Source organism: Pelodiscus sinensis, chromosome 5 (assembly GCF_049634645.1).
Source record: "Pelodiscus sinensis isolate JC-2024 chromosome 5, ASM4963464v1, whole genome shotgun sequence".
In the NCBI taxonomy this organism is placed as follows: Eukaryota; Metazoa; Chordata; order Testudines; family Trionychidae; genus Pelodiscus; species Pelodiscus sinensis.
In genome coordinates, this window is record NC_134715.1 from 129,012,975 (window position 1) to 129,157,153 (window position 144,179).

The 144,179-nt window shown below is 47.3% G+C and overlaps 2 protein-coding genes across 2 annotated transcripts; both read right to left on the bottom strand.

Moving 5' to 3' along the window:
- Window positions 1–3,356: 3,356 nt before the first annotated feature.
- LOC112544060 (transmembrane protein 127-like) lies at window positions 3,357–14,826 on the bottom strand. Its single transcript, XM_025179545.2, has 3 exons — window positions 9,607–14,826; window positions 5,207–5,374; window positions 3,357–3,646 (listed from the first exon to the last, which is right to left on the bottom strand). Exons 1-3 carry the CDS (start codon window positions 10,025–10,027, stop codon window positions 3,357–3,359), a joined length of 879 nt encoding a protein of 292 aa, XP_025035330.1. The 5' UTR covers window positions 10,028–14,826.
- A 142-nt stretch (window positions 14,827–14,968) lies between these two features.
- DDRGK1 (DDRGK domain containing 1) lies at window positions 14,969–69,950 on the bottom strand. Its single transcript, XM_075931006.1, has 9 exons — window positions 69,789–69,950; window positions 55,897–56,052; window positions 44,244–44,350; window positions 41,612–41,713; window positions 29,445–29,567; window positions 26,938–26,976; window positions 21,217–21,273; window positions 20,218–20,266; window positions 14,969–17,172 (listed from the first exon to the last, which is right to left on the bottom strand). Exons 1-9 carry the CDS (start codon window positions 69,874–69,876, stop codon window positions 17,000–17,002), a joined length of 894 nt encoding a protein of 297 aa, XP_075787121.1. The 5' UTR covers window positions 69,877–69,950; the 3' UTR covers window positions 14,969–16,999.
- Between the last annotated feature and the right edge of the window lie 74,229 nt (window positions 69,951–144,179).

Consider the following 144,179-nt stretch of genomic DNA (forward strand, 5'->3'; position numbering starts at 1 on the left):
ATCACAAAGGAGAACATGCAATCTAGTGATTAGTGAACAGACTAGGGCAGTGGTCCCTGCCCTGGCGCCCGCCGAGCCATTTCTGTGCATCCGTCGAGTGAACAAGGCCAGCCCCGCCCCCAGGTTCACGGTGCATGGGTGGTGCCGGCCACCTGGGCGCACGGCATATGGGCAGCATCGGCCCCGGGCGTGCAGCACATGGGCGGCCCTGCCCTTAGGTGCGCAGCATGTGGGTGGCCCTGCCCCCGGGTGCGCAGTGCAAGGTCTGGGCCAGCCCTGGGCATGTGGCACATGGGCGGTGCTGGCCCCGGGCACGCGGCCCAGGGGTGGCCCAGGCTGTGGGCGTGCAGCACAGGAGAAGCACCGGCCCTGGGCGCTCAGCACATGAGCAGTGCTGGCTCCGGGTGCACGGTGCAAGGGCTGTGCTGGCCCCAGTTGCGTGGCATATGGGCGCGCCAGCCCCTGGGTGCGCGGCACAGAGGTGGCACCGGCCCTGGGCACGCAGCACAGGAGTGGCGCCAGACCCCGGGTATGCAGCACACGGGCAGTGGCGGCTCTGCCCACGGGCGTGCGGCGCATGGGCTGTTCCGGCCCCGGCGCACGGCATGTGGGCAGCCCCACCCCATGGCATGCAGCACAGGAGCGGCACTAGTGCTGGCCCCGGGAGTGCAGCTCATGGGTGGCGCCAGCACCAGGTGCGTGCCGTATGGGTGGCCCCGCCCCCAGGCATGTGCATGGCCCCGCCCCTGGGTGCCCGGCGCGTGAGTAGCCCCGCCCCCAACAGCCCCAAAAGGTTGGGGACTACTGGGTGAGGGAGTCACAATGGCAGGATTTAATTTCCATTTCACTCTTTTAGGGAAAGTCACTTTTTAACGGGTATCTGGGTCAGCTTTTGCACCTGTTAATAAATAACAATCATTTTACACCTGAGGTTGATACTGCTTGCTTCCCTCACCAGCCTGCTGGGAGGAACTGAGACTTGTCAAGTGCTGCAAGAACTTCAGGTGAAAGATGCTAAGTGTCAAACGTGACTATAGCCTTGGGATTGCAAAACAATAATACTAAAAATCAATTAGTAAATATTACGACTACTCTTGTTGGACAATGGTTTGAGCTGTGCTCTCGCTGACAGTCGGAAACAGGGGTATGTTCACGTCAGGCAAACTTTAACTGGAACGTGGTTCCACAAGGGTTCTGAGCACATGTGTGCGTTAAGTCCCCCTTACTGCTAAGAGTTTTGATGAATGTGTATCAGGGGACAAGACCCCCAAAACAACACAGTGTTACCTTGGCCTCCCGTTGCAAACATTGTGCATGCAAATCTATGGAAACAGCTGTCCTGATCTTTCACACAGAGACTAGCTTTTGCATGCTATTTAGCTCCCTCTACTGCTCCCTCCAGAAGCTTGCGGGAGGATTAAGCAACACGTATTAGGCAGCATATTTGGGGTTGTAGCATGCTGGAAAGCAGAAACAAAAAAGGCGAGCTCATATATGAAGGGCCTAAGTGAATGATCTAGACCAGTGGTTTTCCAACTACAGGTTGCGACCTAGGACGGGCAGGCGCGGAATGTCAGGCGCTGGGTCTCATTGATACAGGCGGACCAGGTGAGCAGTGGGGGTGCTAAGCAGCCAGCAACAGGCCTGGCTCCTAAATGGGGGAGAAGAGAGCACAGGGCTGCACGCACTGGCTCCGCACTGCCATTGGCTGGGAACCTGCTGCCGGCTGCGTCGGGGCCAGGAGAGGCAGGAAGCTGCCTGAACTCCCGCTGTGCCGCTGACCGGGAGCCACTCAAGGTGAGCCCCTTTTGCCACAGTCTTGACCCATTTCCCCAAGCTGGAGCCTCAGCCCCACCCCGGAGCCCACACACAAGTCAAGATATGTAGGGTCGTGGCATCAACAATTTTCTTCAACTGGGTCCCGAGGGGGAAAAAAAAAAGGGTGAAAACCGCCGGCCTAGAGAACTGCCCGTCGATGGTTATTAACTCTGTGCACTCCCATTTTCATTGCTTCGCCCACCTCAGAGAGCGTATTGGCGTCACTGGCGCTGTCGTCAGGGGAATCCTTTCCTCAACCTGCTCCCACCCTCACCCCCAGATGGCGAAGCAGCAACCTCGGACGATTAACGAGTCATCAGAAGACCCACAGGCGTGTCCACTGCCTGGGATTTTTTTAAGCTAAAAAGTGAAGTTTGTGTGACCCTCCGCAAGAGCATGTTGTGAAATCAGCAGCCTTCTGGGAAGCAGAGGATCTTCCTGTAACCTTGCACTTGCCCTCTAGATTTCTCCCCTGTGCTTGTCGCCGGTTGCCATAGAGATGTGAGGCAAGAATAGGAGATATGTCGCTGCCATCTTCTGGGCAAGCAGCGGATTGCATGGGACTTCGGAAAAGGGCACGTTTCTGCCACCTGCAGCTGGTTAATACATACATCACGGGCCCTTTCGGTATGCCAGGAAGGACCGTTAAATTATCATGCTTTGACCTCCTGAATGACACGGGCGATAGAATTGTTTGTACCCACTGGATCGATCCACATCCCCGTTTGCAAACTGAACCAACTGTACTCTCGAATATTAATTCCAACGGTCATCATCCCACAAGCACCCTTAAAAACTCCCTTCAATAATCAAGTGCCTCCCCACGCACAGAATCCTAGGGCTGGAAGAGACCTCAGGAGGTCAGAGTCCAGCCCCCTGCCCAGAGCAGGATCAAACCCAACTCAATCATCCCAGCCAGGACTTTATCAAGCCGGGTCTTTAAAACCTCTAGGATGGATATTCCACCCCCTCCCTAGGGAACCCATCCCAGTGCTTCCCCAACCTCACAGGAAAATAGTTTTTCCTAATATCCAACCTAGACCTCCCCCACTGCAGCTTGGACCATTGCTCCTCATTCGGTCATCTGTCAGCAATGGGAACAGCCTCTCTCCATCCTATTTGGAACCCCCCTTCAGGTAGTTGAAGGCTGCTCTCAAATCCCCCCTCACTCTTCTCTTCTGCAGACCAAATAGACCCCAATCTCTCAGCCTCCGTAATAAATAAATATAATGGACGACAGATTAATCATTATTAAAAAATGGCACTGCAGAGGGTGCATCTATGGAATTTTTTTCAATGACTATTCAAAGGTACAAAAGGTCCAAGGTGTTTCTGAGCAGTAACATATAGAAAACTTTAGCTATATGGCTTACTGGCTTCTATTTCTCTGCTCTACAGTTTGAAAACAGCCTATGGAAATGACCATATGCATCTCATAGGATGATAAAGTTACATCTGGCACCCACTGCCTTGCAACAGACTTCTAGAAATACAGGTCAAACTCTCCAGCGGCTCTAAATTGGTGTTGCTCATGGACTTCAAGAGAACACCACGGTATGTCGAGAACTTGTACGAAATTGGTGGCTTGATTTGATTGTGCTCTCCTCCACGTCCTCAACCGGAGGGGAGTCTTTTTCATAGAGCTTCAGTGACCAGATGCTAAAGATGGATGCGAGGCTTGCTAAAATAAACCCGCCGATGGTTAAGTAGAAACTTTCTCCCAGGGACGATGCATAATGGTATACCTTTAACAGTTCCTTGGTTTTCGATGTTTGGATTATCGTTAAGAGCCAAGTACAAAACACCAGCACTAACGCACAAAGAACAGCTGTGAAAAGAGAGTGAAGAACAGAAAGGCAGTGACTTTACGGCAAGTCAGTCTGTATCCACAAAAACAATGAGAAGTTTGCAGATTTATTTGGGCATAAGCTTCCGTAGACAAAACCCAACTTCATCAGATGCGTGGAGTGGAAATTTCCACACCCTCAGGCTTTGCTTTGGGCCCGGGCGATGAGCCACAGTGAGAGAACCACTGGGATAAGATCACGCTGAGCCTTCCCATGAGGGCAACTTGTCACTTTGCCAGCACCTTTTGTAATGCCTGGCAGGGTTTTCACTCTGAACCCATTAGGCACAACAGGTTAGGGGACACAATGAACCAGCTCCCGGATCACATGATAGAGCTATAGTGTAAAGACAGCAGTACCAGCACAGCAAGATCTAGTCTCTGAGACTTGCATGCATCGGCAAGTTGTGGTAACACCTGGGAGGTGCACTGCCCCTTTTGCCCCTTGCTAAATGGGGTTCCCTCTCATGCCCCCTCCCTGTTCCTGTGAGTGACCTTCCCTGGATTACTCCCCCGCCCTGGCACCAGTCACCTATGCCTGTGTGCACAGTTTGGGGGGATTTTCAAAGGTATTTATGACCCTAAAACTGCATACAGCACTTTGATTAGTTGGGCACATACCCCCTTTTCAGAAAAAAGATGTTCTGCTCCCCCAGGAGACAGGTGTAAGAGACAGTACAAGAGAACAAGCTCTGTCTCTCACTCTCCTAGCTATTAACCACCCCCTGCATCCCATGGAAAAGAGAAGAATCCAAAGGAACGGACTGAACTAAGATCCTCTGGGTTATGCTGGAGGAGACTACAGCTCTTGGTTACGGGGTCCTTTTAGTGAGTCACTGACCAGAGTGAGGGGGAAATCAGCCCATCTGACTTCCCCTGCCTAGTAGCTGTCCTATGAAAAGACTATCTGCTCCATCACTGAGAGTGTGATTCAACAATGTGGCTTGTGGGTGGGTGGCGGGGTGGGGGAGTCTATTAAAGCTAAAATTGTACAATGGCTGATTTATAGGTGCATAGATTTTAAGGGCCTCAGGGATCACTGTGATCAGCTAGTTGCTTTTCACCCTTCATGCTGGCTGCTGACTTCTTGCCTTTGATTCCCCTGGGACTTTTTAATATGAATGTTTCATAGAAATCCATTAGAAGCAGCATTTCAAAAGGCAGTCGCAGAACCATCACAACTCAGCTGGCCCAGGAGTGAGCCTCTTAAGTGGATAGGACTGACGAGGCTTTGCACAGTGAAATCAGGTTGGTATATTTCACTTTTGAATCTAGTTGCAGTCACCTTCTGGTTCTTCTGCACTAGCCCAATGCTGCTGCTATTGGGGGTTTCAACCCTTCCGAGGAAAAGTTAAATGTAATTGAAACAAAAGGAATTTTTCTTAAAACAAACAAACAAACAAAACACAACAGGAAAATTCTTCTGTTCATATTAAGATTATGCTAACCTCAACACACACACACACACACACACACACACACACACACACACACACACACACACACACACACACACCCATTTGTTCAACAAACAAAAGTTACCTGACAATATGTGTAGGAAACTTGAAATGATTAAACGCGCCACTCCTAGCTTCTTTATCTCTATGAAGTCAAGGAGGAAAGCCACGAAGCCAGTCAACACACCCAGGAAACACATTCCCAGCATCAGATGTATGAAGACCCATTGATTCGGCCTCAGGAGAATAATGTCTTTTATCAAAACAAAACAGCAGAATAAATACAGGACAACAGGAAATGAAATAGAATGAACAAGTCCAAAGCTACAGCAGCTGACGGGCTCTTAATTCTTTTCCTGTGTCCTGGTGACCCTTCCACAAGCTGCGCTGCCATTGGTAGTCCATCAATTTGTTAAAACTAATGGACTTCTATATCTAGTAGATTCAGGCTGATGGCACCATCCAATTAGCATGTTGGTTTTCAGCAAGATGCACCCAGAATATTCAGTGGAGAACTCATTATATCTCTTTACGAGTTACCCTTTGCTTGTCTCTTGCCTTGTTTTTTAGATTGTAATCTCTTCAGGACAGGGACCATCTGTTTGGACGGATCTATGCCACGCAGCAATGTCAACCTGATTGTACCCAATTTCAGCTGCATAAATAGGTTGAGGTGCTGCATGGTCTCCACGGGGAAAAGCTCTCCTGTCGACTATGTTTCTCATTCTGGTGGAGTACTGAGTCGACAAGAGAACTATTGGTGGTTGATTTAGCAGGTCTTTACTAGACCCATTAAATCAAACCCTGGGGGATCAATTACCGCGGCACCAATCTCCCAGTAAGTGTAGACCTGCCCTTTGCTAGATGTAGAGTACAATGAGGTTCTGGCCTTTACATTATCATGATACAAAAATATGTATGAGACAGAGTTGAGTCACAACAACTTCTAGCTTCAGAATCCTTCAAGACTCAAGATTATCCTTCCCATTTAGCCTTGACTCTAGAGAAGGAAGGAAGCCCTTTCATTACATCCCCTCTATCACCATGGCTAAGCAGATGCCATAAGCGTAGACAACTGTTCAGCCTGGTGAGCGGGGGTGAATAAGAAAGCCAGAATGCAAAGCCTGAATAACTTGGGTTACCAAACTGGCCCTGGCATTTTAAACTCTCTAGCTCACCAGAGCTGGGCAATTACAGAGAACTTGTCAAGGCCATTTTTCAGCAAAGAATTTAAAGCAAAACACTTAAGTACATGCTCCAGTCCCACTGAATAATAATGAATAATGTCTAATTCTTTGATAGTGTTTTACAAAGTACTTTTAACTATCATTTCATTTTACAGATGGGGAAACTGAGGCAGGGAGCAGTGATCTTAAGCCCCAAGTTCCTCCAGATGGTCAATGGCAGCAGAAGAAATCAATGGTAACTCAGATTCGTGCTGGCGAGGGGAACCCAGTGCTCAGTGAGTAGTCCAGTTGTATTTGTGTTTGCTCCTGATTTCCGCTGATCTAAAGCCAGCGGAAAGAATTGAAAGGGGGCTTCGCAGACCTTCAGAAAAACGGACAGAAATATAAAGTTACAGAACCCTGGACCCTCTGGGGAGAATGGGAGATGATCCATTGCGACATGTATCAGCAGAGGCCAACAAAAAGGCTGCCAAGACTTTGTAAATTGGAGAGCAGCACTTGGAGTGAGTCACTATGGATGCTAGAAAAGATATAACAAGTTATGGGCGAGTAGCATACCATGTACTGGTTTGCTAGTACATTTCGAACAACTGACTCTAGCTTTCCTTTGCCACACAACTCGCTAGAGATCACCATGAGCTTGGGCTGTGTTCCACACAGAGCCACTGCTCCAAGATGTGTGCTCAGATCCTGCTTTATGAAGACACAAGGGAAAAGGCACTTGGTAGTTTGTGTGCAACACTCATTTGCACGTCACCCACCACCACCATCACCGCCCAATGTGATCAGCGGTCTGTCTGCATCAGAAAGGCCTTCCATTGGAGCAGCCCGGGTTCTCACCGATTTCAGTTGACACTGTAAAAACGAGTAGTCTCATGGCACCTTAGAAACTAACAAAAATATATAGAATCAGCCAGTTCTGCAGTCTCTCTCTAATTGAAAAGCTTCAGGGGGCAGCCAAGTTGGTCTTTAAAGTGCTACCAGACCATTTGTTGTTTTTTAAGTTTCTCTCTAAGGCTGTGTCTAGACTACATGCCTCTGTCATCAGAGGCATGTAGATTAGACACATAGGCAAAGGCAAATGAAGCCGCGATTTAAATGATTGCGACTTCATTTACATTTACATGGCTGCCGCGCTGAGCCGACAAACAGCTGATCAGCTGTTTGTCCGCTCAGCGCGCTAGTCTGGACGCTCCCCTGCCGACATCAAAGCCCTTTGTCGGCAGCCCCGGTAAACCTCATCCCACGAGGAATAACAGGGCTGCCGACAAAGGGCTTTGATGTTGGCAGCGGAGCGTTCAGACTAGCGCGCTGAGCGGACAAACAGCTGATCAGCTGTTTGTCAGCTCAGCGCGGCAGCCATGTAAATGTAAATGAAGCCGCGATCATTTAAATCGCGGCTTCATTTGCCTTTGCCAAAACAACAAATCTACATGGCTCCGTCAACGGAGCCATGTAGTTTAGACGTACCCTAATTGGTTAGTGAAATTCAATCTTTCCTCATAGGTCTGTTTTTTCCAGACTTATCTTCTAAAGACTTTCTCAGCTTGTCCACATCTTTCCTGAAGTGTGGCACCCAGAACTGGACACCGTACTCTACGTGAGGCCTTACCAGTGAGGCGTAGAATGTTTAAGTATATTTAATTTTGCCTTGGTATGATTAAATATACTCAGACCATCCACAAGCTCCAATGACAAGGATTTCAACACTCCTGTTCCAGTGCTTACTGATTCTAATTGAAAGTTTTCCCTAATATGTAATCTAAATATCCCTTTTGGCAAACTTAAGTGGATTGTTTATTGTTCTACCTCAGTGGACATGGAGAATAGTTGATCACTGTCCATTCACTTATTTGATGACTGTTTTAATCTCACCTGACACCTTTTCTTCTCCACACTAAACTAAATATGCCCCATTCTTTCACATTTTCCTCACAGATTACTAAATCTCTTAGTTTTGTTTCTCTCCTCTGAACGCTCTCCAGTTTATTTACAATCCTCCACTTGAGGCCTTACCGGTGCATGAAAAGGCAGAAAAATTATAGTGTTTTACATGCACACGCCTGTTAAAATGCCCCAGAATGACACTAGCCGCCTTCACATCAGCACCACACTGTTGGTTCATATCAATTTGTGAGCCACTAGAACCACCCAAATACTTTTCTGCAATACTGCTGCCAAACCAGTTAGTCCCCTTTTTGTATTTGTGCATTTGCCTTTTCTTTCCTACATGTAGTATTTTGCACTCAAATTTACAGGTGTCCCTGCTATAAGTCGCCCTGGCATACATCCATTCTACACTAATGTCATTGACACTTGTAGGGACTGATGCGTTTTAAGTCCTCCCATTCCTGCTCTTAAGTCGTGTGCGCGCAAAAAAAATAAAAATAAAAAATTGGGAAGTCAGCCACAGGGAAAAAAATCCCCGCTTTAAGTTGTGTTGATATAAGTCCACGTTTTTCAGAACGTATCTTGGACTTACAGCAAAGACGGCCTGTATTGAACTCCAGACCAATTATCCAATTTATCAAGATCATTCTGAATTCTACTCCTATCCTCCAAACTGCTTGCCAGTGCGGTGCCATCTGAAGACTGTAGAAGCATATTCCCCACTCCATCATCCGTAGTGTGTGTGAAAATACTGACACGTACTGGATCGTGGATATACCCCGCTAGGGCTCCTAGTGCTCCCAATTTATGGTAATTTCATCTATACCATATTCTCCTAGTTTGCTTATGAAAATGTTGGGCTGTATCAAAAGACTTATTACAGTCCAGATGTATCACCTCTACTGCTTTCCCTCTATCCTGTGGTGCCCTGGCAAAGAAGAAAATGAGATTGGTTTGGCACGATTTGTTCCTGGCAAAACAATATTGGTGGTTTCTTCTTCTTCTGGTGCATCAGGTACCTCGTGAGATGGATCCAGTCTGCCAAATACTATACTCCTGCAACAATGCTCCCTCTAGTCTTTTCCATCCACTGCATTCCATGGAGTTTTTCCATCCACATGCGGAATACATTTTAATGTACACCAAGACACACACAAATGTGCACCACCAAAAACCTAGCTGGGGGCGCTCTCAAATGCCACCAGGCTCCCTACAGCCCCTCCTCTAGCCTACTTCTGGGATCACCCAAGAGGGAGCCTTTCCACCTGCATATGATCCTCTGTGATAGACCACCCCAGATCTCTGCCACTGGGTCACCAGGCCTCTCTTTTTTCCTTCTCCCCAGGGCGGCTTAGTTCTTACCCTTTAAAACGCCATCCCTTATCCCATCTGCCTTGAGCAGTCTCACCTGAGTAGCTCGTTTGGTTCAACCACTGCTGGGACTTCAGACGGATGGGCACCCCGAAGATGTAAATGGCGACCCAGAACTCCGACCTCTTCTGCAGAGGTTCGTGATCGGTGGTTTCCAGCATGATCCAGCCGAGGTTGGAGACGGCAATGCACAGGGCTGCCACGGCAAGGCACTGGCATGTGGCTGCAGCCAGGCTGTACTGGGTGGCCATCGACAGCTCCCACAGCTGCTCGTGGTCGGAGCGCACGGGCAGGTTGCCCGCGGCAACCATGGCTAACAGCCCTGAGTACTCGCTGCCGGACGACGTTCGCCTCTCCATCGTCACCTGCTGCCGGGGAGCCGGTCCCAGGGCCTGGCTGGTTTCCAAAGCGAGGCTGGCTACATTCTTCTCCCAACCGCCCGGGTCATTCCCTTCCATGGCAGGCTCCGCCCCCTCACACCCACCAATGGTAGAGGCTGCTGTGGCATCAGCCCCGCCCCCTCACAGCTACCGGCCCGATCGGAAGCCCTGGGCCAGCCTCAGGCGCACCCTCTAGGCCTGCTAACACCTATCAGACTGCCCCCTGCCCCAGTCCTTACAGCAACCATTACCAGCCAGTCCCGCTCAGGGTATTTATTAATTATCCAACAGCAGTGTCCCAGCCGGGCAGGAGAACTGTGCGCTAGGTGCTGTACGACATGGCAAAAGGCAGTCCCTGGTCTAAGAGCTTACGGTCTTAGTTGAGATGAGATGCCGCAGGTGAGTGTCACAAACCAAGAGGGCAGATGAAAGTAACAGGGATAGGAGCCATGGATAGCTCCACACACAGCCAGACCTCCCAGAGTACATCTACACTGCACACAATACCACCCTGGCAGTCGTCTCAGAGCCTGGGTCAGCTGCTCATTGCAGATAGAGTTACCACCTTTGAAATACCCAAACCCAGCACACACACACACCCCTCCCATCCCCCGCAGGGCAAGCCCACTGCATCCCCAAACCTAAGGCAACTGCACACACCTGCCCGCTGCTTCCACAGCTACTTATAGCGATCCAAACTCCCCCTCTTGTGCACGTGGTGCGCTTTGCGTGTCGGTGGGCAGGCAGCCGCTGTGTTGTCAAGTTTTGATCGGTTATTGCTTGCACTAGGGAACACGGCAGCTTCCTTAGCTGGACGCTGAAACCTTTAACATTAGCCAGGCCAGCGTATTGCAATAATAGAGCAAATGTCAAGATCCATGTAAAAGACAAAACTACCAACCAACAACCCTGAGAATAAATTGTTTTTTCTGGCAATTGGCAAGTCCATAAAGAAAAAAAAATCCAGCCACCTTGGTCAGGTGCAAACCCTAGCTATGGGGCCAACAATTTGTGCAGTGCCAGGAATGAGTTGGGCCAGAGAACTGCCGGGCAGGCAGGATGAGAGGACAGGGATCCTATCTGTAACCGACTTGCTCTGATCGACCGTTGTGTCTCGGATTCTCCGCCTGCAAAACAGGGATGATGACACTGCCCCCTAGTCAACAGCCTCTGGCCCAAGATTTGGTATCTCTGCACACAATGGAGAGAAGGCAGCTGTTTGTTGATGGCGCCAGGGCTCTGCCTAGTGGAGAGGAACTGCCCTAGACCCCACATACCAGTGGGATCCGCACCCACAGCATCACCTTGTATTCTAATTCATGCAAATATAGTGGAGAGATGCTCTTTCCCACCGCCTCTTTAAACCCTCTGCCCCCTGTGTATTACAGAGTGAAGAAAAAGGAAGGAAAACAGCCCAGGTGGAAAAAACCAGGAAGAGCCTAGAGCAGGAGGAAACGAACGATGTGGGAGAAGTGGAGTGGATTTCATAGGAGAATGAGAAGGGGGTGGGGGCTGAGTCCCTCCCACTCCATTCCCCCATCCTGCCCACCAAAACAAATCAATCTTGCCAGCCTTACCCTAGCCAGACCTCCTGCACCTCACAGCAGGCTGGCATCACACGCAGCCCATCACCAGCCAGCCCTGCATCATTCATTGGCCAATGCCTGTCTAGCTTTGTGGCAGGTGCCAGGACAGGAGCTCCTCTAGGACCTCATTAGTTGTGTAGTCCACTGTTCCAGGCACTGCCCAAACCCAGAGAGATGAGGCACTGCTGCTAAGAGCTGTATTTATCACACACACACCCACCCACCTACCTCTGGGAATGTGGCACACGCTGAGCGACAAGCTCCTCCCTGAAGGGGAAAATTGAATCCTCAAAACTCAAATGTCGCACTTGTCATAGAACACAACCATGTCCCCTTAACTCTGCCCCTTTTGATCCATTCCTTCAGGCATCCCTCAGAGACACTGCAGCTCCCTATACTCTTAAACATGTGTGTCCAGGGAGATCCCTTATTCCTCAAAGTACCAGCAGTGCACGGTGCATCCGCTGGAATACAGAGCCGGAATCTTGGCCTACAATTGCCATAGAAACTGAAAAAAATGGCAGTTTTTATTAGCGGGGAGTGAGCTACTGGGTTGTTCTCAGTTCCTTAGGGTGTTGCAGCAGGAGGAGAGAGAGCCACAGGCAGGCTGGTGTGAGAAGTGTTGCCTTGACTCTAGATTTCCAGGTTTGCTAATTTACTGGGTGGGGGGGCGAGTGTGTTAAAGGGCACAAGGCATGCAGACCACCAACGGGAGCCCTCAGCCTTCACGCCATGGTAACAAAATCCTACCTGTGAATTTCCATCAGGGTTTTATTTAAGAGGGGGTAATGGGAGTGCAGCGGTAGGAAGGGGCAGTAGGAAGTGCCCAGGAACCTCAGCTACCCCAAGCTTGCTGCATTCCCAGACACCCCTGTGTCTCCTCCGGATGCAGCTATCAGAATCCCCAATGGGGGCCTCCCCCTCTCCCTGGCAAGCGGACATCAGGAACGAGATTCCTCTAGAGCTTCAGGCAGCTCCTTCGTACCAAGCCTGCCAGGGGTTCCTCGCCAAAAACAGAGAAAGAGCCAAACCAGACTGCTGACGGGGCACTGAGGCACACAGACTAAAGAGGCACTCCTGTAGTCTGGGAGCTAGGAATTGAACCCACCCTCCCTGAATTAACCCCCAAACTCCTCCTAGGTCTTTCTAGCAAGTTCTGGGCCCCTTTCTGAATTCTGTGCTCATCTCTAGGGGTTTTTTTTTTTTTTTTTGCTCTTATTCTGTATGTAACATGGCCCCACACACTGCCTCAGCTAGGAGACTGCAGATGCCCCCTGAGATCTTGGCTAAGGTTGGCAGCCCTGGAAATTAGGTCAGTAGGTCACTGACACCTCTTTCAGCGGACAAGCCAAATTTAAACGGATATGTAAAGAGTAGAGAGCAAGTCACAGCCTTGCTCAGACCGGGAGATGATGGGCTGATGTTAGACCAAATATTAGGGCTGCCGATTAATCATAGTTAACGTATGTGATTAACTCAATTAATTGTGATTATTCAGTTTTAGTCACTATGTTAAACATTAGAATACAAAGTGAAATTTATTATATATCTTTGGATTTTTTTCTACATTTTCATTTCAATTACAACACCACATGCAAAGCATAGTTCTCCCTTTTTATTATTACAAATATTTGTACTGTAAAGGATAGCAGTTTTCAATTCACTTCACACAAGTACTGTAGTGAAATCATGAAAATGCAACTTACAAATGTAGATTTTTTTTGTTACATAACTGTACTCAAAACAAAATAGAGTCTACAAGTCCACTCAGTCCTACTACTTGTTCAACCCATTGCTCAGACAAACAAGTTTAACATTTATGGGACATAATGCTGCCTACTTATTTACAATGTCACTTGAAAGCGAGAACAGGCATCTGTATGGCGCTTGTAGCCAGCATTGCAAGGTATTTACGTGCTAGATATGTTAAACATTTGCATACCCCTTCATGCTTCAGCCACCACTCCAGAGAACATGACTCCACACTGTTAAAGAAATATTCCTGTTAAAGAAATAACTAATTAAATTTGACCTCGTTGAGGGAGACCTGTTTGTCTCCTGCTCTGTTTTACCTATATTCTGCCATGTATTTCACTTTATAACAGTCTTGAATAACACAAGCACGTGTTTAAGAACACTACAGCAAACGACTAAAAGTTTAAGACTCTAAAGTGCCTTCCAAAACCTGAGGGGGACAAAGTATGGAGCCTGCTTTCAGAAATCTTAAAAATGCAACATTGTAAATAAGTGGGCAGCGTTATCTCCTGCAAATATAAACAAACTTGTTTGTTCAAGCAATGGGCTGAACAAGAAGTAGGACTGAGTGAACTTGTAGGTTCTACAGTTTGATTGTTTTGTTTCTAAATGTAAGTGTTTTAAACACAACTCTGCATTTGTATATTCAACTCTCATGATACAGATATTACCCTTCAGTACTTGTAAGGGAGGAACTGGGAATACACTCTCTCGCTTTTCACAGTGCAAATGTCTGTAATAAAAAAATAAACTTAGCCATTTATACTTTGTATTCTGTGCTGTAATTGAAGTCAATAAATTTGAAAGTGTAGAAAACATCTAAAAATATTTAAATAAATGACAATATTGTTGAACAGCGTGAATAACCACCATTTTGGAAATCGCTTGACAGCCCTATCAAGGATGTATAAGTTTGTAACAGGCTTTTAAAAACTCCTTCATTACTCTAGAGCTAAATTTGTTTCTGCTCTGCGCTATCGAATGCAGACAAGGAAACACATGGATTCCCACTCGTAGACCAAGTGCCATAAGACTGCCTGGGAAGTAGTGAGAACTTTACTCGTGGAATAGTCACAGCAGTGAATTTTGTGGTTCTGAAACACTGGCTCCACTGGTGTTTGAAGCACCTGGCACTGTGGCACACACTACACAAATACAACTCTTGGCTCTTAGATATTCTCAGGAAATAACATTTGAGTAAACATCACCTTAGAAATTTGTGCCTGCTGAGCGTGGCATGCGAGAACTGCTCCGCTGACATGGCATTCCGAACCACGCACACACACGCTCCATCAGATATTCTCTCTAGACAAACATATGCAAGGAAACTACCATGCCGGCCCAATGAGCGATGTGATGACGTAATGTTTGTGAAAGGCTCTGAAGATGGTGAAACCACAAAACCCTCCATAGTTGAGCAGACGCTGCACCAAAGACCCTCAGTGCACAAAAAAACAGGCCTCTTTCCATTCGACAAGTTACGCAAGTGGAGCTGCAGAAGGAAGCTCGCACTGACCAACGGCCCGATTTTGACCAGTTACATCCTCAACAACTGCAGTTCAATTTCAAATAACTGTTGAGATCAATGATGTTACTTTGCTGAATTCAGTTACTTGCTCGGCTGTAGAAATCAATGCACAAGTCGGTTTTAAAAAAAAACCGTGTCACACTCAAAAAGTCTGCAATTCTTGCCGCTGTATTTATTTTACTAGGAAAACTGTCCATATCATGACAGGGCAAAACAAAACAAAGATACACTACCAGCATACACCCCCAAACCAAATGAATAATTCAGACACTTTGAAAAGCCTTACATCAACCCATCTGTCTGCTGGTGGCTGACTGCCTCTTGCGGGGCGGTGAAACGCACCAGTATTTGCATCAGGTACACGAGGCAGCATTACAGCTAAATGTTGCCTCCCAGAGCTGGTAGATTCTGCAGGAATGGTGTTAGCAGACACATTTCATTTGCATGTTGTGATGTTGCAGTGAGAACATTTACAGCTAATCAGACCAACAAGATTTCCATTCAATTCCGTTCTACTTTGACTTTTCATGTACTGAGAAGTGTTGTTACTGTATGCCAGATGAACAAGTACAATGTGTTTAAAAGAGAAGATTAGCGGAAAAGCATCCATCTGACTATACATCTTAAATTAGTCGCATAAAGGCGATAACACCTCCCTACTCCCTATTAAAACTGTGAGGCAAGAAAAGCCATGAAGCAACAGTTCCTTAGAAATATTCTCTTGGTTGCAGCAACAGCACTGTGAAGCCTGGGAAGTCAGTCTCCCCTTTGTGTAGAATAGTAATAGAAATGTAGCCGTGTTAGTCTGGTGTAGCTGAAGCAAAATGCAGGAGTATGTAGCACTTTAAAGACTAACAAGATGGTTTATTAGTAATAAACCCTAATAAACCATCTTGTTAGTTTTTAAAGTGCTACATACTCCTGCATTTTGCTTCCCCTTTGTGTGTGTGTTTTTTTTAAAAACAATCAAGAACACTCACTCCTTTTAGTAGCTACCTATGTGAAACCAGCAGTCTCACTGACTTGATGCATGCATTTGTGTTGCAGGACATTACAGGACACGCCCTGTTTACCATAATTAGGATGGATCTGTACAGCAAGCCAGGGATATTCACCTTGCTCGGCGTGTTTGTGTCTTTCTGGCTGCAGACACAGGAAGAGTGTGTTTTGGCCGCCTGCCACGCTTTTGACATGACCTAAGCAAGAAAACTGAGGTATCCGAATGGCAAAGGCTTTTTACAGCAAGAAGCGGTTTGACATTCTTTGAGCTTGGGAAGCGCTATTTAGAGAGTTATTAGAACCAGAAACTTCTAAGAGTTTTCTTTTTTATCTTCTACATCAATTCTAGACAATACAGTAAAATCTGCAAATGCCATCTGCATAGATGTATTATTTCAGCACCCCCCACAGGCAGTTGACCTTAAAACTAAGCCTCTCTCTGCACTACTGCAGAAAGTCGACCTAAGGCACTCAAATCCAGCTATGTGAATAACAAAGCTGGAGTTGACCTACCTTAAGGCGAGTTACTGTGTGTCTCTACACCCTCTCTCTCCTGTCGACTTACTCTTCTCATCAGGGGGCAGGGGTCAACTGCAAAACGATCAGTGGTTCATGTGAGGGTCTCCACTAGACTTGCTAAATCAATCTCAGAGTGATACACACTGTAGTGTAGAGGTTGTCTAAGCACATAACACACTACCAGCTGCAAAGCCAGCCTGGGTAATGCCAGCTGCAGTTTCAAATGCAACTGTACAGGACACAGACGTGAGATCTGGAAGCAAAATGGGATGATTGGTAGGGTGCACAAATTTACCCAGCATGCCTTTCCAGCTCACACCAACACAAGGTTCTGAGCGTTGAATAAACTGAAAAGTGTGGTAGAGCTTTTATGGGCACTTGGGGCTAAATTCCACCTTCTATTGCATCCACATAGTCACTGAAATCACAGTCACAGATGCACCGGAGAACATATAAGAGGGGGTGGAGGGAAAAATGTGGCTCCATTTTATTCTCATTAGCCACTCTAATCAACTGAGAAGCAAAACACTGGCTAACACCCTGCAGTTCATGTTAAAGGTAATCACCACATCTCTTTCATGGTTATGGACACGGAGGTTTTGTTGTAACAACGCGTGTGTTATTTATTTACTGCAGCATCGGTCCGCACCGTGAAATGCATTATCACGCCACACTCTGACTGACAGCTCTGCTTTCCGGCTGGAGGTTGATGAGGGAATTGCTTGCTTGGGCCAAATCTGCAATGGAGACTCGTCCTCGCTGTTTGATAAACTGAGCCACAGCAGCCATCTCCTCTGGAGTGATATAGATGAACTTTCCTCGGTCATCGATCACGCCTAGAAGACAAACACGACCTGGGGTGAGTACTTCCAAGCTAGCTACATTTCCCAACGGCATTAACGACCCCGCAACTTTAGTCAATTCAGACGACCACATTTACAGTGCACAGACAGTTCCAGAGTTAGGAAGGCAGGGTGGCCCAGCAGAAAGGGGCGCTGGCCTAGGAACAAAACTTGGATTTTATTCCAAACTATCCCACAGTCACGCAGCAGGCCCATGGCAAACACACTTCTGGGCCTCCCTCTGTCTTGTCCCAGGCTATCCCTATGCTTATGCAGCTGCATAGGGCACCTGAAAATTTGAGGCACAACTGGGAGCAGACCTGCTCTTCCCTACGGAACCCCATGATATGTGCCCTGCCCTTCCTAAAACTCTTGCAGGAGAGAGAGAGAGAGAGAGAGAGAGAGAGAGAGAGAGAGAGAGAGACAGTGTCTGTGTGATCAGCTGTGAGCTGAGTGGGAGCCTTTGCAGCAGCCAGGCACTTAACTCCCTCCCTGCCGGACTCTCCCAGGCAGCTGGTGTGCCGCACTGGCACCAGTTAACGTGCCATGGGGAGGGGATGGGGAGAACCAGGAACACATCACATGGGAGTCACGATGGAAGGGGGTGGCCAGGACCCCATCAATCCTAAGGATGGCCCTGGTCTTGTTTATTTAGATGTCCGGAGTGGATCAGTAGCTTTCATTTCTGCCTCACACCCGTTCCCCACCTGCCTGCTCCCGTTTTATACCGTGCTTGTGAATGCTTCGTTACTGTGTACATGCAGCACCTAGTACAAGGGGGTTGTGGCCCACACCCAGGGCTCGGCAAATACAAATCATGGCCTCTGTTGGACTGCAAGGCAATAGAACACCACGTATCAATAAAATCAAAGTGGCACACTGCTAGTATCCATGTGTTACTATCATATTACAATATACAACTGCAGCCCAGGTTGCCAACACTGCAAGGAAGTGCAATAGCCACTAGGTTATCTAGCCCCCTGTAGCAAACCCTCTTCAGAGAACCTAGCTCGAACCTTTTCCCTTGAATGCAGGCAATACCTTCCTCCTCTTGCCAAATGAGGGCAGGAAAGACCACCACCTGTAGGTACCAAACTTGCATCTATTCAGGGGACAGCAACGAAAAAAAATAGGGATAGGAGGACAAACGGGAGCTGAAGTCCTAATGGGCCCTTGTAGAACTACAAACTATTTTAATTTCATTTTGACAAACGGATGAGTTTTCAGACTGGCAGCGTCCCAGCAGAGTTTGTAGGCTACTCTAGTCATCTGAGGAAGGGGAAATCCTAATCTAAACAGCTGTATGATTAAATGGTTTTATTTTGCTTAGGGCTTTTCTTTATTAACATGTGGAAAAAAAAAGTGTCAAAGCAGCCGTCGCAGTCTTGTCTAGCGCTCGTCTCCAGGGCTTCCCGGGCCCCATGCAGAGGCTCTCTTTACATCAGCTCCTGCTCTCTGCTGCTGTTTCCCTCTTAGCCTCCTACTGACAGGTGTGGAGAGTCCCCACCCACGACCTTTCCTGACCAACCTCGCTCCTATCTGCTTCCCCTGCCTTAGCAGCAGAAAGCCATACATGCAATTTCCTGTCGGGCACATGACTAAGAGCAGGCATAAGATCCACAACTACCACTTCCAGTTCTCAAGGTCACTACAGCTGCAACAAGTGCACTGAGGACAGCTCGTACACAGTCCTCCAGGTCTACTGTCTTGTGATGGTCCCTTTTCTAGGATCCAGGTTATCATATGAGGAGAGGGTTAGAAAGACTGGGACTTTTCAGCATGGAAGAGATGACCAAGGGGATATGATAGACATGCATCAAAACATGACTGGTGTGGAGAAAGTAAATAAAATTATTTACTCCTTCCTATAACACAAGAACTAGGAGGCACCAAACAAAATGAATAGGCAGCCGGTTTAAAACAAATAAAAGGATGTACAGTGAAACCTTTGTTATCCGGCACTCTGTTAACCAGAAAACGTTGTTAACCGGCATTGCCCCCAGCCACAATACTGTCACATCTTCAGGCACACAAGCCTGGCTTGGTTTACCATGATTGGCTTAACAGTTTTTTATTTAAGAAGTACTAATCTTCTTTAACTCAAAATAGTGCTTCACACTACAAAACTACCAATATTAAGAACATGAGTTTTACTATTATTGGTTTCTCCTAGGTTGACAGGACCCTCAGATAGCCGGAATTTTTAGATAACCGGAACGCCCTAATCCCCGAGTGTGCCTGATAACAGGTTTTACTGTATCTCTTCATGCAACACAGAGTTAACCTGTGGAACTCCTTGCCAGAAGATATTGTGAAGTCTGAGACTATAGCAGGGTTCAAAAAAAGAACTAGATAAATTCATAGAGGATAGGTCCATCAATGGCTATGAGCCAGAATGGGTAGGAATGTTGTCCCTAGTCTGTCAGAAGCTCGGAATGGCAATAGGGGATGGATCACTTGATCCTCTGTTCCGTTCCCTCTCGGGCACCTGGCATTGACCACTGTAGCAAGAGAGGATACTGGACTAGATGGACCTTTGGTCTGGCCCAACGTGGCCGTTCTTATGCTCAAGTGTTCTGCTTTTTACAAACGTGTTTGCAAACTGCCTGAAAACCCACCCATGGTTCAGCTCAGACTGGCAAAGATAATTTAGCGCTCAGAGTGAGCGTCAGAGCTGCACAGCCCAGCAATGGGCTCAACTGATTCAGCAGGACTCAAGTGACACACAGACCTAGACACAGACTCTCTGCCTAGGGGGGTGAATTTCGTCCCGCGTGCACTTGGTTATGGCTGTGCCTCCACCCACGGCCAGGTACAAACATGCTACAACACCGCTCCAGGGTGGCAGCCCCCTTTACATGACCAAGTTTCAAAGCCGGCATTGGGGTCATGAGCAGGTCTACTGATCACGTCGAGGAGGCGTCCTCTGGGATTACGGTACAAACGAAACAGAAAGCGTGTGCTAACTAACTGGCTGAGGGGTCCTGCGTACTTCTGCAGCATCTCTTAATACCCTAAAAACGCGCCAAACCCAGTCACCTGTTAGAGTGCCGTCCGCCATCAGGTCTTGTACCCTATTAATGGCATCCTGTTGGGGAGGATGGGAAAAAGAAGTGGTTAAAAGGAGAGAGGCTTGGAAACAGAGAGATTGGGCTTCACATCTTATTCTCAAATGCAGAATTTGGGTGGAACATACGCACCAGCATTTCTCTATAGAGGCAAGTGATAAGCCTGTCATCGGGATAAGGTTTTGTCTTGGCCAGGATGCGGTCAGACTCTGCAACCCAGTGTGTGCAAATAGCTCCCTCCCCACAGCTTTTGCAAGAAAAACCTCCTATCTATGCAGACCATGCAACTCTGCCATTTTACACCAGCAAGGATCTGGCCCAAATACATGAATGAAAATCGATTTGTTCTGTGTAAAAGCTGGTGTGTTCTCCACTGGCCCAAAAAGTAACATACGCCCTCGAGGTAATACCACGGTGACACCTCTTCTGCCTTACACAGAAGTAAGGCAGAAGAGGAAGACACATGAATGTAGAACAGAGGCCAGTAAGTACAAATGTAAGGACATGATTTCCCTTGGAAGATTCGATCGTTTTTGCAGGGGTGAGGTTGCTTGTTTTTAATAAACAGTGCTGGCAAGGAATGACTCTAGGGACAAACAAATTAACATATTTTACTGCAGATGAGAACAGCATGGCCAATGTTGTAATTTCCCTACTCATTGGAGCAGCTTCCACTCTATCCCACAACGACCATGCTCTTCCATTCCCAGACTGGTGAATCTGGACACAAAGAAAGGCTTGGATTACAGTGTTAGCAGCTAGCCAGAGGTAGACATTCTGGGCACATTCCTTCATGGCCAGGACTCATTGGCTGGATGGCTCTTCCAATTAATTCCTCTTCTTCTGAACTTCAGTCAAAACTCAAGTATTTGCACCAAGGCACTCATGGAAATATCCAGTTTGCCCACCCTCCCAGCGTCCTGCCACAAACATGCCGCGTTGGCTCTTAGTTCTGGCTCCTAACGCTTACCTGGGTTCTTAGTCCCAAATGGGAAGCCAGGTCTTCCAGCAGAACCACCTTTGTGTTCTATGGAAACAAACCACAGTTATAAGCTGCTGATGGAGAACTGGGACCAGCTTTTTATCTGTTTGGTCACAGAAATGCACAGAAGGTGTCTATTGGGAGAGGCACTAGAATGCAAGTTCACAATTCCTAGCTAACCCCCCGGCTTGGGAAATACCGGAGTGGAAGGATTTATTTAAATCAGTTTCAGAGGGGTAGCCGCATTAGTCTGTAACAGGAAAAACTTAAACAACAAATAATCTGGTAGCACTTTAAAGACTAACAAAACATGTAGCTGGTATCATGAGCTTTCCTGGGCACAGCCCACTTCTTCAGATGACTGGAGTGCTGGAAAGACATTTAAATCACAGTTTGACTTTTGGAGAAATCAGAGGTTCTTGTCCGCCTGCAGATGAAGCTCTGAATAGGTCTCTAGGGATCTGTTATAACCAATCTCTAAAATAAGAGGCAAGATAAGCAGAAACATTTTGAACTATTGATGAGCAGCTATTCATAAAAAGCCTCTGACTGTCCTTGTAACCTGTATCCCTCTGCCAGTGTGAGGATAAGCTTCCAGTTTGTACAATGCTATTTCTTTTCACTTCCATTTGGGATGCTGCAAATGAGGGGTTTTTTTGTTGTTTTTTAAAGGCGAAGTGGCTCAGCTCTCCAGATGGATTTATGTTCTTCAGTGGTTTGTCTGCTTTTTACTAACACTAGCACTGTCGCCTTTACGACCTTCTTTCGCAAGTTAACCCCTAATCTAGCTTCTCTAGGAATGAGAAACATTCCTTGTGCTCTGTCAGGAACGCTTGAATCTTATCTGGCTTCGGTACTGACTCTGTGCATGTCTTTAGCCAAGTCATTCAGTATCGGATTTCCCACTGCTTCATTCTAGCTCTACAATGGTGTAATCCTAGGGAGATACCCAGCAGATTCAAGTCACACAATGCACTGGTGAAATGGGAACTCAACCACGCCATTACTCAGTTTCCACATCAGTAAAATGGGTTTTACTTTCATTCATGCAATGGTTCTGCGAAGGTGCGTTAATGTGTGTAAGGAAGTTGAAATATGAAGGAATACATAGGTGCTAAGTATTAGTCTCTAAGTTCCAGGAGATTCTTCCTTGCAGTCCCCTGGGTAGGCAGTATAGGGCAGAGTTCTACAATTTCAGATGCAAGTATGACATTTGAATGGGACACAACGCTTCCAGAATGAGGTTTACATTTTGACTTATTTATGGTCACAGCAACTCTAACCTGTATAGACATCTGAGAAATAAAAAAGGTTGTGCGTAGGTCATGCTCCCTATCGTGGGGGAGGGGGAACCCACGGACTTACTAGTTGTGAAGTTAGATACAGCCAAGCTAGAGAACTGACTACCATGAACTGAAGATACAGCACTGAAACCAGTCCATGGAATTCAGTTCTCAGAGCTGGGAACTGCGACGGATCATCACATCTTCATTTTAAACGACAGGGGAGAGGCGGGGGGTGGGGGGGGGGGCAAAAGAAAAAACAACCCCTCCCCCCCAAGCCAAACAATGCACCCACTCACCCCTTTACTAAATGAGAAAAGAGGATTTCAATCTTCCCTTAAGAACAGCCATGCCCTAACTACTGAATGAGTTTACTGTAAGCTTTCCAGGTTAATTGCGTGTCCTGGCTAGGATTCCAGGAAATCAACGCTCTTTGGCAGAAATACAATCATCAAAGCTTGAAGCCTGATTCATGGCACAGCATTTAAGCACGTGCTTAACTTCCTGAAGCTCCATTAATGTCAATAGACCAGCAGTTACTTATGTACTTTGCTGAACGGGGGCCAGAAACGGTTAGTTAGGGCCAAGTCCTGCTCCGGTTACTTAAGCAACGAATCCCACCGGAACCACGAATCCCACCGGAACCACGAGAGGGTTTGCGTGACTCCGGGAGCAGGCTCTGGACCTTACTTCCCAGAGCAAGGGAGTGCGCAGCCGTGTATTCAGGGTTTATCCACCAAACCTCCTTTGGCAGTTTTGTAACGGGCCCCTTTCAAAAACAAAATTGGTTGCTCTCCGGAGCTGCTCAGGGCTTTGGAAACAGCGAGTCCAACTGAAAATGGTTTCAATGTGCCAAGGCACAGCCCAAGGTTGAAATACTAGGGACTGAAAAACAGCGTGCTAGGCAGAGGCTGGCGGTTACATGGTTTCCCGCACTGTGGGCTCTGCAGTAGGGATGTAAGCGACTAGTCGACTATCTGCTAAGCAAAAGCTTATCGGACAGTCAATTAGTGACTTGACTTGTCACTCTCCCCCCTTCCGCCCCACTGCCTCTATCAGAGAGAGGCAGCAAGGGCGGAGAGGAGCAGGATCCGGTGCTGGGGGGAGCCCAGCACCGTCTCCTGGGGAGAAGGGGCAGGAGCATAGTGGGGAACGGGCGGCGCTTCCACTTTTGAAACGTAGCAAGAGCAGGGCCTCTTGTACATTTCAAAAGCAAAGCGCTGCCAGGACAGTGTGGCCAGCGGGGGACTCGAGGAGCACCCCGATGGCCCAGAGCTCCCTGCTTCTGAAATGTACAAGAGCCCCAGCGGGACTCAACCAGTCTGGATCGCTCCCGGGGCTCTCGTACATTTCAAAAGCGGGGAGCACTGGGCCAGTGGGGGGCTGCTCGCGTCCCCCACCTGCTGTGCTCCCGCCTTTCAAACGCAGCAAGAGCTGGCAGGGCTCTTGCTATATTTCAAAGGTGGAGGCCGCCTTTATCAACGAATCGAATAGCCGATGCAAATTACATCTACTATTCAATTAGCTGATTCATCTAAATTTAACATCCTTACTCTGCCGTGCAAGCTTGATAATGCAGAGCCTGCAGAGAAGCCTGCCCGGGAGCAGGGCCACCAGCCCCTTGCCGCCCAGCTCCCGGGGAGGAGGCTTAATGGTTAGTCGTTTACACTCAAACATCTCCAGCAAATGTGTTTCACTTTGCCTTTTGGGCCAGCGACCGGCACTCTACGGTGAGGCTACCTCCCTGGGTCCACGCCTTCTGGCAGCTTTTGAACAAATTGACTGGTAGTTGTTTAAACTACTGACTGAGCCCACAGAGTCCTTCTTGAGAAGTGCCCTGCCGGGGCCATGTCGAAACCAAGCAGCTTTTCTATGGCTTCTCTTTCACAAGCCAGATCCCCCGGTTTGTCACCTTACAATCAGCTGCCGGGAATGGAAACACCTTTGGTACTGATTTCACACAGGCACGCAAGATCAGAAAGGCCTGAGACTAGAGGAGCAGCCAATGAACTTAATAACCAAAGGCGCTTGGAGGGAACTTGACGTTCAATCTCCATTTCATTTCAATGGGATCTGGGTGCCTTGCCCTCTTGTCCTTTGTAGAAATCCCAGCACCAACCCATCTCCCTCCCCCCCCAAAAGAAAAACCAAGGAGTCTATATTTCTTGTAAAATGTCCCTAAGAATAAAATATGAAGCAAGCTGCCTCCACTCAGAAACTGACAAGAGGCAAAACAGCTTCCCCAACAGAAAGGTTAAGTTACATTTTTTTTTGAGGCATCAGCTGATCTTTAAGACGGTTTCAGACTGACACTGACAGATTAACACCGTTTCAGCAGAGAAGTCATGCCTTCTAAAAAAGCAACGACATAGTCAGCTAGGATGGATTGCATGCTGCCTTTGTCTTCTCTAAACCAAGGCTATTTTCAAGCTACAGAGAAAGTTAAATATTGTAAGAAAACAAGGAGCTGGATTTTGTTGTCCATCCCAATTCAGCAATGCATGCACTTAAGTGCCTTCCTGAATGCGGATAGTTACCCGAAATAGGGCCTTTAGCACATGCTTAAGTCCTACTTAGTGCCACCTGAGCCAAGCTGTCTTAGCTTCCAGGTCTCTGAGTCGCACTGATTGTCTATCTGAAATTGGACACACAATGTGTATTGCAGTCAAAATGTAACAGTAGAGGTTTCTATTTTAATTGGAAAGTGCAAGGCATCACACATACCCCAATGCTTATTAAAAGCCCAAAGACACCCTAATGAGTGACCTTTTCTACAACACCCTTCTAAAGGTTAAGACGTTGCCACGCATCTCAAGGGTAGAGGAGTTAGAGAGGAAATAAAGTTAGAGGTTTGTGTGACCTTTACTGTGCTTGTGTTTCAAGAGGATCAAAAATGATGCACGTGGTACAACAGATACCACACAATTTCAGCAATCCTCACTCTCACTCACTGGGCGGTGGGGGGCGGGAGAAACTAAATTAAACGGCAACGGAGCCAGTGAATTTATTTTTAAAATAAAACATTCAGGGCTGAACCTTGTATGGTACGGAGAGTTCTCACCTACCATTGGCAACGTTCTACCTCATTGGATTGGACACCAAAAAACCTGTAGGTACAGGTTGAACCTCTGTGGTCTGGGACTTTCTGGTCTAGCAACATCCATGGTGCGGAAGGACCACAGAAGTTGCTGGACTAAAAAGCCCTAACCACAGAGGTTGCCAGCGTCTTGGCCTTCAGCGGAAGGGGCATGAGGGCAGGGAGCCAGCCAGGAGGGGAGCCCCACAGGTCCTGAAGCTGCTGCTGGCCGGGAAACAGAGAGCAGGGAGCCCCCACGTTCGGGGGTGCAGAGCTGCTGCTGGCTAGGAGCAGGGAGCCCCGGCAGTCTGAGCAGGGCTGCAGCTGTGAGTGCAACTCTGCCAGCAGACCAGGGGCAGGGCACTGGCCAGGCCAGCGGCCTGAAGGGGAGCCCCAGAACAGCCTGAGCTCCCCTGCTTCAGCAAACTCTCTCCTTTGAGACTGTAGGAATTTAACTACAAGGACTAGGAGTATTGGCTACAATGCCAAGCCAAAGGTGCAATTCAGGACCCTTGGCAGACGATGGTACAACAAGCCGTCAAGCCGCAGCAGCAAGGGCTGTCCAGGCCTGCACTAGGCACTCAGCAGCTAACCCCTGCTGCCATGGCTTCACAGCTACTGGTACCTGAGCTAACTAAATCAAGCTACTGTGGTGCGTATGTGTGTGCTCCAATTACACCTTCAACTGCCAAGCAGACATACCCCAAACAGACCTACGTGCTGACAAGTCTACCATACTTTTACAAAGGCCTTTCAAAGGCGAAATAAAATATTTAGTTATTGATAACGTCTAACAGGAAGTGACATGCTCCCAAAGCGCAATGCTTAAACTGGAATATCTAGTACATGATCCCAAAGCAAACAGGAAAGGAAAAATTCTGTGTAAACCTTTCCAGAGTTTGACCTGAAATATCCACGAGCCAATCAACTAATCACTCATTTATGAGTTGCTAGAGCAAAACAGACACTTTAGTTCTATGTCACAGAGGGGCAGTCGTGTTAGTCTGTATCTGCAAAAAACAACAAGGAGTCCTGTGGCACCCTAAAAACGAACAGATTTATTTGGGCATAAACTTTCGTGGGTAAAAGCCACTGCCTCTGACAAAGTGGTGTTGGTTACCCACAAAAACTTATGCCCACATAGGTCTGTTAGTCTTTAAGGTGACACGAAATGCCTCTCGTTTTTACTGCAATTCTACTTCATAGATCTCCTGCATATCTGTTTTATTAACAATCCACCTAGATATTTTCCTCCTTTACACAGCTCTCTATCAATAAATATTTTTATAATAAATAAAATACATAAAAGGAACACACACTGAATATAAAGAAAGAGGAATGGTAGCTTACCTTAATGTAGCTGAGAAATTCCGTTAGAAAGCTATGGGACTGGATATAGCAAGGAAAACAATTATTAATTCAAATGAACAGACATCAAATCAAATGCATCTACACATTGATGGGAAAACAAGGATTTTCAGACTTAAATCATAAAAGGCACAACACGCAGACCGAGAAGGACCGATTCTCATTTGTTGCACTAGTGTAAATCTGGAGTTAATATCATCTACAGATTTATACAGATGAATCAGAAATCAGAGTAAGGCTCAAGATGTTTGTAATTAAATATATATATTTTTAAGCCTATCCAACTAGTGGAAATAACCAGTTTCTATTTTCTTTAGCTCTACGTCATAGACAGTGTGCCACGTACACAGCTGGACCAAGTTACTTTCAGCATCTTCCCAGTAAGTTAGAGTCTTTGAGGACGAAATCTTGCTCTCTGGATGTGTAAAGAGCAGGGTGCGGAATGATATCAACGGAAGACCACTCTCATGCATTCAAGGGGAGAGTTTAGCCTACACAGAGAAACCGAAGCCAATTTTTTAAAAAAATTGGATGCCTAATTGTAAGCATCCAAATAAAAGCTGCTTGATCAAAGGCGCTGCATGCCCAAAATTTGCATTTAAGTCAATGGAAGATGCTGGCGCTCGGATCCTCTGGAAATTATTTATTTATTTACAATATTTTTACCCCATGTCTCTATTTAAAATATTCGAGGCAGATTACAACATATTTTAAAGACACAATATAAATATCTATAAAAAAATTAAAATTATGTCATTTATAAAAAAAATATGTCATTTATATGATTAGTTACTTAACTACAGATTTAAGTGCTTGGCTCCAGATAGTCCTGCTTGAGGATATTATTACTAATCAATAACAGAGCATGTGACTAGAGGATACTGGATGCCTTGTAAAGCACAAGGCAGAAAGCCTACAGCCTTCTAGCCATGCAAGCAGTGACAGAAGCCCTGTATATGAGTGTGTCTTGGAATGTTTTTGTTTAATAAGCATTTGTAATATATACTTTATAAAAAAGCATTTGAAGTAGAGAACAAGGTTCCAACCTCTGTCTTAAGCAAGTCAAGCCCCCTTCTACCACCATTTACATACAGTAACCATTCCGGTCTGGGATCTTGTACACAAAATTCCTCCCCTCCACCCCACTCCAAGCAAACCAATGCAACCAAGTTACATACACCTTTTGAAAGGGAGCCGATAGTGGGATTGTTTTGTTTTTTGCTGTAATTGATCTCCCAAGAGCATCTGTGGTGTAGTGGACACAGCTGCTAAACACTTCATGTAACTTACAAACAGATGGGAAAAACCTGCTGAAAACACTTTTAGTAGTAAGACACTACTACTCATAATTTCAGAAATGCCAATGGCAAAGTAAAAAGATTTTCAAAGGAACTGACAGGAGTTAGGATTACTCTAGTGGTCAAACTAGCTTTGTACCACTGAGAATCTACCTGCCCAATCACTAACTCGGCATGACTTAAGTCGGCCTTAGTTTAGAGCCACGATGAAGAATGCTTCTGGTGTCTACAGTGGGTGGCTAGACAGAGGGAGAGAGAGAAATAAAAAAAGACCAATACTACTCTGATTTACACCAATGTCACCTCACTGTCCTCAGCATAAGAATTTCGGACACTTAAAGTTATGCTAAAATCCAGTGCATTCAGCTGTAAACCTCTGGAGAGCAAGATCTCCATTTCCATGAAATGGAATTAAAAGGTAACAATTTTATAACAATTAAAATGTAAACCTATCAAAATAATTAGGCTCTACGGGTTATCAATGAGAATCTGGTCTTTCAGATTCCAGCATTAAAAAAAAAAGTACTGTACACCATGATGTGAAATGCCACCCTTGCAGGTAGCCATAACAGATTACAGTCCCACGCAGAGTGTAAGAAATTAGCAAGTCAGTTCCATCGCAAAGTGTACAGTTCCAAAACATCCAGAGACATAGGCATTTTAATGCTCCATTTAATAAAATACTTTAAAAATCAGCTTTGGTTCGGTTTTATCCCCTTAATTCAGAGATAATTAAACCCCTTAAATATTGAAGTTCAATTTAAAAACCAGATGTTGCAGCTGATTTGGAATCACTCCACCTTTGGAATTGCTCTCTTCCACTGTTATTTGCCCTTCTAGCAGCACTTTCTGTAATTGTATTGCAAGGCTTCAAGCCTTCGGAAGACATTTGGATTACAGAACTCCAAGCTATGCTGCAAGCTCGTATTTGCTATATGCACAACACCTGCCATTTAAAGATTAAAAAAAATCCTTATGTACACTCAGCCCATGCCAGCTAAGTGCCATTTTCAGAAGCAACTGACCCCGGACTCAATTCAGAATGGTTTGGAGGCATTTTTTCCGTTTGGATTTTTAAAACAATGGCGGGATAAGAGGCTATCAGAAAGGTTTAAATAGGTGAATCTAATCAGACTCAGACAGCTGGGCGGGAAGCTGGGAATCATAGCCTGCAGGGACAGCACAACCTACCTCTTCCTCAGTCATTGCTTCTTCAACACCCTCCTCTTCAACTACAAAACTCTCCTTCAGCTTCAGGTATTCTTCGTGCTCCCTCTGCTCCTTTTCTTCTTTTGCTTTCTTTTCTTCCTCTTCCTGCACAAAAATGAAGGGGTCAGTTCATTCCTCCCCAAACCAGGTTTAGTTTAATGGAGACCCTGCTTACTTTTATCATCCAGGTGCCAACCGGATTTGGCAGGACAGACCAGGAACAGAAGGAGTTTCTGAAAAGGGAAGCTTTAAACTCTCCCTTGATCGCATCATTAATTTCACAAGCTGCTCTGCCTCTGCCATTCTTTTAATACAGTAATTGTCTAGTGCACATGGTCTTAGACAGCCTAGATGCTCCTGGCCTGGCTCAGAAAAGATCTGATGAAGGGGAGAAAGACACTTTTATATAGCAAACTGCTTCCTCAATTTGCATGAACACATTTTTTTCTGCAGTGCAAGCTACAGGAAGTCCCTGCCCCCAAACCATAGGTTGATGCAACTTACAGGCCCTGATTCTACTCTCTTACACCAGTGTAAAAACAGGAGCAGCTACTGAAGTCAGAGGAGTTACACTAGTGTCAAAAAAGTGAGAGAAGAGTCAGGCCTATTATGTGGTTTAAAAGGTGTTTTTTTTTAAATGGTAGACCACTCAGCTGGTTATATATAAAAGATACAAGGGGAGCTGTATTAACTACCTGTTTTACAAACCCAACACAAGAGGTAGCCGTGTGTAGAGAAAAATTAAATTCTTTTGTGAGTAGTTGTCTTTAGTTAGCTAACAGCTATGAATTTTGTTGCAGTTCAATCAGTTACAGTCACTAATCCACTATATAGTCCAGAGTTTCTCTATTCAATCAATCAAGAACTCTTCCTAAATGGTCAGAGCTAGGACCACCAAATTTGGCATGCAGCTTCATCTTCTTATGCCAGGCATGTTAAACTCGAAGCCTACTGAGGGCCACACAAACGAAAACTGATAGTTTTCAGGGCCACCAAAGACATCGGAAAGTCATAATTATTTATTATTATAGATTACGTTTTAGGATTATTTTATAATTTTTCAGGTCTTGTTTTAATATAATACAATAATTTGATGTGTAAAATTGTTATTTGCCCATATCAAATATTTTTTAATTTAAATATACATTTAAGGTACTTTTTGATTTTTTTTATGATACAAAACTTGTTTTGCTGAAAACAAGTATAGACCGTGGTTAATCAAATAGAACAGGCTTCTGTGAAAATTTCAGATACTTTGTAAATTTGAGATTTTGCATAAACATATAATATTCATGCAATTGCAAAAATGTGACATATTTATTGATATAAAATTAATATACATTTTGTGATTTTATTTGGGAAAAAATAAACAAAATGTTAACAAAATATCCTCCACCTCTCCCCCCAAAGCTAGGCACTCCCATACCCCAGTTCTAACCCAATCTCCACCCCTTCCCTCAGAGTCTCCCCCTCCTCTCCTCTAACCCAATGCCTCCTCCCTCCCCCAGAGCCAGGCACTCCCAGCCCCCCTTCCCCCCCCCAACCTAATGCCTGGGTTCCAGAGCAGCTGCCACACATTTCATCTTCAGGTGCTGGGGTGGCATGAGCACAACGGCCAGCTGTGAGTAGGTGTTTGATGCCTGTGCAGAGCAGCTGGCCAGCCATGTGCAGTCACTGCAGTGCCGTGTGCAGAGTGGCCGGTCGGCTGGCTGTAATCTGCCCTTGGCCACATGCTCCAAGCGGCTAGTGGGCCGCACTTTATTCTTTTATAAAAATATAGCGGCAGGCCACATCGGGCTGCATGCAGGCTGCCAGAGGCCCGTTTGACATGCCTGTCTTATACCTTAATGTAAGGGTCTGGTTGCGCCAGGAAAATGGGATGTGCCTGGAATGGGATCGTCTCTCATAAAACCAAACGGAAATGACAGACTCACCAAGACGAGCACAGGCCCCAAAACTGACATAACTGAATGAATGCTGAACGCTTGATGAGCCAAAAAAACCCAGGGTGAACCTGGAATAGGATTGCCTCTCAACAAGCCTTACAGAAAAGAGAGAAGCAGAGAAATTTGGAGCAGTGCTCTGTTTTGGCACAGCTTTAAAAAAAAAAAAAATCAATGCTTAAGGTTTGAAAACTAGAAGAAAACGTTACTGAAAACCAAATTGACTACAGCCCTTTTTTGTTACAACATAGCAAATAAGAGTTGAAAGGGATGAAACACACAAAAAAGACACTTGACGGAATTCTTATTTAAAGCAATTACTAAAAAATTACACATTTTAACAATACTTTAAGACATTGGAAATAAATATTAGCTTCGTAAAAATACTGTATTTTTCAAAAAAATACAATGTAAATGAAGAACGTCCACTTTCCTTTTATTTTACAGCCCCTCCCAACTTTGACTTAAGAACCCAAGCAATGCCAGGTAAATCTGCTAGTAATATTTATAAAGCATTTTAAAGCTGTCTACAGAGAGTCATTAAATCTCCTAAAACCCCAGTGCTGGAGGCATCACACATTTAACAGGACGCACATATATGTTAAGTGACTTGCTCTAGGGTCCCCAGCAAAAATCAGGGGCACACCCAATGTGACATTGCAGGGGTTGTGTGCCCAAAGCTCTGTGTGTGCGCTGCTTTCCATGCGTTTTCCCTTGGGGTTCTCAGACGGAAATAATAATACAATCACATTAAGCTATGGCTATATCTGCACACAACTTCATTTTAGGCCTCAGCATTGCCGGATCAGACACCGAGGCTGACTCACTTGTGGGACTGTGGTCCTAAAGCATAACTGCGATGAAAAAGTGACTGGAAAAATAATAATAATAAAAAAAAGGATCTAGTTTCTTAGCAGACCTGATCCTTTTGTGCATTCAGAGTCAAACGGGAAAGTTCTGGAAGTTTTTTATTCCTGCAGATTTAGTACAGCTTTCGAGAGCGAGCGGGATTCACTTCTGGATCCTGCCTCACCAAAAAGGTTAACTAAGATCTAGTAGCAGAATCTATTATTAGCAACACGAGTCCGAAAGAACACACAGACGGGTTCTCAAGAGTACTTGTAAACTGAGCCAACTTGATTGTGTCTCAGTGATTCTAGAGAAAGTCCTTCTCAACTGTGTGTCTTACTTTGGGCCTTCCAGTAACCCAAATGCTATACAGGATTCTGAAGGAGAAATAACTTGACAACACCTTCAAAGGGAAGTGATAAGAGCTGAAAAATTCTTTCAAAATTTCCATGTTTTTCTGGAAAAAAAATAAAATCAAGACATCTAGCTCATTTACAGCTGTCAGTTATCATTTCCCGGTTTATAAGAGAGACTGACAAGCAGACCCACCAACCCAGTCTCCCACATCTAAAGAGCTGTGCTCTAATATTCAGTATTCAATATTTCCACACCTAGGATATGCGAACACGAGACTGAGAAAGGGCACCAGTCTCGATCCCTAGTCTTTTTCTTTTGGTCACTTGTTACAAGCCGACTTACCCTTACTTCTCAGACCTATGTCTCTCGCACTGTGGGACAGGGGGTCTGAGCAGCGCCTTTGGTAAGCATCCACCAGCTTTAATGCTTCTTGCTAGTTTTAGCCTAGTGCAGGGGACACAGGATTTCTAGCAGCTTTTTTGACCAACAGAACAGAACCACCCCCACCCCACCCCACGCACAGCTGCTTCATGCATTTCTATGGTATAAACTCAACCAGGATCCAACCTGAGGACAGATCCAAACTGCAAAGTGGCCGAGAGATGAGAGGCGTCTGAGGGACAATGCAGCAGAGATGGGTTTTTTTGGGGAAAAAACTAGAGTAAAGCAGTTTTGTCTATTTCATCAGCTCACCTTTATTTTTCTTTCATGTCACTAAGCACGACAGCCACTGTGTGAAAAGCACGGACTCAGGACTAGACAGGGAGATGCCCACAGTGGAATCAACCCGCCTAGAGATGTAGTCCACATTATAGTTCTAAGATCGGTCATTAACTACTTAGTTTAGTGGCTGTTTTTAGCGATGCCTGCCTTGCTCCGAAAGATTTAGGGAACACGAGGGCTAACAGTGAAACTGTTCTGAGGAGTCTGTGGGAGGAAAGTGAAATTAAACTTCTGGAAAAAAAGACACACATACACACAAAATACAGTTATGTTGTTTATTTCAGCCTGATCTCAGATCTATTGCTCTCATGCGAAGGTGCAGGGGAGAGAACAGACGGCTACCTCCCTTCAAGGATGGGTGGGGAGCGTGGGGAAACCCCAGCACTAAGGAAGTTTAGTAACTGTTGCTGCTTGCCCTGGTGGTGGTGGTGTTTTTTCCCCCCCTTCTGAAGCAGATGCATCTTACTTTTCTCCCACCTCAGCATTGCCCAATGTCTGGGCTCTCTAAAAATGTGAAGAATTTTCTCTCAGCCTTTCCCATCCTTCTTATGAAGTATTAAAAAGCCCTTCCACCTCAAAGCAAGTCTCTCAACCCCCAGTATGAACTTACACTCCCTTGACACTCCATCTAAACACTGGGCAAAATCCACCCTTGCTCACGTTGCACCAGTCCCACACGGGGTCTCTTGCTGTGTCTCCGCGAGGACACACTAAACTCTTTGCTAGGCAGGGAGCTAGCGACTTCAGGGAGTTTCCTCCAACAGCTCCAAAGTCTCAGCCTTGTGCAGAACCTTTCTGCTAGGGCTCTGGAGTGTTCTGCAATGGTTTTTCCCCTCAAACACTTACTGTTTTTACCTGGATTTGCTCTGCACAGATGAGGTTTGCCTCTAACAGGCCTGTGAAAGGCTGTGCAGATCTGTTGTGCTATAGAAATCATCCCATGCAGAACATGCCAGGAGAATCATGGCCCCACAAGCATTCTATTGTATAGGATTGATTAGCTTCACGGGAATGGTAACAGAGAAGTAAGGCAGCAAGAGGGATATCTTTCAGTAAAGCAAACAAACCACACCTCTTCCTTTCATCGCTAGGTCCTTATTCAGCAAAGCATTTATACTGAAATGAAGCCACAAGCCAACACGATCAAGTGTTTGAAGCACTGGACTACGATTTGGTAGACCTGGGTTCAATTCCTGCCTCTGATCTGCTAAGAGACATCAAACAAACCATGTCACCCTGCCTCAGTTTCCCCAACTGTAAAACAAGAATATGTTACTGATCTCATTTGTAAAGCACCAAGATCTATGGATGAAAAGAACTAGGTATTACCAATCTTCATCCTGTCTTATCACTCTGATGGTACAGAATTTGCAAGATGGAAGAGAGAAGTTGAAATTTGGGGGAAAGGGAGAGGTTTAGACGCTCAGAGCATTTTTATTTAGATACCAAAATATACTATTAAAAGTAACTTTAGACTTCAATAGGAAGCACTACTTAGGAGTCAGGCAAACCCCACAGAAATATTTTTGAAACCCAAGTAGAGTTCCTCTGTATGTCACATTTTCACGGCTTATGCACAGCACCGATTGTTTTTAAACTCGCTCAACCTCTATAAATGGGAAATGCTCAAAAGGAATTTTGTTCAACTTTTCCAAATAATTTACCTTAGTGCCATCCAAGTCTGGGACATTTTCAGACATTATGAAAACAGCCACAAACTGAAACTGCATTGCAATCTTAGCTAGTGAGCATCCAAGAGAGAGAGAGAGAGTGTGTGTGTGTGTGTGTGTGTGTGTGTGAGTGTGAGTGAGTGAGTGAGTGTGTGTGTCTGACAAAATGAAGCAAAGTTTAAGTGGTTTCCAGATATCACTACACAGGATAAAGATACAGACTAAAACTTTCAAAGGCAGTGCTTAAAAATTAGGTTTTTAAATACCAATTAGGCAAGTAAGTCTAAGTGGCCCGATTTTCAGAAGCACAGAGCAGCCAAAAACTCCAGTGAGTCAGTGGGAACAGCTGCAAATGAGGGTGGTAGTGGAAATCAGGCCATTTTTATTTAGGTGCGGAAATATGACATTAGAAGTCTAACTTTAGGCACCCAGAAATTTTGACTACAGCCTTGTCTGTGCAAGATGGGCATGGTTAATGATTTACAGCTCCAACATTAACGCCCCAATGCTGCAGTGGCACATTTTTAATTACACAATTAAAAGTAGCTCAGTGGAAGAGGGGCAAATATGGGTTCCTTTTTATATTACAGCAAGCCAGGTTTCATGCAACACACATCCTGTCCCAGTAGAATACTTTGTTACAGGACAGGCACGGGGTTACATCAATTACACAGATTGTATGCAATATTTCAAAGTAGATTTGTTGTGCTATAGGGAGCGAAAGATACAAAATCCCTGTGCACAGAAACATAAGCTCTTTGTACTAAAGCTTTGCAGATTGCTCAAAGGGTGCTGTTTTGCAACATCAGAGGAAGTTCGTTCTCATTGATAAGGTGTCGGTTGGTAAACCATTTCACCACCAAAAAACTCCAAGAGTAGAAAGGGAAATCCCCAGGGTAAGGCACCGCTGAAGCCAATACCAATCATAAAGGAGTTTCTCCACATATGCAGCCAATCAGGTCATCAGAACGCTGGAAAGGAAACTTATAAAATTTAAAAATATATTTGCTAGTTTGCAACACTGCAGCCGAGGGACAACCACATTTCATTTTTTTTTATATAAATACATTTAAAATAGCACCAATGATCTCATTTTCTCATAAAGTTTGAGATTTTAGTGCCCATGATTCTTGCAAAAGAGTAGTTTCCATTTACAGCTAAACTTTATGCAATGCTGTGAAGAAGACTGGACAGCATTTATCCACCTGCTTAGAAAAGGAAGCCAGAGCGATTCTAGGATTTCATTGACAATCTTAAGGACAATGTTCATTAAACTGCTGATCATCTCATCTGAAGAAGTGGATTTTGCCCAGGAAAGCTCAATATATATATATAGTATGTTAGTCTCTAAGGTGCCACTGGACTCTGGAGGGAGTTTGCTGGACGTGGGGAAGTCAGGTTTCTGGCTGTCCTAGGGCTCTCCTTCTGGCTGCTGGCCTCTGGTCATAGTAGTGTGTTAACAGATAGGATGAGATTTAAGGAAACACTTGGTTACAGATGCTTTTCAAAGTAAATCCAATTATTGGATGTTTTAAATTGTAACTGGGCATTTTATCTATAGTAACCCAATCAAGAATCACCCTAAACTTTTGACAAATTTTCCATCTGTCTGGATCACTGGAGAGAATCTAGCGGTTTGTTTTGGGTGTAACCAGCTTCTCCAGGCAAACAGAAAAACCCAGCATTCGCTACAGGAAGTAAATGTCAACTCCTGTGGAAAGGAAACCTCTTTTGGCAGCTCTCTACAAGATACACACAAAAAGAAAGACATTCTAATGGTAACTCAGAGTTTTACTGCTCATCTGTAAGATAGCAGTCTTTAAATAACTTCTCTTGCATATATAGATCATGGTGCTCCTATGGCATGGACAGTCTCCATGTGAAAAAATAGTGGCCTTCTCAGAACTTACATTACACAAAACAGTTATTGGGATATTTTGTACATAGTGCTTTTTCACATCCATGACACTGCTATTTCCCTTCATAACTGCTCCAAAACATCTTAGAAATCAGAAAGAAGAGAAACACAAAAACCCTAGGGCTGCGTCTAGACTGGCATGATTTTGCGCAAATACTTTTAACGGAAAAGTTTTTCCCTTAAAAGTATTTGCGCAACAGGGCGTCTATACTGGCATGTGCTTTTGTGCAAAAGCATCCGTGCCAGTGTAGACGCTCTCTTGCACAAGAAAGCTCCGATGGCCATTTTAGCCATCGGGCTTTCTTGCGCAAGAAATTAACATGGCTGTCTACACTGGCCCTCTTGCGCAAGAGGACTTATCCCTGAGTGGGAGTCGGAGTATTTGTGCAAGAACCACTTATTTTGTACATTACAAAGTCAGTGTTCTTGCGCAAATACTCGCAGCCAGTGAAGACAGGCGGTCGCTCTTGCGCAAAATCATGCCAGTCTAGACGCAGCCAAGGAGTAAATGGCTGAGCTACCTTGAAATGCAGGAGTTACTGGATGAATCTGAGACAAGGATCAGAATATTAGAAAGACTCAACACAATCTCTTAGCCAAACTCTTAATACCGAATTCTGAATTCACTATGTTTTGGGGATGATGATTCTGCAACAAAAGCATCGGTATCAAACAAAACCCAGAGCTGGAGATACAAAGCTCTGTAACCGGCTTCCCTCCCATGTTACATTAATCGCTGATCAATCTCTGGTTGCATAAATCTTTCATAAATTTGCCTTTCCATCATCTAATGGAAGCAGGTGGTTAGGAATGGTGCGCATGCCGCCCACAAAATCTGGTTCCAGGCATTATGTTTCTGGAAAGCAATTTAAGGTTTTTTGTCTTTTTCAAATAAAAGGAATGCATGTAAGGCACATTCTAGCGTGGGTGGTCTGCAAACAGCATCGCCTCTCCTGGCCCTTGTGAAAGAAAGGAGTCAGCCAGATTAATACTTGGATATAATAGGCCAAGTCTGTAAGATGACTTGAAAGTGAGAGTGTTGTGCATAGAATGTCTCTTTCTGTTAGCACAACACGTGCACTGGGGTGTACAGATACCCAATTTTTAAACTCCCTTTTATTCTCCCTGTAAAAGGGTAGACCCGTTCCTTTAAGGGCCAGTAGCCTGGCCAATTATCAGACTTAACTGTGAAAGGAGTCGTCAATTACAAAGGCAAGCAATCGGGTACCTTGAGGGAGCACTGTGGGAAGAGACCGTTTCCTGCAGCAATCTCTCGGGGACGTGGGGACCTCAGGCAGTATACCCTAGGCACCACTGCTGGGCAGAAAGACCCATCTGGAAGTTTTGTTTGCCTTGTGAGAGTCCATGGCCATCTGGACAGTAAGTGGAGCTCAGAACCAAGAGCTGAAGACCAACTTGGTGTGAGTGATAAATTCCTCAGGCTGGTGAGGAAGCCAGCAACTTGCAATCGCCTATACTACCAGGTTAAACACCTGTTACTGTGACCCTCCTTGTACATGCTACTCTGTCCCCTAGCTGAATCACGAGCTTTTGATTACAGGTCTAGTCCTCAGGGAAAAAGGGCAGGGCACTAGAATGGTCCCATTTCCTGTTGGAGATTCAAAGAAGAGTTAACAGGAAGAGTAGTGATTATAACAGAAGTCCAGCTCAACTCAAGAACTACATATGGCCAGAGTAGCTGGACTTGTGGATGAGTCTGGAGCATTTGATGCTTACTTGACTACCGTATTCTTGCTCATAAAATGAAATTCATTTGCTTATAAACGGTGGGTGTGTTTTGTAAGACGGTAAGATGCTCTGATACAACAGCCTAGTGGGTAGACCTGTTGTCCCCATTAAAGTTACAAGACTATTGAAGGAACGAAAGGATCTACTAAGATACTGTTGCAAATAATACACATCTAAAACCATAATAGTTAGATTTAGGCTGGGGTTTGCAGGAGCCTGAGTGTCTTTATTCATCTTCCTTTCCCCCAGTCTTGCAAAGCTGTCATAGAAAACACACCAGCCCATGCGCAAACATTTTCTCCCTCCCACTTGACCATGAACAGTGACAATGAAAAAGTAATAACATTTGTGCAAATTCACTTGACCATAATAAAGGTACTCATTTGGGGATAGGGAAGTTAAGTTGCAGATAATCAGCTGATCGACTTGTGGATGGAATTTTCATCGACTACTCCATTAGTCAATTGGGGGGGGGGGGGGCGCACGCGGGGAGGAGAGAGAGAAGAGCGCGTTCGCTATCCCGGCTCCGCCTTTTAAATGTTATAAGAGCTGCGTGGCTCTTACGACACTTAAAAGGCAAAGGTGCGGTGCGGGGTTAAACCTAGACTTATCGGGTGGTCGACTGGTCTTTTACATCCCTAATTTGGGATAGAGTAAATTTTGCAGAGACAGCTTTGATCTTTTCCCTCTAATGCAGCAACATCATGGTGGAAAGTTCTACACATACCTACTACTCAGCACGGGCTGAGTAGACTCTACGCAGCTTTCATGCTGCTTCCAGTTCAAGTCACTGATACTGGGAGTGAAGGAAACCATCACTTTGCAAAATACCCTTTGCCACCCTCTCTGCCCTTCCTGAGGAAGCTTGTGCTCCGGCAGCTTGCACATATTGAGCAAATAGCTTTCCTGGGAAGAAAGCCACTGGCTGTGGTGGTTGTGTTTGATGACCGATTTTGAAATCAGAAGGTTTTGTTTAACACAGGAATTGCCATATTGCATCAGACGAGAGCTCTGTCTAGTCCAGCATCGTGTCTCCATCAGTGACCAGTACCAGCTGCTTCCAAGGAAGGTGCAAGAAACTGCGGAGTGGGGGATTATGGAGCAACTTGCTCACAGGGAATGTTCGTTCCTGAGCCCCATGAGGCAGAGCTGGAACACAAGGTTTTATATCCCCTTCCAAAACACTTTTGTTTTGGCTTTTTTTTTTACAAATCCCTGCTCACCCTTGCTGCTCTGGATAACACTTTCACCATTCATAAAAAACTAACAGCCCAGACGCTTTCCACTGATGTACTAGCTTGTCGGAACAGCTGGGACGTGAGGGAGAAATTTTTCAATGGGTGACCCAGAAACATTTTGTTTCTGCAGAAAAATGAGAGCATGTTAGGCATCTTCTGTTGGTTTCCTTCTGTAAAGTGTGTCTTCTCAAGCATGCTTACAATACTTCCTACGCGCTGTTCTGTGCATTCACCTCCAAATGTGAAAAGGCCACGGGTCTCATCTTTTCGGATATCAGCAGACACAATCCCTATTTGGAATAACTAAAACAAACCCACTTAATGCAAGCAGGCAGACACAAATCAGCATCCTCATTCCCGTATGCCAGGCGATTCACCCAGAGGGTATTCAGGCTTCATTGGTAGGTGTGACTGCAATGAGCATTGCTACATGACGTCTGACAGCGACTCACCCCTGCCTGCATCCCCCAAAGCTTCTGTACAGCTTGCTCATGTGCCCAAGAGAATATGAAGCTGCTTCTTCCCCGCTAGCTGTCTCCAGAGTGGTTCTTGCTGCTCAGAGAAATCTAGGATGAACAGCTTGGCCTTCCAGTCTCCTAGCTGAAGGGACACTTTCCCAGAGGCTCTGAGGTATGCCCAGTACCTGCTTTTCTTAACCTTTCTTGCTACGCACACCAACATTCATTTTTAAAGATTTCCAAAGTAAGTTTTCACATTGCGATGGCCCCAGAAAGCACTACAGCAGCCTAGTACAGTGTTTCTCAATCTTTTTTTTTTATAAAGTACCCCTTTAAAAATATATATATATGTGTGTGTGTGTATGTATGTATGTTCCCCCTTTAAAAAAATTATAAGTACCTTAGTACCTACAGTTTTCAGACACACAAAATGTGTGCGCGCCATTGCAATACATTTGTTTAAACAACTTAATCGTAGCTGGGTAGGCGATGAAATTTTTGGGTGTAAAAAGTACAAAAATAATAAAGCGCTGTAAAACTTAACAAAAAAATTCAGTTTTCTCCAAATTTCAGTTGTGCTGACGTACACCCCACCCCCCCAGACTTCTCTTGGGTACCCCTAAGAAACTCGTACCACTGGTTGAGAAACACTGCTCTAGCACGCCGGCTTTGATGAGTCTTTCACTTTATACATGACTGTTTTAAAGTTACAGTGAAAGCTGGGCTCAGAAGGCTTTTGATAACCAGCCCCCTCCCATAGGAAACCAGTCGGAAATATCTTCCCAAAGCTCCCACTACGATTGGACAGGGCTTCTTAAAGTAACTCTCCTAAAAACCAAGCTGTTTTTGATGGTCCCTTGGGTGACTAAATCAGCATTCATGTCACAGCAAATCAACCAAACAACTCTTCAATGGCAAAGTTCTAACACAAAGGGAGTCAGTGTGGAGTAACAGACAGCCAACTGGACTAGGAGCCAATAGATGAGCATTCTAGCCACTGACCAGCTGTGAGAGTATGGGGTTTAGTCACTTCCCCTTTGCCTTGTCTACATAGACAAACAGGGGCTGTCTCTGTCTGTCAAACTTTTAACACAACAGGATCCTGCTCTTGGTTGGTATCTCTAGGCACTATCATACAAATAATAACGGAACAAAACAAAACAAAAAACCCATCAAAGGCTTGTCTGATAAAGCCGGCAAAATTTCCTTTAAAATTTCCATCTGCAAACACAATCATGTCCCACCTGTCTTTCTTCTTCAAGGCGTATTCTCTCCTCTTCTTTCTGCCTTTCCTCTTCTCTCTTTGACTCGAGTTTTTTCCGTTCCTCACGCTCTGCTTCTTCAGCCTAAAAATAATTTTTAAAAAGCCATAGATTATTCTCTCTCAATCTCTGGTTTCATACTTCACAAAGCATCAGTTCTCTCTTACCAGTTTCCTGGACTCTTGTATCCAGAAATACATAACTGATTTTTTTTTTGAAAGAAGGTCTTCTAGTTTATCATCAGAGTTTTCTGTTTGTTTAGAATTTTAGTATTTCCACTAAGTTTATAAATTATCCTTATGGTGATTTAAAATATCAGTTTCCTTTGTCAAAGTTTTCATCTCCACTGAATGCACATATTAGCTGATTCTTGTAGCTTTGCTACTGTATACTGTGACAACCATTTACTTTTCCCTACACTTTAAATCCAAAAAACCGAAACTTTGCAATCATAAAAACATTAGTTTTAAATCTACCTTGAATTTTGTTCTTATTAATCTGAATGGCATCCTCTAAATTTACAATGAAATCACATTTAAATTATTTTACAGTTCAAATGGATAAATTGCTCTCCTAGATAAAGAATGGAAATCTTATTGTTAAGGAAGACTAAATTTAACTTAAAAATACAAGATGATCCCTCTCCTCCAAAATAACCAACCACTAGAGCCAATACCTCAAATTATTCCAAGGGTGGGGGGAGGGCGGGGGGAAGAGAAATCACAGGGCATCCCTGCTATATGTCCAAGATACGTTCCAAAAAATGTGGCTTTATAGCAAAATGATGTCAAGCGGGGAATATTCTTCCCCCAGTTCACTTTCATGAACTGGTCTTTTTTTTGTGTGCGATGCAAAAGTGGGAATAGGAGGACTTATAACACAACAGTTCCTACAACAATTAATGATGTTCACGAAGAGCCGACACATGCCAGGGCGACGTATAGCGAGGATGTCCTGTAATGGATGATTCAGACTATCATTTTAGAACATCTTGATACTGATTTTTTTTAAAATTATTTCCCTCCTTTCTCCCCACCGAAAAAATAATTAATTAATTTGTTGTTTTTAAAGTCAATAGCCAGGAGATGCATCCTCACTGAGGAAGTGCCACCTGGAATAGTGTCATTTTAACTCAAAACAGCTGACCGGTTATCTGTGTGGAAAAAGAAAATCAGCTTGTTTTCAAATGGACCAAAGGATCTTTCTGCCTCCCTCTGCCACCCTTTATTTAACTCTGATTTTCAACCTTTTCTCATTTTCAGACTGCTAAAAAAATTCAATTGGAGGTGGAAACCACTTTGGAAATCCTAGCAGTCTGAAAATCACTGATCTACTGATCTGATTTTGCTCCAATCCTGCATAAGAAGTCAAGCACAGAAAGTAAACCCCAAAATGATTGTGAGCAAATGAAGGCAGAATCGGAATGGAAGTCTATCCCTAATCATGCAGTGTTTGCTACCATGCATGCTATCTATAGTGCTTATTACCACAGCAAGCCTACGTAAATGTAATCCTTGTAAAATCCAGGCACCACTTTATTTCTTAACACAGGGCTTATGTGGGGCTGTGTGTGGATCCAGTGCAGAGGTCAGTTTCAGCCCAACAGACTTAATTACTACATTCACTCAGGTACTGTGGGGACTTCTCTGTTACACAAAAGTCTGTTGTAGTTACATCAAGCTTTTGCAAACCATGCTCCAGGTTACAGAGACTGCAGGCCAATAAAGTAGAACAGGAAAAAGAAATTAATGTATAAAAACTTGAATCACCCACTAATGTGCTTTAGGAAGATCTGCTGCTGCTGATTAACAGCTGGGAGTCCAGGGGCAACTAAACACGTGCAACTGAAAATGCCAGAGTGGTTAAGCTGGTAATTCAATATGCAGAACTAGAGCTTAGGAAACGGAAGATATTCATAGCACAGGGATGTCTGTTTTCTAGGGTTTTTGCTCTCTGCTGAATTCTGGCCTAGGGACTGAATGCTCAGCTCCCAGAAACGTCAACGGGCTTTGCAAAGAGAGAGCTTGCCTAGGTCACCAAATTCTCATCCACTCCCCCAGGAGTGAACAGAGAAAGTCTGTGCATGGAGAACCAGCACAGCAGGTGGTTAGAGAGGGGACTTCCCCCCTGTAGGTGAACATGGAGCACTGCATAGACATTCCCTCAATCATACTGCAAACTTGAGGTGGCAGCAAGGGCAAGCCCTAAGCTCCTTTTTGGTCGGTTTTGGAAACAGCCCGCTAGCCCTCAAATATCCTTGTGCAGTGCTGCAGGGATAGGCACCACGGTGGGGGTCTGGACACGTCCGTACACTCTGAAGCAGGTCTGGGGGCCGGGATGCTTCTGCACAGCGACATTAATCAAATTTCAGTGGGGGTGTATGTTTAAGGGGCTGTGTGACTCAGGTTGTACAATAAACAATCACAACTATCAGCTGCTCTTCCAGAGGCCCAGACGATTGGATGGGGAGGGTACGCCCCCAAAGCAAAATGTTCCCCACACACACACTTTTGATGACATTCCCAGCTGTTGTGACCAAACTCCTCCTGCCTCCTATAGGTCAGCTATCACCTGCCCTTTGCTTTGTGCTTTAGGTATAGTACCAAACACTCACCTCTCGCTGGGCTTTTCTGGCTTGTTTCTCTTCTAGCTTCCTCTGTTTCTTTGCTCCAATTTTCCCAGACAACTGAAATTCTGCAGCTTCATCTCCATCCTCTTCTTCTGCAACAATGCATTAGAGACAAAGAACATTTAGAGCTCTCACAGCTGGATTCCCTGCTTCTGAAGAGAGATGAGAAGACAGCCAAATGTCTGACAAGATTCAATAAAAAAAAGAAAGAAGGCATTCACAAGGGGCTGCCAAAGCCACAAAACCGATTTTACAAGGCAGGCAAACGTATGGTGAAGTCAGAGGTAAACTATACTGGAGCCTTTGAAGAAAAGCTGTACAGCATCAACATCCTGCTTTCCACAGTGAAATGTAATTTTCATTACATCTCTACAAAGTCATGCGTTATACGCACTTACTTTTACAATTTAACATCCGGCTGTAGGGATTTTGTTATCCTGGTACCTTCAAGCCTATTGCAACATATGATCTCAATATTTTTTTTTTAAAAAAGGGGGCATTTAGAGAAGGTTTAGTAATTTACACTGTGATGCTGCCCACCATTCCCCATGTCTGATGTTTAAAAGAAAACATATAAAACCCTCCAAGGACTATACAATGCATATCATGTGCTTGATCTTTAATAGCCTGCCTGCACAGTGAAGTCACAGCAATTGCACAAACAAAAATGACCTTCTAAAACAAACCTGGCAATTTGCAATTGTTTCTGCACTCGTGGAACATGAGAACAATGTGCAAGTTAGAGATGCAATTGGAGATGCATTTTTACAATACCTAAATATTTGCTGATCAAGTAATCAATGAGCTTCGGTCTTTGCACGAGGCTGCTCTCTCCCCAGAAAATATTCTGTCCCCTCGTTTCTTTGCAGGCCACATGTTTGATCTTATTACTCATTCGCCTGCCTAACCTGGGACCCAATCTTGCAACACAGGAGTAGATTGACCCCGATGTTCAAGGAGAGTTATTGGGATTCTGCATGGCGTAAAGCAGGGGTGGGAAAAAGACCCTCAGTAGGCCGGATCTGGTCCACGAGACAGTTCCAGGTCCCACCCCCGAATGGACATGCCCAACCTGTGGCATGTGCCCCGCGGGGGAAAGGAACTCAGTCCCACCCCTCCTGCCCCCGCGCAGCCACTGGAGAGGAGGCAGCAGTGGGGCTGAGGCTCCTCAGCGGCGCCTCGACCATGGGGTCCTGGGCCAGCCCCGGCGGTGCCGCAGCCATGGCCACGCATCCCCAGGCCGTCCTGGAAGCTGGAGGTGCTGTGGCCCAGGACCGTCCCCGCAGGCACCGCTACCGTGGCCAGGCTGCCCAGGGCCGGCCCTGGAGGTGCCGTTGCTATGTCCAAACAGTCTGGGACCAGCCCCAGACCATGTGGCCACGGTGTCTCCTGCCTCTAGGGCTGGAAGGGGAGAGGGTATATAGAATCTCACAACTTTGAGGACCCAACTCATGATTTTGGAATGCTTGGAATATGCCAGTCACTACAATGAACTGTGATGGGTTTGGTTACGGTGCGTTTTTACGAAAGACCCTTTTGCACGTGGAATTTAAATCGTGGTCTGACAGAGCCCACTTCAGTTGACCTTTAGGGCGTGGGGCAAAGCCCAGATTTACCTCAGGCATTTGCCAGAGGGTGTGATTAGGTGGCTGTGGGATCAGGTACCGTCATTGGTAGGTTTAGGTTTTGAATGCGTAACCCGAGGCCTGTTTGACAAACTGAAACACACACAAATACAGACAGTAGCTGCCTTCCGTACTAGAATTGTTCTCCAACTATTCCACTGCTTACTCACTCTGGAAGGAAATAAACACAAGGTAGACTTCTCAGACCAGTCTTCAGGAGGAGTGAAATCATACTAGTCCAGTGGTCACCAACCAGTAGCTGAGGATCTACTGGTAGATCTTGGAGTCTCTGACAGGTGATCTTAACTGGTTTGGCTGGGAGGCTGTGAAGTGCTGGCACTTCAGCTGCCCCAGCCTGCATTGCACTGCTGCTCCTGCCCAGAGCTGCCCCAGAGAGCCTCTGCTCGTTGTGGGAGACAGAGGCAGGGAGGCACTGACGTCACTCTGTCCCCCTCTTCTATTCCCCATCTTCACAGAGTGAGGATGGCGGGGCCTCGGCGAAGGGGAGGGACGTTGGTGAAGGGGCGTGGCAGAGGTATTTGGGTTTGAGAGAGATCCTGGACTGACTTAAATTCAAAGTGACCTTGTGCTTAAAAAGGTTGGAGACCATTGTCCTAGCCAGAGGTTCAGTAGGGTTTCCCCCCACTGCTTCTCCTATGCAGGCTCAGAAAGCACAAGACTCGCTCACATTTTACATAGCCACAGCTTCTGAAATTTTACTAAGTGAAAATAATTCAACTCTGTGACATGTGGAAATATCAAAGGTAGCAACACATCCCCAGAAATGCTGCATGGAGTTACACCCTTCCCGTTCACAGTTAGAGTCAGCACATATACGACTGGCACTTTCCAGGAGCGAAGAATAAAACAGAACCTGCCCTGTAAAGCTTAGGCTATGCCTACTGGGAAGGACTGGCAACAAGTGCTGTCGACACGCGAAAGTGAAAACTGATCACACCAGTTTTTCTGCCTCCCACTGAGGACATTTCTGGGCCACATGGCTAGCGCCCCTGTTGACAGAACAAAACAGAGTGGGTAGGCAGAACTGATCCCTGCGCTTCTTGGGAATCCCTCCTATCTCTGTGAGTTCTCAGTGCTGAGGAATGTCAGAGCAGCACAACCATATCTCCAGGCCACCCCCGCAGCAGCAGAACAGGAGCATTTACTCTATTGCTTTACTCTGTTCCCCAAAGGTGGCAGCTCACTGAATTGGTTAGATACTTCCTGGAGCTCTGAAAGGAGAAGAGTGCATGCCCGCAGGGCAGCAGAGATCACAAAACACTGAGCAGAGCCATCAGGGTAGGCATTGTGGGATACCGGCAGAAGTCAGTTCTCATGACAAAAACAAACACCACAGTCTACACTGGTTCTGTGTCAACAATAAAGAGAGGGGAAAAGACAGAAGTCTTTTGCAGGGATGAAATTTGTGTCGTCAAAAGTGGGTATTTTTCCCAGACAAAAATGTTGCGTTGTAGTGTAGACTGAGGATGTTAAGGACTAGTCAACTATCCAATAAGCAAATGCTTATCGGATAGTACAGCTGACTGACTGATTTCCCCCCCCCTTGCTGCCTCTCTGATAGAGGCAGCAAAGAGGGGTGGGTAGAGGGGGTACTTCAAACCAGCAGTGCTGCAGGGAGGCCGTAAGGCAGTGCTGCTCAGCTGATCCCGGGATTAGCTGTGTGAAGCTGCCGCTTTCAAACGCCAAGGTGGCATTCAAAGTGGCAACACCGCACAACTAAGTCTGGAATCAGCTGTGCAGTGCTGCCCCTTTGAACAGCAGTGTCACGTGGAGCCCGAGGTAAGCCTGGGACTCCCCAGCTGATCCCGGGTGTCCATGTGGCATTTCCATAGAACCCAGGATCAGCTGGTGAGTCCCCAGCTTACCCTGGGTTCTCGGGAAATGCTGCATAGAACCTCTACTCAGCTGGAGAATCCCCCACTGACCCTGAGGTCCATGAGGGCACCTCCACTGGGGACTCTTGTAGATTTCAAAACTGGCATCTGCGTGCAGCCCAAAGTTAAGCGGGACTTCCTGTTGGTCCCGGGCTGCACGTGGAGTTCCGCATTCCTCCTTTGAAATGTACAAGAGCCTCACGTTTCAAAGGAGGAATGCGGAAGTGCCTATCGACTAGTCGATGGAAATTCCATCGACTACTCAACTATTAAATTAACTGATATTTAACATCCTTAGTGTTAAACCAGCTCTCACTGGTTTGTCGCCAAAAGGTGTTTTTTAGCGACAAAACCTACCAGCGTAGCCAAGGCCTTAGAGTTATCGGAGCAGCATTTCTTATTGATTCCTCGGGGCTTGTCTGCATGTGGGAGATTTGCACCAGTGCTGGCTCTCAGTCTAGCAATGCTCTTTCAACGCTTGTTGGGGACTGACCTCTGACCATTAACATTTTCCTCCCCCTCTCCCCCACCCAGTATGAAGCGTCTGATGGGATCCCACAAGACCCACTTCCTCAAGACATCAGCGCGTTTCCTTGAATGTGCAGTTGCTAGAAATGCACCACATCTCCCTTTAGACTGTGTTCGGCTCATGATTCAGCAAAGCGCTTCAAATTAACAAGATACCCAAGTACATGCTTACCAGGACTTAAGTACACGCAGAAGTGCTTTGCCGAGTTACTGCTTTCATTATTTAAGCTGACGAATAATTAACCCAAATGCAGAACAGACATTAAATGCAGCATGGCATTTGAGCTGTCACGCAGTTATTACCACTGTAGCTTAAACACTCCATGCAGACCTATTCAGCCACGCACAGACAATGAAAGGTGTATGTGTGCCGGGGGACAGAGGTTACTGCTGATGTAGGAGTCATAGTTTTGAGCTTCCCCAGGTGAACATGCAAAACTTTAAGACTGTTTCCTGATTGTTTTTGGCTTGGAGTTGTGTGGGTTTTGTTTTCTTTTTGCATTTAACCTACACCAACTGTAGATAATGCTGCTTCCCTGCCAATAACCTTATCATTATAAAGTCATCAGCATTCAGATGCATTTTTTTGTATTTCTTTTTAGCGATGTAAAATTGTGATTATTGAGCTAATCGAATAATTGGTGCAATTTGTATAGACTATTCGATTAGTCAATAAGGATGTTTCCGCCTCTCCAAGGCTGTTGCTACACTTCAAAGGAGAAAGCACTGCGGGGAGGATGGGATCAGTGGGGGACTCAAGCAGTCCCCCCCGGCCCTGTGTTCCCTGTGGCATTTCAAAGCAGCAGCACCACAGAGCCCAAGGTCTCCACGTGGCACTGCTGCTTTGAAACGCTGCGTGGAGCCCGGGGTCTGGCCCTAGGCTCTATGCAGCACTGCGGCTTTGAAGCACCCCCTAGTCTTCTCCCCCTGCTTTGCCCCCCGCTGTCACTTTCTCATGGGAGGGGGGAGCAACTAGTCATTCACATCCCTATTCTTTTAACAAATTCCTTTTGCTGCTGGGCTCTGGTTCTGTAGATCAGGGATCAAATGCAATTTACACTGGTGAAACAGCAGTAAGTCTGCTGAAGTAAACTGTTTTACACCAGTAAAACCTGAAGCAGAATTCAGCGCCACAGGCTCATTTCTGTCAGCTCTTTGCGCCGTGGTCTTTTTATTATGTATTTGTCTAGTGCCTAGCACAATGGGACCCTGGTCCAGGGCACGGGCTCCCCAAACTACTGCAATATAAAATGATAATGAACCCAAAGCAACTAAGGTAATTGGCTTCTGAAATCCACCCAACCCTGCTTACATCAGAATCTGTTACATGTGGCCACTTATGGGGACAAACCAAGCCACCATATGGAAAGGCGTGGGTAATAAGATGAATAACATTACAGTCATGCAAGCAGCTTCTTTTTGTAAGTGAAAAGATTTATCAGTGATCCATTTTAGGACTCAAACAAGACAGTGGCCTATTAATCTGCAGCCATGAAACCAGCCTACATGCATGACAATCAAGTGCAATACGTAAAGGGCATATACTTCTTAAAGGAGCCATCGAACCACTTGAAATTCCTTTTCTGAATAAGGGCAACTGAGAAACAAGACAAACTAGCTTCCTTCACTCAGGTCTGCGCTGGAAATGTCTCAAGGGCAAAGATGGTCAGTGCTAAACCATACCACGTGGTTTACTGATGTAAAGGAAATCGAGGTTGCTATAAAAATGCGGCAGATATATTGATAACACTAATATCAGCTATGATATCTATTTCAAGAGGATAACAAATCCAGGTCACAACGTATACCATTTACCGGCGGTGTGCTAATGAAGAATTTGGTAGTCATGGAAAGCACAGCACAAAGTTTAACTGTGCATTGAAGAAGTTTTACAGTATTTTATTTCTCTTAACCTAGAAGCATAGGACAAGGGCTACATGCATTAACAGAACTAACAGTACAGACTGAACCTCTCTGGTCCGGAAACATCTGGAGTCCGAAATGATTTTAGTTAGCTGGATGTCCACTTTTCATGGGTGCAGCCATGAAGATCCCATAAAGTTTGTGGACATCAGTCCTGGCTCTCAGCGTTCTGTGCTGTTATTTAGCTCTGATTTACCCCTAAACATCCTCTAACAGCCCTGGAAGCAGTGGAAGTGTTGGTAATTCTGCTAGACAGTATTTACCTCCTGTGGGATGGAAAATTCTCTGGTTCAGAACCAGTCAGGCCCCATGGATGCTGGATTGAAGAGGTTCAACCTGTAACCTATCTCACATGACTTTGTGAAGCATCATTAACGTTTATGGAACAATGTATGTATCCTGGGATGCATGGCACTATTGTGAATAAGCGAGGTGTATTCCTTACTTAGTAGTTAAGGAGACTCAGTAGTGACAGATGGCAGAACAAGGAGCAATGGTCTCAAGTTGCAGTGGGAGAGGTCTGCAATGGATATTAGGAAAAACTATTTCCCGAGGAGGGTGGGGAAGCACTGGGATGAGTTCCCTAGGGAGGTGGTGGAGTCTCCATCCCTAGAGGTTTTTAAGCCCTGGCTGGGATGATTGAATTGGGTTGGTCCTGCTTTAGGCAAGGGGCTGGACTCAATAACTCCTGAGGTCTTTTCCAGCCCTGGGATTCTAGGACTCAGATTCCAAGGCCAGAAAAGACCACTGTGGCCATCTAGCGTGATCTCCTACATTACACAGGCCAGAGACCTACCCCCAAACAATCCTACCACAAATCTTTCAGAAAAACATCCAAAGTTGATTTTAAAATGGTCAGCGAGTCACTACAGGCTGATCTTGCAAGTAAAACAGTACAGAACATCCCAGTTTAATGACAATCAATTCCATCATCCTAGGAAGGTGTAGATAGGATGCTCTATTTAATGAAAAGTATCAAACAATAATGGATTTAAAATAAATGAGGAGCGCGGCATTAGTCAAGGTGAATTTTATGTAGGCACTGTTTCAGATGTCAAAATTACGAACAGATGCAGATTTAAAATGCTACACATATGAGCCTTATGGTCAGCAAATTGATTTAAAAAAACCAACAATCTGTTGTCGTTTCTGTGCTCTTCCTGTAGCAGTTAGCAACTACGCAGCTACACAGTCCAGCAAGCTATAGGTATCTGATGCCTCCTGGGAGAAGCAGACCATTCTGAGTTCCAGGTCTCAGGAGGTAAATAAAAGGAACCACATTTCAACTACGATGTTTTAATCTGCAATGTTTAAATTGGGACAACTATGTCTCTGTATTTTGAAAGCGAGATTGTACGGGGTTCGCTGGGATGCCTGGCTGTGCCAGCACTTCTCTGGGGGCTCTCCTAGTTTTTGCAGGGTTGATTCCAGGTGGGGGGCACAGAGATAAGCCTTCCAGGCAGATCCCAATGCAAACTGAGTTTTGCCTTCCTTAGTCTGCAGACACAGAAACAATAGCACAGAGAGGAGACCTCAGACTTCCCAAAATGCTGATGTGGTTTTCCATGAATGGGGGCTAGGGCACTGGAGTGAGCCATGCTGTGAACCTTGGGAGAGATATTTCACCTCTCTCACCTGTTTCCCCTCTTTAGATTATCATCTTTTTGGGGAACAGAGCTTCTCACTACATGTCTGCACCACATCTAGCACAATAGGGCTCAGCTTTCATTTAAGGTGCCTGTCTCACAATTAAAAGGAAGCAATTACTCTCCAGATGGGCAGAGAGTCTTGTGGCATAGACAAGAATGATCGTCTTAGTGCTGTGATACTCAAAGGGTCCCGCCCCACCGTGCAAGGCGCTGTATGGTTTTAGGTGCATTCGTGGGGGATATGGCTATAGTACTAGGAATCAAGGCCTCCTAAAGGTTGAGTAAACACCTAGGAAGCCTGATATTTTTCTACACTTACCAAAGGAAAATGAAAGTGTCCAGGAGGTTAAATACTTCACTGCTGAGCATTTTAGCAGTGACACCTCACTACTCTGAGTGGCAGCCTGGTCCTTGAAATGGGTCTTCAATCCCAATCTCATGTCTGAAGGAAAGCTTTCAGCAAAGCCATTAAATGCTAAAAACCAGACTCCGCCGGAGCCATCAGCTCCAAGCTCTGGTGACTCCTTTGCTGGCTCAACCTTTCACTGCCACCTCCACCTGAATCAACTGAATAGGCTTAAGAGCTGGTTTCAGTCAAAGCCATTCCTGAGCCATGCACACACACTTTCATGGAAACCCTGAGCCTTGCAAACTCATACACTTACAGGACATCCCTCCCTCACCCTTTCTGAAGCACAGAAAGGCTCAGTGACTGGCCCAACTTTACACAGGAAGTCTATAGCTGAGCATGGAATCAAACTTCGGTCTCCCAAACTCTAGACTAGTGCCTTAGCCATGGGGCCATCCTTCCTTTCTACCCTACTACACCCCAAACTTACTACCGAACATTCAGTATCTGTCTGTAAGTGTATTCATTATCCTCACTGTTGTAATTCTGGCCCAGGAAGGTACCCTGGAGTTGCTCATCTTGTTGTGTTATGCTCAACAGGCTACAAGTACCCCCGAGAGAGCTCTGTCATCTGTTTGTCCTGCGCCACGTGGATCTTGGCAATTAGTATTGTTAGTTGCTGCAGCAGCAGCACCAGTGTGGTGTGAAGGATTGGCAGCTGTTGATCAAAGACTACTTTCTAAGTCAATTGAGCTCAGAGGGTTCACTCATTTTGAGAATCACTCTGTCACAAGTCTGCCCAAACATTTGGACCCGAGCAGGTTATTAATAGACATGGTTACTCTCATAAGAGACGACCTTCTTTGAGTAATCAACTAACCACTGAAAAATTTACTCAGCAGGCAGACGCGGCGTGGGACGCTTGGCTAACAGGCCTGCCGCAGCCCACACGGGACCCTTGAATAAAGAGCCTGCCTACACACCGGGGTCAAGGTTCTGTGGGGAAGCTGTCGGCATTAGACATTTCAAACCTGTTTTCTGGGCCAATCTGCAAGTCCTTCAGATGTCCTGCCCCACCCCAACCGCAGGAAGAAGCTGCCACAAGAAAGATTTCATGTTGATTTAACTCCACTTGCTAAGGGTGAGTATTTTACATCCCCCCCCCAATAATTTCCCATCTTTCTTTCTATTAACTATTCCTCCTCACCCACTCACAATATCTAGAGAACAGTTCCATTAAATAAAATTAAGCCTTTATCTAACTTATTTCAATAGCTACTTATAAGCACCTGCATAGATTAAAATATGAATTCAACAGGCTAGGCACAAGAACCAAGCAACGACAACTAGAAGCCGTCAAAAAGAATCCTCTTTCTAGCACTGTATGGTAAATTGGAGAAGGTTCAGAGACGAACCACAAGAACAATTAAAGGATTAGAAATTGTGCCTTGCAGTAAAATTCCAAGGAGCCCAATCTCCTTTGCTTAGCACAGAGAAGGTTATGGGGTGACTCGATCACAAATCACTATGTACTTACACAGGAAACAGATATTGGCTAATGGGCTCTAGGAGAGAGAGATTATAGCATGATCCAACAGCTGGCAAAGCAGGACAAATTTAGCCTTAACAACAGAGACTGTAATGAATCATTGGAAAAAATCCTGGTGAACTGTCACTGGCAATTTTTAAATCAAGATTATCTTACAAAACAAATTCTTTAGTTCAAACAGGAGTTATTTCAGTGAAGTTCCCTGGGTTATGTTATACAGAAGTCAGACCAGATGATCAAAGATCATTTCCATGTCAATCCTTTCCTTTATTCTACAGTGGAACATTTCACTCTTGAAGTGATAAAGCAACTCAGTAGAGTCACCAAAGTACAGGGTCATTCTTCTTCCCTTGAAAGTGTCTTATTCTAGCAAAGACATTTAATTTTAAAATAAAAAAACTCCACTTTCTTCCCCGCTAATGTGTAAGCAACGATTACACAAGGCCCAAATCTCAGGTGTGCTAGGGTACTTTTTGTACCAGTCTCCTAGGACAAATCAGATACTGTCCTCAGAAGGATCCTCTGATACTTGCAATGACTCCCATGTCAATGCACTCTCAGTTCTCAACATAAGGAAGTACTGGGGGAAAGGGAACTTTGACAGCTGGTGTAGATCAGAGTTAGGTCTGCTTTAATCTGCAACAGGAACCAGGCCCACGTAGAACTAGTCCCAAGACCAGTGGGTCTGTGCATAAAGCTCAGCTCACCCAGATCTGAGCATCTGTTCATAAGTCCAAAACAGAAAACAGACAGATGAGCACACAGCTACTGACGTCTGGAGGCCTGAACAGCCCTGCAACTCATCTAAAGGCAGCTTGCTAAAGAAAGCAGCAAGTCCAGCCACTGTATGATTTTCAATGCCTGTGTTCTCTCCAGGAAGCATTAGCACCATGCGCCAGTGCTCAGATACACACCCACAGCACAAGACAGAGGCGAGAAAAGGGACCACACTGGAAAAAAAGGACTTATCTTAATTTGATACAGACTGTAGAAAGAAGTAATGAGAGAGGCCAATTTAAAGAGGGAACTTCACATTGGGGTGAGCCACAAAAGAGTTTAGAAGGGCTGAGGACATGGCTGCTTCCACTGCTGAAGTGCAAACTAACATAAACAGCTGTGCTTTGAAAGCTTTGCATTGGACTCCTCTGAAGGCGGCCTGAATGGCCCAAGCGTCAGGCATCAAAAGTCTTGTAGATTTCATTGTCTTTCAACTGTGCCAGCACATGAAAAGAAACAGTTCAGACCTTGCCCAACTCCCACATGTGACACAGCTAAATATAATTCAGTCACCCATAGCTGCACTGGCTGCGTAGAGCTAGCTGTGTGTGGGGTAGCAAAAAGGGAATTTGGTTAGAAAAAGCCAGCAATTAGCACGCACAGGCAACAAAAGGTGTTACTTACAGGCATTTTCCTGACCACAGTGAGGTAACAAGGTTATTATCTAAAGATGTAAAACGAAATTATGGGGCCCAGTCCACCCTGACCTACGACTACACCACATGCTCTAGTCCATGGTGGTACAATCTCAAGCGAGGGAGGCTCTGCCCGCATCAGTACTGGAACTGGTGATTTAGTAGGTTGTGTTCTTTCCCCTAAGACAGCATTAACCCCACGCTTTGTCTGCTGGGGCAGCAATCTTCATAACAGCCATAACAGCTAAGGCACCAAATCAGTTTGTATCATAAGATCCCTTGGCACTTTTTAATAGAGCAGAGCTGTCAAGCAGCCACATTTTAACTTGGTTACCTACGTTCTGCCTCTCTCCTAATTTCTCCTTGTTTCCAATTGGGGGTAGGGGGAGGGAAAGAGGGATTTTCATTCTTCTCCTAGAAGCAGTGTGACCTTGCTGGCACAGAACAGTGGCCACAATCCATCACAGAAGCAGCTGCACCTCCATGATGGGCAAATGACCTCTAGTGAGAGGAGATCGAACACACTGGAGGAAGTGCTGTGTAAATGTACTTTCATATCATTAGGACAGCACGGCCGGTCGGGTTCTGCAGTCTCCATTCAGAACAGCTGGCCAGCATATTCTAAGAGGCTTATCGTGTACCTAGGCCAAACCAAGCCCACCTGCTAGCCCAATCTGTTTTTAAAAGTGGAGCTGAATCAGAAGTTACCTTCCATCCCCTCTTCTGCCTGCTGCGCTCTCCTCTGGGCGAGCATCCTGCTGCCCATGTTCCGTCGGCGTCTGGGCATCCCCTCTCCCCGCTCTTCGACGTGAGGCCGAGGCCGCGCCACTGCGGTTGCCACATTTCGCTGGTGCTCCTCGTCGGCTGGAAGGGGGACATTTTAAAGGAGAGGTTTGATATTGAGCTACTGCAGCTATCCCTTTGCAAGGGTGAAAGGAGCGAGCTGACGGGCAATTAGTGATACACGAGTGGTCTGGATGGCTTGCAGCCGTAAGACCGAGTAAAGTCATTTCCTCTCCCCCCCCCCCCCCCCCAGTTATTAAGATGCTGTTTCTCTTCTGCCTCTTGTCCGACATTCAAGAAGGGTGGCCAGAAGGAGCAGCAGAAGTCACCATAAGCAAATTCCACCTCTGGATGTAAAATCCCATTTAATTGGCTCACTGGTTTAAGAGGGTGCATGGGGGTTGCTCCAGCCCAGCTGGAGGCTCTCCCGCCCCTTCCTCCCCCCTCCCCGTTGCTGGCCTGGAAATGCCACCTCCCTCCTGTTGCCACAGGCAGGTGCTGCACTGGCCAGGACGCTGGAGCAGTGTGACTTTCTGTGACTGATCAGGGTGCAGCAAAGGCAGGGGCTGCTCCAGCATCCCAGGCAGAGATGACCTGCCTGTGGGGTGCCCAGGCACTGCAGCAGTCCCTTGCTCGTGGCAGGCAGGGAGCTGCTCCAGCCCCACCAGTTAAACCATTTAAACCTTCACATTCCTAGAATCAACATGATTCAGATATGCAGGAGTCAAGCACACAGTGAGCATTTGGAAAACACCACCCTTAATCTCCCTGGGTTAAAGGCACTTGGGATCCGAGGGGGATTTTCAAAAGCACCTAAGGCATCTAACGCCCATTGATCCCACTCGACATCCTGCACCTTGAGGTACGTAGGTGCCTAGCTTCCACTGAAATTAATTTCAATCAATGGACGAAAGGAGTCTGAATATCTTGGAGTATCTGGACCCTTAAGCACCTTTAAAAACCGGCCTTCTGGTCTCAGTTCTCCACCAGTAAAACAGGGACGAGTCTTATCCATCTTATTTATTTAGAGTCTAGTCTCTTCAAGCAGGGACAGTCTCCTGCGGGGAAGAGGTGGGTGTCTAGCACAATGGCCCTCCAATGCTGATTGTGGTCTCTTGGTACTACTGTTATTAGAGAGGAAGGGGACATAAAAAGTCTATGGACAGGCCCTTGAAATACTGTTATGAACCTGAAATACTGTTATGACCATGTAGGTGAAGAGGCTTTGTCATTTGATTATGGTCCCATGGCTCTTAGAAATGTCCTTAAAAAAGGGGGGGAGGACCGTTTTTGCTGTATTTACTTTTTTCAGTCCAATATGAGATTGATTTTTACACACACACACTCGTCATATGTGGTAAGAAAACTGGTTCCGTCATATCTGAATTAGCAGAACGTGGGACCCAAAAGTGTCTTTCTTCCTTTCGGAGAATTCAGATTTTGGGGGGGTATTTTTGCACTTCAGCTATTCAGACCTGACGTTATCAGGACTGTTGAAACCTGTGACCGTGTGTGTATTTTCCACAGAGTAATGCATGTATTGCTGCTCTTGGAACAAAACTTCATCAACAAGGACGGACGACAGAACACAACTGGTGCATGCCAGAGTGTCTCATTTTCCTATCCTGACTTGAGCATGGTTATCCCCAGCATATAGGACTATGGAAGAGGGAGCTGGTGGATAGGATTGCCAGATACTTTCACAAAAAATTCCGAACATGACAGGGAAAAAAATTAGTTGGGGGGGGGGGGGGGGGGGGGGGCGGGAAGTATTTTACATGTCCAGTATTTTCTGGGTTTTTTTTTTTAAACCAGACAGGGCCCACAATTACCCGTGATCCACCAGTCTTGGTGAAAACTGGACACTTGGCAACCCTACTGGTGGATCACAGTTCACAAGAGACAAGTTACCTAAATCATGTTTCGCACACATGTACGACAATGCTTGAGTCTAGCTACCTACTCAAAGGGTACAAAGCATGGCTGAAGAGTACTAACAGCGTGGGACAGCTTTCTCCAACCCCCCCACAACTTTCCTGTCCTCTGACCCGATTTGCCAAGTATCTACTGCATCAAATTTATACTTTGTCAACAACGTAATTCCACCCCTATCTCCTCATCCAGTCACACATCTCATCCGGTCTCTGCTGCTGCTCCAACCATGCCACTCTCCATGCCTCTATGATCCACCTGTCCCCCAAGCAGGTCCATGACTTTTTACCAGCTGCCACCTATATGAGGTACTCGATCCTGGAACACCTGGAGTGCTTTGGCCCAGCACAACACTTAAGCACATGGTTTGCTCTGGCGCATGGATGGCCTCACCGAAATCTTAACTTTCAACATGCAAGGGGATTGCTCACTTTAAAAAAAGTTAAGCATGTGTGTAAGCGCATCGCTAGTGTGGGGCGCTCGGCTCTACTATGTCAATACCCCTTCTCTGGGATCCTTTCCTGACACTTCTGTTGTGGTATTGACCGTAAGGGAAAACAATGCACGACCACATCCTTGAGGAAGTCACAGCCGTATGCACAAGTGGAAAGCCTCATTCTCCTCACCCAGGTGTGAATAACTTAAATTGCTTTACTGGGACAGTTGTTTGCACTGTCATGCACAGCGCTGAAACTTTCCTCGCTCAGGGGTGTGAAACGCACCCCCCCAAGCAATGCACATTTCAGCGCTGTACCTGGCAGCGTAGACAGCGCTACAGTAAGTGCTAGGAGGTGGCTTATTTATTAGAGCCCTGGCAGAGCTCTCTTTCAGCGCTGGAGCAGGGACTACACAGCCACATTAAAGCACAGCTGCGGCAGCACTTTAACTCTGGCTACATGCACAAAACGCTAGTTCGGCCAATTTCTTAGCAGCAGACAATACCAGCCTGTACCAGTATACTTTCCCCTCCGTCCTCACCCCATCCAGCCCCTTCCGTCTGCCACCCTTACTCACTGTATCAGATCTAAAATGTTCAGAGTAAGTGCTTTAGGGCAGCGCATCTGTCTTATTTGTGAAGCACCTAGCATGAGTCTGAGAGCTATAAAATGATTCAGTGAGCTCCTGTACACTCCTGATATTTATTATGGTGCATTGTAACGATCATTAAAAATTCCAAGATGTGTTTTCGGACACATTATTTACGGAGGCATTAGACTAAACAGACAGTAGTATTTCTTAGGGTACGTCTAGACTACATGCCTCTGTCGCCAGAGGCATGTAGATTAGGCTACCAGACATAGGAAAATGAAGCGGCTGAGCAGCTGTTTGTCGGCTCAGCGCGGCAGCCATGTAAATTTAAATGAAGCGGCGATTAGTTAAATCGCCGCTTCATTTTCCTATGTCTGGTAGCCTAATCTACATGCTTCTGGCGACAGAGGCATGTAGTGTAGATGTACCTTTAGTTTCTTAAAGAAAATATCCTACCATTCAAGGCTTGGTATCCTATAATCTAAAAGGACTCAACACACCTGTGAAATGTTAAAGCCATTCCTGCATAGTGCCTCAGTTGTGACATTCTAGCGCTCATTTATTTTGCGATAAAAAAACAAAAAACCAGAACCCAATTCCTGTGAAGCACAGGCTGTTATGTATTTCATGAGAAATAAATCTATTTATAAAGCGTTTGTTCATTTCAAACCTGGCTCTCAGCTCTCACAAGGACAAAACATGCACACACAGTGACCGCATCACCTTGACTCAAATCGCCCCAGAAGACATGGTTAGTCCCCAAATCTAACAGTGTTAATTCAGCAAAGAAAACAGTATTTACTTTGTTTAAAACTAAAAACCTAATGCATCTTATGGCCCCTGAATGCACAGAGTAACTGACCTGTATCGCTTGCCTATTTAGATTGCCAGACAGGGCCTTATCAAGACCAGCTTTGTACAGAATAAAGCACACTACAGGCAGTCCCCGGGTTACATGGATCCGACTTACATCGGATCCCTACTTAAAAACGGGGTGAGGCAACCCCACACTAGCTGCTTCCCCCCAGCACACCAGGGAGACGCGAAGCTAGCGCCCCCCCCCCCAGCAGACCAGGGAGACGCGGAGCGGCTTTTCTCAGCAGACACCTCAGCTTGAGAATAAAGGACTGAGGGAAGTGAGGTGTGGGAGAATAAAACTGAGCTCTGGAGAAATGTTTGGCTAGAGTTTCCCCTACAATATGTACCAGTTCCGACTTACATACAAATTCAACTTAAGAACGAACCTACAGTCCCTATCTTGTACATAACCCGGGAACTGCCTGTATAAGCCCTGAGCTAAATATAATAAGGCACAGCCAAGCCTCCAACTGAAGGACAACACCAAAACCAAGAAACAAAACAGCAGAACTGGAAAACCGATATACCTTGGAGGTGCATGTTTAATTTGATCAGAGTTTTTCAATAGCTCCAGTTATATGATTTAGCATTTCTACATTTCGCAGACACTTTAGTTCCCCAAGAAGCTGATCCTTTCATGTGTAGGCTGCAAAAGCAGCTACATTTTGGATTTTTGAAACTAACCTAGTGTGGCAAAACAAGAATCCCTAAAAGAGCCTAAAGCAGTTTAAAAACAGAAGTGTTTATATATTAATCAATTCACCTGGCTCTACAGCAAACACCATACAATGCAACACTACATGAAGCTAAAAGATGGACGAAAAATACAAGCCACCCAATGAAAGTGCAAGTAGATTTAGAAAAGTTTTCCAAATGGGAATTTAGCAAAGGCATTAGATTATAACATTATAGAAAATAAAAACAGCCACCGTGGATCAGACCAAAGGTCCATCTAGTCCAGTATCCTGTCTTCTGACATTGGACAATGCTGGTGCTCTAGAGGATATGAACAGAAAATCTATCCCCTTGTGCCCGTTCCCAGAGTACCACAAGTTCTTTCATGCCCCACAATACTTAGAGGCACTTTCTTGTAGATACTTTATTTGACCTGAGAGAGGAGAGTGCTCCTTATACAACTTTACACAGTTTTACTTGTCCACAGCAAAGCAGTTTTTTTTTTAATCAGCATGTAAATACTCTCGCTCCTTGGCTCACATCACCATTTAATAGCATGGTAAGCCCCTATCATGCCTGGTCTGCAGATTTTCATGGCAGCTTTTCAACACTGCCCTAATGGTCACTAGCTTTGTGCTGATTCAGAAGAAACAGCACCACCTACCGCATTTACATTGTGATAAACACTGCTGTAACAACTGCCTCACAAATATATGCTTCAAATAAGCCATCTCCACCCCATTTCCTGCAAGACAATCCCCCGCCCCCATCCAGAAACTAACTCAGCTTGTGACATCCAAGAAAACGGTACTAGAGCTCTGTGTTGGAGTGGAAGGCTAGGAGGGAGTGACCTTTTCAGTCTGCCTGTCGTTTCTTTTGTCGTTTTCATATACGTGCATGTAACGTTTTCCCTTTACGAATAAGGCTGAGACTGTGTGACTTTCCAGGACCCCTGCGACTTCTGCAGCCTGCAGGTGTGACTGACCCTAGTGCCAGATGCACTCGTGACAGTCCTGGACCACCCTCATTAGCAGAGTTAGTGGCAGTTCTGGGCCTCTCCGAATCAGAGCAGCAGCTATGCCTCCAAGCCACCCAGAATACCAAACATTTAGTCAGAGATATACAGTACAAGTCACAGGACCATGAATTTTTGTTTATTGCCCGGGACCTGTCCATGACTCATTAAAAATGCCCAGGACTAAATCTTCACCTTATGAATAAACATGCTTGCTTAGAAAGAACTGTGAGATCTTATGACAGCGGGGGATACTCTACAAGGGCTAGAACCAGTGTACTCACAGAAAAACAGATGGCAAATTAGCTTGTGGGGATAAAGTGTAGGTTAGGGAGTTGTGCAGCCTTAAAATCTATAATCACAAGTGAGAGACAGGTGTCCATCCAAGAGAGGTGATGGCTAGGATTAAAGGCACCCACAGAGTAAGAAATACAAATGCAGTTACCTGAAACTGTGACGCTGAACACTTGTGCTCACTGAACCCTTCTCTAAAACAGCAGTTCTCAACCTTTCCCTGACTGTGACCTCTCATTACATCAGAGAAGTTTTGGGACCTCTATCCAGACATACAGAACTCCCTTTGTGAGGATTATCACAAGCCCTTAAACCAATTTGCAAGCCCTCATGCTGAAGACCTCTGGCCTAAGGCACAATGGGATGTAGAATTACTAGCAGATTTGTAATAGCTGCTGCTTTCTGCCACAGAAGAAAGTGAAGTGAAATAACCCCCGTGGCAGATTTTATCTTACCATTACTACATACATGGGAGTGCCAGGAGATTTGAAAACAATTTTTTGGTGTGCAAGGAGGCCAGGATCAAGCCCAAGACTTGCAATGCTGTCGAGTGCTTTGAGGTTACAGAAATCAATATAAATCATTAATCAATAAAACAGGTCTGTCTGAGGCCAAAGTCAGGTGGTGTCACAAAATGCCATTGGGGAAAAAAGTTTCAACCCAATTAAAACATTCTGAATAGAAACGAATCCAAACCAAACCCCCTTTTAAAGAAAGGTGGTTTGGGATCACAGATCATAAACAAATAGAAGCCTGGGCTTCAACATAAGTTAGGTTTTAGAAGAAAGTTGTTTTCGAGGGTTTTTTAAAACAAGACAAAATACTATTCCTGTTTCGCCCTGGCTTGCAAAAGTCCTGAGTTCAGGAAGTGGTATTTCTAAGAACATAAGAACGACCGTACTGGGTCAGACCAAAGGTCCATCTAGCCCAGTGTCCTGTCTGCCGACAGTGGCCAGAACCAGGTTCCCCAGAGAGGGTGGACCGAAGACAATGATCAAGCGATTTGTCTCCTGCCATCCTTCTCGAGCCTGACAGAGGCCCCTAACAGCCTTTTATAGAACTAACCTCCATGAAATTATCTAGCTTCTCTTTCAACTCTGTTATAGTCCTAGCCCACTCCACACCACTTATGATTTTATAGACCTCTATCATATCCCCCCTCAGTCTCCTCTTTTCTAAACTGAAAAGTACCAGTCGCTTTAACCTCTCCTCATAGGGGACCCGTTCCAAACCCCTAATCATTTTAGTTGCCCTTTTCTGAACCCATTCCAAGGCCAAAATATCTTTTTTGAGGTGAGGAGACCACATCTGTACACAGTATTCAAGATGTGGGCGTACCATAGTTTTATACAGGGGCAGTAAGATATTCTGGGTCTTATTTTCTATCCCTTTCTTAATAATTCCTAGCATCCTATTTGCCTTTTTGACCGTCCCTACACACTGTGTGGAAGTTTTCAGGGAACTACCCACGATAACGCCAAGATCCCTTTCCTGATTTGTCATAGCTAAATTAGCCCCCATCATACTGTACATATAGTTGGGGTTATTTTTCCCGATGTGCATTACTTTACACTTATCCACATTACATTTCATTTGCCATTTTGTTGCCCAGTCACTCAGGTTGGTGAGATCTTTTTGGAGTCCCTCACAGTCTGCTGTTGTCTTGACTATCCTAAACAGTTTGGTATCATCTGCAAACTTTACCACCTCACTGCTTACCCCTTTCTCCAGATCATTTATAAATAAGTTGAACAGGATTTGTCCCAGGACTGACCCGTGGGGGACACCACTAGTTACCCCTCTCCATTCTGAAGATTTACTGTTTATTCCTGCCCTTTGTTTCCTGTCTTTTAGCCAGTTCTCAATTCATGAAAAGACCTTCCCTCTTATCCCATGTCAATGTAATTTACACAAGAGCCTTTGGTGAGGGACCTTATCAAAGGCTTTCTGAAAATCTAAGTATACTATATCTACTGGATCCCCCTTGTCTTCATGTTTGTTAACCCCTTCAAAGAACTCTAATAGTTTAGTGATAGAGATGTAGCCGTGTTAGTCTGGTGTAGTTGAAACAAAATGCAGGACAATGTAGCACTTTAAAGACTAACAAGATGGTTTATTAGATTATGAGCTTTCGTGGGCCAGACCCACTTCCTCAGATCAAATAGTGGAAGAAAATAGTCACAACCATATATACCAAAGGATACAATTTAAAACATATCCTTTGGTATATATGGTTGTGACTATTTTCTTCCATTATTTGATCTGAGGAAGTGGGTCTGGCCCACGAAAGCTCATCATCTAATAAACCATCTTGTTAGTCTTTAAAGTGCTACATAGTCCTGTATTTTGTTTCTAATAGTTTAGTAAGACATGATTTCCCTTTACAGAAACCATGTTGACTGTTGTCCAACAAATTATGTTCTTCTACATGCCTCACAATTTTATTCTTTTCTATTGTTTTGACTAATTTGCCCGGTACTGAAGTTAGACTTACCGGTCTGTAATTGCCAGGATCGTCCCTAGATAAATATTGGTGTCACGTTAGCTACCTTACAGTCATTAGGTACGGAAGCTGATTTAAAGGCTAGGTTACAAACCACAGATAAAAGTTCAGCAGTTTCCCATTTGAGTTCTTTTAGAACCCTTGGATGAATGCCATCCGGTCCCGCAGATTTGTTGACATTAAGTTTTTCTATTTGTTCCAAAAGCTCCTCTGATGACACTTCAATCCGGGACAGTTCTACAGATTCACCCCCCACAAAGGACGGTGCAGATTTGGGAAACTCCCCAACGTCCTCAGCCGTGAAGACTGAAGCAAAGAAATCATTTAGTTTCGCCGCAATGGTTTTATCTTCCTTGATTGCTCCTTTTATATCTTGATTGTCTAGGGGACCCACAGGTTTTTTAGCAGGCTTCCTGCTTCCAATGTACTTAAAAAAACATTTTCTTATTTCTTTTTGAGTTTTTGGCTAGCTTTTCTTATTACAATTTTACACTTGATTTGACAGTGTTTATGTTCCTTTCTATTTATCGCACTAGGATTGGACTTCCACTTCTTAAAATATGCCTTTTTGTCCCTCACTGCTTCTTTTACACGGTGGTTAAGCCACGGTGACTCTTTTAGGTCTCTTACTATGTTTTTTAATTTGTGGTATACATTTAAGTTGGGCCTCTATTATGGTGTCTTTAAAAAGTTTCCATATGGCTTGCAGGGATTTGGCTCTAGTCAGTGTGCCTTTTAATTTCTGTTTAACTAACCTCCTCATTTTTGTGTAATTCCCCTTCTGAAATTAAGTGCCAGAGTTCTGCACTGCTGAGGTGTTCTTCCCACCACAGGAATGTTAAATGTTATTATATTATGGTCACTATTCCCAAGCGGTCCTGTAATGGTTATCTCCTGGACTGGATTCTGCACTCCACTCAGGACTAAATCGAGAATTGCCTCTCCCCAACAAGAGTTTTACCGTCACCTCATTTAAGACAGGGATGATGGAGGCATCTGGCTGCTCTGCCTTACGTAACAGCAAGTTCCTGGGCTATTGTGGAACTAAGGCCATATCTACACTAGAAAAGGTACGGCTGGCTAACACAAACCCTTCTGTGGCAGACACAGTGTGTGTCAACAAAAAAGTGCTTTTGCCAGTACAGCTTATACTAATCTGGCAAGTGACAAAAGGCATACCAACAAAAGCACTTGTATGCTGGTGTTACTGCCTTTTTCAGCGCTTTTGTTGATAGCAAAAGGTCAGTTTCACACGCTAACCAACATTACTATCCCAGCAAAAACATGTCTAATGAAGACCCAAGGGCAGGTCTGCACAGCCAAAAACCCTCTCCTTTGACTTTTAAAATGCACTGGTCTGGAAAGCTTGTGACCACATTTGGGCTGCAAGGAAACTGCAGCAAGTTTTACACCAGTGGTCACCAACCAGTCGATCGGGATCTACTGGTAGATCTTGGAGCCTCTGACAGGTGATCCTGACTGGTTTGGCCAGGAAGCTATCAAGTGCTGGCTCTTCAGTTGCCTCTCCACCCACTGTCATGCTGCTCCTGCCCTCTGCCTTGGAGCTGCCCCCGTGGGAGCCTCCTGCTTGCTGTGCAGGGTGTAGGAGGAAGAAGGGGGGGCTGACGTCAAGGTGTCCCTCCTACCCCCCACTCCTGTACCCTAACTCCACACAGAGACAAGGGGATGGAGGGAGGTTGGCAATGCAAATCTGTCACTTTCACACACTGCATGTGTGTCTGTCATTCTCTTACACACACAGTTCTTCACTCTCATCTCCCAGCCCAACAAATAGTGGGGGGTTGTTACTTCTACTGCTTGCAAAGTGGGTTATTTTCGGTTTTTGACTGGTCTGTGCACTTCATAATTTTCATAAGAACATAAGAACGGCCATACTGGGTCAGACCAAAGGTCCATCTAGCCCAGTATCCTGTCTACCAACAGTAACCAACACCAGGTGCCCCAGAGAGGGTGGACCGAAGACAATGATCAAGCGATTTGTCTCCTGCCATCCCTCTCCAGCTTCTGACAAACAGAGGCCAATGACACCATTTTATCCCCTGGCTAATAGCCTTTTATGGACCTAACCTCCATGAAATTATCTAGCTTCTCTTTAAACTCTATTATAGTCCTAGCCTCCTCTGGCAAGGAGTTCCACAGGTTGACTACACGCTGTGTGAAGAAGAACTTTCTTTTATTAGTTTTAAACCTGCTACCCATTAATTTCATTTGGTGTCCTCTAGTTCTTCTATTTAGGGAACTAATAAATAACTTTTCTTTATCGGCCCTGTCCACACCACTCATGATTTTATAGACCTCTATCATATCCCCTCTCAGTCTCCTCTTTTCTAAACTGAAAAGTCCCAGTCGCTTTAACCTCTCCTCATATGGGACCCGTTCCAAACCCCTAATCATTTTACTTGCCCTTTTCTGAACCCTTTCCAAGGCCAAAATATCTTTTTTGAGGTGAGGAGACCACATCTGTACACAGTATTCAAGATGTGGGTGTACCATAGTTTTATACAGGGGCAGTAAGATATTCTGGGTCTTATTTTCTATCCCTTTCTATGTAGGGATAATATATTAATGTATTGAAAATGATTCCCCCAAATGGAAGTGACTCCCCATAATTTGTTCCCCACAACTTAAAGTGTTTAGATTTATTATTAATTCTTCTTATTATTATTATTATTAGTTAAGATTGTTAAATATTTAGATTTATTATTATTATTGCCCCTTTAGAATACAATGTATTAGGTCATGTAACTTTACTCAGCACTCAGAGAATGTTTTAAGCAATACCACCCAGAAACTTTTGTAACTACAACTTTTATTATTAAACATTAATTAGGGAATGTATGTAAGAGAGAGAGAGTGCTTGGATGATGAATGAATGGTTCTGAGAGGTGCCAGCCTGAGAATACAGCAACAAAGGGCTGAAGAAGGCGTCAGGTGCCAGTGCAACCAAAAGGTGTCAAGTGGAGAGAACCAAGTACTGGAGGTCCACCCGATGAGATCACTGACGAGCACCTGGCAGCCACCCTGGAGACATCAGCATGATGCAGCAATTTCCATAGACTGGCCTAGGAAGAAATTCCTATAAGAACTGGACTAAAAGACTATGGAACCAGAGTCCAAGGTTCTGCTGCCAGCCTACCAGGAGCTTCAGATGCGCATCTGATCAGGACTTCGCTCCCCACTACCATCACTTGTGTACAGAGTACCTGGCCAGTATTCTGTCACAAGCAACTTCCAGGCTGGTAACTATAACAATACACAGAACCTGAATGAATGGATGAATGAATATTTATATGTATAAGGGTTAAGTAGTTAAACAACGTTGTTTGCTTCTATCTTTTCTTTATTTTTTATTATTATCTTTACAATAAATGTGGCTTTTGCCTTATCCCCCTCATAAGATCCTGCTTGCTTTTATTGGTACAACATCTTAATAATTCCTAGCATCCTATTTGCCTTTTTGACTGCCGCTGCACACTGTGTGGAAGTTTTGAGGTGAGGAGACCACATCTGTACACAGATCTGCTAGGAGAGGACTTGGGATAGGAACTGCTTTCTAATACAGTCTGAGGAGTTGCTCTATTCCACGTATAAACAAATCTCACAGACCAGGGCAGTAGTCCCCAACCTTTAGAGGCTCCCGGGCGCCCGGGGGTGGGGCCACTCACGCGCCAGGTGCCCGGGAGGTGGGGCCACTCACACGCCAGGTGCCCGGGAGGTGGGGCCACTTGTCCGGGGGCACGCCAGGGGACGGGAATGCCCTTGCACCTGGCGCCGGCATGTGCCCTAGGGCCGGGGCTGCCCGAGCACCTTGCGCCCGGGGCCGAGGCCGCCCAAGTGCTTTGTGCCGTGCGCCTGGGGCTGGCACCGGCGCCGCTCGAGCGTCTGCATGTGCCCCGGAGCTGGGGCCACCCGAGCGCCGCGCACCTTGCGCCGGTGCGTGTTGCTCGCCTGGGGCCAGCGCCTCCTGTGCACTGCGCGCCAGGGCCGTCCAGGTTGTCGGCGGGTGCACACAAATGCCCCGGCGGGCGCCATGGCGCCCGCGGGCACCGCGTTGGGGACCACTGGACCAGGGCATGAGGAATATCCACAACTCACAGAAAGCATTTCACCACTGGAGCCTAAGTTCTTTACCAGGGAATCAGATTCTGCTTTCTTCAGGATCTGGAGCATCCAGTCTGATCAATATCTGAGGCAGGATATTTGAGGAAACTGACCACTAAGTGGGTCTGACCCAGGAAATGATGTATTCCTATGAAGGGAACAGCAGAAATGCCCTCAAGAGGCAATTTCAATCAGTATATCCAGCCGGATAGCAGGAAACCAGCCAGGATTTTTTTCTTTGCATTTTCCTGCAGGGAACAGTCAGCAGTTACTCTGACTATAACCTTTGGAGACAGGAACTAGCTTCCTTCGGTGCACGCCTACAGCTCCTTGCACAATAGGGCCTGGATTCTCCCAAGCACAGCCAGCTGCTGCTACTGCAATACCACAGCCACCCATAAATGGAGAGTAAGAAAGTGAAGCACGAATACTGTCTCCCCCAAAATGAGTAGAACAGGTCACATTTCACTGATCAGGGCAGATATAAAGCAGGTGCCTGGTAAGGAATCCCCACAGTCAAAAAGGAACAGGCTGTGGAAACACCACATTACAACTTCCTCATGGGGGCAGGCCCCCTACCACCGCCAGGTGCCCCCACCCTCTAGTCCAGTGGTTCTTAACCTTACTGTAGCCTGCACCCCTTTGGTTCTCAAAATATGTTCTTGCACCCCTTATTAAAAATCATTGAAGTCAGTCAGTTCTTTAAACCTAAGATATACCATAATAATCAGGCACGTCTCACACGCCCAGAAAGGGCATCTCACACCCCCCCCCCCGGGGGTGCTTGCACCCCAGGTTAAGAACCCCAGGTGGCCCCCTTAACTCCCTGTGAGGGGTGCCCCCTCTACTCCCCTCAGGAACCCTCCACTCCCCCTGCGCATGGCATGCCCTCTACTCCCCCTAGGAATCCCCCACCCTCTACTCCCCCCTGCACAGGGCCCCCCCCCACCCTCTACTCCCTCCTGCACAGGGCGCCCCCTCTACTCCCCCTAGGAATCCCCCACCCTCTGCTCCCCCCTGCACAGGGCCCCCCCTCTATTCCCCCACCTTCTACTCCCCTCTGCACAGGGCCCCCCTCTACTCACCCACCCCCCACTCCCCCCTCTACTCCCCTATGCACAGGGGCCCCCCTCTACTCCCCTATGCACAGGGGCCCCCCTCTACTCCCCTATGCACAGGGGCCCTCCCAACTCCCCCCCCCCGCTCCCCTCTGCGCAGGAACCCCCCACCCTCTACACCCTGTGCACAGCCCCCCTCCCCCTAGGACCCTCCCACCCTCTACTCCCCCCTGCACAGGGCCCCCCTGCACAGCCCCCCGGAGCTCGGCAGCCCCATGCCCGGGCCGGGCCCTGCGAGGTGCAGGCGGGGGGGGAGGGAGGCTCCGCTTACCCGCCCGCGCCTGGCCCCGGAGCCGGGTGGCGAACACGAGGAGAGCGGCCAGCAGCGCCGCGGCCAGCACGTACAGCACCGGGTCCATCTTCCCACGTGACTGCCCCCCACCCCCCCGCTCCGCGCGCCGCCCTGGCCACGCCCCTCTCCGTCCCCAACCGGCCGGTTCCACAGCACGCAGCTCAGGGGGTGGGCGAGTGAGGCTTGGTACGTTCCGCCTCCGAGCCCGGAAGTGAATGGCGCTGGGGAGGCCCCCATTGAGGGGTGGCCTGTTCGGTGCCTGTTCCAGTGGCTGGCAGGGCAGGGGTGGCTAAGGTGCTGCCTGCAATGGAGACCTCAATGCCAGCAAAGGGAGGGAGGGGTCGGGAACAGCTGTGCAGGGCACAGATGGGCCTAGGCAGCTGCAGGGCCTGGCTGCCCCAGTGGGGGAGGGGGCCCTGGCAGGGGCTGGCCTGGCTCAGCTGCAGTGGGGCTCTGGGTGCCCTCCATGGCTGTGTCTAGACTGGCCAGTTTTTCTGCAAAATCAGCTGCTTTTCCGGAAAAACTTGCCAGCTGTCTACACTGGCCGCTTGAATTTCCGCAAAAGCACTGACGATCTCATGTAAGATTGTCAGTGCTTTTGCGGAAATGCGATGCTGCTCCCGTTCGGGCAAAAGTCTTTTTCCGAAAAACTTTTGCGCAAAAGGGCCAGTGTAGACAGCAGAGATTTGTTTTCCGCAAAAAAGCTCCGATCGCGAAAATGGCCATCGGGACTTTTTTGCGGAAAAGCGAGTCTCGCTTGGCCAGGGATGCTTTTCTGCCAAAAGTGCTTTTGCGGAAAAGCGTCCTGCCAATCTAGACGTGCTTTTCCGAAAATGCTTTTAACGGAAAACTTTTCCGCTAAAAGCATTTCCGGAAAATCATGCCTGTGTAGACATAGCCCATGTGCTTAGCCTAGGCAAGTGCTGGCCACCCTGGTGCCCAAAACTGGCTGCATCAAGTATGAGCTCCGTAGGCACAAAGACACCCTTAGCAGGCAGTCACAGTCCGCAGGGGTCAGCCGGTCTATCTTGATACCCTGGCAACCTTGCCTTTGCGGTGGATGGTCCCTTACACTCAGCATCGCCATAAAGTTCAGATCTCAGAGAGGCAGCTGTGTTTACATCTGCACAAACAACGAGGAATTCTGTGGCACCTTAAAGACAATCAGATTTATTTGGGCATAAGCTTTCCTAGGTAAAAGCCACTTCATCAGGTGCATGGAGTAGACATTTCATGCATCTGACAAAGTGGTTTTTACCCAAGGAAGCTTATGCTCAGATATTCAGGTTGCACTGAACTGGTCCTTGAAGTATGGATCATCAGGGATTGTGAGTAGAGAGAGGAATGTATGTTTAGTCACAATCAGGGTATTTTTCTTTGTTTTGGTTTGGTTAAGCTCCTCTGTGTGAAATCCACATGCTTCCCCCCATTCACTATCTAAGCTGTACCCAGAGATGTTCTCTGTATTTTAATTTGGTTTACGCAGTTGCTCTGTAACATCTAGCAATCAAGTATGCTTTACTAAGTATATATTTTTGTTTTGTTAATAAAATGACCTTTTTAAAGGTGATTATTTGATTTTTGTGTCCTGGAAAGAACCAGGAGGTCTCTCTGTGTGTGTCTGCCTACTGTGAGAGGTCAGCTATCAAAGACTGCAGTTTGTTTTCTCTTTTTTTCCAAGCTCTCATGTGGTAAAAGAGCTTGAGCGCTTCCCCTCTGGAAGGAGTCCAAATGCTTTCTTCTTGGGTTCAAGAAGAAAGGGGTTTATTTTGTTTCACTTGGTGGTGGCAGCTACCTCCCAAAGTCAGTAAATCTGTGGCTCGGGGGAGTTTTTGTAAGCAGAGCCTATAGAGGCAAGGTATTTAAGGTCTCTTGGGGTATCTCAAAACAGCAAAGTTATTTTGGGATACCAAAGGTATCCAGAAATAGCTACCCCGTGTCTTTTGAACAAGTCCGCTATTTCAAAATATAGCGGACGTGCTATTTCGCCATCTCTATAAACCTTATTGTACAAGGAGTAAGAGATGGCTCAAAATAGCGCTGTATTTCGAAATTTGGAGCTGTGTAGATAGCACCAAATGATGAAATAAGCTATTTCGAAATAGACTTGAAACAAGCTATGCAATTTGTGTAATGAAAATTGTGTATCTTATTTCAAGTTGCGGGTGCTGTGTAGACACACCCTCAGAGTGCCAGAGTGGGGAACAGCCCTGACAGCCTCTACATACTTTTTAAAAATTTACCTCCTTATTTTATCAAAGTAAAGATTTTAGTTTGGTAGGAGATTTATAGAATTTTGTATTATTTTTATGACCCCATAGTTGGCTATTAGTTATTTTATTTCCCCCGGGCTATTTAGATTGTACTGTGCAATGAAGACACAGTGCAGCAGCAGACACCACAATCAAACTGAAATTTGATTTTACCATTAGGAGACAGAAGAAATAACCTTGGATAGCCCAGATTCTCAGCCTGGCAGTGCAAGCCAAAGCAACACGAGCAGCATGCATGGACCCAAGCAGTTCCTGGAGCCTTCACTGAAGTTAATAAGATTACTCATGTACACAGAGAGAGACTACTGTGTGTTCATTCCCAAGAATAATAAATAACCTGTCTAGGTTACATACTCATGAACATCTAAAAAAAATTAAAAAATAACAATGGTCCTGTAGCACCTGAGAGACTAACCAAAAATATATAGAGATAGTATCATCAATAAAGATATGAACTGGATGGGCTGTTTTATTCAACACCCAAATGACATAAAAACTAAGTATTGGGCACTTACAGCCCACTCTATTTAGCATGGACACTATAATTGACAGGGGCTTTTTTTTTTTTCTTCCCCTGCTGCCCTCTTTCTCTGCTTTATATTTGAACCTCTGTGCCTATTGCTTCATATTTGTCATCTGTAGAAGTGGGTCGTGCCCACAAAAGCTCATAATACTATCTCTTTATTTTTTAAATAAACTTAAAAAACAACAGTCTGGTAGCACAGTCTCTAAGGGTACACTACAGAGGAAGATTGAAGCTGCCCTTGTCCGTCTTCCAGGGTTCGAATTAGCAGGTCTAGTGAAGACAGCTAGTTCGAACTGAGAGGGGCATTCCAACTGATGCCAGTAGTCCTTCTTCCGTAAGGAGTAAGGGAAGTCAAAGGAAGAGTGTTTTCCCTTCGACTTCCTGCAGTGTGGACAGCGCCAAAAGTCGAGCTATGTTGCTTCGACTTCAGCTACGCAATTAACATAGCTGAAATTGCGTATCTTAATTCAACCTTGTCCCACAGTGAAGACATACCCTAAGGTTCTACAGGACTGTTTTTGTTTTTAAAGTTTTTTTAGTTACAGACTAACACAGCTATCTCTCTGAGACTCATGAATGTCTAGTAATACCACAAGGTGTCACTCTCGTTCCACATTAACAAAACTATAAAGGAGGAAAGTCTCAGAGAGGTAACCCTGTTAGTCTGTAACTTTAAAAACTAAGAGTAGTCCTGTGGCACCTGAGCCCTGGTCTACATTAGAGATTTATTTCAAAATAAACCCCTTTAGGTCGAATTTATAAGCAGAATGTCCACACTTCCCAGCCTGTTATTTCAAACTAACGGGTCACTTATTTAGAAATCTGTGCTTCTGCTTTTCTCATTTTGAAATAGTTATTTTGAAATAGTGTTAGCGTGGATGCTCCAGTGTGGCTATTTCAAAATAACTATTCCCCGGAGTAATTCAAACTGATTACTCCCCAGTGCTTCCTGGGGCTCTAAGTTGAGGAAGCGTGTCCACATTAATGGAGCCTGCCTTGGACTAATTTTGAGGCTTCCCCATAATGGAGACAATTTCAATTTTGTAAAATCAGATGTTAAGTTGAATTTAGTTACAGTAAAACTCCGATGGTCCGGCATCTGACAGTCCGGCACTCCTGATGGTGGGGGATGCGGCCTACCCCCTACAGGCCTGGCTCATGAAGCCCTACATGGGGCACCTCAATCCCTCCCGCCCGGCCTTCAATGCGAGGCTGACCAGGGCCCGCATCATCATTGAGGGTGCCTTCGGGTGACTGAAAGCCCAACTTAGATGCCTCCTCACCCACCTCGACCTCGCAGAGCACAACATCCCTTCCGTGGTGGCAGCATGTTGTTTGCTGCACAATTTGTGCGAGAGGAAGGGGGAGGCTTTCCTGCCAGCTGGATGGCTGAGGCTTACCGCATGGCTGGCCACTACGCTCAGTCCCGCACCGCCGCTGTCCAGGAAGCTCAGCGGGGGACCGTCCAGATCCAGAAAGCCCTGCGGGAGAGCTTCCATGTGGAGAAGGAGGACTGAACTCTCCCTGCATGCCCCACTGGGGCCTTCTTCCACCCTCCCCCCCTTCCCCTTTTCCCTCCCTAACCCTCCTTCCTAATGTCAAATAAAGACACCTGTTTTGGCAAAAAAAATCTCTTTTTATTTTACATAACTGGGGTGGGGGAGGGAGGAGTGATGATGGGAGAGGGGAGGGGGAAACTTGGGAGGAGGGAGCTGGAAGGGGGTGGAAGGGGAGGAAGGGAAGGGAAAGCTCAGGGTTGGGGGTCTGGCTGGCTCTCCCATCTCGCAACACTGCAGGTGTGGGGGCCTCGGGGGGGAATGAGTGTGGAGGGTGGGGCAGGAGGGACGGGTGGTGCGGAGGAAGTGGGAGAGGGAGCAGGGGCAGCAGGGGGAGCAGGGGCAGGGGGAGCAGGGGCAGCAGGGGTGGGAGGAGGAGCCAGAGCTGGGGCAGCCGCAGGAGCTGGAGCAGGAGGCGGCAGGAACCGGTCCACCAGGGTCTGGAGGTGGCCTCTGAGGGCACGGCCCTGCTCCTCCAGCGCCTCCAAACTCCGCTGGCGCAGCCGAAGGTCCTCCTGGACCCAGTGCTCCTGGTTGCAGAGCAGCTGCTCCATGAACCAGAGGTGCCGCCGCTGGTAGTCCTCCTCGTTCCTGGCACGCCTTCTGGCCCGGTCGCGGGTGGCTGTTGCAGGCGGGGTGGTGCGCCCTGCAGTCCCAGGTGCTGCGGCTGTGGTGAAACAAGAGCAGTGGTCAGTTCTCCCTGGGGAAAAGGTGGGTGAAACCCAGCCCCCCTCTGCAAGGCCAAGGCCCCTGCATGACACCCAGCTGCTGCTCCATGGTGGGCAAGGCCCAGGCGCACGGTCCCTGGGCTCCCTCTTCCCTCCACCCCCTCATACACATAAGGGGAGCATGATGGTACTCACATATGGAGCCCTCCCCGGCCTCAGACGACACAAGCGATGTTGTCTGTGGGGTTCCTCGGGGGTCCTGGGTCCTGGGCAGGCTCCCGGCAGGCTCCTGGCTCTTGGCGTCCTCCGGCTCCTCCTCCTTGGTGTCCGGGACGGGTCCCTCTGCCCCGGGGTCGATGACCACCCGGGGGGCATGGACAGCGTGAGCCCCCAGGATGCGGTCCAGGGCCTGAAAGTGGGAGTACACCTCCGGGTCGGCCCCTGGCTGGCAGGCCTGGGAGTAGGACTGCCGCAGGTCCTTGATTTTACAGCGGACCTGCTCCCGGGTCCACTGGTGGCCTCTGGCGGCCAGGCTGTCAGCCATGCGGCCATTCACGGCCGCGTTCCTGTGGCTAGTGCGGAGATTGTGGACATTGAAGGCTTTCCCCCAAACCTCGATGAGGTCCACGATCTCCGCACCTGACCAAGCAGGCGCCCGCCTCTTGTGGCCCCGGGCAGGCTCCTGGGAGCCGCCAGGCTGGTCCCGGGAAGAGGGGGAGGGTTGGGTGGCATCGGGTGGCTGCCTCATGTTGTGCCAGGTGCAGGGTCTGCTGGCTGGGTGCTGGCAGGCTTGCAACTGGCACAAACTGTGTAGCCAGCCTGTGGCCCTTTAAGGGCTTCGGGGCCGGGAGGTGGGCAGACAAGTTTCCCTGGTGTTTGCCAGAGTGGCCACCAGGGCAAGCTGGGAAGGGCTAGCCTCCCACTAGTTCGAATTAAGTGGCTACACAGCCTTTAATTCGAACTAGCTAATTCGAACTAGTCGTTAGTCCTCGTAGAATGAGGTTTACCTAGTTCGAATTAAGCGCTCCGCTAGTTCGAATTAAGTTCGAACTAGCGGAGCGCTAGTGTAGCGCCTATCAAAGTTAATTCGAACTAACGTCTATTAGTTCAAATTAACTTTGTAGTGTAGACATACCCTAAGGATATGTCTAGACTGCAAGCCTCTTTCGAAAGAGGCTTTTTCAAAAGTATCTTTCAAAAAAGCCTCTTTCGAAAAAGAGCGTCTAGACTGCAAGCAGTACTTTCGAAAAAGCAAGCCGCTTTTTCAAAAGAAAGCAGCGAGTGAGTCTGGATGCTTTCTTTCTAAAAAGCCCTGTTGGCATTCAAGAATGCCTTTTTTCGAAAGAGCACTTTCGAAAAAAGGCGTTCTTCCTCGTGAAATGAGGTTTACCGCCGTCAAAAGAAAAGCCTCGTTCTTTCGATTTAATTTCGAAAGAACGTGGCTGCAGTCCAGACGCAGGTGAAGTTTTTTCGAAAAAAGGCTACTTTTTTCGAAAAAAACCCTGAGTCTGGACACAGCCTAAGTGAACTGGATGTATCTCATTCATAGCTTTTGCAAATGCGAAAGGCAGGGGAAATTGGCTTTGTAGTGCATTAACCAGTTAATGTCTTTATTCAGGACCAGGTTGACGTGTCAAATTTGTAAATGAATTCCAGTTCAGCTGTCTCTCTCTGTAATTGAGGTAAATTAAGGAGATACGTAAAGGTGTGTTGGATGCCTCAATTCAGTTTGGCTAGCAAGTCTCCAGATATTTTAAGAGCTGTAGGGATGTATTCTAGTGGTGCTCAACCTCTTTTTGCTTGTTCGGAATAGGAAGCCTAGTCCAAACTACCTAGTCCGTGCCGCGTGTAGCTGCGCGGCACGGAGTCCGCACTAGCAGACATTTAAAAATGGCGGCGCCCGGCAAGATGCAAATGAAGCCCGGGAAATTCAAATCCCGGGCTTCATTTGCAACTCCGGTTGCCTACATTACCATCCTAGTTCGAACTAGGGTGGTAGTGTAGACATACCCTCATAGTGATGGGTGAAGAAGAAATGCCCCAGAAATAAAAATTTGTAAGATGCAGATTCTGGAGCTTTCATTTCCTTTGTTCACACAGATTTTCCCTTCAGTAATGGCTCAGCCACAGAACTCAGTTATCAATGCTTCATGCGACCAGTTTCTGTTCCAGATGCTACCACTAGCCTTGGGCAAATCATTTCATTTCTTTGTGCCTCAATTTTCCCCATCTGTAAAATGGGGGTAATGACACAACCCTCCTGTGAAAAGTGCCCTGGGATCTATGGATGAAAAGCATTTATGTAAGTGCTAGGTATCATGAATAATTATCGCTATCATGCTTTGGTAGCAGAAAGGCCTTACGAGCTGTTTATACAGCACAGTAATGAGCCTCCTTTAGCTTTTCAAATTGTGAATTGTAACCAGTTTAGAAAGCATTAGTCAAGAGCCTTGTCACTTTCAACCCCATTTTCATTTCACCTGCCCACTCACTTGCTTCCATTAAAACCTTTTTCATTAAACGTGTTATCGCGAACTTAGAGCAATCATCTTCATTTGAAATAAACCAGGGCAGTGCTGTCTCTGAGTCACATAACACATGCAAAGAGCAACTAAGAAACAGATGGGCCCCGATTTTCCACTCACACCAATGGAAATCAGGAACAACTCCTTTGTAACTGGTCGAGTTACCCTCATGGGAAGTGAGCAGAAAATCAGAGCCATATAGGGTTACCAAGTGTCCGGTATTGACCCAGACAGTGCAGTATTTTCACCTCCTGTCCAGTAAAAAAAATTCAGAAAATACTGGACACCTAAAATGTCCGCTAGTTTCTGGGTTTTTTACCTGCCAGGAGTCGAAAATACCGGACACCTGGCAACCCTATGACACACTCAGCAACTTGTTTTGTGGTTGGAACAGAAAAACAAGATGGCCACTGGCAAAAAAAAAAGCCTCTTCTTAAAGAGGCCATGCTGATTTTTAATTTTTGCTTAATAACTGCTGTTCAGGGTTTTTTTTTTTTTTTTCTCAACAACTTTGGTCTCCCTCTTTTTTTCTCAACAGAATTTTTTTCCCGGTGTTTTTTTTGGGGGGTGGGGGTTCGGTATTTTTGGTTAAACCATCTGGCAACCCTGGAGCCATAGGAATGTATTGGTTTGGATGTGCTGCTGCACAGATTCTTAGGGTGCATCTACACAGCAGCATTATTTCAGAATAATGACCATTATTCTAAAATAACTATGAGAGCATTTACACAGCTAGCTCGAAAAAATAATTTTGAAATAAGGGGCACCTTATTTTGGCATTTGTAAACCTCATTCCACAAAGAATAACGCCTCTTCCGAAATAGCTATTTCTGAAGAGCAGTAGTGTGGACGCTCCACTGCTGTTATTCCGAAATAGCTATTTCTGAAGAGCAGTAGTGTGGACGCTCCACTGCTGTTATTCCGAAATAGCTCCTCCCCAGGCCATTCAAAGTAATTACTCTGCAGTGCTTCCTGGGGCTCTAAATCAAGGTAGCACGTCCACATTAGGGGAGTCTGCCTCGGACTGGTTTCCAAGCTTCTCTGTAGTGTAGACGTGCTATTTCAAAATAAGCGATTTCGAAGTATTTCTTCCAGAATAGCTTATTCTGAAATAATCACGCAGTGTAGATGTAGCGTTAGAGGCTACAGCTATCAGGGCCGACCTTAAGATTTATGGAGCCCTATGCATTACTATTAAACCAGTGCTCCAATCCCCAATGTGTCCCCCCCCCCCCCAAGGTCAGGGTGTTTTTTAGAGATGTGATTTTATAATCTTCAACAACTCACCGTAATGAAATAGTTTTAAAGCAATTTCTAAACTATGGTCCTGTTGACTAACACAGTAAATTCAGAAGCTTCAGCGGGTAGCCGAGTTAGTCTGTACAGGATAAACTTTAAAAAAAAACCTCAAATAGATTGGTAGCACTTTATAGACTAACAAAACATATAGATGGTATCATGAGCTTTCGTGGGCACAGCCCACTTCTTCAGATGACCAGAGTTCAGAAACTGAGTTTATACATGAGGCTGGCAAACGCCTGTTAAACGGCTTCATGACCAAATGGCTTTTTCACAGGTCCAATGTTCTGCTAATAGCTCTGGCAGGCTTTTCCACTTTTAAGTTAACTAGATCCTCTCCAGAAGAAGCAGAGTCACAGACCAGAAACAGGGGGAGTGGATGGGTAGACAATAAGACTCAGTGGTGCTGCAAATTGTTGGGTACCCTACGCAGCTGTATATTTGGCGTATGAGTAAGGATAGCCCTCCTATCTACACTGTAACTAGAGCGATCATTACAGCCTCGATTGGCATACCCATGCTAGCTTTAATCTAGCTAGTGCAGCTAAGTATCGCAGTAAGGATGCAACGGCATGGACTTTACAAGCCCTCTGGGGTTGTGGGCACATATTAACATGCTAAGCTCTGCCACCCCATCTTTACTGCTATTTTTAGTGTGGTAGCTCCGTTAAAGCTAGCATGTATGTGACATAGAATCTGCGTGGCAACAGGTCTGTCTCCATTCTTTGCAACCATCCCAACTCAGACCTGACAAATTCACTACATCCAGCATAGTGATAGAAATGTAGCCGTGTTAGTCTGGGGTAGCTGAAGCAAAATGCAGGACAATGTAGCACTTTAAAGACTAACAAGATGGTTTATTAGATGATGAGCTTTCGTGGGCCAGACCCACTTCCTCAGATCAAATACATGTATTTGATCTGAGGAAGTGGGTCTGGCCCACGAAAGCTCATCATCTAATAAACCATCTTGTTAGTCTTTAAAGTGCTACATTGTCCTGCATTTTACTACATCCAGCATATGACTTGAAGGGGATGGTCATTAAACAGTCACACATAAGATATCTGCTGAAAGCTTGTAACTTGTCAAGACTCATAACAATTGAAAGATATAGGTATCTATTTAAGGAGCAATGTCTTTAGAGTGAAAGTACACATTATGGACTTGTGAATAAAAATTAGTCATCCGGGATAATACATATTCTGCTTGCACCGTCTCCCCAGTCAAATGGCAAAGCCGTGCAAGGTTCTATTGTCTGCCTGTACCATACCCTGGAACAATCCATGGAAACCCATTAGAGACAACTGATCAAAACCACTAGGCAGCAGGAACATTATACAAGGCGGGAGATTTCCCTGGCTATGAATACAGACTGGATTTTGTGTAACAGAGTATAGGAAAGCTCTCGGGATCCATTCACTGAGGGCTTGTCTTCGGGTGTAGTGTTACAGTGGTAGAAGGGGCACTTCAGGGCAGAGACTACTACACTCAGGGCTGGACTAAGGGGTGGGCAACCGACAGGGGGCGCCCGGCTCCCGGTGGGCTGCAGCGGCCGCCCAGGGCGGGGGCTGTGTTAACACCCGCAGCACTGGCCAGCAGCACCCTTCCCCCCGCAGTGGCAGGGCCCTGCACAGCCAGTTGCAGCTGTGTGCCATCGGCGGTGGCCGGGCCAACTGGGCAGCGCATGCGCCGTGCGTCCGCCCATGCACCCTGGGGGCGGGCCCGCGCATGCATTGTGTGCCCAGAGGCAGGGCTGCTCGTCCTGGGGGCGGGCCCGTGCATGCGCCGTGCGCCCGGAGGCAGGGTTGCTCATCTTGGGGGAGGGCCTGTGCATGCGCTGTGCGCCCGGAGGCAGGGTTGCTCATCCTGGGGGAGGGCCCGTGCATGCGCCGTGTGCCCGGAGGCAGGGTTGCTCGTCTTGGGGGAGGGCCTGTGCATGCGCTGTGCGCCCGGAGGCAGGGTTGCTCATCCTGGGGGAGGGCCCGTGCATGCGCCGTGTGCCCGGAGGCAGGGTTGCTCATCCTGGGGGAGGGCCCGTGCATGCGCCGTGTGCCCGGAGGCAGGGTTGCTCATCCTGGGGGCAGGCCCGTGCATGCGCTGTGCGCCCGGAGGCAGGGCTGCTCGTCCTGGGGGCGGGCCCGTGCATGCGCCGTGCGTCCGGCGACGGGACCATGCGCCCCGGAGGCGGCACCGCGTGCCTGGGGCGCCAAAATGGCTCGGGACGGCCCTGACTACACTGACAGGCGAGCTTCTCCCATCAGTCCAGTTACGGCACCTCCCCGAGAGGCGATAACTACATCAGTGGGATAAGCTCGCGTGTTGACCCAGCGCCGTCCTCACGGGGACAGGCGGGGAAGGCTGGTGTAGCTACATCCATACTCGGTCTGCAGAGTAGGCCCGGCCTCAGGAAAACCCCTGGCAGGGAGGGGGACTGTCCATGAACCTTTGGAGCTTGGGCAACCAATGAGCTCTGCAACTGTCAGACCCGCCAATGGGGCAGGGACAAAGGGGGAAACTGCCCTGGGGCCCAGCGATTCAAAAGGGCTGGGGGTTCATGGCTGCTGCTATTGTTACTGCCATGAAGGGCCCTGGGCCCTTATAATTGCTGTCGGCGCTCCGCTCAGCGTGCTTAGGGTAGCTCTGAGGGCTGGTGGGGGGTGGGGAGCATGGGACAATCCGGATGGCACTGAGCGCTGGGTGGCCCAGCTCTGCGCTTTCCACCTAAGGACCTGCCCTTTTCAGGAGTGTCGAACTGGCACCCTCCTCCCCAGCTTGTGCAGAGGCCTGGCAATTCTCTTAGCCCCCCTGTAAAGCGTAGACTCAAGTTCTTAGTTTATGATTTTGTGTTGGAATCATAGAACACTAGGACTGGAAGGGACCTTGAGCGGTCATCGAGTCCAGCCCCCTGCCCTCATGGCAGGACCCAGCACTATCTAGACCATCCTTGATAGATGTCTAACTAACATGCTCTTAAATATCTCCAGAGATGGGGATTCCACAACCTCCCTGGCAATTTATTCCAGTGTTTAACCACCCTGACAGTTGGGAAGTTTTTCCTAATGTCCAACCTAAACCTCCCTTGCTGCAGTTTAAGCCCATTGCTTCTTGTTCTATCCTCAGAGCCCGAGATGAACAAGTTTTCTCCCTCCTCCTTGTGACTCCCTTTTAGATACTTGAAAACTGCTATCATATCCCCCCTCAGTCTTCATTTTCTAAACTAAACAAGCCCAATTCTTTCAATCTTCCCTCATAGCTCATGCTCTCTAGACCTTTCATCATTTTTGTGCCTCTTCTCTGGACCTTCTCCAATTTCTCCACTTTCTTGAAATGTGGTGCCCAGAACTGCACACAATAGAACTGAGGCCTAACCAGCGCAGAGTAGAGCAGAAGAATGACTCCTTGAGTCTTGCTCACAACACTCCTGTTAATGTGTCCCAGAACCATGTTTGCTTTTTTTTTTTTTGCAAGCGTCACATTGTTGATTTATATTTAGCTTGTGGTCCACTATGACCCCTAGATCCCTTTCTGCAGGACTTCTTCCTAGACGGTCGCTTCCCATTCTGTATGGGTGAAAGGGATTGTTCCTTCCTAGGTGTTGTATTGTAGCCATTTGTTTCCACCACTCTCTTTTCTAGTTCAATCCTCCTTCTTAAATACAATAAAACAAAACAAAAGTTTAAGTATTCACAAGTGCTGTGTGGGTTACAGGCATGAAGGTTTAAGGTGAGATTGCACCCTTGGAGGGAGGGGGATCTAGAATTTCTAGACTACGGGCTCCTTTCGAAAGAAGCTTTTTTGGACGTGATCTTCTGAAAAAACTTCTTGCAAAAGAGAGCATCCACACTTCAAAAGAGCATCGAAAAAGAGATCTGCTTTTTTGAAAGACAGCGTCCACACTCATTGGACGCTCTCTCACATGTAAGCGGTGATTACTATGGACGGAGTGGCCACCAGGGCACTTGTGCTTTTTCCTCCTCTTTTGAAAGAATTCCCTCTTCTGCGTCCACACACGCCTTTTTCCAAGAGAGCTCATTCGGAAAAGACGTTCTTCCTCGTAGAATGAGGTTTATCAATGTCGGAAAAAAACCTTCTGTTCTTTCGATTTTCCTTCGAAAGAATGCAATAGCAGTGTGGACGCAAGTGACGTTTTTCGGAAAATCAGCTGTTTTTCCAAACCCTCCCCTCCCCCCGTAGTCTAGACTCACCCTGGGTATCAAAGGGGGAACAATTCAAAGGGACACAGGGACTGGGGTGCATCTATTGTAACCTGCAAAGCAAAGTTAGGGCTGTGCCAGCCCTGAGTGACTGAAGTCTGGCAATATCAGGCGGCTTTCACTGAGCTACCGCAAGGACTCCCTCATTCAGGAGGCAGGGGATAACGAGGTGACTCAGACCTAGATGGGTACCCTGCAAACCGTCACAGTGGGTCTGCCTACTCGAGCTACAATCTGTGTAAGAGGTAAGCATGAGTGTGATCTTTGCAGAATCAAAGCTGGATGTGCTTTGTAGATGGACCCCACTTTCTCTAACCCCTAGACATTTTGAGGTGAGGATTGTGGCATAGCCTCCATCTCAGACATCAGAATCTGGGAGAAAGAAAGAGCCTGTTCCCATTAAGATGAATGGAAAAACCACCTAGGTTTGTGTGTGCTTATCCAGCCTCTGATCTGAACATATGGGAATCTTCCAGGGATTTCCCTGTTAATGAAATGGGTTCTCAGTGGGGACAGATGGCAGAACAAGGAGCAATGGTCTGAAGCTGCAGTGGAGGAGGATATTAGGGGTGGATATTAGGAAAAACTATTTCAGTAAGAGGGTGGGAAAGCATTGGGATGGGTTCACTAGGGAGGGGGTGGAATCTCCAACCTTAGAGGTTTTTAAGTCTCGGCTTGACAAAGCCCTGGCTGGGTTGATTGAGTTGGGATTGGTCCTGCTTTGGGCAGGGGGCTGGACTCGATGACTCCCGAGGTCTCTTCCAGCCCTGGGATTCTATGCTACTGTCAGCACAGGTGCAGCATGAAGTCCCGGGCGTGTTATGCACTGATCAGGGTGGGCTCAGAGCTGTGCCCACAGATCAGACTGGCTTCAGAAAAATCAGTCAGTGTTGGGTGAGAGAGCTCCATCCTCTCTGCCTGCTGCGTGCACGGTTGCGGCTGAGAAGGCTGAACGTACCAACAGCTAAGCAAACTGCATTACCTCCGAGGTGTGTTTGCATTTCGGCTTGAATGGCACAGGGCTTGCAGATAGCTTTGAGAGTAGTAGGAAGGCTGCTTTCGTTTAGCTGGACACAGGCCAAACCCATTATCTTGGTTTTAAGAGGGAAGTCGGGGGGAAGCTTTGGGTCTTGCGGCTCACCTCTAGCAGGAGCTGGAATTAGAACATGGTGTTTGCCATGGCTCTCCCCAGCACCTTGGTTAGAGGTCACAGTGGAGAAAGCCTGCATTGAATTGGCCTTTGAGATAGAATCGCCTCCTTGCTCCTGAAGCGACACACAGGAGCTGGGCGCTGTGGGGAAGCTGATGCAGCAGCTGCCTGTGTGTTAATTGATCTGTGGATCACTAGAGGAACAGGGGGACGTAGAAGTGCCAGGCTGGTTCAGATCCAAGATCCATCTAGCCCAACCTCCTGTCTAACAGAGGCTAGCACTTGATGCTTCTGAGGTCAGCGTTAGCACCCTGCAGTGGGGAGACGTGGGGTATTCTGTTCCCCAGTGTAACTGCCTTCCTTCCATTTCCAACACTGTCAAGCTGGCATCTGTCACAAGCCACTGAAAATCTTCTCAAGCCACCTTTTGTGAGAGATTAATGCAGCATGTGGAATACTGAAACCTGATGATTGTGATATTTACTGTACATTTTCAGGAGTGGAAAGAACAAGGCCACTTGGGGGTAGTTTGAACCTACATCATTGAGGGGCAGCTGTGGAATTTGCCTCTCTTGGCAACATGATGTGAGCCCCAAAAAATCATCTCCCAAGAATCCAATGACCAAACAATCCACGTCCAGAGCTACTGTGGCAACCTGACTAATCGGGAAGTTTTGTCTCCACTCCCTACTGGAGAACACACACATCAAGCGCACCCTCCAAATAAGAAAAAAATGGCTTCCGTCTACACAAGCTGACAAAAAAGAGCCTCTGGCAGTGATCAGGGCACTCAGAGCTGCTCTTCACCCCCCAAGCTGGTGATCCTCAAAAAGAGAAGTGGCGGATCTTGATGAAGATTAGCAGAGATGAAATTGCCTCGCAAGAGGAGAGAGTGCTGATGCCATCTTGAAACTGCAGGCCAGAATCAAGTAGTATGAGAGAAAGCCACATCTGGAGTATTGTGTCCAGTTCTGGCCCCCTCACTACAGAAAGGATGTGGACGCTTTGGAGAGGGTCCAGCGGAGGGCGACCAAAATGATTAGGGGGCTGGAGCACATGACCTACGAGGAGAGGCTGAGGGATTTGGGCTTATTTAATCTGCAGAAGAAAAGAGTGAGGGGGGATTTGATAGCAGCCTTCAACTACCTAAAGGGAGGTTCCAAAGAGGATGGAGAGAGGCTGTTCTCAGTGGTGGCTGATGGCAGAACAAGGAGCAAAGGTCTCAAGTTGCAGTGGGGGAGGTCTAGGGGGTATTTTTAGAAGGTAAAATAAAAAAAGAACAAGTTAAAAATCACCTACAAAAGTTATATGCCTGCAAGTCACCAGGGCCTGATGAAATGCATCCTAGAATACTCAAGGAGCTGATAAAGGAGGTATCTGAGCCTCTAGCTATCATCTTTGGAAAATCATGGGAGACAGGAGAGATTCCAGAGGACTGGAAAAGGGCAAATATAGTGCCCATCTATAAAAAGGGAAAGAAGAACAACCCAGGAAACTACAGACCAGTTAGTTTAACTTCTGTGCCAGGGAAGATAATGGAGCAAGTAATTAAGGAAATTATCTATAAACACTTGGAAGGTGGCAAGGTGATAGGGAACAGCCAGCATGGATTTGTAAAGAACAAATCATGTCAAACCAATCTGATAGCTTTCTTTAACAGGATAACGAGTCTTGTGGATAAGGGAGAAGGGATAAGGTTGGTTGCCCCAGCCTAGACTTTAGTAAGGCGTTTGATATGGTCTCGCATGATATTCTTATCAATAAACTAGGTAAATACAACTTAGATGGGGCTACTATAAGGTGGGTGCATAACTGGCTGGGTAACCGTACTCAGAGAGTAGTTATTAATGGTTCACAATCCTGCTGGAAAGGCATAACAAGTGGAGTTTCGCAGGGGTCTATTTTGGGACCGGCTCTGTTCAATATCTTCATCAATGATTTAGATATTGGTATAGAAAGTACTCTTATTGAGTTTGCAGATGATACCAAGCTGGGAGGGGTTGCGACTAATCTGGAGGATAGGGTCATAATTCAAAATGGATGGAGGTAAACAAGATGAAGTTTAATAAAGACAAATGCAAAGTGCTCTACTTAGAAAGGAACAATCAGTTTCATACATACAAAATGGGAAGCGACGGTCTAGGAAGGAGTACGGCAGAAAGGGATCTAGGGGTTATAGTGGACCACAAGTTGAATATGAGTCAGCAGTGTGATGCTGTTGCAAAGAAAGCAAACATGATTCTGGGATGCATTAACAGGTGTGTTGTGAGCAAGACATGGGAAGTCATTCTTCTGCTCTACTCTGCACTGGTTAGGCCTCAGTTGGAGTATTGTGTCCAGTTCTGGGCACCGCATTTCAAGAAAGATATGGAGAAATTGGAGAGGGTCCAGAGAAAAGCAACGAGAATGATTAAAAGTCTAGAGACCATGACCTGTGAGGGAAGGCTGAAGAAATTAGGTTTGTTTAGTTTAGAAAAGAGAAGATTGAGGGGGGACATGAGAGCCGTTTTCAGGTATCTAAAAGGGTGTCATAAGGAGGAGGGAGAAAACTTATTCATCTTGGCCTCTGGGGATAGAACAAGAAGCAATGGGCTTAAACTGCAGCAAGGGAGGTTTAGGTTAGACATTAGGAAAAAGTTCCTAACTGTCAGGGTGGTTAAACACTGGAATAAATTGCCATGGGAGGTTGTGGAATCTTCATCTGTGGAGATATTGAAGAGCAGGTTAGATAAATGTCTATCAGGGATGGTCTAGACAGTATTTGGTCCTGCCGTGAGGGCAGGGGACTGGATTTGATGACCTCTCGAGGTTCCTTCCATTTCTAGTATTCTATGATTCTATGATTGGATAGTAGGAAAAACAATTTCCCTAGGAGGGTGGGGAAGCACTGGAGTGGGTTACCTAGGGAGGGGGTGGAATCTCCATCTCAGTGGGGACAGATGGCAGAACAAGGAGCAATGGTCTGAAGCTGCAGTGGGGGAGGATAGTAGGGGTGGATATTAGGAAAAGCTATTTCAGTAAGAGGGTGGGGAAGCACTGGGATGGGTTCACTAGGGAGGGGGTGGAATCTCCAACCTTAGAGGTTTTTAAGTCCCGGCTTGACAAAGCCCTGGCTGGGTTGATTGAGTTGGGTTTGGTCCTGCTTTGGGCAGGGGTCGGGACTCGATGACTCCTGAGATCTCTTCCAGCCCTAGGAGTCTATAATTCTATGATCATGGGCTGTGTTAGGGCACAACTCCTGTGCAGAAAGAGGTCCTAAAGATGGTTTAGTTCTCCAAAAGCATATCCCCTCTGTTTGTAAAATATTCCTTAAGTGGGCTGCCACTAGCCTTCAGTATAGCGGTGAATTTAAACTGGGCATGAAGCTGGCATGTCATTCACCCAGGACAAGCCACTGTCATCCGGATAGAAACGTATCTGTTGAAAGACTAGAGTGTGACCGTATACAACTAATTACTACTGTTTACATGGGCACAAACAGATTTTTAATCACCAACCATCTTCATTTCTAGCACTTTTCTTCACAGGGTTAGAATGGGAGAGAAGGCTTGGATCAGAAGCACTGGAATCCAGAACCTTATGCAGACTGAGGTGTAAGGGAGGGGTTTGGGTTTGGATGTGATGGTGCTGCACTCTTGTGAGCGGTTCTCGAATTTGATCTCACACGGGCATAAATCTTGAGCGATCCGCTGATTATCGTCATGATTTGATTGTTTATAAAGGGCCAACAGTTGTTCAGACAAAAATACCTGGACCGTCTTACATAATCTAGACAGTCTCCCATAATTTAGACAGACACTGAGCAGACAGGATGTACCACCAATCCCAGAAATGAGCACACCACTCTCTGTGGATTTTTATTTTGTGATTATATATCGACTCTCTTCTGGGTGCACCATGGCAAGATTTAAATGAAGGAAACCCACGCCTTCTCCTCTCAAGAGATTTTAGCCATTTTGGACTACGGATGAAAACAGGCCCTTCCAGTTTGGGATCCATCTCGGATATGAAATGTCCTGGCCAGTGTTAGATCTGGAGCAGGGAGCGGAGTAGGGGTTTGGATTTAAGGTTCTGGTCTAGGTGCAGTGAGCACGAAGTGAAGAAAAGCACAAAATGCACATGATGCAATTTCACCTTTCATGCTCGTGGGGGAAATGGTGCTGGCTTGGCCATTAGCTCTCTCAAGTGTCAAGCATCCAGGTTCACTTATCGTCAAAGGGCTCCCTGGTTTTACACACTATAATTAAACACCCATGCTGGCCGGTGTCGCTGACTCAGGCTAACGGGGCTCCGGCTGTGGCACTGGAAAACTCCAGCACAGATGTCTGAGCGCAGAGCAGAACCTAGGCTCTGGGACTCCGTGAAGGGGCGAGGTTCCAGACTAGGCTCCAGCGTGAGCCCCGACAACCTCCACAGGCCCCTGGGTAGAGAGTGTGCGTGGCCTGGCTCTGTGTTCCTGGCCTCGGATGGAAGTGGGAGGTAGGGGCAGCCAGCCTGGAGCATGCAGCATGGCTCTCTGGCAGTGGTTTAAAGGACCCAGGGTCCTGGCCATCACAGCTGTCCCAGGAGCAGCAATGTTGACTGGGAGCCCCAGTCCCCTTTGAATTGCCAGACCCCGGGGCAACTGCCCCCTTGAGCCAGACTGCACAAGCCCAAATCAGCTGACCCAGTCACAGGTGCTCTGGGACAAAGACTGTGGTTGAGCAGGCCACTACTCTGACATGATGAAGCTCCATGCAATAAAAGTGAAGCTCGTCGGTGCAGCAGACGGAGCTTTGCTGGAGGCTAGTAGGAGACTGTGGCTTTAACTCTATCAGGGTATGTCTACACTACCCCGCTAGTTCGAACTAGCGGGGTAATGTATGCATACCGAACTTGCTAATGAAGCCCGGGATTTGAATTTCCCGGGCTTCATTAGCATAAAGCCGGCGCCGCCATTTTTAAAAGCCGGCTAGTGCGAATCCCGTGCCGCGCGACTACACGCGGCACGGGCTAGATAGTTCGAACTACGTGGAACGAGGAGTACAGATAGTTCGGAATGGCTACGTAGTTCGAACTATCTAGCCCGTGCCGCGTGTAGCCGCGCGGCACGGGGTTCGCACTAGCCGGCTTTTAAAAATGGCGGCGCTGGCTTTATGCTAATGAAGCCCGGGAAATTCAAATCCCGGGCTTCATTAGCAAGTTCGGTATGCATACATTACCCCGCTAGTTCGAACTAGCGGGGTAGTGTAGACATACCCTCAGAAACTAAGAATCATCCTAGACGTCCTCACATTGCTTTGACCTGCCTTCTCCAACATAAATACAAAGCAACAGGTATAGCTATAAAAATACCAACCCAAACTCTCCACCCATCTGAAAAGAAACTCCCTCCAAAACAAGACAGTGCACTGCACACGCTTCTCTGCCTGGGGAGAAGACAAGAGAACAGACATGCAGCAGATGTTAGACATGTTGCATACTGCAGTACTAGAAGGTGATGTGCCCATTATAAGAACCTGCATAGAAGAGAATTCTTCAGTTGCTTTCCCCAGTGTTCTTATGGATTTCATTTGCGGAACGTGTCTACAGAAACTACCTGGAACATCAGTGAGCATTTGTTGGTTTAATGATCTACAGCAGAAAAGAGACTGCTTAGGTGGCAGTGACAATATGAAAAAGCAATAATTTCTCCCCCTGACACCTTTGCAGCTTTGAAAGATAACGAATATCGAACACCTGAATGCTCAGGGTCCTGTGTATGCTTGGTCTTTTGTTTAAAATCAGTGTCACGGTGACGTGGTAAAGATTGGAATATTTCCATTTGCTTTCATCTGACTTGGAGGCAAATGTTTACCTGCCACTTGCCTTTTGAAATATGCTGTTGTTGGTGGCAAAGCTCCTTGCTGTACCCATTGTGTTGTGTCTAATAGGCCTGCTGTCTGAATAGATCCCCACTGCTTCAGCATGGATATTGCTATAAAAGGATGGGGGCAGGGAAAACAAATATCTGAACTTCTGAGCTTCAAGCAATATCCAAGGTGGAATTTCAAAAAGCTGGTCCAAGGGTTACTGTAAAGATCCAAAGAAAGCCCTGGTTTGCAGAATAACATTTAAGTTCTGAAAAATGGAGGATCCAGCTGCTGGCTACAACTCCATGCTCTGAACAACTGTGGGCCTCCTACCTTTCAGGCACCAACAGGCTTCAGCCAAGTATTCTCTGACCTTTTTGTAGCCAAACACCACAATGTAAGAGCTGGCAGAGTAATAAACGGAGGACAGAATTCCGTAGAGACTGTTGAGGATGCTGTTTTCAAAATTGCTTTCGATCAACCCTGAAATGATGGCAATCCACACCATGTCATTGGAGATCCAGCAAATCACGTAGATGGACAGCAACGAGAGCAAGATTTTTGTGGCTTGGACCGTGTGCTTATTCCAGGAGCTATGGGTGGTCCAAGCAGTCCTCACTTTTCGCCGATGCTTGAAGAGCAGGTCGATGGTGAAGACATTTAGGACGATCACAAGAACAATGACAATGAGGTCCAAACTGACCGACGTGTAGGTGGTGAACTTCATGATGAAAGTCCCTGTGTAGCTTAAACAGGTTGTAATTGCCAGATACTCTATGGTCTGGTTAGTCTTGTCCGCCGTTCTGTCTTGTTGAAGATAAGGGATATGGAAAATGATGGTAAAGATCCAACAGCCTGCAAGGACGCTATTTACATACTGCCCCTGGTGCCTGTCAATGAATTTCGACCAGCGGTTGTTAGGTCTTCGGATCTTGATCAGGTGAAGGAAGCTTAAATTCTCCACTGACCAGATGCTGATCAGCCTCAGCGTGTGGTAAGTGTAGAGCAGGATCCTACAGCTCAGTTTTCCGAAAAGCTGGGCGTTGGCAAAGAAGATGAGCCCAGGGATGACTTGGTAGCAGCAGAGTAAGAGGTTCACCAGGGCCATGTTCACAATGATTCTGTCCAAGGGAAGAAGAGCTCTGTGCCGGACAGCATTACTGAGGAAGGCAAAGACAACAACGAGGTTGCCAACCATGCCGATAAATCCTGCTACATAAATAAGGATGGATGCAACATACGAAGGGTTGCACATCATAACAATAGCAACAGAGAGAAGAGTTTGCTTGGCGCTTCCCAGCTTGTTTCTTAATTTCCTCTGGTTTCCTTTCTCCTTTTTGTGTAGATGGCTTTAACATATCACCTCTGCCTCTTGCCCTCGACAGAGTGTTCAGAATACAATAATTCTACCAAGCCTCTATTTTTTCAGCAGGACTGTTTTCTCCCCCGTCCAAGATGATGGATGAGCGATTTTATAGTCCCTCTCACGAAATGTTCAGGGGCGTGATTACCTGGCTGTTTGTGTAACGGCTGTTATCTTATTCTGCTAGGAAAGGGTAGGTGCGAAAGAGATTAGACAAGGACTAATAGAAAATGTGCTGTGATGGAAAGCACTGCCTGTATGAGAGGCTTTCAGATGAAAAGGCTAGTTCAAGGACAGCCAGATTGCTCTCCTGGTGTCTGAGTGAAGTGCCTAGCTAAGAGACTGGCTGTAACTAGTTATCTAGGGGAGGTGATCAGTAATGAAAGGTTAAGCAGAATTATACTGAAAACGGCATAAGGATGAGTGAATGAGTATGTGTGAGAGAGAGGAGAGAGTCTTGACTCTAAGATGTTGCCCAGTGTTAATTAAGGGCCATATTATGCTTGCTTGGCCCTCATGAAGGTGATAGAGGGCAAAGGGGATACTCCCTGGAGACGCAGCGGTGCCGGAATTGATGGGGAGAAAATGCCCTCACCTTCCCCTCCTCCCCGTTTCTAGTCCTGCAGAACAGGCACTCGGGAGCCAGGATGAGCCCCCCCTGCACTTGTAAACCCCGCTTATAGATGAGCTCCAGGAGCCATCTGACCTGGAAAGTCCTGACCACATGGCTCCAGTAGAACTGGGGTGGAATGGTTTACTTTGCCAAAGAAGCAATGCACACAAAACAGACATCAGATAGTTTCACAAAGAAAAAACAGTTTCTTGCCATTTCAACCAGACTGGTCATTGCCTCAACGACCTGACTACATGCATCCTCCTTCAAAGAGACTTTAACACAAGACTTCAAAGAGAAGCCTCTGAACTGTCATTCATGCTTAAATTTGACACTTTACGAATGGGCCTTAACAAATATGCTAATTATCTTACTCATTACAAAGACAGCTTCCCCAATTATCACCTCTAATATCATTATCTCATAGACACTTACCTCCCCCACTCATCCTCCCTCTGTTCTAAAATCTGATTTGTCTATTTTATATGTGTTCACTTTTTTTGATTGTATCCCTTTGGTATATATGGTCATGCCAATTTTCTTCCACAATTTGATCTGAGGAAGTGGGTCTGGCCCTTGAAAGCTCATCACCTAATAAACCATCTTGTTAGCCTTTAAAGTGCTGCATAGTCCTGGCTATTGTTTCATAAGTAAGAAGAAAGGTAAGTATGATGAGACAGGCAAAACCCCAGCTAGCACCATCCATTTCAGGAACCTTAACCACAAATCAGCTTGACTCCAAAACTACCTAGTTCAAGACCCTATCTGTTGACACAAACCTTCCCACACTGCTACCGTGGCAGTGAAGAAGAGAAAGGAGGAAGTACCATTTTCCAGTTCACAAAAGCAGAGGGATTTTGGAGTAGGGGGAAGTCACAACATTGTGGCATGAGTCTCACTTTTGTATCTGGCACTCAAATAACAATGGTGGGAATATTGAGCCTAAAATCTTTTTTGAAAGAGTTAGCAGACTTCAGTGGAACAAAATGCGGATGCCCTTCCTTCAGCGAGGCAACATTTTTCAGACAAAACTTTTTTTGATGAACATCACAGATGTGCTGAAACAGTTCGATAATTTGTGTTGAATTTGCCAATTTGGGAAAAATAGTCCACTTTTTTGACATTTTTCAAAACAAATTTGGATTTTACTTTTGAATGTTACTTCAATGTGCTAGCTTTCCAAAGGTTAGAAAACACTAAAAATGAAACAAAATGTGTTGGGTCAAATGAAACACTGAGTTTGACCTGTAATTTTTGTGTGTGGACTTTTTTGATTCAACCACTGAGCGGGAAAATTAGTTTTCCACACAGCTGTAGCCTATACTAAAGCAAACTCCTATTGTATTTAGTGGAAGTTTTGCCTGAATCAGGGAAACATAATCTGGTTTCAGGCCACTGTGATACATTTCATTTGCAAGACAGAACTTCAAGTTCAGCTGGTTAGGAGAATATTTTTTCCTCCATAAAATAGTTCAACAAAGCCACCGCCACGCTCCCTATTTTAATTCAAAAGTTTCTTCCAAATTGTTCAAGTTTTTGCTGGAAAAAAATGAATCCCAAACATTTTCAATTGTCAAAAACTGCAACACTTTCAGGTTTAGCTTGCATCAGTTTCTGTGCGTGTGAAAGTTCCCATTTTGTTAAAAAGCCGTTTGTCAAAATATCATTTTTCCCTCATCAAACATGCATTTTGAGGGAAAGGTTTTGACCAGCTTTGCTCCTCAGATTGTTTCCCTTCCTCACGGCACTCAGTCTTCCTCTGTGCTAAATGGAGGGCAAATGTTTTCCATGCTGCAGAGCTTTGTTTGTCGGTTAACAGCCTGTCTTCCGCAGTCATGTGGCCACTGCCTTTGGATAGGAAGCAGGGGAGTCAACAGCCTTGCTGGGCCCCTGGGGAAGAGAGGGGTATGTGTGTGTGTGTGTAGCGGTTCCTTCTGCACTCCTAGACGAGGAGGAGCTTGGCATGCCCCCGCAATCTTGAGAGCCACCCAGAGTGCGCACATTGGCACTCGAGTGGTGATTTAAAGGGGCAGGGATTCTGGGCCCTTTTAAATTGCTGGGCCTCGGGGCAATTGCCCCCTTTATCCCCTCCCCCTTGGCAGACCTCATAGGCGGCACACCGGTCAGGTCTTGTCAATGCTGGCATCTCTGTGGCCACTGTGTTAGTCATTACAGAGTGCCCCTTCCAGCTGCACTGGAATCACGTGTGGACTGGTAGTTGTAGAAAAAAAACAAGCTATATTAAAAAAAAAAAAACCCACAGCGGCTTTGTTCCTCCCTCCCTTCCAGCTCGGTTCTCATGATGGTGACTTACCACAGTGACCTACATCAGAGAGGGAAAGGCTCAGACCCCTCTCTACCTGCCCTGACTCACACAAGTCAAACTTACTCATGGGAGGAGTTTGGCCGCCTTATAGGATGGTAGGGTCCAGCTGAGGGGGCCACACACCCCAGTACTGTCCTGTGGCAAGCCTGGTTGAAGTTGGATGGATCAGGGCATCAGTGGCTGCGTCCCTAGTTTGGAACACACTATGGGGGCTCCAGGAGGGGGGGGGAGCTGCTATAAATTAAGCCCCCAAGAGGCTGCTCTGACTCCCATTTCAGCCTTTGCAGCAGATCATAATCCTCTCGCCTTAAAGCCATCGTCGCCCTTCGCGCTTCAGTGGGCTGCACTTTCTGTGCTGAGGAAGTGAACGGCTCAGAAGCTGCCCCATTACAGAGCTGTTGCGACAACAGACAATCGGCCCCGGGCTCTGACTGCTTGCCATCCATTTCCAGCGCAAAGCACAGGTTCCGTTCTGCATCTCTCCCGGATCTGAACAGCTAACAGTCTTAAGAGCTTATTCGCAGGGGTGGGGAACCCTTTTTGGGTCAGGGGCCGCTGACCCACAGAAAAATCAGTGGGGGGGCCACAGAGCAGTGATAATCAAAAAAGAAAAAGCGAACCCGCACTGACGTGGGCCCTGACCAAGAAAGAGAAAGGCCCTCCCCACATTCCCCTCACACACCAGAGCCTGGGGGGAGGCCCCAAGCTAGTAGATTTTCTGTGCTCCAGACCCACAATAGGATGAAAGGGGGACTAGCACATCAGTACAGGGAGGGATAGCTCAATGGTTTGAGCATTGGCCTGCTAAACCCAAGGTTGTGAGTTCAATCCTTGAGGGGGCCATTTAGGGATCAAGGGGGGCAAATCTGTTAGGGATGGTTCTTGCTGTGAGGGTAGGGGACTGGACATCAGGGCTGGCTTGTGCCATGGGTGACAGGCATGTGACACACGTGTGGCTCTGCCCCTGGTGCACAGTGTGCACAGTGCATGTAGTGTGCCCCTTAGAGCTGCCATCAGGTACTAGATGGCTGGGGTGGCCCCTTGGAGCAGATCGAAGGGGCAACCCTGGGTGCATGGTGCCTGATGGCAGCTCTAAGGGGTGCCATGCGGTGCCCTTTACAGCTGCCATCATACCCCCCCCCCCCCCATAGGTTGGTACCCTTGGCAGCTGCCTGGCTAGCTTCCCCGCCCTGCCTTGATCTGTGGCCCTGCCGGACATGATGACCTTGTAAGGCCCCTTCTAGCTCTATGAGATAGGTATAGTTCCAAATTATTTGTTGGTTTATTTTCCCCAATGCTAGGGGAGACAGAGCCTCGGGGGCCAGACCAGGCAAGCCAGGGGCCACATTCAGCCCCCAGGCCTGAGGTTCCCCACCCCTGGCTTATAGCTTTGAGTAGGGATGTAAAATCCCCATTTAATTGGTTAACTGATTAAAGGGGGACAAGCAGGGTCTAGAATGCCCTTCCCCCTGCCTCCCGCTGCTGGTGCACTGGCCAGGACGCCGGTAACCCTCAGAGCTAGTGGTCGCATGCTGTGCGGGGCTCCAGCGGTGATTTAAATGGCCCCGAGCTCCGGCTGTTGCCATGGTAGCAGTGGCGGGGAGCCCCAGGCTCTTTGCAATGGCTGGGCCCCAGGACACTTTCCTCCTTTGCCCCTCTGTCAACAGGCTGACGTTTGTTACACGGGTCGTACAGCATCTAGTACAATGGGGGGGGGGGTCGATCTTTGATTGGGGTTCCTATGTGCTACCAAATACAATTAATAAATAAGTGTGACCAAGGACGTTTTAGGAAGGCTCTAGGGATGGTGTCTTTTTCCTGCCTTTGTTCCTAGATGCTTCGTTTTTGTATCTCCTCGAAATTCAGTGCTTGGGGATTTCTTTTAATTGGCTTCCTGAGACAGCCATGAGGCCTCCCATTACCTGGCTCTCCAGTCCCCACTTAATACACACATTCACACACCACCTCTGCAGATGCTTCTGCTCTTGTCAAGGTCAGCCGGGGAAATGGGAAATTAATTAGCGTGTTGTGCTGAATTAAAAAAAATAATAATTAACAAAATGTGATGAATAGAGGCGTATGGGGCCAGCCAGAAACACATGGTGCACCGTCGCAGAGACTGAATATTTTAAAGGAGAGGTTCCTTGGAGACTCAATCTTAGGCATGCTCTCTGATACTGAAAAAGATCAAGATTGTTTCACAGAGAACATCATGAGGGGAGATAGTTGTTTCTCAGACTGCGGGTACGTCTAGACTACAAGCCTCTTTTGAAAGATGGACCTAACCTCCATGAATCTATCTAGCTCTTTTCTGAACCCTGTTAAAATCCTAGTCTTCACAACATCCTCTGGCAAGGAGTTCCACAGGTTCACTGTGCGCTGAGTGAAGAAAAACTTCCTTTTGTTTGTTTTAAGCCTGCTGCCTATTCATTTCATTTGGTGACCCCTAGTTCTTATACTGTGGGAATAAGTAAATACCTTTTCCTTATTCACTTTTCCCACACCAGTCATGATTTTATAGACCTCTATCAAATCCCCCCTTAGTCTCCTCTTTTCTAAGCTGAAAAGTCCAAGTCTTTTTAACCTCTCTTCATATGGGACCAGTTCCAAACCCCTAATCATTTTTCTTGCCCTTTTCTGAACCTTTTCCAAAGCCAATATATATGTGCTAGGAAATTACTTTGAAATAACTTATTTCAGAATAATAGCTATTTCAATATAGTGTATCCACACTACAGGGAAGCTTTGAAATTAGTCTGAGGCAGCCTTCATTATTGTGGATGTGCTACCTCGACTTAGAGCCCCAGGAAGAACAGGGGAATTACTTTGAATGACTCAGAGGAGTAGATATTTTGAAATAGAAGCAGTGGAGCATCCACATTACCGCTATTTTAAAATAACTATTTTGAAATAAGCGTTATTCCTCATGGAAAGCAGAAGTGAATATTTCAAAATAACCAGCCCTTATTTCAAAATATCAGGCTTGGTAGTGTGGACGCTCCGCTTGCTATTTCGAAGTAAGGGGAGTTATAGTGTAGAAGAGGGTTTAGTGTACACCAAAAGGATCTACCCAGACCAATTAATGCATAATTCTTTAGTGCCCTTTAGAAATCACACCTCCCATAGTCCACATTATTGCTCAATGTAGACAAGCCCTTAGGTACAAGTAAACATTGCTGGTATTTATTAGATAAAACAGACTTTGTTATATTGGAGTGTTTTATTGGTGTTTATAAGTTAAAATTGAAAATCAGAAGCCCTACCAATACACCACATGCACTGCCTCATTTTTGGAATATAAATTCCCAGCTTTTATGGTGCATGTAGGTCAGGATTTGCATGTGATTAAGAGTGGGCACAAAGTGCGCCTCCCGCATTAATGTTCCTCAAAGGAGAACAATTGTTTCTCCCCATCACAGAATGAAGTGAACACAGATTGGCTCCCAAGTTACCCAAGAGTGCCAAGCAATTAACCACAGCAAATGGGCCTCACAGCAGCATCACTGCCGCATACCTCTGGGGCACATGAGACCCAAGTTTTGAAAGCAGCCGCTATTTTAATCAGAAGGAAGATATCAGGCTCATTGGCTGCCATGGTAGGGGGCTGACAATGGTAAAGGAAAGAGCCCTGAAGAAGAGGAACCACAATCTCAACTCCCAAACAGGGGAAGCTCAGCACATTACAGGGTTGGGCCCTATACTGACACCATCATTGCAACACTAGTCTCCTCCTTTCTAAGTGTGGATAGGCTACGATCCGTCCATACCGACCACCTGCACGAATGGCCACCGCCCTGCCTATAACCCCACACAGGAGCCGATCACTAGAGCTAAGACGGTCCAATTTAATGCGATCACTTTTCAGTCACACTTGATTTTTAGTGCTGCAATTCCCAAGACGGAAAAGTATCTCTACCGGTTGGAGCCGTAAAAAGCGGGGGAGGAGAGAAGGGACTTGAGGCCAGATATGCAGCAATGCTGAGCACCTACAACCCCAGCTGAAGTCAACCAAGACCTCAGTTCTCCACCATCTCCTCAGAGATGGGCCCCCCTCCCTTTCCCAAACTTTGATTCTGCTGCCATCTTCTGGTCATTTCCAGTCATTACAGTTGCAATGCTCATAGGCCAACTTGTTATGTATTGCTGTAGAACAGGGGCGGGGAACCTTTTTTGGGGTGGGGGCTGCTGACCCACAGAAAAATCAGTCAGGGCTGCACATAAAGGAGGAGCAAGGAAAAAACCCTTCACTGATGTAGACTCTGCCTGAGGAGAAAGACACTCCCCACATTCCCCTTGCACACCAGCGCTTGGGGGGCCCAGGTTAGTAGAATTTATTTGCACCAAACCCACAGGGAGGTTGGGGGGACTTCCAGCGCAGGCTCCCTAATCTTGCAGGGGAACCCTGAGCCTCGGGGTCCAGACCCAGGCAAACCAGGGGCCATATCTGACCCTGGGGCTTTAGGTTCCCCACTCCTGGTGTAGAACCTATAAACCCCAGTTACAATCAGGGCCCCCCGATTGTGCTCGGTGCTGTACAAACCCATCACAAATACCAGCATGTAGGTTAGGGTTGTAACAGACAAGACGGCGTAAAGGAAAGAAAGGATGATTACCTCATTTTACAGATGGGAAACACAGATACTTTCCGAAACCGCATTTGGCGCCTGTTTGCATCTTTAGGCACCTACACACACCTGTAAAAATCTAGCCTGAGAGATCAGCGGCAGTGACGGATTGTACAACTGGGAAATTTCTTCTCATGTGGCATCTCCATTACTGGAGGTTTGCAACCACAGTATCCCATTTCATAGCTGTCTGCTAATCTCTTTGGGGATGAATCGTCTTCGGTCCACCCAGGATACAACATCCAACATCTCTGCCTCTTGTTCTCGTGCCCGCTAGTTTTCCCTTCCAGATTCTATAGATATTCAATATGCAGGGCACATTTTAAGACATTTAAGGCAATGAATATAGTGGACTGATCGTAGGAAAGGGTGACAAAAATCCTGACATCTAATCCTACTCTGGCACGTACGCCTGCGGCTTGGTGCAGGTTGTTTTCTCGGTGCGCTTCTAAAACAGAAGGGATAACTCCACCTGCCTGATAAGGATGCTGTGGGAATTAGTTAGCTTGTCGCGTCTCAAGCCTCATTCTCCATTTCTCTACACACGAATCGTGTTAGCCCAGGGCTTGGTCGCAGGGCCCCATGGGAGGGGAGGGTCAGAGACAGAGTCAGCCCAAGAGTTGAGTCCTACTGCTTTGCAGTCCAGACATACTACCACCGGACTCGTGCTCTGAGGGTCTGCCAAAACTATTCCACAAACCCCTGGGGCCACTTCTTTTGGTGGACAGCCAGGTTTTCCCACACCGCACCACAAAGGGCTAGAGTGGCCACATTTGGGGAGGGCGCTAGGAAGTGTGGGATACAGGCAGTTGGACTCAGGCCTGCATAACGCAGCGTAGACACTAGAGCCCCAAGTGGAGACCCAGGGGTCAACAATTCTTACCCTGGACACAGATGCTGACTTACACAGATCCTGGGGGGGTGGTGGTGGGGTTCTTGATACCTCCTCTACCCTCGCCCCCCCCCCCAACTCCTTCCTCCAAGTCTCCAAACCTGCCCTGCCTCTTCCTGTCCCTCCCCGCACATCCTGCACCAGCAGAGCAGATGCACACAGTGGGCAGGAGGTGCTGGCAGAAGGGGGATGAGCCAATGGGCAGGGCTGCCAGTGGGTGGGAGGCATGGGAGGGGGAGGCACTGACCTATGGAGCCAGTGGATTCTAAGCACCCACTATTCTCCCCTCCCCCATGGTGCCCCAGTTTATGCCTGGGATTGCAGATAAGTGGCAGTGCGGAAGCCTAGGCTAACAGACCCAGGGCCTGCTTATCTGAGTACCGTTAGCCAGTGGGAGCCGTGCTGAAGCAGTAGGCATTCTGGGCTGGAGCGTTGCTGCTCCCGGGGTTCAGTTACATGCTCTGGCATGGGGGAGGCTGGAGCTGTGCTCCACCCGCCCTTCCCATGCTCCGGATGCACACTGCCCATTCTCCCTATGGTGCTTGGGGCAGGGAAGCTGAGGCCACGCTCTATGGTGCTCTGGGGTATGAGTGGCTGTGCTTTCTGGTGCTGGAAGTTAGCCTGGGGCATGGGTCAGCAGCCAGGATGGGTTGGGTGTGCGGGACAGCGGTCACAGTGCAGGCTGTGCTGGCGGGGGAGCAGAAGGCACGAATTGGGGGGGGGGGCATCATGTAGGAGGGGCAGGGCTGCCTAATATCCAGTCTTATGCTTTCCTGTGCTGCTTCTTTCTGGCTGGGATTGCGAGCAGAAACGCTGCAGGAAATGTTTGAGAGAGAGAGTGAGCTGCAGACCTGTAGCCAGACACACACCCCATCTTGTTTTTCCACGAACCCCATCTTGTCCCCCCCCCCCCCCAGAGAGCAAGAGAAAGGCAGTCAGCCTTTGATGCCCTGGGAACACAGGTGTGCTGCCTGTCCCTGACTCTACCATAAACAGAAACCAGACAGTAAATGGGCTAGCTGATGACCCGGGCCTCCCGTCGCCCTGATGGCTAGTACCAGTAATTGACACGCCTGCACTGTCCCAGGAGAGGAATCTTCGCCCATCACATACCAGAGGTGCCCATTGTCTGCATTTTCCCAGGTGTAAATTATGCTTTGCACCCTTCGTGGGAAACTTGGTGTTCAAAGCCATTTTTCCTAATTGGCCACTTGAGACCAGGAAGAAGCCTACATGACCCAAGGGGTATAAAAAGAGGTTCAGCAGCCCACCCCATTTGAGCTCCAATCATCTATACCTGCTGGCAGGTATTGATTGTCTCCAGAGGTCTGTGGGACGCCCAACCTCGCCCTACTTCTTCCCGAGGGATTGAGAGAAAGACGCTGGCCACGCCAAGTCTGGAACGCAGGGGTGAGAATATATACCTGCTATGTGTCTATTTTGCATGCATTTAATAAGAGCTCAGAGAACCAAAGGGTTTCATGGTACCTGTAAGTGACTTATTAGTGTAATTTCTGTCCTGTCCTTTGTAGTGGCTGTGTTATCTGTAACACAGTAGTAGCATTTAACAACTAAGTTTACCCTGTAACAATAAAATAGTAACTGTTTAAGCTTTAACCTGACTCCTTCAGTTGCTGTAACAGAACCAAGCACAATTTAAAAGAACTTCAGCCGGTCTTAAGGGACTCACTGCCCTGACCGTCAGCTGACAAGACCCCAAAGGATGAGACGAGTTAGACCAGTACGCAGACTTTTAACTAAATCTCTGCTTCACCCGTTGCTACTTTCAACTCGGGATGCAAGATAGCAACCCTTCATCTCTACAAAATCATTGCAAGCAGCTCAGCCTGCCAGACTAACTAGGCCCCAAACTTTCAGCCTAATTCCAGCTGCCTGCCCTGAACCTAAATGACACCAGTCTTTAGAAGGCCTCCTTGTGGCTGTGTGTGGCTTTGCTTGCCTGCCCTGAAAGAGCCATAACCTCTTACAAAATGCAGAAATTGGGCGTGTTTCAGGCTTAACTGGCTTGTGAGCCTGTTGGCTGGCGCTTGGCTTGCAGCTTGTTTGGCCTTGTTGCTTCTGTTTTTTTTCCAGTTGGCTGCTGGCAAGCAGAGATAAGGGGGGGGGAAGCTATGGCAAGTAGGAGTTCTTGCACAAGAAGCCTGCAGTGTAGACGGAGCCTGACAGTTTCAGTGGTGCCAGACAGGGCCGGCCTGAACCCTTTTGGCGCCCTGGGGCCTGGGACATCCCCCGCAGGAGCGGCATCAGTTGTTCCCTTGCTCTCTAGAAGAAGCTGCTGCTGCTGCCACTCCTGCCTGGAAGCGTCCCGGCAGCAGCAGCAGCAGCTTCTTCTAGAGAGCAACGGGGCAGCAAGCGGGGCCGTTCTCTCGACCTGCGCTGTATCCGACCCTGCAGCTCCCGGGGACAAAGGCTAGGACTATAACAAAGTCCCCGGGAGCTGCAGGGTCGGATAAAGCGGAGTGTCAGATTACTGGGTGTCGGTTAATCCGGACTCCACTGTATGAACAAGCTGTCCCAGGCCTACTCTGATGTCTGGCAGTCTCCGGACAGGCCTTGGTCCGGCAAAGCCTGTTGTCAAGGAGCTAGCACAAGACGTCCATTCCTGCTCTACCACTGCTGAGATGAGCTCGCTCCCCTTTGCCCCCTCCCTGTAGGTACAGTGGGGCAGGGCCGACGGAGCCCACAGACTCTCCTTAGGGTTGCCCCCATTCTAATTGCTGGGAACCAATTCCCCAGGGCTGAAGCCACACCCCTTTCCTGTCTTTTCCTCTGAGGCCCCGCCCCTTTTCTGCATTCTCCCTACATCACCTTCTCCCGTCACTTGTTCCTCTCCGACTTTCCCTCCATCACTCCCTGGAATGTCTCAAGGAGCCTGCCTCAGGGTAGTAGGAGTTGGCCCCGGCAGAGTAAGGCTGGCGTGTGTTAGTGATCTGGCACCTCCCCCCACCAGATTTTGGTTTGGGTGCTTTAGGGTTGCCAGCTTTCTGAAAACTGGGCCCCTGGCAGCCCTAAACGGCACCCGGACACGGAAGCCAAACACCGGACTGTCTGAGTAAAAACTGACAGGTGGCAAGCCTAGCTCTCAACTCCTCCTGGGTCCATGTGGGGTCTGCACACCCCATCTACCCTGATCTGCTTTTTGGGCTGCTGGCTGATTTTTGATAAGAGATTTAAAGGGGGTGTCATTCCAACAGGGCGATTTGGGTAAGGCTGTTGTCAGTGGATGTCTGGATGTGTTGTCCGGGGGCGTCTGGGTATGTCGGGCTTTGGTAGGGGAAACACTGGCTTAGTTAGGATTCTAAGTCTGTATTTAGCAAGTATCCTGATTTTCAAAAATACAGTAAAACTCCAATAGTCCGACACTCGATAGTCCGGCATCAAAAGGCAAGTGCTCCTGACGGAACTGGGACGGAACCCAGAACCGCTCATGTCAGCCGCTCTGGCGTGGGTTACATCAGGGAGAAGTGTTTGGCTCCAGGGAAGGTGAAGGGAAGAGGGAGAGGGTTACGCACGACCTCCTGGCCAGCTGATTGAAAAGCCGGCCGCTCAGCACACGTGCCCCAGTGCCTGGAGGGAGACGCACGTCTGTACCGGCGGCTTTGGGACCCGAGCACAAGGTTGGGGGCGGGGGATTGGGTTGGGAGTATGCAGTACCTCCTGATCCTCCAGCATATCTGATAAACCGGGACCACCTAGGTCCCAAAGGTGCCGGATTATCGGAAGTCTACTATTCTGAGCACTCAGCACCTTCCAGCCTTCTGTTCCCCAGCTACTTATGCTACTGGCTTTGCATGGTGTGTTCTCCAGATATTTCATGTTGGTTGGTTGAATTATTTGCTCCAAACCAATTTTCCTTAATAAAAAAAGGGGAGGGAGGCTTTCCTTTTGCTCATCCATCAGCCTGGATTTCTGCAAATGAAGTCTTTATTTGCAGGCACTCACTAAGCAGTTTAGGGAGGCAAATTTCAAATCATGTTTGCATGCTGCTTGCTTCGACCATTGGTAGCTTGTGGAGCATCATTGGTCTCCTATAAAACATGGTGTTTTCCCTTCCGATTGGCTGGAAAATTGAAACCTAGACTCCGAAACCAGCACGTGAGGAGCAGGGGACAAATAATGGTCTTTTGGTCTAACTCTGTGAAAGAATCAATATTTTATGCTGAACTTCATAAGACTTTTCATGAGGAAACAGGTAGTTAACTGAATATTGCCAGCAAGTGCTTTTGCGCTTACGGTTGAGATTAAAAGTGCATCTACACTACCAACTTAAGTTGACCACTGTTGGGTCGACCTTCAACCACTGTTAGGTTGATCTTCAACCACCTCAGTAATTACTGTGGTGGGTTGTGTCTACACTACCCTCCTGTAAGTGGTATGAATCCTCATCAGGAGCACTTCCACCAACTTAAGAAGGGCAACATGGAGGGCTGACAACCAGAGTCAGCTCCACACACAGTTCTGCCCAGTTGCCTTGCCAAGCTCTCGGTTTCCCACTCCCCACCGGGAGCATGGCAGGGGAACTCTGTACCCAGAAGGAATAAGGTGAGGAAGGCAACTGAGACTGTAGAAGGTATCACAGGTTTCTATCTCGGGGTTATTACCTCAGCAGACAGACTCAGGCATGCATTGTGGCAGTTCTGACTGGATCTCTCCTTATTTGATCGCAGTCGGAACATTGTTCACGATCCAATCTGTCTGGTCCGGGAGAAATGGCAACCCAGTCTCAACAGGTCTAAAGAGGGAAGAGCTAGCTCAGCATCCCCACCCTAAAATAGTTCCAGCACCAGTGGCTGGAAGTGACGATAACGCTGCTCCAAGGCCTCCTGTCATGCCCAAAATATGGCCACTGATCCTGCGCAATAGATACAGATTGCAAACCTGCTTCATCAGAGCCTTTCTTTCCCATTTACTACCCTCTCCCATCACCCCTCAGGGGAGTTTGGCAGCTCTGGGAATCATGGGCCAGATATTTCTGGGTGAATAAAGAAAAGTTATTTACTAGTTCCCATAATATAAGAACTAGAGGACACCAAATGAAATTAATGGGGAGCAGGTTTAAAACTAATAAAAGAAAGTTCTTCTTCACACAGCACATAGTTAATCTGTGGAACTCCTTGCCAGAGGAGGCTGTGAAGGCTAGGACTATAACAGAGTTTAAAGAGAAGCTAGATAATTTCATGGAGGTTAGGTCCATAAAAGGCTATTAGCCAGGGGATAGAAATGGTGTCCCTGGCCTCTGTTTGTCAGAGGCTGGAGATGGATGGCAGGAGAGAAATTGCTTGATCATTTTCTTCGGTCTACCCCCTCTGGGGCACCTGGCACTGGCCACTGTCAGCAGACAGGCTACTGGGCTAGATGGACCTTTGGTCTGACCCAGTACAGCCATTCTTATGTTCTATTGCTTTCAGTAAAATGCCCACGTCACTAACCCTTTTGGGCCAACCACAGGGTTGGAACCTCAGACCTTTAGTAATGAAAGCACAAGCCTTTATGCATTGACCTACGGGACTAAGCCTGTTAAAGGGGGACAGTTAACAGACTCGGCCCTTTTATGCAGGCTGGCCACTGAAGTGGGGACCAGACCTCTGTGTGGGCTACATGTCACATGCTTTTGGGTGCTGTAAAGTAACAACCACTATTCAACAAAAGAGAGTTTGCTAAGTGCCCTGCGCTGCTAGGTGAAGGATGTGAGTTTAGACAATGTCAGTCTGTAGCAGAGAACCCACGTGCACACACATGTCCTGTAAAGGAGTCCATGTGGATTCAGTTCAGAGCAAAGATCTCAGCTCCTTCAAATAAGGAGGTCTAACACAGATCTAATGCACTAACCTTAGCTGCAGGGTAGTGGTGCGTTAGCAGCCACCATTACACTGTCTAGTCCGCCCACAGGTTGTCAAATTAGAGCTCATTGACTGGTGTCAGATCTCTTGCTCAATTGTTTGCCATTATCTCTCGTTTAAGGCACATTAAAAACAAACTTTTGCTGGCAGCAAAGTCAGGGCAGCAGAAATTCCAGAGGTCTAGGAGCAGCAAAATGCAGGAGCAGCCGCGGCTCAGCTTTGGATAGAGGAATCGGAAGGAATAAGAAGGTGAGCCACTAGTGTTACCTCAGCCTCACACCACCACAGAGGGGTGGATAAATACAACATTACAGATGAGTCCATTGAAGGCCAGATTCTGTGTCCTTCCCTCCTGGGGAGTAACACTGAGTCCACAGATAGCTCTGCGGATTCGCATGGCTTTACAGAGCAAGGTGCTAGTCAATGGGAAATCTCCAAATCAGTTCTCAAGACCAGGCAGTGGCAGCTCTAGGAACAGCACCCTGGAGTGCTAATGCCCAGGCCCAGACCCCAGCTCTGACCTCTAGAACTCCCCATGCACTTATACTACAGTGAGAATTGAAAACCACTAAGTTCAATATCAAGAATTAACATTTATAACTGTATGAAGTGAGAAACCGTTAATGGCACATTCTTGAAGGCCGACTGAACAAATAATGCCTTTTCAGAGGGCAGCAAACCAACCAACCAACCAACCACCTGGCCCCAAATCCCCTTCACACACTTCAAAGATAAAACTCCACTTTGTCTCCTGCTCGGCTGGCTGATAACATATTAAAGCGAGGAGCCTTGAGGGGTTGGGACTGCAAAGCCTTTATTACAAAAGACACAAATAGCCCCGGGACGTGTTCAGACACCGAGCCTCGTATTTTCTTCTTTATGATTCATTTAAATGTTATTGTAGCCCGTAAAATAAATTGCCCACCAAACTGGCAGCAATTTCTATTGACCTGTAGGGACCAAAATAATAAAAGTGATAGAGTTTGAATCAGAATGGAACGAGAAGATTAACATCCGCGGGAGGAGTTGCGGGCTGCAGGCTTCCGTCCCCTTTGCTACAAGAGCTCATTTCAGAAACACTTTTCCTGAGCACTTGTGTCTGTACATTTCTTTTTCTGGGCTTCACGAGGCGATAGGGGCTGGCACGTAATAGCATCTTCCTCATCTCAGCCACTAAGATCTGGGTCAGTTTGCTAAAGCAGCCTCCTCTCATTACACATGGCAGGTTTTTTGAAATAACAACCATACTTCATCTTTGCTATGGAGCTTTTCATCCACAGAGCTCAGATGCTTCACAAAAGAGGGGGCGTATCCGCAGATGGGGAGACGGAGGCATGGAGTGATGTCCGTTGGAAGAGCTGTCTGCTGGTTTCTAGAGGGACAAGTCCAGCCTCCAATTCACTGGCTGCAGACTAGGGATGTGAATGTTTCAGTTAACCGGTGGGGGCCCCATCGTAGACAGGGGCTGCTCTGCTTCAGCCCCTTTTCTCCCCCTTTCCCTCCTTTCCTCTCTTTTAATTGGTTAACCGGTTAAACAATATGTTTCACTGGTTAACCAATTAAATGGGATTTTACATACCTACTGCAGACATCTTTATACGAGGGGAGTGGCATGCAAGAGTCCTGTGGAACCCAACCCCACTTACAGGCAGCATACAATGGACAGGTGTGCATAGATCAAGGTAGTCCGTGGGAAGGGTAGAAGGCAGACCAGAGGATCTACCATTCATAAAGAAAAAAAGTTCCTAGACCTCGTGGGTGTACAGAAAACTTCCAAATGCGACCCCAGTGCACTCTAAAAAGTACGTTTACATGGAACACTAATTTAGGAATAAGCTATTCCGGAAGAAATACTCCAAAATATCTTATTTCAGAATAGCACATCTACATGACAGGAAAGCCTCAAAATTAGTCCGAGGCAGGCTTCCCTAATATGGATGTACTACCTCGATTGGAGGCACTGGGGAGTAATTATTCTGAATGGCCCTACGGAGGAGTTATTTCCAAATAGCAGCAATGGAGCATCCATATTACAGCTATTCCAAAATCACTATTTCAGAATAGGCGTTATTCCTCGTGGAATGAGGTTTACAGAAGTCGGAATAAGCTGTCCTTTATTTCAAAATAATGTAATTACTGTGTGGACGCTCACATTGTTATTTCAGAACAACAGCCATTATTCTGAAATAACACTGCTGTGTGGATGCACTGTATGATATGAATGGAGATTACCAATCTTCTAGAACTGGAAGGGACCTTGAAAGGCCCTTGAGTCCAGTCCCCTGCCTTCACAGCAAGACCAAGTACCGTCCCTGACAGATTTTTGCCCCAAATGGCCTCCTCGAGGTTTAAACTCACAACCCTAAGTTTATCAAGCCAATGCTCAAACCACTGAGCTATCCCTCTTCCAGAGGCACAGAAAGCAGAAGTAGAACACCAAAGCCATTATTTTCACAAAATCTCACAATGTTAAAGCCAATCTCATGATTTCTGGTGAGCCTGACTCATGAGTTTTGAGCATTTGGGGTTGACCATACTGCTGATCCCCAACTCCTTCCAATAACCCCCTTCCCTCAGGTGTGGGGGCAGGTCCTGTATGGGAGGATTGGATCCCGACCCCGGGGTGGGCGACCCCATGGATGTGGGGAAATCAGGCCTAGTTCCTAGGATAGGGGGGATGCTCTGAGAGGAAGAATTGAGCCCTGGGGAGAGGGTTGTTACAGAGTGAGCCCACCCCACACTCAGCTCACAGGACTGGGTCTGGCAGCGTGGCTCCCTGCTCTGCCTTGTGACCTAGGAAACAGACCATAAGGCCTCTTGGGTCTGACCTGGCTGCCCCTTCTCATGATGAAGACAGAGAGGCGGCTGGGCCAAATTTGAGTGACCACCACACCTGGAGCAGGGAGCCAGATCTACCCCTTCCCCTAGGGGCGCATTATAGAATCATAGAATAATAAGACTGGAAGGGACCTCGAGAGGTCATAGAGTCCAGCCCCCCGCCCTCAAGGCAGGACCAAGCTCCATCTACACCATCCCTGACAGATATCTATCTAACCTGTTCTTAAATATCTCCAGAGAGGGAGATTCCACCACCTCCCTTGGCAATTTATTCCAATATTTGACCACCCTGACAGTTAGGAATTTTTTCCTAATGTCCAATCTAAACCTCCCTTGCTGCACTTTAAGCCCATTACTCCTTGTCCTGTCCTCAGAAACCAAGAGGAACAAATTTTCTCCTTCCTCCTTGTGACACCCTTTTAGATATTTGAAAACCGCTATCATGTCCCCCCTTAATCTTCTTTTTTCCAAACTAAACAAGCCCAGTTCATGAAGCCTGGCTTCATAGGTCATGTTCTCTAGACCTTTAATCATTCTTGTCGCTCTTCTCTGTACCCTTTCCAATTTCTCCACATCTTTCTTGAAATGTGGCGCCCAGAACTGGACACAGTACTCCAGCTGAGGCCTAACTAGTGCAGAGTAGAGCGGCAGAATGACTTCACGAGTTTTGCTTACAACACACCTGTTGATACAACCTAGAATCATATTTGCTTTTTTTGCAACAGCATCACACTGTTGACTCATATTCAACTTGTGGTCCACTATGACCCCTAGATCCCTTTCTGCCATGCTCCTTCCTAGACAGTCGCTTCCCATCTTGTATGTATGGAACTGATTGTTCCTTCCTAAGTGGAGCACTTTGCATTTCTCTTTATTAAACCTCATCCTGTTTACCTCTGACCATTTCTCTAACTTGCTAAGGTCATTTTGAATTATGTCCCTATCCTCCAAAGAAGTCGCAACCCCACCCAGTTTGGTATCATCTGCAAACTTAATAAGCGTACTCTCTATCCCAATATCTACATCATTGATGAAGATATTGAACAGTACGGGTCCCAAAACAGACCCTTGAGGAACTCCACTTGTTATCCCTTTCCAGCAGGATTTAGAACCGTTAACAACAACTCTCTGACTACGGTTATCCAGCCAATTATGCACCCACCTTATCGTGGCCCTATCTAAGTTATATTTGCCTAGTTTATCAATAAGAATATCATGTGAGACCGTATCAAATGCCTTACTAAAGTCTAGGTATATGACATCCACCGCTTCTCCCTTATCCACAAGGCTCGTTATCTTATCAAAGAAAGCTATCAGATTAGTTTGGCATGACTTGTTCTTCACAAACCCATGCTGGCTATTCCCTATCACTTTATTACCTTCCAAGTGTTTGCATATGATTTCCTTAATTACCTGCTCCATTAGCTTCCCTGGGACAGACGTTAAACTGACTGGTCTATAGTTTCCTGGGTTGTTCTTATTCCCCTTTTTATAGATGGGCACAATATTTGCCCTTTTCCAGTCTTCTGGAATCTCCCCTGTCTGCCATGATTTTTCAAAGATCATAGCTAAAGGCTCAGATACCTCCTCTATGAGCTCCTTGAGTATCCTGGGATGCATTTCATCAGGACCTGGTGACTTGCTGACATCTAACTTTCCTAAGTGATTTTTAACTTGTTCTTTGTGTATCCTATCTTCTAAACTTACCCTCTCTCTGCTTGTATTCACTGCGTTAGGCACACCTCCAGACTTCTTGGTGAAGACCGAAACAAAGAAGTCATTGAGCATCTCCGCCATTTCCAAGTTTCCTGTTACTGCTTCTCCCTCCTCACTAAGCAGTGGGCCTACCCTGTCCTTGGTCTTCCTCTTGCTTTTAATGTATTTATAAAAGGTCTTCTTGTTTCCCTTTATGCCTGTAGCTAGTTTGATCTCATTTTGTGCCTTTGCCTTTCTAATCTTGCCCCTGCATTCCCGTGTTGCTTGCCTATATTCATCCTTTGTTAGTTGTCCTAGTTTCCATTTTTTATACGACTCCTTTTTTATTTTGAGATCGTGCAAGATCTCCTTGTTAAGCCAAGCTGGTCTTTTGCCATATTTTCTATCTTTCCTACACAGCGGAATTGTTTGCTTTTGGGCCCTTAACAACGTCCCTTTGAAATACTTCCAACTCTCCTCAGTTGTTTTTCCCTTCAGTCTTGCTTCCCATGGGACCTTACCTACAAGTTCTCTGAGCTTATCAAAATCTGCCTTCCTGAAATCCATTACCTCAATTGTGCTGGTCTCCCTTCTACCTTTCCTTAAGATCATGAACTCTATTATTTCATGATCACTGTCCCCTATACTGTCTTCCACTTTCAAGTTCTCAATTAGTTCCTCCCTATTTGTTAAAACCAAATCCAGAACAGCTTCTCCTCTGGTAGCTTTTTCAACCTTCTGAAACAGAAAGTTGTCTCCAATGCAGTCCAGAAACTTATTGGATAGCCTGTGCCTCGCTGTGTTAGTTTCCCAACATATGTCTGGATAGTTGAAGTCCCCCATCACCACCAAATCTTGGGCTTTGGATAGTTTTGTTAATTGTTTAAAAAAGGCCTCATCCACCTCTTCCACCTGGCTAGGTGGCCTGTAATAGACTCCTAGCATGATATCACCCTCGTTTTTTACCCCTTTTAGCTTAACCCAGAGACTCTCTACACAGCTATCTCCTACATTCATCTCCACTTCAGTCCAAGTGTGTACATTTTTAATATACAAGGCAACCCCTCCTCCCTTTTTTCCCTGTCTGTCCTTCCTGAGCAAGCCGTACCCTTCCATACCAACATTCCAATCATGCGTCCCATCCCACCAGGTTTCTGTAATACCAATGATATCATAGTTGTATTTATTGGTTATCAATTCCAGTTCTTCCTGCTTATTACCCATTATGACTTTCATGGGCCCTAAGCACTTTTGCCTTCCTCCATAAAAAATAATTATTTTTGGTATAACTTTAAATACTTCAACATTTTATTTTTTTCCCCTGTTTTAGGCAAAATTTAATAGATTTTCGTGAGCCCTAAAAGTTTCATTTTTTTCTGGGGTGAGAAAAAAATTAAAACATTTTCTTCGACCCTAAAAGTTCATTTTTTTCCTTCTGATTTTAAAAGAAATTACAACTTTTTTGTGGGCCCCTAAAAGTATTGTGGGCCCTAGGCACTGTGCCTAATGGATAAGTTGGTCCTGCCTTCCCCCTGGGGAACACCTGCTGTGGGATGAGGTTTCATCATGTGGTGTTTTCTATGTTCTTTTTTGTTTCCTGGTATTTCATGTGAGAGATACGTGGGGCTTTGTCTATGTACACAGCTACCTATGCTGTTAAGTACTGTAGTTGAAACTGATTGTGCAAACACTTAGCCACACACTTCACTTTACACACACAAGAGATCCACCTGATTTCAAGAGAAGTAGTCACAGGCCTAAAGCTTAGCACTTGCCTAGGTTTTTGAAGGAGCAAGCCCCAAGCTTCCACAATGAGTGTGTCTGTTATACAGTGTGCTCTTGGACTACAAATACCTTTGCCAAAGTCCCTTACATTAGCAGTCATCCCATTCCCAAGAGATTGAAACTAAATCCAATCAGATTTATTTTTTTCCGGTTGGGGGAAAAAAAAAAAGCATCATCCACATTGAAAACTCCCAGTAAAGCTAGAGGGTCTTCGACAGCTGCATCCAATCAAGCTTTCTTACTAGGCGGAAATGGGTTAGCGCCTAAAAGGTAGAGCAGCCAGCAACACTTGCAAGGTCATGGGAACAAATTTCAGTTTCAGATGCATACAGCCACGTTTCACATTTGTGGTCAAAGCAGGAAGCAGATCAAACCTGTCCAGATCGTAAGTCTTTGATCTCAAAACTGCTTTCATTCAAGGGCTTTGCAGGTGTTAATTAAGCCTTACAACACCTAATTTCTGGAAAAATGGCCCCTCAATCTCACAAGCCTGGGGGGAAAGGCCATTTCTCGCCTGTGACAACCCCCTAACCTCAAACAAAGTCTTTCCAGTAATCATGCAACACACCTCCATCATAATCACCCAGGGACCCACCCCTGCATTCAGCCCTAGGTGCCAACTCTGCCCACACATCTACACAAGTGATTTCATCACTGGACCCAGCCACATCAGCCCCTGCATCAGGGGCTCATTTAACTGCGCATCCACTAATGTGATCTATGCCATCAAATGCCAGCAATGCCCACTGCCATGGATATTAGCCAGACTGAACAGTCTCCACGGGAAAGAATTAACAGACACAAATGAGATAGCTGAAAAGGCAACACACAGAAACGTGTTGGAGAACACTTTAACCTGCCTGGGCACTCATTAATGGATCTCCAAGTCACCATGTTGTTTCAGGCCAATTCCACAAGCTAAATACACGGGGAAGGGTTAAGCTTAACTTCATTTACAAGTTTGATTCCTATCAGAAAGACATTGGCTGGCTCGCACACTACCTTCCACATCCTAAAGACTTAACCACCCAACCAATGGGTACTTACAGAGGTGAAAATTGTTCTTATCAGCCTCTTTGTAACTTGAACAATCCAATTCACTGTTCCACCCCCGCCTTCCCTTATTTATTCTTGGATCTGCACTTTTTATACTCTAGTCATCTGAAGAAGTGGGCTATACCCACGAAAGCTCACGATGCCACCTACATGTTTTGTTAGCCTTTACGGTGCTGCAGGACTGTTTGCGGTTTTTTATGTTTTAACACTTCAGAGCCAAGTATTAACCCTATTTATAGATGAGGAAACTGAGGCACACAGAGAATGAGCAAGTAGCACAGGTTGGTACAGAAACCAGGAGCCCGATTCTCCTTTGCCGTGTCCCATGGGAAATCCTTTACACCGTGCCACTCTTCTGATCCAATACCAGTCTATCACCACTTTGCATCATCGCTCTCACACCCATGTGAAATGTGGCAAAAAGGAGAAACAGGTAGGTCCCAACATTCTATGCAGCTGATGACATCGATTTAGCTTGTTGTTGCCCGACGGGTGGCCAAGACAAACCTGAGTGGCACTATGACCCCATGTGCCAGTTGCAACACCGCTCAGTTTGGGGGCCTACTCAGCCAGGGGATCCCAGAATGAGGGAGATGCTCATTTCAATTGGTACAGTGGGTTCTGGGGGATAGTCCAAAGCAGGAAAGTCTTGTGAAACCTGTAATAGAGATGTAGCCGTGTTAGTCTGGTCTGGCTGGAACAAGACAGGACTATGCAGCACTTCAAAGACTAACAAGAAAGCTTATCACCTAATAAACCATCTTGTTAGTCTTTAAAGTGCTGCATAGTCCTGTCTTTTGTGAAACCTGGGACGATTGGAAGGTCAGGAATGACTCCTAGTGACCTAATTCCAAGTCACATGCTCTAACTCACTAGCCACGAGTAACAGATGTGCTGAACCAGGTTACGAAACCAGCAAGCCACTTTGCTTTTCTAGTCTGACTTCCAGGCCATAGGCTGGGTTTCCATGTATCCTGCTCCAAATCCAATAGGATCTAGTTCAACCGCAGCTACCTTTTAGACAAACTTCAAAAGGTGCAGGTGAAAGAAAACCAAAGGCCTGTTTCCTCTTGGGCCCCCACAATGGCTGGATGGAGCCAGAATCAAAACAGAACAACACAACAACAAATAATCCCATTTCACCCTTTGACCTATGCGATGGAAACAATCTGGGAGAAAAGTGAAATGATTTTAATTAATGGTCACAGACTATTTTTTCACTCCTCCCTCATTCTATTTTGACTTGTAGCACTAATCTTTGTGAACTTGACTCCGTCACCGAAACTTTGTGCCTCAGTTTCCCCAATCTCTTAAAAGGGAAGTGGGTTTTGCCCACGAAAGCGCCCGATACTATATATATATATATTTTTGTTAGTCTTTAAGGTGCCACAGAACTTCTCAGTATTTTATAAGTGCAAAGCATTCCCATTCTCACAGTGAATAAAAGGCACTGCATATACATGGATGATTTTACTGCTGCCAAATTATTCCTCTCTGCGGGTTGTTTCATGCATCACATTGTTTGTCCCCCTCCCCCGAAAACTCAAGATAAGCAGAGGCTGCAAAGTATGGATTTGGGGGTGAACTCCTATCAAAGGGTGGGATTGTTGCGATGGAGGGATACTCATTTGACCATTATATAGAGGAGTTTAAAGAGTGGACCTGAGTATGCAGCAGGTTAATAGGAGCCCTGGGAAAGGAACCACCATCTCCCAAGTCCCAATCTGTGCCCTGTCCACAGAGGGGCAAATCTGGCCCCCCCAGCTCTTTGGCTGTAGTGTAAAGGTCCGTTCTGGCCGTGGAGGGAGGGGCCTTCCACTCCCACCTCCTTCACAAACTTTCCTAAGGTGGGAGCAGAGTCTCAGATGCCCCCTGCTGCAAAAGTTTCCGATCTTTGAGCCCTGCAGTAAATTGAGCGTGAGTCTGACAGTCCTTGGCATGCGGGAACCAGCGCTGACAGTTTGGGCAGAGGAAAGCCTGCCGTCGTGCCAGGGCCCGTCGCTTCCATCAGGATTAGCAGCAGCGAAGAGGGTGAGGGCTGGCAGCCGGCTGGGATGGTGGAGAGAATAAAAAATGCTTTAGGCAAAAACCCAAGGGGTCTGACTGTCCCTGATAACAGGATTATTGCAGATCAATTTATCACTGGCGCCCTGTGCTACACTGACAGCTTGCATCGTTGTACAGCTTCGGTCTCAGAAGAGACATGCATTGCCGTGCTGGGGCTAAATTCATCTCCCCTGTCCATGGCCCTGCTGAAGTCCTTTGCATTGCAGGAGGGGTGAATTTGGCTCACGATGTTATACACTAAAAATAGGCTCTTGCTGGTATTGTGTGGCTGAGTTGTTGCAGAGGGGGAGGGAGGAGAACAAGAGAAGAAGTGAGCTGTTAGGCCAGCTGTCTTCTTAAATGGCTTTTCTCTTTTTAACAGTAAGATCTAGCCTGATGAAAGAGAAGCTTGGGATTGTTTTCTGATAGGCCTCTGCCGACTGCAAAAGATCGGTTCTGTACCCTCTCAGTGCTGCCGATGGGATTAAGAACGGCTCAGCGACCCACTCACCGATCAGCTTCTCTGAAAGGGGGATTTTAGCCAGGAAATTGGACTTTGCTTCTAGCTCTCTTTTTAAAATAAACGTGAGGGCGATTTCAAGAGGAAGCCGTAGGATGCTTTGATCTGCTTCGACAGGAAGGTTAGAGGCCAGGGACGAGCAATAATTTTGGTGTGTGTGTGGGGGACACGCCAAGATTTTGGAAAGTGATCCAGGTATCTTCCATGATATTAATGAAGGGGATGCGGAGCCTGGAATGGAGGCTGGGTGCAGAAGGGAGCTTGAGGTAAAGGACTGGGTTGCAGGAAGGAGAAGAGTCTGGGAGGGAGTTTGAGTGAAGGAGACAGTTGTGACGTAGGGCAGGAGACTGGAGTGCAGTGGTTTGGGATGTGACTTAGGGTAGGAGGGGACTGTGATCCGGGGCAGGAGATTGGGGTGCCAGATCTGGGAGGGGATATGGGTGCAAGAGGGGGCAGAGGGTTTGGGTATGTTGATTGGGGAGACAGAGGGTTGGGGAAGGGAGGGATTGGGGTGCCAGAGGCAGGCTCTGGCCAGGAGACTTACCAGCCAGCATCCAGACCAGCTTGTCTGCCTGCCGAGCTAAGGCTTGCAGAGCTTAAAATGTTTCTCAGTCAAGCTGCCTGCCTGCACAAGCTGCACTGCTATGTGCTGGTGTGAATAACTGAGAGGGGGTATGACTCTTCCTGGCTGCTTGTTATTCAAACAGGCAGCTCCCATTGGCCAGTTTCTGTCTAGAAACTGACCAATGAGATTGTGCTGAGGGTGGGGGCAGCTCCTGAAGCCTTCCCCCCTCCCTTCCAGTTTTGAAACAGAAATGGGGCCTGGCCGCTACGTTTCTGAGCCGTGTGGGGGGCAAGCAGGGGAGCAGGCCGGATCTGGTGGCTTGGCAGGCAGTATGTGGCCCATGGGTCTTATTTTGTCCAGGACTGTTATAGGCAGATCTGCTAGTGGGGGAAGGGGCAAAGGAGGCAACTGCCCCAAGGCCTGGTGATTCAAAAGGGCCCAGGGCTACCGGCAGCTGGTCCTGCTACTGCAGCAGCCGGAGCCCTGGGCCCTATAAATCATCACCGGAGCCCCGTGTGGCACGCTCTGGGTGTCATTGAGGGCTGGTAGGGGAGGGGCATGGCACTCAGTGCTGGCTGCCTCCAGACCCACCCCTTCCAAGAGCACGGAGCCTGCCCCCACCCCTTGCCCAGGGATCTGACAAGTCTGTCGGCTGCCCTGGTTACAGGGCCCACTCCGTCGGCACTGCTCCTTAGAAGTCAGTGGCGCGACCGTGACTTACGTGGCCCTCAAATATTTACGGTAACAGCCCAACGTCTCCTCTGTGAAGCTATTGGAAAGGCTTGTTGATTAGACGATGAAAAGCCCTATAAACCACTGCCTGGCTAGTGGTAACCCCTCCAACAGCTGTGCTCCCGTGGCTTTAGCACAGAACCACCGTTTTGTCCCCTTCTACAGCATTGCCCATCTCAAAGAGCTTGCCATCCATTATTTAAGCCTCACAAAGCCCCAGTGAAGTCAGCGACGATGAGTTTCCAAAATGTCTATGTAACGCCGACAGACCCCCAGTCGTCAGCAGAGGGCATCAAACCTGGGGCTTCTACAGCTTAGTGTCTGAGCTTCTACGCATGAGCTAAAAGCCGTGTGGCTCTTAGCCAAGGCTGTAGCACACTCATTAATCTCTAGGTTGTCTCTGTGCAACTAGAGAAAGACAGAGCACTTCACCCAGCAGGCATGAGCTATTCCTAACTGTCAGGGTGGTCAAATATTGGAATAAATTGCCAAGGGAGGTGGTGGAATCTCCCTCTCTGGAGATATTTAAGAACAGGTTAGATAGACATCTGTCAGGGATGGTGTAGACGGAGCTTGGTCCTGCCTTGAGGGCGGGGGGCTGGACTCGATGACCTCTCGAGGTCCCTTCCAGTCCTATAATTCTATGATTCTATAGGTAGGGAAACTGAGGCACAGCTAGATCAAAGGCCTCTCACTGAGCCCCACATGATCTCCTAAGGGATGGAATGGATAATGGCAAGGCTTAACAAAGCCCTGGAGGGAATGATTGAGTTGGGGTTGGTCCTGCTTTGAGCAGGAGGTTGGACTAGATACCTCCTGAGGTTTCTTCCACCCTTATTCGTCTATGATTCTGAGGGGGTGTATACAGGTCGTCCCTGACTTACGACCAAACACTTGGTCGTAACTTGAGCTGTTCGTGAGTCGGACCCCATTTATTTAAATGCGACCGCGCTGTTTGTAAGCGTGGATCACGTTCGTAACTCGGGAACCGGCTTAATGGGAGATTGGTCATAAATACGAACGGTCGTAAGTGAACGTGTTTGTAAGTTGGGAATGACCTGTAAAGTCTTCCTTGCCTGGCTTTGATCCTGAGTTGGGGGCGGGGGATATTAACTATGGAGTGTATTATCTCTCCTAGGAATACCGTGAAGGGCTGGAGTGGAACCTTGCCTTTACAGGCCCTATCTTCCTAATGCATGGCTCCCCGCCTCCCTGAGCCGAGTCGGCTTGAAGGGTAACTGGCCTGCACTCTGGAAAGGGCTGCAGTAGGATACGCCCCAAATGGAGATTTCCACTCATACGACAGCACTTTTAATGAGCACTTTTAATGACGTAAGGCTAAATTCACCCCAGGAGGAGACCTGCAGAACAACAAGACGATGCTTCATCCATCAACCAGCCGCCACCAGCTGAGCAGTGCTAAGTTACTCGTTCAAACAGTGGGTGCTTGTAGGCTGGCCAGCTTAGTCCTGGGCCCCCGGCCTGTGCTCAGGCCTATAAATAACGGTCCAGCGGCCCCTTTTAGCCCACAGGGCCTGAGGGCGGGGCAGTCAGCAATGCAAACATAGGTCCAATGTCAATACAGCCCAGGTTCTGGTTTGGGGCGGGGGGGCAGCCAAACACATATGAGTCCTTGGGCACAAGCAGAGAGGGGGAGACTGCCATCCAGTATGTGGGGTGGCAGTGGGGACGTGGGCCCTCCCTATTCCACTGTGTCCCAGCCCAAGGGGTCAGCGGGGATCCGAGCTGCAACACAGCAACACACTTTAAAGCAGGGCTACTCAATTTTGTAAGCCCTGGGAGCCACAATGATACTCACAGCACATGCCGAGTGCCGCAACTTAAGTGTGGTTGCATCTACATTCAAATATATATGCAAATATATGCAAATAGCTTTTTACAGTGACAGGCATGAATACAAAGATTAAGGCAAGACTACACAACAATATTTACCCAATTTCCACTCATATGACAGCACTTTTAATGAGCAATGACAGTCCAGGAATTAAACTACTAAAACACGTAACAAAAGACTATTATATTGACTCCTTTTTTGTTTTGGCTCCCACCCGCAGGCTGCGTGTTAAGCCCAGTGTAAACCCAAAAGGCACCACGGGCCGCAAATAAATGGGCTGTGGGCTGCATGAGTAGCCCTGCTTTAAAGGGTTAATAGGTTAGCCTGACAGTCCTCTGCTTCCCCATGGCTACTTCCTAACACCCCCTCGGTCTGTACCTGGCTGTCGGTCGGCTGCTGGTTCTCGGGGTCGTGGTAGTCTGTGCTCGGGGGCAGGGTAAAGAAAGTCTCCTCTTCAGAGCATAGGCCTGGCAGTCTGGGCCAGTCCTCAACCTCTGCCAGATCCTCAGGGCCCTCCTGGCTTGGGAGCTCAGGGGAGCCCTCTGCTTCCTCCAGCACCTGGGCCCTTGGCTGGGCTCCTAGGCTGGGCTTTTATGCTCCATACTCCATCCCTGGCCTCTGTGGAATTAAAGGAGCAGGACCCACCTCGGCCCACCCTGCTCGGAGAGGGGTTCTTCCCCCTTGGGGTGAGAGAGCAGCCACCCCTGCTCACTACAGTGCGCCTGCCTACAACCACCCAAGAAATGCACCAATAGTTTACGAAAGCCTCCCACCACCGGGCCAGCTAAAGCTAGGGCTGCCAGATGGTTTAACCAAAAATACCAACCAACAGCCGTCCGCCAACTTGTCTTCCTGTGGAACCAGGTAAGCACCCAGAATTTTTGCCTCCTGGCCAGGAAAAACAAACAAACAGAAAATAACAGACATTTTAGGTGTCTGGTATTTTCTGCATTTTTTAAGTGGACAGGAGGCAAAAATACCGGACTGTCCGGGTCAATACCGGACACCTGGCAACCCTCGCCAAAGCTGGTGGCTCTAATCACTCCTAAGCCGAGCCCCCTCTGGGTTGTGGAATCCCCTTAGAAGGAGGGGCCCAAGGAGCGCTGCACGCAGGACTGGAGCTGGGGAGAGCAGCAGAGGGAGTGGGTATCGGCATGGGTGGCCAAGAGCTTCCATGAGCTCCACAAGGCCAGGGGACCAGCCCTCCTCCTGTGCACCTGCATGGGAATTCCCCACCTAGGGGAGGAATCAGAGACAAGTACGTGAAGGGGATCTTTCTTGCTGTGCTTTCTTGCCGCCTGGGCCCCTACGGGAGGGGATGATCTGGCTTACTCTAGATGGTTATGGGCATGGGCAAAGGGTGAACGTTGGGCTGGGGGGGGGGCAGGCCTCCAACCCCACCCCTTTTGCCTAGGCCCCACCCCCCATGGAAACCAAGCTGCGCCCCTCCATAGCACTACAGGGAGGAGGGGCGGGGAATGGTTCCAGACTCCCCAGCCCCATTTCTACTGGCAGGGCAGGTGGTGCGCAGTCTGGGCCTCCCAGACCCCAGAGCACACGGAAGGCAGCTGGCGTGTGGCCCTCGCCTCCCCAGTCCGAGAGCCCAGGGAGGTTGGGCGCTTGGGGGCAGCAACTCTCTGCCCCAGTAGACATCCTGGGGGTAGAGTATAGGAGGGGCCAGGGTGACGGTTTGGGAAAGTAATGCCTAGCGATTCTTCTTTATCTGTTGTGTCTACAGGCAGTCCCCGGGTTACGTACAAGATAGGGACTGTAGGGTTGTTCTTAAGTTGAATCTGTATGTAAGTCGGAACTGGCATCAGCCGCTGCTGAAACTGATCAGTTTCAACAGCGGCTGAATCTGGACACCAGTTCTGACTTACATACAGATTCAACTTAAGAACCCCAGGCATCCCCAAGTCAGCTGCTGCTGAAACTGATCAGCAGCTGATTCCAGGAAGCCCGGGGCAGAGCAACTCTGCCTCGGGCTTCCTGTAGTCAGCGCTGGTCAGTTTCAGCAGCGGCTGATTTTGGGACGCCTGGGGCAGAGCAGCTCGGGTGCTGCTGGGTTGGTCCAGTAGCGCGGCTGCTCCTCGGCGCTACTGGACCAACCCAGCAGCACCCCAGCTGCTCTGCCCCAGGCATCCTGATTCAGCCACTGCTGAAACTGATCAGCAGCGGCTGAATCAGGACTCCTGGGGCAGAGCAGCTGGGGTGCTGCCGGGTTGGTCCAGTAGCGCCATGGAGCGGTGCTGCGGGACCAACCGGCAGTGCCCCACCTGCTCTACCACAGGCCCCGGGCTTTGCTCCACGTCTCCCTGGTCTGCTGGGGGGAGCACTAGCTGCATCCCCCCCCCAGCAGACCAGGGAGACGCGGAGCAAAGCGGCGGAGGACCCGGGCCGGACCGCGGCGCTTCCAGATCAGCTGGAAGCGCCGCGAGTCCGGCCCCAGGTCCTCCGCCGCTTTGCTCCCCGTCTCCTTGGTCTGCTGGCTCCCCCAGAAGACCAGGGAGACGGGGAGCAGCTTTTCTCGCCCCGGAGGAGGTGGGCGGCGGGACCAGGCGTCCCGCCACTCCAGTCCTCCGGGGCGAGAAAAATCCCCGTTCGGAACTGCGGATCCGACGTAAGTCGGGGACTGCCTGTATTTAAGATGCTACCATCTCTGCCATTGTCTCTCTAGCACACTGGGGCCCCAAAGCAACCACCAACATGTGACAAACTATAGGCTGTGCTATACAGGAGGTCAGACTACATGATCCTAATGGTCCCTTCCGGCCTTGGAATCCATGGAGCTCTGATCCCACATACGCTGTCTCTAGATTTTTTTGTCCTCTCATTTTTAAGCCTGTAACTTCCAGACTCAAAATGCTAAAACACAAGGCAACAGGCTGTTCCAAGGAGGTTTCCAGTTTGTCCCCAAGCTGCTCAGTGTCACAGACCCTTTGGGCTTTGGGCCCATTCAAAGAAGCATTCATACGTTAGCATTTTGACTCCCACAGAAATCCCTCCACCTCAGCTACCAAAGACAAGGGAGAAGACAAGCTATAAAAATAACCGAATCAAGTGTAGCAGAAGTAACAATGAAAGACGGATTGATAGACAATAAGCAGACAGGCGAGGAGCTACCAAAATATGGGGTGTAAAAACGGCACAGGAACAAAGCATGACAAGTACAGGGAATGGCTCTGAAAATAATTTCAGCGTGTCACTGTCAAATGGAAGACATGTGCATTAGGATACAGTTAATTATGCCTGTAGTAACTGACACTTTTATCCTTTGAATTGGGGATCTACCCTTCCACCTCCCCGCCCGCCATAGCTGAGTCTGATTAACCCCGGTGCCCTGTGACTGTATGCCAATAAAGTATAACCCATGTCATGTGTCTGGAGTTGAACTGCATCCTTGGGATCCAAGCAGGAAAGGGCTTGAAGAGAATCCCAGCCATGAGATTTTCCTACCATGGCTTACAGCCAAGGTGTCAAATCAGCGTCTCTGGCTGCGTCTCTATTAGAAATCCCACAGAGACACAGTGACAGGGCTGCAGCTGCAAACACTACAGTGATGGAAGGTGACTATCCCTGTAGGTCGTCCACCTCTCCCAGGGCGACTGTCCTGACACTACTGCGCAACAGTAGCACGTCTGGTGAAGAGGCTCTGTGCCGACGGGAGAGAGCTCTCCCGTGGGCTTAATAACTCTGTCTCCGTGAGAGGCGGTAGCTATGGCAGTAAGATAAAGTCTCCCGTACACACCAGTGCTTAGGGTAGTATAATAATGTCATAAGAATGGCCACACTGGGTCAGACCAAAGGTCCATCCAGCCCAGTATCCTATCTGCTGTCAGTGGCCAATACCAGATGCCCCAGAGGGAGGAAACAGACCAGGGAAATATCATGTGATCCCTCTCCTGTCATCCATTTCCAGCCTCTGACAGAGGCTAGGGACACCATTCCTACCCATCCTGGCTAATAGCCACTGATGGGCCTAATCTCCATGAATGTATCTAGTTCTTTCTTAAACCCTGTTAAACTCCTGGTCTTTACTACATCCTCTGGCAAGGAGTTCCACAGGGCAAGCATGCACTGTGTGAAGAAAAACTTCCTATTGCTTGTTTTAAACCCGCTACCTATTCATTTCATTTGGTGACCCTTAGTTCTTGTGTTATGGGAAAAAATAAGTAAATTTTCCTTATTCACTATAACAATAGTAATAGTAATTCACTTATTGTTGCTCAGGAATGGGGATTATTCACACCTCTAAGCAACATGATTATACTGAAGTAATTCTGTAGCGTAGACTAGGGCCAACAGGCAGTAACTGGGTTGATGGAAGAATTCTTCCATTGACCTCGTGGTGTCTATTGCAAGGCTTAGCTTGACTTAACTATGTTGCATTTGGCGTGACATTTTTCATAGCCCAAGAGATGTAATAAAGCCATCCTAACTTTGTGGTAACAATGAGAAGTCCTGTGGCACCTTAGAGACTAATAGGTTTATTGGAGTATAAGCTGTCATGGGCAAAGACCCACTTTGTCAGATGCATGTCACAACTTTGTGGTGTAGCTTATTCACTTATTACTTCTGCTCTATACAGATCCCATGCTCCTTTCTGCAAGAGATGGGGTTGCTAACTGCAGAACTCTGGCCAATACCCCACATTACTGTTTACATCAGACAATTACATTTACAATACATCCTAGAATATTCTGACTGAGGAGATATCTGAGCCAGGAGTGATTTGCTTCAAAAAAATCATGGAAGATGGGAGAGATTCCAGAGGACTGGAAAAGGGCAAATATAGTAGTGACCATCTATCAAAAGCAAAATAAGGACCACCCCAGGAATTAGAGATCTGTTCATTTAACTTCTGTACCCAGAATAATAATGTAGCAAATCATTAAGCAACCAATTTGCAAACACTTAGGTAACGTCTACACTGGCAGCTTCTTGTGCAAGAACTGTTTTGCGCAAGACAAAAAGTCTTCCACAAAAGTGGGTCTACACTGACATGTGCCTTTGTGCAAGAGATGTGCTTTTGTGCAAGAGCGTCTATGGCAGTGTGGATGCTCTCTTGCGCAAGAAAGCTCTGATGGCCATTTTAGCCACCGGGGTTTATTGCGCAAGAAATTCATGTTGTCTGTCTACACTGCCTTCTTGCGCAAGAGCTCTTGCGCAAGAGGGCTTATTCCTCGTAGGGAGAGGAATAACTCTTCCGAAAGAAGCCCTGTTTTCCAACGCTAGACTATAAATTTACTTGTGCAAGAACACGCGTGCAGTGTAGACAGCCGGCAAGTTTTTGCGCAAGAAGCAGCCAGTGTAGACGTAGCCTTAGAAGATAGTAAGTTGATAAGTGACAGTCAGCAAAGATTTATCAAGAACCAATAGGGTCAAACCAACCTAGTAGTTTTCTTCAACGAGCCTTGTGACTGCGGGGCAGAAGTGGTAGGTGTACTATATCTTGGTTTTAGTAAGGTTGTTGATACTGACTCACATTTCATTAACAAACCAGGGAAATGCAACTTAGATGGAGCTACTATAAGCTGGGTGCAAAACTGGTTGTAAAACTGTTCCTAGAGGGTAGTTAAGGGTAAGGAACATCCTGAAGGTAGGGAGGTGAGGTGGGCTCTCAAGTGGCTTAGGGGATAGGGCATTTGCCTGGGGAGCCAAATCCCTCCCTTCCCGCTCTCCCTGAGAGCCACTGGACTGCCAACTGTTCCTAGAGGGAAGTTATTGGTGGTCCACAGTCAAGCTGGAAGGGAGAATCCAGTGGGATTCTCCGGCGATCAGCTCTGGGTCTGATTCTTTTGAACGGCTTCATCAATGATTTAGATCGGGGTGGGGAACCTTTATTTTAGCAGGGGCCATTGAGCAACTGAAAAAAAAATCAGTCAGGAGACAGAGTGTGGCGGTTTGGGCAGGGCTGTCCTTATGACGTCTGCTGCCTTACGCAGCCCAAGCACCTGCCATCTGCATCCCCCCACTCTGCAGAGGGGGCTGTGCTCAGGGGTGTGAGGGCAGGAACAGGGCATGGAAGCTGGTGGGAGAACAGGTACAAGGGGGAGCTGTGCAGCCCACCAGAGCTGCATGTTGGGAAAGGGACCAGGGGGTGGAGCCGTGGCCGAGAGGCAGCAGTTTGGGCTGCCAAGGCCGTCAGGCGAAGCGGGGCTGGAGGCCTGAGGGATTTGGTCACCTGAGCTGGGAGGTGAAGCAAAGGTCAAAGGGCTGGAGGACTGGGAGCTGTGGGGCAGGGTATTGGGGGTGCTTGAGCTAGCACTACCCTCAGCTGGCACTAGGTATATGCAGCTTAGGGCTGGGGCCAGAAATGGGGGGTTGCTCTGTGAAAGCAGGCTCAGGACTGGGGTAGGGGATGGTGGTACAGGCTCCGGCTGGGGGTGTGGACTCTGGGGTGGGGCCAGGGATAGAACAGGGGCTTGGGATGTGGGGGGCGAGCTCCAGAAGGGAGTTTGGGTACGGGAGGGGACACTGGGTTCGGGGTGGGTGCAGAGTCTGGGAAGGAATTAGGCTGGTTAAGCACTGAAATAAGTTGCCTAGGGAGACTGTGGAATCTCCATCATTGAAGATTTTTTAAGAGCACACTAGATAAACATCAGTCAGGGATGATCTAGATAATACTTAGTCCTGCCTTCAGTTCAGGGGCTAGATTGGACGACTTCTTGTGGTCCCTTCCAATCTTACAATTCTATGATTAATGTATAACCGAGATCTTGTCTCCACCTAGTTGGTCATTCTAGTTGTGTCACTCACAGCTGTAAAAAATGTCATGCCCTGTGCGACACAGTTAAGTTGACCTAACCTAGGGCTACCATATTTCATGTTTCCAAGTAGAGGATACTTCTGGGGGGAAGGCAGACAGTTTCTTTCTACTTTGAATATCTAATATTTATAAATAACGAGTGGAATGGCCTAAAAAATAAATGCCTATCAAATTTAAATATGCCTTTTTACTTGCAGTCAGTCCTTTCCTACTGCGTTTCTCCCTGTTGTGCTCATGCATATTTCTCTGGAACATATCTTTCTCAGCAGTGGTTGATAGCTTATCAAGTAGCTATGAAACTCTGTGCCTGAAGTTGAACTGTAAAAGCAGGGTCCCTTTTCATGACTCACTGGTCAAAACAAGGCCATCCTTACTTCTATGTTGTTGCTGGCAGTGGCGCTGCTGTCAGAGCTGAGTGGCCAACCAGCAGCTGCTGCTTTTCAGCTACCCAGCTCTGAAGACAGCACCACTACCGGCAGGGGCAGATGATGGTTTTGCGGGGCCCCGGGCAGCATAATTCCGCGGGGCCCCCCATTTGCCACGGTGCATGCGCAGCGGCGCCACCGTGCATGCGCGGGGCTTTCCAAAGCGCGGGGTCCAGGGCGGCCGCCCCGTTCGCCCTGCCATATATCCGCCCCTGCCTACCGGCACAGCGCAGACATAAGGGTGTCAAACCAGTAAACAAGCATGTCGTCATGAGGGCATTCCAGGAATTGCAGTTCTACCGGAATCAATTATAGAAAAAGGACGAGCAAGGAAAAAATTAGGGACATTTATTCTAATTTCAGAAATCTGCGTAGACGAAGATTGAAGGAGCAAAAAAACGGGGGGAGGCGGAATGTCCAGAAAACTCAGACATATGGAACCTCTATCCTAACCACACTGCAGAATCAGCAGGGTTGATGGGAGAAATCTTTCATTGACCAAGCAACTGCCCCTCCGAGTTACCTGCATTGACAAAAATGTAGGGGGGAGGGGGAGAATCTACATGACAGTGCTGCAGCAACAGTGCCTTAACTATGGCATCATAGCTGCTGTCGTGTAGATGTGGCCTGAGTCTACACAGATTTGGCCTCATTACATTCCTCCTACAATTTCAGTCATTTCTCCACTTCCTGTCCTAAACTCCTATGTGGTATTGTGGTGAGCTGTTGAACAGCTGCACCCTCTACCCCAAAAGTGGATTAATTACAGCTGCAGTTTCATAGAATCGTAGAATACTAGAACTGGAAGGGACCTCGAGAGGTCATCGAGTCCAGTCCCCTGCCCTCATGGCAGGACCCAGTACTGTCTAGACCATCCCGGATAGACATTTATCTAACCTACTCTTAAATATCTCCAGAGATGGAGATTCCACAACCTCCCTGGGCAATTTATTCCAGTGTTTGACCACCCTGACAGTTAAGAAGTTTTCCCTAATGTCCAACCTAAACCTCCCCTGCTGCAGTTTAAGCCCATTGCTTCTTGTTCTATCCTCAGAGGCCAAGATGAATAAGTTTTCTCCCTCCTCCTTATGACACCCTTTTAGATACCTGAAAACGGCTATCATGTCCCCCCTCAATCTTCTCTTTTCTAAACTAAACAAACCTAATTCCTTCAGCCTTCCCTCATAGGTCATGTTCTTTAGACCTTTAATCATTCTTGTCGCTCTTCTCTGTACCCTCTCCAATTTCTCCACATCTTTCTTGAAATGTGGTGCCCAGAACTGGACACAATACTCCAACTGAGGCCTAACCAGCGCAGAGTAGAGCGGAAGAATGACGTCTCGTGTCTTGCTCACAACACACCTGTTAATGTATCCCGGAATCATGTTTGCTTTCTTTGCAACAGCATCACACCGCTGACTCATATTTAGCTTGTGGTACACCATAACCCCTAGATCCCTTTCTGCCGTACTCCTTCCCAGACAGCCGCTTCCCATTCTGTATGCATGAAACTGATTGTTCCTTCCTAAGTGGAGCACTTTGCATTTGTCTTTATTAAACTTCATCCTATTTACTTCAGACCATTTCTCCAATTTGTCCAGTTCATTTTGAATTATGACCCTATCCTCCAAAGCAGTCGCAACCCCTCCCAGCTTGTTATCATCTGCAAACTCAATAAGCGTACTTTCTATGCCAATATCTAAATTGTTGATGAAGATATTGAACAGAGCCGGTCCCAAAACAGACCCCTGTGGAAACCCACTTGTTATATCTTTCCAGCAGGATTGTGAACCATTAATAAACTACCCTCTGAGTATGGTTATCCAGCCAGTTATGCACCCACCTTGTAGTATCCCCATCTAAGTTGTATTTGCCTAGTTTATTGATAAGGGTTAAGTGATCTGATTATCTCTCTTTCTATTCCTTACCTATCTCAAAGAGGCATTTGTGAGGCTTAATTGGCTGAGAGTTATAAAAAGCATTGAGACCCCAGTGGGAACAATGCTGGGGGTGGGGGGGCAGGGAGGAATGTGGGTTTTTTAAATTCAATAATGGCAAATTTAATCCAGTTGATTGCCTCTGAGATTGGCTAAAAGTTTTGATTTTCACTTTACGGGCTAACTTTTCAAGCTGAACCCAAACCTATAGAACGGCTAATTGAAAACTAATTGTCAACAGCAGTTCAGCATGGAGCAAATTCCAATTAAGGCAGTTTCCTCCTCCACCCAGAGTAACGTTTTTGCTCCTGGCTAAATTTTAAGTGAAGCACAAAGTGGCTGCTTGTCATTGCTTTAATGTGATCTGAGCTATTGTGTGGGAAAACTTCCTTGCACTCGAAGGCCAAGGAGCTTTTAATTTATCAGTCTCTGAAAGCAGAGAAATTGCTTTTCAATATGATCTGGACGATTTGCTTTTATCTTCGATGCCGCGTGGGCGAAGAGTGACACGTGCTAAAGGCTACGTGTGGCAAAGGTTTGAAAAGTCAAAGCAGCTCTCTCCCATCTGCAGCTTATTTCTCCGTCAGGGCCCCCTCAGCTCTCTGCTCCTGTGACACAAATTCCCCCCCTTGCCCCCACACACCTGGCAGTCCCTAGCTGTGCTGCTCCGGTTTAGCTGTGATCTTAGCAGGCAGTGTTGATGACTCAGGTGGTGGCATGTCTCTCTCTGAGGCCTTGTCTACACTGGCATGTTTTGTCACCAAAAACTGCCTTTTGTTGACAAAACAGCAAGAGCGTACTATAATGCAACTTTTGTTGGGAAAAACACCCAGTTTTGGTGACAAAAAACTTCTACTCCTGTGAAAGACCTTTGTCTTTTCCCCTCCCTTTATTGTGGACAAAGAGCCAGTGTGGATGCTTACCCACAATGCTTTGCTCTGTCTGTTGACAGGGGAATTAGCAATGCAGCCATGACATGTCAACAATGGGAGGCAGAAAAAACAGTTTGACTGGTTTTCCTTTTGCCGACTTTTACATGTCGACAGCATTTTTATCGCCAAACCTTCCCAATGTAGACATAGCCTGAGTTACCACCATCCATGAGCCTAAGAGGTGATCAGGGAAACTCTCCACACTGCCCCTGCCCTCAGCACCAGCTCCATTGATACCGTAGCAGGGCGCTGTTTGACTGCTGGTCCATACAAACGTGGGGGCAAGACGGCTCTAAAGCGAGTAAGAGGAAGAATTGCTGAGAGTGTGGGCAGAGAGGCAAGAGAACTATGACAGGACTGGGTCAATGAAGCCAAGGCAAGGCAGGTCGTCAAGGAGGGAGGTGCAAACAAAGGTCTGGAAGGCAGCAGCAAGGCTGAAAAGAGAGACTAGCTTTGGAGATGTGGCCAGGAAGTAGTCATTGGGAAGATGAGTGAGACCAGCATCCATGGAGCAGAGCAGGACCAGCTGTGAGTCTGAAATGAGACAGTTGACAGAGCGGTGAAGGTCCAACTCCAGTTGAGCAGCAAGACCGGATGGCGATGAGAGAGAAGCAAGCCCCGTGGGGTTAAGGGTGAGGTAGATCATGGCATGTTTGTAGGCCGAGGGGGCTGGTTCAGCCCCAGAAGGTGGGCGTAGAAGAGGAGTGTGTTGGGAAGGTCTCCGTTATTGGGAGGAGCAGGGAAAGCTGTTTGAAGGGGAGGATGGAGAGAGGCTAATGGAGCAAAATCACTTCTCTTTGAAGAAGCTGAGCGCAGAGACAAGAGGAACAGAGCCACCCCACTGCAGCCACCAACCCCTGGTGCAGGCTAGTACCCTCAGACCCAGAGTGCCTCCAGCCCCATACAGCCCTGAAGCACTGAGAGGGTAGATGGCATGGCCTCAACTCCAGAGCACCAGAGGGTGGGTGATCCTGTTCTTTGGCTCTGCCTATGAAGTAAGCTGAGGGTGGGAGGCAGGGACAGAGTGTGGGCGGAGCCACACCTGGCTGTTTGGGAGGCGGAGCCTCTCCCAGCCTATGATACCTGCCACCCATGGGTGGGAGGCAGGGCGGAAGGAGTCAGCTACAAAGTCAATGATGGAGATCTGGGTCCAGAGCCTCCACCAAAGTTCTCCTGGGTGACCTTGGGTTAGTGACTTACATTTTCAGTACTCCAGTCGTAAAATGAATAGCAAACCAGCTCCACAACTGTATGTTCATCGGAATCTAATATTAATAATCGGGGCAGTTATTTACAGCTGTTCCTAAAACTTGCAGAAGGGAAAATGACAGAGGGCAGGGAGGTGATTTCTGAAGAATGAACTGCTCGTCATCGAGCAATGACACAAACATACTGAGCGGTTGCTTGTTCCAGAACTCGCTCAGAGAAGTAATCACTGAAGTTTGTGAGGGTTGAAATCTTGAGCCTTTCGGGAGCAGCAGCCCGCCGTGGAAACAAAAATGCTAAGCACTTCACTCTGCCACCCGTAAAACTCAAAGTTCACTTTCATTGCTTTGCTTGCCACAGAGAAAGCTGCTTTGCTTCAGTGTTAAGGATGCAAATTTATACCAGAACGGGCTGAACCATATGTGCAGATTATAACTGTGGTGAGTCTTTCTCCATTAATCATCAGCTATTTGCCAGACAGTCTGTCCTCACTCTTAGATCCGCTCTGATGGATACTTGCGGATACTTGCGGCGTTCAGGAAGTGGAATGTAATGGTTCCCCGAGTGATGGGAATGCACTCCAATCATACCGTTCTGTTTATTTAACTGATGCAATTTGCCCCTGTGGGACGTGGGAACGGCAGGGTCTCTCTCTCGAATGAGGGGAGGGAGATCCAGGCTGCCCTGTTAAGAACCTTTGCTCGTCTTTCAGACACACGCAGGAGCCCCTCGGGAGTGGAAAGAGAAAACAAGCCGGATAGCCCAACACAACCACTCTGGCCCCCAGTGTGCCGTGGAGAAATCAAAGCTCCTGTAAAGGATGCTGGTTCTAATGAGGGTAAAAAGTGAAAATGACACACCGAGATCCTCCTGAGATGCTACAGATGGGGAAAAAACCCACATATCAAGGTGCCATTGGAGACATTTGCTGGGCACACAGAAGTCCTGGACCCCTGGTATGAACCATCTGTCCACTCCCTGCAGTGATCCAGAAGAGGCTTGTAATGGGGAATCAATGTGCTCAAACCAAAGAGTGCGGGACAGATCTGAAGTATTAGTGGTCACTCCCTGAGGAAGACTCAACCATCCTCTTGTAAAGTACAAGGCTGAAATTAGGGTTGCCAGTTTTCTATTTGGTTCCCATCAACCAAGCACCTTAGTCCTGCCCCTTCCCTGAGGAAGGAGGCAGGCAGGAGCCGGAGCTCGCGGAGAACCAGCTTTTAAACTGGCTCCCTAGAGCACCAGCTCCCACCTCCCCGCTGCCTCTGATACAGAGGCAGCACTGATGTCTCCATGAGAGCTGGCATGCGTAGGAATCTGGCTTGAAAGCCAGCTTCCTGCATGTACCAGCTCCCACCTGCCCCCCTCGCTCCGCATGCCGCTGCTTCTCTATCCAAGGCAGCAGCGTGTGGGGGAGAGGAGGACAGGCAGCTCCACGGGAGCTAAAAGCCAGCTCCCCATGGGCACTGGGTTCTGCCTTCCTGTACCCTTGCTGCCTCTGATACAGAGGCAGCATATGTGTATAACCATTAGGATTAGCCGATGAGCCCAGGCTTATTGGTTAATCATGTAAATGGCTAAATGCTAACATCCCTACTACATTCCCCCTCCCTGCTCTGGGCAGGGTCCAGCGATGAGCATTTTAGTGCACAAAGGAATTTCTGGCCGGGGTGTGGAGCAGAAGGGTTCAGAGACTAGCTTACCTTAGCTCTGCCACCCCATCGACCAGACTCTTAATAGCCCATTTGGCGGTGCTGACCAGAGCCTCCAGGATGCCTTTTAAAACAGGCGCATTTGATGATCAGATCCCTGGTCACCGTAGGTGAAATCCTGAAGTTAAAGGCAAGCCTTCCGCTGATTTATTTGGAGCCTGGGTTTCAATCTGTTTTTAGAACAGGTCTCCAACTTGGCAGAGGACTGTAGGTGCTACTCTATTAGACAAGGTCTACACTAAAGGGGAAGGTTGAATTAAGATTCTCAACTCCAGCTAATTATGTAGCTAACTCCAGTTAATCATGTAGCTGGAGTCAATGTACCTTAATTTGAGTTTCCCTGTCATCCCCACAGCGGGAGGTTGACAGGAGCAAATGCTCCCGTTGGCTTTCCTTACTCCACACAGGAGCAGGAAGATCATCTGCTGACAGGGGCGCCCTCTGAGTTCAATTGAGCAGGTCTTTACTAAACCCACTAAATCAAACTCCGGAAGATCGATTGTGGCAGTGTCGATCTTCCTTGTAGTCAAGCAGGGCCGGCTTTAGCAAGCGTGGGGCCCGATTCGCGGGGGCGGGGCTGCACATGCGCTGCGCACCCGGGAGCGGAGGCCTCTTAGGTGCGGGGCCCCCCTCTTGGGCGCAGGGCCCGATTCCAGAGAATCGGCTGAATCAGCCTAAAGCCAGCCCTGTAGTCAAGGCATGGCCTTAGGTTTTAAACTATTTGGGGTCAGAGACTGTGTTTTTGTTCTGTGTCCGTACAGGGGGCCTGCTCTTGCTCTAGGTCCCTTGGAGCTACAGAAATACAAATAGTAATGTCATAATAAACGTTAAATGAGGAGTAAGTACTTTGGCTGGGATAGCTTATTTCGTTTGGGGAACTGGTACAAGCTGGTATATTTGTATCCATAGAATCAGATAATCATAGAACACTAGAACTGGAAGGGACCTCGAGAGGGCATCAAGTCTAGGCCCCTGCCCTCATGGCAGGACCAAGCACCATCTACAAAGCTTTTAATTTTGGAAAGGCCCAAGAGACTGCTCCGATTGTACTTTTTATACCGTGTGTATGTTTTATTTCCTTTTCATCAGAAAGATAGTACCACCACTTGGTATTAAGGGGCACAGGAAGTAGGAGAGCAAAGCCCCTCAGACGATGTGTATTCATGTTGTTGTTTGATTTGATTTATGAATAGCCAGGCTTATCAAAGGAACCACATTTCACAGAAGCATCTAAGTATTATCTAGATCTAGGCCATCCCTGACAGGTGTTTGTCTAGCTTGTTCTTGAAAAATCTCCAATGATGGAGAATCCACAGCATCCTTGGGCAATTTATTCCAGTGTTTAACCACCCTGACAGTAAAGAATTTTTCCCTAATGTCCAACCTAAACTTCCCTTGCTGCAAATTTAAGCCTATTATTTATTGTCCTATTCTCAGAGGTTATCGAGAACATTTTTTTTCTCCCTCCTTGTAACAGCCTTTTATGTATTTGAAAACTGTTACCGCGTCTCCTCTAAATCTTCTTTTTCCAGACTAAACAAACTCCGTTTTTTCAATCTTCCCTGGGCATGTCTCTAGGAAATTATTCTGAAATAACTAATTTCGAAATAATAACTCCTAAAATAACTATTTTGAAATAAGCGCTATTCCTTGTGGAAAGCAGGAGGTATTATTTCGAAATAATCAGCCCATTATTTCAAAATAACGGGTTTGGTAGTGTGGATGCTCCACTTATCTATAATATATAAAGGAGAATGTTTGTATGTTTGTGCGCGAATAACTTGGACACTCTAAGGCTACGTCTACACTGGCATGATTTTCTGGAAATGCTTAAAACGGAACAGTTTTCCGTTATAAGTATTTCCGGAAAAAGCGTGTCTACATTGGCAGGATGCTTTTCCGGAAAAGCACTTTTTCCGGAAAAGCGTCCGTGCCAATGTAGACACGCTTTTCCGCAAAAAAGCCCCGATTGTCATTTTCGCGATCAGGGCTTTTTTTTACGGAAAAGAAATCTGTGCTGTCTACACTGGCCCTTTTCCGGAACAGTTTTCCGGAAAAGGACTTTTGCCCGAACTGGAGCAGCATAGTTTTTCCAGAAAAGCACTGATGATTTTACAGTAGATCGTCAGGGCTTTTCTGGAAATTCAAGGGGCCAGTGTAGACAGCTGGCAAGTTATTCCGGAAAAGCGGCTGATTTTCTGGAATAAGTGGCCAGTGTAGACACAGCCTCTGAGCTACCGCAACCAAACTTTGCATGGGAGAACCTTTCATCCAGGAGAAGGTTTTAAGGTACTGTGGGAGGGAAGAGATGAGAGACCGATGCCTCTCCCCAGGGCTGCAAGGAGCTTGGCAGTGCGGGGAGAAGCGGCTTCCCGGGGGAAGCAGCGGGGACAGTAACTCACTAAGGCTGGTGGAGGGACAAGGATGTGGAGGGCTGGCTCGGGCTCCCTTCCCCCTCCCTCCTCTCAGGCTCCTCACCTCAGTTATATCAACTTTCCTGAGCAACACCAGGTAACTCCAGCTAATTTCAAAATAATGAGAAATAAACCGAGGCTGTCAGACAATGTTTTCTAGATCTTCAGTCTTTTTGTGGGTTATTTTTTTCTCTTCTCTGGACCTTCTACAATTTCTCCACATCTCTCCTGACATGGGACACCCGGAATTAGACAATACTACTCCTGAGACCTAATCAGTGAGGAGTAGAGCAGATTAATTACTTCTTGTGTCTTGCTTACCACACTGTTTTCTCATATTTAGCTTGTGATCTATGACCACAGATCCCTTCCCGCATTACAAAATGGGAAATGACTGCCTAGGAAGGCGTACATGTGCAGCTTGTTGTTCCTTCCCAAGTGGTGAACTTTGCATTTGTGCGTATTGAATTTCATCCTATTTATTTTAGACCATTTCTCCAAACTTCTCTAAAGCTTGAGGGATTTGGAATCAGGTCCCTATCTATGATAAATGGATTTATTTTCACTCCTAACTCAGCTTCCTTCCTTCTGGCAATGCCTCACCATATAAACAAGGAGGCAAATTACTTTAACCATTCCTTGTCTCAGTTTACCCTTCTGTAAAATGGGCCTAGTAGCTCACCCGCTTTTAAAAAGCGCTCCTCTCAGATGAAAGCTGTGAACAACTGGAAAGCACTTGTGGGCATTTTGTGACCAACAATCTGTTTTATGTAACTAGATTTTCATAAGCTCCTTTACAAAGGGCATTCAGCATGCAGTGTAGACACCAGGTACCAACTGTTTATCTTGGTGAACATCATCCAGGCTCAAAACTATTTTTAAATCATTCTGGAAACAGAAAAAGCAGATAAATCCTCCTGGGAAAGCCCTGGAACAATGTCCTCATCTTAAAAGAGGCAAGGAAGCTGATAAGCAACTATTGTGCTGCGCAGGTGTCAAGAGAAAGTCTTTCAAAGGCAGCATGGGACTTGAACTGCTGATGGTAGATGAATCATATCAGCAACATTTTATAAATTATTTGAGCAGCCTCAGTTTGTCCTTGGTACATGTAAAGTCACACAATAGGCTCGGGGCTTGATTTTTCTGTGCAGTCACTTCAAAGCAAAGTTAACACAAGTATCAGCACCGTGGTCTGAGGCCCCAGGTTCACCTCGAGCCACTGCATTGCAAAGCACTATGGCTGCGTCTAGACTGGCAAGTTTTTCTGCAAAAGCAAGAGCTTTTGCGGAAAAACTTGCCAGCTGTCTACACCGGCTGCTTTGAATTTGCACAAGAACACTGACGATCTCATGTAAGATTGTCAGTGTTCTTCTGCAAATACGACTCACCCATTCGGAAAAAAGCCCTCTTGTGCAAATGCTTTTGCGCAAGAGGGCCAGTGTAGACAACTGAGAACCATTTTGCGCAAAAAAGCCCCGATGGCGAAAATGGTGATCAGGGCTTTCTTGCGCAAAACCATGTCTAGATTGGCATGGATGCTTTTCCGCAAGAAGTACTTTTGTGCAGAAGCATCCATGCCAATCTAGATGCTCTTTTCTACAAATGTTTTTAACGGAAAAACTTTTCCGTTAAAAGCATTTGCGGAAAATCATGCCAGTCTAGACGCAGCCTATGGGAATTACTACGTCAGACGCTGCACTCCTTTGGATGTGCCACTAGGACTTCTGGGGGAGGATAACCCGTGGGTCTCTGTGCTGCAGGTAAGTTGAGCTGCTCTATAGTTCGTTCCCAGTGAATTGTGGGGGAACTTGTCTGCCCTTCTGAGCGCCCGGAGAGGAATTGTGGGAAGGCTTTGGAGGACTATCAGCAATCGAATGGTGTAGCCTGCATGCTCATTGCAAAATGGGTACGTTAAGCCTGAGCGAAAGCCTCACTCAGGTTTTCACCAATACCCCAGGACATCACGGAGTGAATGCACCAAATATTTGGTGCCTGGATGGGGTTTAGGAGCAACCCCTGGGTAAGAGGCCAAGTTAACTCTACAGTGAAGACAGCCTCACACTAGCAAAAAGTGAGTGAAAAGTGCCACACTTCTGATTTAGCAGCATGTTCACATTTGCACGATTGCAAATTACTACACAGGGTCCAGAGAAAAGGAAAAGTCGTCTTTGCTTTTGGGCAAGGACTCTAGTGAACCTCTGAATTGGAGATATCGATTGCCCAGATGGAAACAAGCCCCCAGCCCTGGATTGGCTGGGCATAGTTCGCTTTGCTGCTAGTTTGTTCTGTGACCTGAAGCAAACCACTTAATCACAACTGCTGAATTGACGCAATAAGTTACTCCATTCCCAGGAATGGTGTGAGGCTTAAGTATTTCTACAGAAGCCCTCATGTGAAAGTAGCTGGAGGTTCCCGGCATATAACTCATAACCCCCCCACCCCATAACTTTTCTGTTTTATCTTTCTGTGAAGTTGAAGCAGAACTCTTCTTTATTTCTCAATATCCACACCACCACCAAAACCAGAGTGAGACCAAGCAAGCTGCTTTCTCAGGCCAAGATGCACATCCCACCCTACTTTACACAAGGTTGGCTCTTTGCGGTCTGACTGCTGCTTGATCCAGATTGCATGTTTCCCTACAAAGCCCCTTGGCCGGTAAAAAAAAAAAAAGCCCAGGAAAAAAGCCCTGAGAATTTGAAGTGATCTCTTACAATTGTAACACCATTTTCTATACGTTGCACTATATAAACATTGGTTAATGTTATGCTTGGCCAACATTCATATTGGATTTGAGCATATATTTCATAGAATATGTTCAACCATTAGAAGAAAGCTAAAGCCAAGCCAATAGTACAAGGATGAATTAACTGCCCCACGGTGCACTCGGTTTGGCGGTTCTCCTCACGCGCCTGGAGCTGCGTATGCCGAATGCTGCTTGGAACGCTCTTGGATAGCATGGCTGGGATTTTATACACACCAGTCGGGGGGGGGGGGGGGGAGAGGTCTTTGGCCTTTGTTAGGCCAGACTCAGCAACCTCTTTTGGCCTTAACATTTACACAGAGAGCCAGGTGAGGTCTGAGCTCCGGATTGGAAGTTAGTAATGCCAGAGATAATTCTGGTTGACACAGATGGTCTGTCAGCAGGGGAGCCAACAGCCTCTGCCTGCTCCTGGGCAAGGTGTGTGGGGAGGTGTACCTGGAAGAGGTGGGGCCCCAGACAGAAGGGGTGGGACCATGGCAGCCAGTCCTCAGTGCCACCCAGACTGTGGCACCCCCCCACCCCGGCCTCCTAGAGCATGTGGCACCCCTTCCTCCTGAGGTACCACACAGCATCTTACAAGGCTGCCTGGGAACATTCCAGATGCTCTCAGAGGCAGGCCGGGCTCATGGCAATGCTGCACCCCACCTTGTTTAAAGCAGCAGACCCTCAGATGAGAAAGCAGACAGGACTGGGGGTCCTCTCCTGTGAAACTGACCCCCCCACTTGTCCCCGATATCAAGTGAGCTCTCCCCTCCCCCCTCTGTATTTTGAACATTGACAAGCCTTTCAATCACAACAGCGTGCTGCCCAATTTTGATTGCTAATGCGCGAACCGTCATCCTTGCACTTGCCTTTTGTAGCAGCGGAGGCTTTCAGCAACATTATCCTGGATTGTTTTGACATCTGGCACATCCCCGAGTACATGAGCTACCACAATATGTTTTCCTTGGTGTAGAAATCCAGAATAAAATTCCCGGGCAGGACGGCTAGATGCTGCTCCACGAAACACCTACCGCCTCCAGTGCAGGGCCAGCCCGAATGTGAAGTTTTGTACCAGGTGTGCCCAGACCCTGGCATGAGGACCAAATACAAGGTCCCAGTAACTAGCCCAGGGGAATAAAACTAGTCAGGCCCTTAGATGGCTGTCAGCATTGTAGTATCTCTGTGTGGGTGTGTGTAGAGTTAACATGGGTTTTGCCCCCAAGCCCTCCTCCCGTCTATACACAAAACCTTCTCACCTGTGTGTGAGGAAGCCCAAACTTGAGGGGCAAATGGGGAACAGCTGCTGGCCTCATTAGTCAGGCGACATAAGGCTGGTAGGCAGGAAGGAACAGGGGGAGCCAAGGAATGGAAAGTTCTGTTCCAGAGGGGCTTGGGCTCCCTTTGAATTGCTGCTAGGGGGTGGGGAGCCCAGTATTGTCTGCCCCTGGTGCTGCCCCTTTGGGAGGTGTGGAGCTGGGCCCTGTGGTGACTGTCTGTCAGGCTATGTCTACGCTGCAGGTTTTTTGCCGAAGAGGAAATGCAAATGGAGTGCTCATTTGCATATCTTCTGCTCTCATTTGCATATCTTCATCCGATCCTTTTTGCAGAAGAGGTTTTTTGCGATACAAAGCCCTGTGTAGAAGAGGCCATTTGTTGGGGGGGGGGGGGGGGGGGAAACCCTTTTGCGCAAGATCTCTTATTCCTCAAAAAATGAGGTTTACAGGCTCTTGTGCAAAAGGGTTTTTTTCCCCAACAAATGGCCCTGTCTACATGGGGCAAAACCTCTTGTGCAAAAAGGATGGGATGAGGAGGGATAGCTCAGTGGCTTGAGCATTAGGATGCTAAACCCAGGGTTGTGGGTTCAGCCCTTGAGAGGGCCAGGTAGGGATCTGGGACCAATCTGTCAGGGATGGTACTTGATCCTGCCATGAGGGCAGGGGACTTGACTTGATGGCCTCTCAAGGTCCCTTCCTGCTCTATGAGATAGGTACATCTCCATATATTAGTATAAGATATGCAAATGAGAGTGCAAGATATGCAAATGACCACTCCCTTTGCATTTCCTCTTCCGCAAAAAACCTGCAGTGGAGACGTAGCCTCAGTCTTGCTGCAGAAGCTGGCAGTCCCTGAGCCAACAGGTCTGAAGTTCTGTACATAGAAAGTGATGGGTGCTGACAAAAGCATGGGTCATGGCCCTGAAGAGAGGTCTGTGGCTGATCTGTGGGCACAAAAGGAGCCAAAGGTCAGGGGTGCTGTGTGTGAACCCTCTAACAATGGCTACGTCTAGACTGGCATGATTTTCCAGAAATGCTTTTAATAGAAAAGTTTTCCGTTAAAAGCATTTTCGGAAAAGAGCGTCTAGATTGGCACGGACGCTTTTCCGCAAAAGCACTTTTTGCAGAAAAGCGTCCGTGCCAATCTAGACGCGCTTTTCCGCAAAAAAAGCCCCGATCGCCATTTTCGCTATGGGGGCTTTTTGGCGGAAAACAAATCTGAGCTGTCTACACTGGCCCTTTTGCGCAAAAGTTTTGTGCAAAAGGACTTTTGCCCGAACGGGAGCAGCATAGTATTTCCGCAAGAAGCACTGAAAATCTTACATGAGATCGTCAGTGCTTTTGCGGAAATTCAAGCGGCCAGTGTAGACAGCTGGCAAGTTTTTCCGGAAAAGCAGCTGATTCTCCGGAAAAACTGGCCTATCTAGACACAGCCATGGTGATTTCAACCCAGGCTAGCTGGGGTACTGGCTAAAGCCCAGGTGCTATTTTTACTTAGGCTCGTCACCCAACCCCCTAGCTGTGGGGACCCAGCTAAACTACTCAAGGACTGATTGTCCTTTCAGGTGACCAGAAGCACAGAGAGAGATCTTCTTCTAGGATTCATGGGGGGAGGCGAGAGAGGGGGGGACTCCGTTCAGCACCAGTGAGGACCTAGTGGCCGGAGTTGGGTTTTGCAACAGGGCTGCTCTCACCCAGGCTGAGCTGTTCATGGTAGGTGTTCATCAAGTAGAGACATGAGAGCTGGAAAAGTCCAGCATCTGCCTGTGCTACGGGGCACCTCATGACCACTGCTGTAGTTAACCTCGCAGGGGAGAGCAGTGCTCTTTTACAGCAGCACGGAGGGGCTAAGCCAAGGGCGAGTAGGCAGGCAGTGGCAGGGCAGGGACGCCCAGGTCCTAAGCTCATGGACGTCCGGTCCAATCAAAGGACACAGCTCCACATTCTGAGCGTCACTAAACCTCTGACTGCCTGAAACCAGCTGGCAGGGGATGGCGCCCTCAGAATTACCCAGTTTGGTTCATTCCCTCAGAAGCATCTGGCACCAGCCACCGCTGGAAAAATGGATACTAGGATGGATGGACCTTTAGGGTGGCCATTCTTATGTTCTTCAGCTGGTACCCTCAGCCCAGACCTACCCTTCCTCTCCATTATATAGGCCAAGAGGGGCTTAACCCCAGGGGCAGAACCAGCAGCAAAATACAGGCACAGCCAAAGCTTTTATTGTTGTAAACTTGGGTCACATTCTGGTCTGGAATTTCTCCCTCCCAAAGTCAGGGAATCTGTGACCTTGGGGAGTTTTTAAGCAGAAGCCTCTAGAGGCAGGGTATTTTTAAGGTCTCTTGCGGGGGCCCCCCTGCCCGCTTCTGCCCTCAACGTGCCAGAGTGGGAAAGCACCGTGGCAAGATCTTTGAAGGCTTTTCATTCTTTGAGCTTGGGAGCAAGGCCCTGGACCGGTCACCGGGATCTCCTAGGATAGCTGCACGCAGCCAGTTGATCCCAGGCACCGTGGCAGCAGCGAGGAGCCCTGGGCTCAAGAACAGCTCTTTACATCACCCGGCGCTGTGTAACAGGCAGGGTAGCTGGACAGTGTGCAACAGAGGCCTCTGGAGCCTTCCACGAGACGACTCTGGAAGCGAGACTCCACGTTCAGTCTGGATTAATTTTTTAAGCAGTTTTTAAAACTCTGGCGGCAAAGAATTTTTTTTTGGCAGCTCGTTTTAATGCGGCACTTAAACCCTCTTTCCTCGTTTCGCCGGTATTTCAGCCAAGCGAGCTGTCAGGCCAGGCTGGGAGAACCGTGATGGGCATCAGCAGAGAGAAGCAATAATCTGAGGTAAATGTCACACCCCCTGCTCCCCAAGCTGTCCCCCGCTGGTGGTGACTTGACTATGTGGCACTGGTGGCAGGGGGAGGCTCAGCCTACCCAAACTGTCTGTGTGACCACGTCCAGCTCCACCCTCAGGTCCCCTCCTGCTCCCTGCTGCAGGCCCTAGCTCTTCTTTCCAATGCAGAAGATCCTGTGGTCAGTGGTTCCAGAACTAGGGGGAAGGGAGATCAGAACCCAGCCACTTTCTGCTGCCCCATTCTCCTCCTCTTTTCCTCAAGGCCTCACCGATGCCCCCTGGCCAGGCCAGAGTGGAGCCTTGCTGGGGAGCCTGGAGAGCCCCTCCATCTGCCCACGATGAGGGAGACCTGAGAGCAATCACTGTCCTGTGTCTCCTCCCCTGGGGCTCCCTGGCCACCTGGGGCAGAAAGAGACTCTGCGATCCACACTAGCTCCTCCTCAGGAGCGCCATTTCAGATTTTCGTTAGGGGGCAACTTTACCAGTCATTCCAGGGGCTACGCAGACATGTGAAAAACTTTATTTTCTAGCAGATAGTTTAGAAAGCCCTGTGGCTCGTTACTATATATAAAAAAGCCAATAAGTATTAGACCCACTCAGCTCTTGTAGTAACATGTTCTGACATCTTGTGGCAAGTCACTTAAGGGACACTGTTAGGTTTAGCGTTTTTATATTGTCGTTTTATTACTAACTCTGCAGAGAGAGAGAGGGAGAGAGAGGGGACCCTGTCAGAACTCCTGGGCGTTCTCTCAGTTTTAGGAGGAGTGTAGGGTCTAGTGGGTTACAACATGGGGCAGATATTCCTAGATTCTATGTAAGAACATCAGAATGGCCACGCTGGGTCAGACCAAAGGTCCATCTAGCCCAATGTCCTGTCTTCTGACAGTGGCCAATGCCAGGTGCCCCAGAGGGAATGAACAGAACAGGGAATTATCAAGTGATCCACCCCGTTGTCCATTCCCAGCTTCTGACAAACAGAGGCTAGGGACTTACAGAACCTGGTGTTGGATTTCTGCCCACGCTGGCTAATGGCTATTGAGGGATCTATTCATAAACGTATCAAGTTCTTTCCTGAACCCGATTATATCTCCCCTTCACAGCATTCCCTGGCCAAGAGCTCTCCCCCTTAATCCTCTCTTTTTCAAATCGAAAAGTCCCAGTCTGTTAAATCGCTCCTCATATGGCCATGTTCAGTCCATAATATAGCCAGTCCCCAAGTTATGAACGAATTATGGACCAAACACTTGGCCGTAACTCAAAATGTTCATAACGTGGACCCAATTGAGTTACATTGTGACTGCGCTATTTGTAAGCGCGTGTCACTTTTGTAACTTGGGGACTGCCTTTTACGACTGATAATGGGAGATTTGGTTGTAAATGCGAACGGTCGTAACTTGACCGTTCGCAATTCAGGGACCGGCTCAGATGCACCTGCTGGGCTGCAGGGGGCTGTGGAGCAAAAGTTGAATTAAGCTACGCAACTTCAGCTATGTCAATTGTGTAGCTAAGTCGAAATAGTGTAATTCGGCTTGTGGCGCTGTCTACGCGGCAGGAAGTCTGAGGAAAAGCACTCTTCCTCTGACGTCCCTTATTCCTTGTGAAACGTGGGTTACAGGAGTCGGCGTACGAAGTCTGTCAGCTTGCCATTATTCAAAATAATGGCTTGCTGTGTAGACGTGCATTTTGTTAGTCCGAAATAAGGCTGCTGTGTAGACATAGCCTAACAGTACAGGTTTTCCCCAGATATGACCTGTTGTTTTGGTCCTCAGGTCTTCCTCCGGGCAGATTTTGGAACTATTGAACATGGCTGAGATTTTTTCCTGGTCTTTCAATCTCGGTGGCTGCAAAGCCACGGCCACTCATGGTCCCTCAGTTCGGGGGGGAGCACCCCGACAGAAGGAAGAGTGGCATGGCGTGGTACAGCCACCCTTTCCTACCAACCAACCTCTTCTGTTGTACTGAAGCCGTACAACAGTCTGCAGCATAGCTGGGCATCATTCCATCCCTGGTCCCAGCTCATCTGCAAGTGGGGGGCATGTGTGTTATGCTTAAATGAAGCACACAAGATCTTTTATAGGGGAAGAGGCCGTACGCCACATGTATTGAGAATACAGCAGTTGCATATGCTTTTCATTCACTCTCACACAAACACCATGCGCACACAGTCCCACCAGATGATGTTATAGTTACCAGTCCAGAGTCTGTATTAATCTAGTGGCCAGCTAGATTGAACACAGAGGGAGAGCAGGGCCATTGTTGGTCGATAGATCCGATGCTCCTCTGGAGTTGGTAACAAGACGAACCCAAAGTTCCATAGCAAAGTACCCTGCTTTTCTAATCCTTTTCTCTGTTGAAATCTATGGATTCTTCTGTGTCAGCCTGTGACCGGCGCATTATCTTTTTTATGTCAGAGAATCATAGAATACTAGGACCGGAAGGGACCTCGAGAGGTCATCGAGTCCAGTCCCCTGCCCTCAGGGCAGGACCGACCAAATACTGTCAGTCGTTCCCAAAACATCTCAGGAGACTGAGGGGGAATATGATAGAGGTCTATAAAATCATGAATGCTGTGGAGAGGGTGAAATAAAGAAAAGTTCTTCATTAGTTCCCATAATATAAGGACTAGAGGGCACCAAATGAAATTAATGGGTAGCAGGTTTAAAACTAATAAGCGAAAGTTCTTCTTCACACAGCGTGTAGTCAGCCTGTGGAACTCCTTGCCAGAGGAGGCTGTGAAGGCTAGAACTATAACAGAGTTTAAAGAGAAGCTAGATAAATTCATGGAGGTTAGGTCCATAAAAGGCTATTAGCCAGGGGGTAGGAATGGTGTCCGTGGCCTCTGTTTGTCAGAGGCTGGAGAGGGATGGCAGGAGACAAATCGCTTGATCATTGTCTTCGGTCCACCCCCTCCAGGGCACTTGGCATTGGCCACTGTCCACAGATAGGCTACTGGAGCTAGATGGACCTTTGGTCTGACCCAGTACAGCCGTTCTTATGTTCTTATCTCCAAAGGCTCATCCTGTAATCAATCGTCTTTCAGGGGTGCTAGCTACACTTTAAGGCTGTCAATCTGCCAATAATCCAATATTCTGTGACTAGGGGTGCGCACCGACGGTTATGGATGGTCCTTCTGATGCTGGGGCGTCTATTTTCACTCACGCTCCTTCCCTCTTTTCTTGGTCATCTGGTTCTGAGCAATGACCTTCGCATCTTTATCTCGACACATACATACCACTTTCACACATAAACCATCTTTACAAAATGTTGCAAAGAAAAGCATAACATTGGTATCTCATAT

Coding starts and splice junctions, on each gene's coding strand:
- LOC112544060 (XM_025179545.2), bottom strand. CDS start 10,027: ATGGAAGGGAATGACCCGGGCGGTTGGGAGAAGAATGTAGCCAGCCTC. Junction 5,375..9,606: donor GAACCAAACGAGCTACTCAG/GTGAGACTGCTC, acceptor TTTTGATAAAAG/ACATTATTCTCCTGAGGCCG. Junction 3,647..5,206: donor TTTCCTACACATATTGTCAG/GTAACTTTTGTT, acceptor CTCTTTTCACAG/CTGTTCTTTGTGCGTTAGTG.
- DDRGK1 (XM_075931006.1), bottom strand. CDS start 69,876: ATGGACCCGGTGCTGTACGTGCTGGCCGCGGCGCTGCTGGCCGCTCTC. Junction 29,568..41,611: donor GCCTTGAAGAAGAAAGACAG/GTGGGACATGAT, acceptor ATTTTTGTGCAG/GAAGAGGAAGAAAAGAAAGC. Junction 21,274..26,937: donor AATTTCTCAGCTACATTAAG/GTAAGCTACCAT, acceptor TTGTTTCCATAG/AACACAAAGGTGGTTCTGCT.